The sequence below is a fragment of the Dama dama genome, chromosome 5 (genome assembly GCF_033118175.1).
Source record: "Dama dama isolate Ldn47 chromosome 5, ASM3311817v1, whole genome shotgun sequence".
NCBI lineage: Eukaryota > Metazoa > Chordata > Mammalia > Artiodactyla > Cervidae > Dama > Dama dama.
The window spans coordinates 111,658,820-111,779,060 of NC_083685.1; the positions used below are offsets into that span (position 1 = coordinate 111,658,820).

A 120,241-nucleotide genomic window follows, 5' to 3' on the forward strand; every position below is an offset into this window, starting at 1 on the left:
CAGTCCATGGAGTCACAAAGAGTTGGACACGACTGAGCGACTTCACTTTCACATCCGACTCTTTGCGGCCCCATGGACTGGAGCCTGCCAGGCTCCCCTGTCCGTGGACTGGAGTGGGTTGCCATTTCCTTCTCCAGGGGATCTTCGCGACCCAGGGATCAAACTCAGGTCTCTGCATTGCAGGCAGATTCTTGACCGTCTGGAGTCACCAAGAGGCTCCCTCTTGAGGGTGGTAAACGTGCACAAATACTTGCCACGAATGCATCCCTATTTGGAATTATACCCCTAATCTTTTCCTTGTCTTCCGAACTGTCAATTTTTTTTTCCTGACTGTGGCTTCTGAACGCGAAGCAACTCCGGGAAGAACCGATGGAGCGTGCAACTGCCAACACTGCAAGTCGCAAAGAGGCCTCCTTGAAGCGAAGAGCCACGCGCTCGTCGTGGTCCAACCAGTGCGCGGCTTCCTAGGCACCAGCTACACAGGCGGCGGTTGCGCGCCGGACTCCGCCCCGCGCTCGAGGGGCGGGGCCGGAAGTAATTTCTGTCTCCCGGTTGCTAAGAGACGGAGCTTCCACAAACCAGACTGAGGTTCTCAGGCTTCTTTTCCTTCCTTTCTCCGCTTCAGCGTCTCCGAATTCCGTCACCGTGGCGGACCCAGAAAATGAAGTCTTGCGAAGCACCTTTCCATCTTACATGGCGGAGGGCGAGCGGCTGTATCTATGCGGGGAGTTCGCTAAAGCCGCCCATAGCTTCAGCAATGTGAGTCGTGCTCTGAACCTTTCAGCTACCCTTCACTGAGGTCTTGATGATGCCTGGACCACCCTATTGTTTCCATTATTCCATTGTTACTGATTGATGCACCGCTGTCAAAGATAAACCCCTGTTTAGCCATTTTCTACCATTTCCCATTTGTATTCTACCTGGTTGTTAATAATCAACCTCTGCGCTAAGAGTGACCCCATCTCCTATATTTTTGCTCAAATGTTTCGTGATTGGCCTCCTTCCTCGGTTTCCCATAACTGACCAGGAGGTTGACTGGGGGACTGCTTGCAGAAGGGAAGTCTCTGGCACACAGCTGCTTATGGAAGGTGGTCAGTCAGTAAATAACATCTTTTGCTGTAGTATAAATTGTTCCAATCCACCCTAAGGGGGTTGAGTGCTGTTTTAGGATACCAGACATACTGCTAAGTGGCAAGCTTAGGGGGAGGTGCTGTTATTATGCCATTTTGAAGATAAAAAAGCTTTTATAGAAGTTGAGTAACATGCCTAAGATCACTGAACTAGCAGGTGGCAGAGGAGGGATTCAAACTCAGGCAGTCAGACTTCAGTGCTGAGGTGCTAACCTTACCATCATACACTGCTGTACTGTCTTGCAAATAAGCTATTGGATGTTTTATTATGACTGTTTCTTTTACAACAAATAGCCCGCTTGTCACAAATAATGGGGTGGTAGCATAGCTCTCTAACGTGTCCCAAGACTCCCTCTAAAGTCAAACTTCTCAGTTGCTACCTAGAGTCTTTAGTCCCTTTGAATCACCAACCGCATCCTAAAACCAGAAATAATGGATCAGATGGGCCAGCAATTAAGTTCAGGAGCCTTGCCCCCATCCATTCTCCTTTTTCTGGAAACTGTTTCATCTTGGAGAAGCTCAAGTAGGGAAAAAAAACACCACAAGGGCTTATAGCTTTGGGTGAGAAGTGGTCTTTTCTGGGAAAGAAAGGCTCTTTCTGGAACAGTAGGAAGGTTTTAGATGGAAGTAGATACAATCTGGTGTCTCAGAAAGGACATCACACTGCAGGCTATGTAATGATCTCAGACAGGAGAAGAAAGGACATGGGGACAAGGAGAGGCTTTCCATTCCCACTTTGGGTCCAAAAATCACAGTTTCCTTTTGCCTGGCATTTTCATCTTAATCCCCTGAAACAATGATTGATTCTCAACAAGGTATGTAAAAAGAGAGGGTGTGTACAATGGGTAACACAAGTTGCAGATCATCCTAAAATCCATTTTGTTAGCCTTCAGAATGCTTGATCTTCAAATAGTATTGTTTTTAAAATATTTATTTGGCTGCGTGGGGTCCTAGTTGCAGCCCACGGGGTCTTCATTATGTTATCCCTTGTCTTGTCATGGGATCTTCCGTTGTGGCACACGGATTCTCTAGTTTTGTCACCTGGGCTCAGTAGTTGTGCCGCATGGGCTTAGCTGCTGTGTGGCATGTTGGATCTTAGTTCCCCGACCAGAGCTTGAACCCACAACCCCTACATTGCAAAGCTGATTCCTACCCCTTGGACCACCAGAGAAGTCTCCTGCAAGTAGTATTTTGAATGTGTTGTGCAACCATTTCAGGTTCACGGTTGAATTTGTTAAGCACTAAACACCCTAGGATTCTAAGTGAACTGGAGGAATCCCAGACACTGGGGAAGTTCAGTATATCCACTGGGTAGTATAGTATATTCTCACATCTCAACCAGTGGTTTCCACAATAGCTTGTGATTTGACTTTGTCCATGATAACTACCCGCAGATAACCTAGTTGACTAAGCAGAGATCAGGGTGGTGCTGGTTTTAGTCTGAAAGGATCTAAAGAAGACTTGTTTGCTGGCCTATGGAGTCCCCCTGCAATTCTGGCAGAAGGGTTTGGGCTGCTGTGTCCAGTCCAGCTTCTTACTTCACCCTGCCAGATGCCTGTTAATCCGAGTGGTTCCTTCTTCAGGCTCTTCACCTTCAGAGCGGAGATAAGAACTGCTTGGTTGCCCGCTCCAAGTGCTTTCTCAAGATGGGAGAGCTGGAAAAATCCCTGGAAGATGCTGAGGCTTCACTCCAGGGTGACCCAACTTTCTGCAAGGTGACTGTTTGGGTGGGAGGACTCCTTCTCGCTTTTCTCTCTGCCTCTACCTGCAGCAGCCTCTAATGGTTAAAGAGCCAGCCAGACTGCCTGGAGTTGACTGTTGTTTTCTTTCATAGATCACTTGCCTCTGCCCCTGTATCCCAACATTTGTTCTCAACCCAGGGGTCCTTACATTCCACCACACCTGAGTCTGGGAAGGCTTTGTCTGTTCCCCTTGATTTGACTTCCTCTCGTTTCAGGGGATTTTACAAAAGGCTGAGACCCTGTACACCATGGGCGACTTTGAATTTGCCTTGGTGTTCTACCATCGGGGCTACAAGCTGAGGCCTGATCGGGAATTCAAAGTTGGAATTCAGAAAGCCCAGGAAGCCATCAACAACTCGGTGGGAAGTGAGTGGCCATGGGGCCTATGCGCTTATTTGGGAGACTCTTGGAATCCTTAGGTTTGGAGGGAGGCCTCAGGTTCCCTGGGTGAGCACCCACCACTGGGAGGACTACAGGGAGCCCCTAGCTTAGATTTGGCTGCTCCTGATTTTCTTGAGGATTAGAAACTGTCCACTGGGAGGATAGTCCCCAGTCCACTGTCCTGAGCACTGCAGCATCTGGTTCTCTTCAAAACCAGATGAAAAGCACCATTTCACTCACCCCAAGCCAGAAAAGTAGGCCTCTTTTTGGCCTGGTGTCATAGTACAGAATGAGGTTCTGAGCAGGGCCTTCCCTGGCCCCTGCCTTCCTCCCTTACCCCACAGGCATCAAAGGCTGGCTGTCCCAATGGTTCATTCTGTGCAGGTGGTGGTGGGGGGCAGGGGGGCTTGCCACTGTGGGTGGCAGTGTGTGTAAATAGAAAGGGGCCTTGGTGTCCAGGGCCTGTCTTTGTTTGGAAATGTGGCCTTGGGCTAGTGGGCGTGGCTTGACTGCTTGGAGAGAGTTGAGCCACGTTCCACCCTCCCACCAAAGGCCAACGATTTCCACATAAAATATGTGATAGGTTGTGCCTAAGGCCACTGCCGACCTGAGCCCCAGCTTCTGTCTTTGCAGGTCCCTCTTCTATTAAACTGGAGAACAAAGGGGACCTGTCCTTCTTAAGCAAGCAGGCCGAGGTAAGGGCCTGGCTCTGACTCCACATCCCTCAGAAGGCAGAGGCCACACACGTGCCTGAGGAGCACACGGTTCAGTGGCTCTGAGTGCCTGCGAGTGAGGAGCTCCTGCCCAGCCCAGGCGGTCAGGGGGTTCTGCCCCAGCTCCCACGCGCTGTTCCCATACCAGACATCCTCCATGGTTCTCAGCGCGCAGACGTCCTGGAGGGAGGGGTCTGGGATCCCAGGCTCGGGGAGCCTTGGCTGGTGCTCTGGGCTCCTTTCTGAGACTCTGTGGGGGTACTGCTCCATCTTCCCAGAGTAAGCGAGCCCAGCAGAAGCCTCATCTCGTGAGACAGCTCGTACACCACCCCAAGAGAGAGAGCAAGCGGAAGGGCTCGCTCAAGAGCGAGAAGATTGTCCGCCAGCTCCTGGGCGAACTCTACGTGGACAAGGAGTATCTGGAGAAGCTCCTGTTGGACGAAGGTGTCGGACACTTTGTTTGCAGCAGGGAACTCGGGGCAAAGAAAACCTGGGGTGGATGCTTAACACATGAACCAGAGGCAAAGCCTATAAAACGATATTTGCTGACACGTTCCTCTGGACAGGTTCCACTACCGTTCTCACTTTACAGATGAGGCATAGGGAGGTTACGTAACTCAGTGATGCAGTTCTCAGATTGGAAGTCAAGAAGTCCAGTTTCAGAACCAGTACTCTTAAGTGCTCTGGTACCCTGGGTGGGAACGCCAGAGATCTGGGTTTCTTTACCACCTTGGTCCCTAAAGGGGCAGCCCCCTGAGCCTTCAGTGTATACCAAGGGCAAAGGAATCCAGCTCAGAGGTGCTCACAAGGGACTCCCAGGACTGTGGAGTTAGAATGTCCTAAAATCTCATCTGGTCTAATCCCTCCTGTTATCGGTAAGGAAAGAGAGACCCTGAATCAGGAGTAACTTGTGCAAGGAGACAAGCAAGTTAGTGGTGGAGCTGACAGCAGCACCCAGGCCTCCTAACCTCCAGTTCCACACTCTTCCCCCTGTACCACACTGGCAGGAACAAGAAATAGGAAGGCGCCTTGAAGTGAATGTCTCGTATGAACACTTGTGATGGGAGTGTTGCCATTAGCTGTTGAACCCACACAGGGATCACTCTCAAATCCAAGGGCTTTTCTCCAGAACTGACTTCCCAAGGTCCTCTGTAGGATTCCCTGCGGGTTGCATCTCAGGAGCAGCTTCACGGCTGGCCCATCTCCTCTATAACAGGCCTGGATGCTTCCCTCTCTACAGAGGAGCTTCCAGGGAGGGGAGAGGTGGCCCACATGTTACCCAAGAGGCCTTAAAGCTTTACTCCCATTTCTGACCTCTGCTCAGGTGAGCGAGGAGAGCTCGGGCATGCCCCTCTGGCTCCCAGTTTGCCCTGGCCCACTTGGTACCCAGGGACTCACTGAGCACTGGCAGCCGGGGCCAGGTTGTGCGTTTCTACTTGGACTACTCTGAGGACACAGCTTGAAATAAAGGAGCCCCGAGGGCTCTCAGAAAGCAATCCACCAGCTGCTGCTTCTGCTAGCTTGTCATGTCTTGCCATGAGGGGCCGATGCCCTATGTCCTGTACCATAGGCATGCCCCAAAGCGGGGCCTCTCGCTTCATCTGGTCCCAGATAGACCCCCCTCTCCCACCCAGGTGCTCTTGATCTCGTTACTGTCCCACAGTTCCAGGTAGAGGTCCCCCCAAGGACACCTTTAGTTGAGAAGAGGTGACTCCCCTCGATCCCTGTTCTAGTTGGCTCCTCCCCACCCCCTTCCCCACAGATCTGATCAAAGGCACCATCAAGCATGGCCTGACCGTGGAGGACCTCATCATGACGGGCATCAACTACCTGGACACGCGCAGTGACTTCTGGCGGCAGCAGAAGCCCATCTACGCCAGGGAGCGGGACCGGAAATTGATGCAAGAGAAGTGGCTGCGGGACCGCAAACGCCGTCCCTCGCAGACAGCCCGCTACATCCTCAAGAGTCTGGAGGACATTGACATGTGTGGGTGGTGTTCTCAGAAGGGCTGCCCCGTGGCCATTTGGGGACAGAGCCACATGGCAGCGGGGGCGCCCTGGCTTCGCTCTGCCGCTGGATGGAATCTGGGGGCGGGGTGGGGTTTGGGATGCGGGCTCTTCTGTTGGCCAGGGGGAGACTGCTCCCCTCTCCACGACACCTCTTTCCTTTCCCAGTGCTGACTAGCGGCAGTGCTGAAGGCAGCCTTCAGAAAGCTGAGAAAGTGCTGAAGAAGGTGCTGGAATGGAACAAAGAGGAGGTGCCCAACAAGGATGAACTGGTGGGAAACCTGTACAGCTGCATAGGGAATGCCCAGATCGAGCTGGGGCAGATGGTGGCGGCCCTGCAGAGCCACAGGAAGGACCTGGAGATCGCCAAGGAGTAGTGAGTGCCTGCATAGGCTCGGAAGGCCAAGCGGCCAAGGCCCAGCTACATACTGACCTTTCACTGGGGCTGCTGGGGCTGGGGGCCGAGCCCCCGCTTTCTACTCTGCATGCCTGAGGTGGATACCCTGGAGTAAGGAGCCACCTCCCCAGGACAAGGGCACATCTAGAATGTCAGCTTTTTTGCCACAAAGAGGGAGGAGGGTAGAGGCCCCAAACTCCAAAAAGCTCCCAAAAGCTCCCTGTGATTTGGCTCTTAGGGATATTTTTATTTTTTAAAAAATACTTACTATTTTATTTATTTGTTTGGCTGCGCCAGGTCTTAGTTGCAGCCTTCAGGATCTTCAGTCTCCACAGTGGCATGCAGGATCTTTTAATTGCAGCATGTGGGATCTAGTTCCCTGACCAGGGTTCGAACCTGGGCCCTCTGCATTGGGGCGTGGAGTCTTAGCCACTGGACCAGCAGGAAAGTCCCAAGAGCTTAGGCTTCTGAGCTGTACCTTCCAGCTGTGGGGCCTTAGGCAGGGCACTTAACTAATGTCTCTCAGCCTCTGTCAAAGGGGCACAATGGTAGCCCCTACCCAGTAGGGTGGGAAGGAGAATGACATGCAGAAATTCACATAAAGATCTCAGAACAGTACTGTGTATCCATGATCACTATTGTAATGTCAGCTCTCATAGGAACCAATTCTTCCCAAGACTTGATGGCCCCTCCCAGAGGTACCATCACTTTCTGGGCACCCTGGTTCCAACCTCTGGAGTCGTTCATGACTTTGTCTTGCCCAGTTTTACTCGCCCCGCAGTTCTGAGCCCCCTCAGTCTCCCATCCTCCCATGTCCACGCAGGTCAGCCCTTGGCTCTCCCTGTCTCCAGCTGCTCTCACGAGTCACCTCCAGAGACGTACTACTTCTTACCTGTCAACTGTTTTCCTGCTGACAAACAGGCCTTGGCCTCTCACTGCCTGCAGGTTCAAATCAAATGGACCTTTCCTGGGCACTCAGGGCCCTCTCTGAATCCACTTCTGCACAACCCTCCAATGTCAGGCCACTCTTTGGGTCAAACTGGGTTTCCTGAACACACCTGCCTCCTGTCCTCTCCTCAATCACCGGAACCCTGTAAGCTGTCCATCCATTTCCAGTTCATTTCTCACCAGCCTCCCACGTTTCACAGCCAGAATCTCATGTGTTGGGCATTCCTGGTTCGCAAACAATGGCTAACTTTGGAGACAGACCTGGCTTTGATTCCTGCCTGGGGCACTTGAAGCAGTGTGGTTTTAAGTTGCTCACTCTCTCAGTTTCCTCATCTCTAATGAAGGCATGATAATACTGCCTCATGGGGAATTTGAAGTACAGACAGTATCTTGGATCCAATCTTTTCCCATGCCTTAAAGACATAAATCTTCACATATCCAGCAGAATCTGAGGCATTTCCACTTGATGTCTCATGGGAGCCCCCAGTTTAACATATCCAAAGTGGAATCCATCATCTTCCTTCAAGACCTCTTACACTAGGGCTGCCTTTCCAGGAAAATGGCACTGGTGGTTGTGTTGTCCCCAGGAAGGAGCCTAGCTGGCTTCCCAGACACCTCGCTTCCTTCGCTGCCCACGCCAGCCTGCTACGTCCTGTCCATGCCTCCTCCTCCTATCAAGAGAATCTTTCCTTCCATTCCCCTCCCACAGCTGCATCCACATCTTCCTCACTTCTTGCCTATTTCCTCTGACCTGGGTTTCCTGCTGCCCAGCTGGCCCTTCTATGCAAAACATAGTGCATAGTTCAGTCCCATCGCCCGGCCCGCCCTTGCTGACCTGACTTGTCCTGATCTCTGTTGACTCGGCTGTCTCCAGGCCCTTGGGCATCCTGAACCCTGGCAACAGCGCATGGCTCTGCTCCTACTCTTTTGCCAGCGCTTTCTTCATCAGCTCCCTCCTCCCCGTCCTTCAGATTGTAAAGAAGTATTTCCCCCTGGGGAAAGCCCTCCATGCGCCCAGAGTGACCTAGCAGCCCTCATCTACGCTCCCCCTCCACATGCCACATGTTTCGTCTGCCTGATGGACCTTAGACTTTTTTTTTTTTCCCCCCATTTATTTTTATTAGTTGGAGGCTAATACTTTACAATATTGTAGTGGTTTTTGTCATACATTGACATGAATCAGCCATGGATTTACATGTATTCCCCATCCTGATCCCCCCTCCCACCTCCTTCTCCACCCGATTCTTCTACCTTAGACTTCTCTATTCCCATTTTTTCCCCCGCACCTGCCCTATAAAGGACATGCAGTGAATACGTGCTTAGCGGCTGATTACGTAAACAGTGGTGTTCCTTCAGCAATGTTGATTCCTTTTCAGTCTCTGTACACCGGCCTCCAGTCTCACCCATGAGTCTCATGTGTGTGCCCCACATGCTTCCTCAATCAGATCAGCCCCACCCCCTCCTCCAAAGACCACCATCCTTCCAGCCGTGGCTCAAATCCGGCTAGTCTGAGTAGCTTCTCCAGTGACCTCAGTCAGCCCTCATTTCTTTCCCTGATTACTGTATGGATGATTTGATTGCAGGCTTTCCCCATCCTGCACATCTTAGTACACATTACTTAGTTATCTTAGTACACATCACTGTTACAAATAAATCAACATATGTCAACTTATTTATTCACACCACAACAGAGCAGCCACTCTGGAAGGGGGAGCCGACATCAGAGCTGCAAACTTGGCCCTGGAGCCCCAGAGAGGGGAGATGAGGGAGCCTCTGAGAGACGGGGGAGATAGGGCCAGGGAGTGGCCCCCTGAGGCAGAGGGACAGGGCAGGGGTGGGGGGTTTGGGGCACTCCAGGTAGTGTTGGGGGGGGCCAGGACCTATGGGGAGTGGGAGGAGGGGAGGCCCGCTGAGGAGGGAGGGCCGATAGGAGTCTGTTCTCACACCAGTTCCAGAGGCATCGTACTTGACCCAGGATGTATGGTTCTGAGAGCAGGACTCAGACGTCTCCCCTCTCCCCAATCTGGGGGCCACATTGAGATAATGTCCTCCTGGCCCCTTTGCAACATATTTACTTGTGTACATGTGCATATACATAGGATTTTAAAAAAATAAATATTCCATTATGTGGCTGTGCCGGGTCTTGGTTACAGCAGGTGGGATCGTTAGCTGGAGCTTACAAACTCTTAGTGGCGGAATGTGAGATCTAGTTCCCTGACCAGGGATCACACCGAGAGAGCCTCCCCCAACTCCACACTGGGAGCATGGAGTCTTTGCCACAGGACCACCAAGGAAGTTTCCCCATAGAATTTTTAAAACAGAAATGACCCATTTCTGTGGGTCTTTTTTTTTTTTTAAAAGCCTGTGTCTTGGAAAGGAACGTCTCATTCTTTGAATGGCTTCAGAGAAAGGTGTTTGGGCGCCTGCAATGACGTGCATAACCCCATCCCTGGGCAGCCACTGAGGCTGCTCCCCTTTGCCAGCACACACGCAGCTCCAGTGAGACCGCAGACACACGTGGGTATGTCTGTGGGGGGAGGGAGGGCTTGGTCAGATTTACATGTGAGAAGGCAGCCCAGCCCTGTGAAGAAAGGGAATCAGAGCAGAGCTTCCTGCCTCTGGGGGTTGGGGGCTGAGGGGCTGGGGGACAATGGGAAGAGGGGGAGCTGGCCAGGGAAGGAGGAATGAGGGGGATGCTGTGGGAGGGGGCTCAGGTTGGGTTTCTTGGTTTATTTGTTGGGAAGGAGATATTTTTTAAAAATTTAGTTTTGGCTGCGCTGGGTCTTTGTTGCTGTACGCAGGTTTTCTCTGGTTGTGGCAAGCGGGAGCTACTCTCTAGTTGTGATGCACAGGCTTCTCCTTGCAGTGGCTTCTTCTGTTGCAGACCACAGGTCTTAGGGCATGCAGGCTTCAGTAGTTGGGGCTCACGGGTTCTAGAGCTCGGGATTCATTGCCCCACGGCTGGTGGCATCTTCCTTGACCAGGGATCGAACTTGTGTCCCTTGCATTGACAGATTCTTAACCACCGGACCACTTGGAAAGTCCCCCACACATTCATTTTTAAGACGAATAGGGCATTGGACATTGTGCGAGCTCCTATAATCTGACTTTTTTTTTTCATAATCTGATTTTTTAACCTAAATGTATCAAGGACATTTTTTGTACACAAAAATTGCACTGATTGCATTTAGATTATTTCCACTGTTTATTATTATAAGCAATACTTTAATGAGTCTTCTTGTCACATCTTCTGGAGGTAAATTTCTAGAAGGGGAGTTGCAGGACCAAAGTGGTGTCTTTGTAGGCCGTTGCCTGTTTGCCTTCCAGAGAGATTCCGATAATGTCCGTTCCCATGAGAGGGCCACAGTACCTCAGCCTTGCCAGCCTGGACATTGTCCCCCCAACTGGCCCGTCTTTGCCTTCTTTCTAGTTTCCATAGTGCCTAGAATGACCTTGTCTTGCTTCTTCCCTACAGTGATCTTCCTGATGCCAAGTCCAGAGCCTTGGACAACATTGGCAGGGTTTTTGCCAGAGTCGGGAAATTCCAACAAGCCATTGACACGTGAGTGACCCGGGACCACCCCCTCCCTACTTGAGGGCTAGGACATCCCAACCTCCCCCTGGACTCCCAGCCTGGGGCAGGATGTCAGGCAAAGAGGCCTCGGAAGACCCAAATTTGGCTCCTGGCTGTGCTAGGTGACCAGAAGAAAGCCACTTTGTAAACTCTGGGGCTCATCAGCTATATTAATTAGTAGAATAAAATCAGCATTTTCTCCTAATTCCCCGTTGACAAGCGTTGGGACACTTGTTTTTAGGCATGTGCATTATCAAGCCTCTCCTCTGGACATTCTCATTCTACAGGTCTGGGTTGGAGCTCAGGAATATGGTTTTAACAAGTTCTCCAGGCAACCCTCACCTCTGGCCAAGTTCATGACTGGGTGGACCATTGACTTCTGGGAGTTCTTTGGAGGTTATTCTGTGATTCTCTGGTCACATGGGGTCACTGGGAATGGAGCCTGAGCTCCCTAGAGACCTTAACTGATGGACTTTCGATGTCCAACCCTGGAGCTGGTGACCTGCCCCTGGGAGACTCAGGGGCGGGCTTGACTGCAGAGAGAAATTGTCCTTCAGGCCTTTGTTGCTTGACTAGAACAGACTTGTTGACCAGAGCCTGGCGCTCCAGGTCATTTGGTTTTCCCAGTGGCCCCTGGGGCCTGTGTGCCAAAAGACAGAGGCATGTGAGCATTCACCCACCCATTCATGTCTTTTCATAATGAAATGTTTTATAGTAAATATGTGCTTAATGTGGGGCTTCCCTGGTGGCTGAGCTGGTAAAGAATCCACCTGCAATGCGGGAGACCTGGGTTCGATCCCTGGGTTGAAAAGATCCCATGGAGGAGGGAAAGGCTATCCACTCCCGTATACAGTCCGTGGGGTCACAAAGAGTCAGCTGTGTTTAACCTTAAAATATTCATTTGGAAAATATAGAAAATTAGATGAGGAAGTCTTCAGTCCCACCACGCAAAGACAAGTGCTTATTCTGATCCTCCTCTGACTTTTATTGATATTTTGTTTTTTCATCCCAATCTTTTTTACTGTGTTGATTTTCTCTTAAATGTTCTTAATCATATTCTTAAAGGTTATGTGTGGGCTTCCCTGGTGGTTCATATGGTAAAGTGTCTGCTTGCAATGAGGAAGACCTGGGTTCAATCCCTGGATCAGAAAGATCCCCTGGAGAAGGAAATGGCAACCCACTCCAGTACTCTTGCCTGGAAAATTCCATGGATGGAGGAGCCTGGTAGGTTACAGTCCATGGGTTTTTGCAAAGAGTCAGACATGACTGAGCAACTTCACATTGACTTTCAAAGGTTATGGAGTTTTTTCAAATGCTATTTTACAAACATTATTTTCAGCTGTGGTATCAAAGCCAATTCTATAGATGCACCAAAATAACCCTGGTAGTTTAAAAAAATATGTTAGTGCTTGTTAGCTCCACTCCTGCACCTAAAAGAACTGGTAGTTGGAGGACAGTTTTTCTTCGGCCACCAGTAGGAAGCCCAGCCTCCTAAGTCCGAGTGCAGGGCCTGAGTGGAGGAAGCTGACCTCGGTTCTTGGTGTCCCCAGGTGGGAGGAGAAGATCCCTCTGGCCAAAACCACCCTGGAGAAGACCTGGCTGTTCCATGAGATTGGCCGCTGCTACCTGGAGCTAGACCAGGCCTGGGAGGCCCAGAGCTACGGTGAGAAGTCCCAGCAGTGCGCCGAGGAAGAAGGGGACATGGAATGGCAGCTGAACGCCAGCGTTCTGGTGGCGCAGGCCCAAGGTACAGGTGCCCTTCCCAGCCCTCAGGCCCTGCTGTCATGCCGGGGCTGACCTCTCCATCCCGATGGATCAGACAAATTCTGATTCTGAGAGTGAGGGTAAAGCCCCGCGTTTTGACCAGTGTGTAGTGCCTACTTTAAGCTACGCTCAGTTAGGGCTTGGGAGATCCTGAGAACTGCTCTGCCCTCGAGGAACTCAGCTGAGCTGCATGCAGACCAGCAGTGTCTTGTCCTCATCAACACAGCTCCACCGGTCTTGGCTCAGTAGCCTTTATATATTTGTCTTGGCTCAGTAGCCTTTATATGTTTGTCTTGGCTCAGTAGCCTTTATACGTGCATTCTCCGCATTCTCGCTTTAATCACTCTGCAAGCCAGTGCTGGAGGTATTGTCCTCCTTTCATAGGCTGGGAAACGGAGACTCTGAGTGCTGCCTCAGATTGCCCCAGGTCTCAAGAGGGAGCTTTTTTAGGGGACTGGAAAAGTTCTGAAGCTGAGTTGTGGTGTTCATTGCACAAGTCTATAAATTTTCTAGAAATCATTGAACTGTATACTTACAAAGGGGCTCATTTTATACTGAATGAATCACATCTCAATAAAGTTAATGGGCTTGTTAATAAAACAGCAAGGGATGGGGGTGAGGAGGAACAGATGGAACAGGATTGGCAATATTTTGGTAATTTTTAAAAACTTTTATATTGGAATATAGTTGATTTACAATGTTGTGTGAGTTTTAGGTGAGCAGCAAAGTGATTCAGTTATGCATATACATATATCTATTCTTTTTAAGATTTTTTTCCCTTGTAGGTTATTATAGAGTATTGAGTAGAATTTCCTGTGCTGTGCAGTAGATCCCTGTTGATTATCTATTTTATATATAGTAGTGTATTAATATATATGTTAATCCCAACCTCCTAATTTATCCCTCCCCACCTTTCCCCCTTTGATAAGTTTGTTTTCGGAGTGTTTCTGTTTTGTAAATAAGTTCATGTGTATCATTTTTTTAGATTCCACATAGAAGTGACATCATATGATATTTGAATTTAGGTGATGAGTAATGGGGATTCATGATACTATTCCTTTGACTTTTCTGTATATTTGAAATATTTCACAATACAAGTTTAAAAGGGTAAATAGCTCTAGGTCACAGTAATAAGAAAGCCTTGGAGCTGGGTCTCCTGTTCACAGTTTCGAACCCACCCTGCCCTGGGCACACAGCTGACCCCAGAGAAGGGGGGAGGCATGACAGGCACTCTGATCACGGGTCTCATCAGTCATTCACTTACTCACATCATTAATGCTTTCCTGGCACCTTCTAGGCACCAAAGCTGGGCATACAGTAGGAAGAAAATTGATAACTGTTCCTGTCCTCCTATCTGAGGAGTAACTATTTTTTAATATTTATTTATTTGACCACACTGGGTTTTAGTTGCAGCACATGGGATCGTCACTGTGTCATGAGGATCTTTCACAGCTGGGCACTCCTTTGTGGTGTGTGGGCTTGGTAGTTGCAGCTTGTGGGCTTAGTTGTTCTGAGACATGTGGGATCTTAGTTTGATGGCCAGGGATCGTGGACCCTTGTCCCATGCATTGCAAGGCGGATTCTTAACTGCTGGATCACCAGGGAAGTCCCTGAAGAGTAACTTTGAAGCAGAAGCGTTAAAAATGCAAAGGCACCAGTCGTTCCAAGTTCTGACGGCAGAAGTTTTCAGCCAAAGGAACCGCATTTAGGGAGGTGGGCAAGAGTTTGGCTGATTTAAGAAACTGATGGAGACTAGTGTCGAGCTTCTGGGGGCCAGGAAAGTCTGGAGGAGGGAGGCTGGTGAAGGGCCAGATCCACAGGGCCTCTCAGGCCTCCTTACACATCGTGGATTCTTTCCTAAAAACATAGAGGAAAAAACCACTTGAAAGCTTTAAACTGGGGAAGATGTGATTACTGTGCCTTTTCCTAGAACTCTTTCCTGTTTCTGTGATGACTTTTTTTGTTTGTTTGTTTTTTGGCTGCACTGCAACAGGGCTTGCTGTAGGATCCTAGTTCCTGACCAGATATTGAACCTGGGCCCTGGCAGTGAAAGTGTGAAGTCCTAACCACTGGACCACCAGGGAATTCCTGTCCCTGGTGAGGTCTTGTTAGGTTCTGAGGGCCTCTGGAGAAGCAGGCCACTCACTACCGGCCTCAGTTTCCATGCTATACGGTGGAAAAGTCCAGTCCAACGCAGCAGCCAAGGAGCCCCTGGGTTATAGAGGCAGCCTGGCCAAGCGGGCAGATCTTGGGCTCTGCAAATGGGGATAATTATAGTGTGTATGCTGGAGAAGGAAATGGCTGGCAACCCACTCCAGTGTTGTTGCCTGGAGAATCCCATGGACAGAGGAGCCTGCGAGGGCTACAGTTCATGGGGTCACAAAGAGTCAGACACGACTGACGTGACTTAGCACGTATAGTATGTATGTATCTTCTTCATAGTGTGAAGACATGAGGTAATGGCTACGAGTGTAAGCACTTAGAATAGGAACCAGCATATAGCGAGCTCTCCAGAAATACTCATTTCTTCCTTCCTACCCATCAGCTTCCCATAAGTGTTTCCAACAGTGATAAGAAACAATTAGTCCCTGGAAGAGCCAACAAAAATATGGATATACATGTGTGGATTTGTGGATGCACAGAGTGAGGAAAAGAAGGGGGAAAGGGCCGCCAGAATGGAGATAATTTCAGGTTATAGATTCAGTTGAAAACAAATAGAATGGTCTTTAATGCTTCACTCACTTGGGTGTTATGACTCCTATTCTGACCTACCATGTCAGAATGACATAGACATTTATTCATGGTGGCCTCTGAGGCATTACTCTAAGTTTTCTTCTCTTCAAATGTGTATTTGAAAAAAGAAATGTATATTGACGCCACAGACTTTCAGAACGATGTTAGAATCGCTTTTCAAATGTAATTGCCTTTTGCAATTTGACTTATGGATACAAGGCCCTTCTTTCCCCAGGAATCCTGAAGCAGTCTGTGGGAGAGAGGTAGGTCTTGGGGTACTAGTTATAGGAGGAAGCAGTGGAGGGACTTCCCTGATGGTCCAGTGGCTAAGACTCCATGCTCCCGACGCAGGGGGCTCGGGTTTGATCCCTGGCTGGCTAGGGAACTAGATCCGGCATGCCACAACTAAAGATCCTGCCTACCACAACTGAAACCCAGCGCAGCCAAATTAATTAACTTTTTAAAAAAGCAGAAGCAGTGGTGTGTAAAGAAAGTGAAGTGTGGGCTTCCCAGCCCCGGCAGGGGAGCACTTTTCTCCTTCCTTCCTGAAATTAAGCTTTCTCCAAGGGCAGTCAGTTCAGAGCCCTCATCCCTGGCCCAGTGCTAACTGGCCGAGTGAGTGCCCTGGGGTGGGTAGGGGTCTGCTTCCTCCCTGGGCTCAGGTTGTTCCAATGTGGGCACTGTTGTCCCAGCCACTGGCCCATGAGGAGTCACATCCAGTCCTGCCAGACTGTGTTTGGTGGCCACAGTGTTCTTTACAAATCTGAGTAAACATTAAAAAAGAAAAAAAAAAAAAAATAGATGTCTTCTCCTGGAACCATTTAAAGATGGGGTGTAGTGGGAATTCCTAATAATGTAATTTCACGCCTTGAGAAATTTCACAGAAATAGCACTTGGAAAAACAGCATATTAAGAAACTACATTGATGATTATTTTTCATGTCTGTCTTAGAATTATAGCCTTGTTACAAACCCCAGGACCAGACCCAGAAGGGATTATGACTGGGATCATAAAAGCATAGACCTTGGAACTCTGGGTCAGCGTCAGGCATGAACGCTGCCCACGCACTTGCTAATTGTTCCCGAGACCAGCCCAGAGGGGAATGGACTGGGGTAAACACAAGGACATCTGGACTATGTCAGTGTAGTCCATGATATTTAGGAGTATGTGATTGATATGGCATGTATCTTGAGAAAGATAAGATCTGAGGAAGTCTTGTGGTCTGCAGTTAGGAATAAAAGCTGGACTCAGAGTGGACTCTGCATCTCAGTCCAATAGAGGCTGCAGGTCCCCTGATCCATTGGACCAGATTTCATGTTCTGTCTTCATTCTCGTCGCCTGCTCCTGGACCATCAGGGCAACAATGGGGCAGGATGGAGTTGTCCCCCTGGAGACGCATGGTGTGGGCACTGACCCCTTCCCTCACTGACTCTTGGCACCTGAAATCCAAGGCTCAGGTGCCCAGGTTCTACTACCTAGTGATGAGGCGGCCCAGGAGATGTCTGGAAAGGGTGGTGATGGGCTGCCGGGTGTTGCTGCTCCTGAGGGCCCCCGGTACCCGCAGGGCAGCACACAGCATTACCATCCTCCTGTCTCCATCCTCCTGCCTCCCTTGTTCCCTTCAGTGAAGCTGAGGGACTTCGAATCAGCCGTGAACAACTTTGAGAAGGCCCTGGAGAGAGCGAAGCTGGTGCATAACAACGAGGCGCAGCAGGCCATCATCAACGTGAGCCTCTCTCTCTGGGGGTGGGGTGGGGCAGGCCCGGGACCGTCAGCCCCAGATGTTTATTTCCCCTCAACCGCAGAGCACCTTCTAGGTAGGGCAGTAGCTTTGCAGTGTTTGTTGTTGCCATCAGTTTATATAGCTCCCCAACCAATACACATACTGTTAACTTTTTTTTTTTTTTGGCCACACTGCACAGCAACTTAAGGGATCTTAGTTCTCCAACCAGGGATCGAGCCCACACCTGCTGCAGTAAAAGTCAGCATCCCAACTACTGGACTGCCAGGGAACTCCCCTCAATACACTTAGTTTTATTTGAAAAAACAGATGAAAAATAGCAAGTTTTACAAAACATATTTACCTTTATTATGTACGCTGATATTTCTTACTCTGTTTTTTCTTTACATTCCTTGTCTTTAATGCTGGCTGAGACCCCCTAAACTGACTTTAGGACTTGCGCTTGGAAAAGTGCAGCCCCCACAGAAGACAATAGGAAAGCAGTGTGATGGCCTCACTCACCAGTCCAGACCCACGCTGCTCAGTCAGGCGGCCGCTAGCCACCTGCAGCATTTAGAGTAAATGGAGTTAGAAGTAAACGAATGTTGCAGTTCAGTTCCTCAGTCACCCCAGCCACATTTCACGTGATCAGTTGCCATGTGAGGCCTCTGGGTATCACACGGCGCAGATCTAAGGTCTTTCCAGCCCTGCAGCAAAGGTGACGACGTGGTCCCGGCCCTCGGGAAGCTGAAAACACAGTCCCTCGTTCCTGACTGGCGCGGCAGGGACTAGGGGACTCAGACTGAGAGCTCCAGCAGGCAGGCAGAGCTGGGCCTTTCCCCTCACGGAGAGGGAGGGTTCGAGGTCGCCTTGGAGGCTGGGCAGGGTTTTGAAAGTAGGAAACAGAAGTGCCCATCAAGCCAAATACACACACAGCCCTAAATGGCTCCTCATGGGACCTAGTCCCTGACCTCTCACCCCCCTGATTGGCATCTCCAGGCAGGAAAGCGTATATACTGAGGGGCAGACTGCACTGCCCAAGAGCATCCAGGCCCAGCGATCCAGGGCCTGTAGACATTCCTTGAGAGTCTAGTGGTGTGTCACCGAGGCCAAGTCACAGGGAGGGCTGCAAGAAAGCAGAGTTGCCTTCAAGATACAGCACAGGCTGAGTTCCCAGTCCCTGGCTGTCCTGCAGAGGCCCTGGAAGCCCCTCTGAAGGCAGGCCAGCCCCCAGCCCCACCCCCACCCTCGGTGTGCTGCCGAATCCCCTCCATGGCTTGCTGCCCGGCTGCAGGCTGAGGTGCTTGCCTTGTCTCCTTTAATTTGGCTGAAGCTTTAGGAATCAGTAGACAGAGGCAATCCTTCAAAACATGCCTGAGTCTGAGGGAGATGAGTTTGAGTCACCCCCAGCAGCGTATCTCTCCTACCACTTAGCGTGGAGAGTTCCAAGTCCATAGGATCCATGAACCTCAGGCAGGAGTAGTCAGAGGAGCCAGGAGGAAAGGGAGGCGGGGCAGGGTTGGGGCTTGGGTGGGGAAAGGACAGGTCCCACGGTGTTAAGAGCGTTCACTGATAGCCCTCTCGCCCACAGGCCTTGGATGATGCCAACAAGGGCATCATTGATGAGCTGAAGAAAACCAACTACAGGGATATACTCAAAGAAAAGAAGGAGAAAGGTGAGTTTTGGAGCTGGAAGACAGCAACTTCAGAAACCTGCCTGGGCTCTCCTTCCAGCAGTCCTCGCCACGCCTCCTGCTGCTCCTTCAGTTGGGCTTGGTGCTGCCCACTGGGCATTCTGATTTCAGTGCCGCCAGCAGCCGCTCCCGAGGCAGGAGGGGGACCCCTCAGTCTGGGGTCAGATCCCATGCTGTCTGCCTTATTTCTTCAGTACTCCTGTATTTTTTAAAAAGTTGTATTCATTCATTTTATTGTTTATTTTACTTTCTGGCTGTGGTGGGTCTTTGTTGCGGCACACGGGCTTTCTCTAGTTGACTGGGGACTACTCTGGTTGCGGTGCTCGGTGGTGGCTTCTCTTGTTCTGGAGCATAGACTCTAGGTGCACGGGCTTCCGTAATTGCAGCACATGGGCTCAGTAGTTATGGCTCATGGGCTTAGTTGCTCCAAGGCATGTGGGATCTTCCCAGACCAGGGATTGAACCTCTGTCCCCTGCATTGGCAGGTGAATTCTTAACCACTGGATCACCAGGGAAGTCCAGTACCCCCATATTTCTTCAATTCATCAAATATTTGTCAAGTGCTTGTCAGCTGCCAGGGAAGTGTGAGATTCTGGGGGTGACAGAAGCTCGGCCCCTGCCCTGGAGGAGCCCACAGCCCAGTGGGAAAGCGGGGCACCTAAGTCTCCTGAGCAGGGGGCCACGCTCTGCCGTGAGAGCCTGGGCAGGGCGCTCCCAGTTCTCTGAGGTGGTAGGAAACACTTCCAAGAGGAAGAATCTTCCGCTTCAGGCTCCAGAAGATGCCCAGGTGTTTTCCCAGTGCGAGGTGGAAGGCTGAGGGCATTTCAGGCAGGAAACAGGAGCAAACACGGAAGCAGAACAAAAGCAGCTTACACTGTGGGTGCTCTTACCACTGGCCACACTGGGTTAACCTCAGCCCGAATGATCTCACTAGACCCTCACTGCCGGGAGGCGGAGGACACTGGAGCCCGAATCGTCAGCCCGGGTCACTCAGAAGTCTGACTCGGAGCCACACTCACCCCACTGTGGGCAGCTGCTCTTCAGGGTCAGCAGTGAGCAGGGCAGGGTCGGGACGGGGGCCCCGAGGGCCGGCTGCGGTGCAGAGGTGACAGGACTGTGCCCGTCTAGCCTTACCACGTTCTTTCTCCCAAGAGTTCCGGGAGTGAAGAGGCCTTTGATCCCCACCCCCACCCCCCAGGCACTAGCTATCTGAAAGGCCCCCATGAAAGGAGTGAGGGAAGAGGAAGTGGCTGGGACTCCAGGCCCCAAGGAGTCCGCAGGGATGGGGGCCGGGCCTCAGAGTGGTGGGGGTGATCGTAGAAGCTGATCTCCACTCAGTGCTTCCTGCCTGCCCAGGCACTCTTTTAAGCTTTATACATACGGACTCATGGGATCCCTCCTGGAGCACTATGAAATAAGTGTTTAGTCGCTCAGTCGTGTCTGACTCTTTGTGACCTCAGGGACTATAGCCCGCTGGGCTCCTCTGTCCATGGGATTTTCCAGGCAAGAATACTGGAGTAGATTACCATTTCCTTCTCCAGGGAATCTTCCTGATCTAGAGATCAAACCCACATCCCATGCACTGGCAGGTGGATTCTTTAATGCTGTGCCACCTGGGAAGCCCAAAATAAGTATGACATGCTTGATCTTATGGATGAGGACGCGGGGCCAAGGGGTTAAAGGCCCACAGTGGTTTCTAGTCTTGGACAGCCTGGCTCTGGAACCCATGGTTTTACCATGGTTCTACATATACTATTTCTGTCACCCCCACCCCATCCCGTGGGGCCCTCCCTCCAGCCACATTGAAGTAAAGGAGAGCTAGGGCTGGGGCTCCCTCAGGGCTTCTGGGAGGACAGAGCTCCTTCCAGGCACCAAGGTTGAAGCCCTCTCGGATCCCGGCACAGCAGCGGGAATCTGGGTGTGGAGTTTCTGGGCACCTGAGCAGTCAGATGATGGCCTTTTATTACCCAGTGCCTGCACATGGCGGCTGGATCCCCTCAGAGATCTGCTTCTGCCTCCACAAACTGTTGGAGCCGCTCTCAGAAGCCACAGAAGCAGTAATGTCTGGGGACGCAGCAGGTGCTCCAAGCATTCTCCTTTCTTGGCTGACAGCACGCTGGGAAAGGCATCCTGAAAACTTGAGGAAGGCCCCCGAAGGCACAGGCAGCTGCTGGGCACTCCCCTTCCTGGACAGCAGGTGGCAGCATTGCATGCGTCTTCACAGCCAACAGCAGCCTTTGCTGGCTCTGAACCCAAAGTCCCTGTTGACTCTTAGAAACCAGGACTCCCAGGAAGAGTGTGGAGGAGACTCAAGAGGAGATTGGTACCTTTTCTCTGACAGCTGGTAAACACCAGGAGCAAAGATCACTTGGGTTTTAAAATTGCCCTGCATCTGAACTTCCAGCACAATTTGCTCACTTTTTTTTAAACAGGGGAACCTCCCAACAAATGATGAGTGTGCTCCCCAGGGACAAAGAGAAATGCAGAATGAGGATGCCAAAGGAGAAGCCTCTGTCTTTTCCCAGCACCTGAACTAGTTCTTGTAGGGAAAAAGAAAGAATGTGGGCTGGGGGTGGACTGTCTTGGGTTCAAATCTTGGCTTTGCCAATTATATTCAGTGTGACATCGTGTGTGATTTCCCCTGTCTCAGTCTCAGGCCTCTCAGCACAAACTTTCACCTCTCTTCTCTCCTTTATCCTGTTTTTCAGAAAATGCCACTATGTTGGATGGTCAAACACGGACGGCAAAGGAGAAGGAAACGAGGAAAACAAAAGATGAACCTGAGAAGGTGATGAAGCAGTGGGAGCAGGAGCAAACGGAGAAACAGCCCCAAGGTGTCTTGTCTAAGGAAACTCTGGGGGTCACAGCTAGGCGACCAGAAGAGAGGCAGAGAGAAGACCCAGGAAAAGCCTCATGGAGAAAAGAATTGGGCGCAAAGGTGAGAAGTCCAGGAGACACTGCCAAAGGACAGTTTGGAGAAGCAGGCAGGACAGAAGAGAACAGAGAGGAAACCAGGGAAATTTACAGGAGGCCTTCAGAACTGGATCAAAACCTTTCAGATGAATCAAGCCCAAGGGAATCGGAAGGACTAGAGAAGAGACTTTCAAAAACTGACGGAGGAGAGTCGGAAGCACTGGGGAAAACGGAATCAGGAGAAATAAAAGAAATGGAAATAACAGAAAATTCTGAAAAAATAGAAAAAGATGAAAAGGAAGATGAACCCATTGAGTAGGCATTAGGATCAGCAGGCTGGTGTTCGCAGGGACCATGGAGGTCTTACTAAACTGGACATTCAAGCTGAGCTTTCTCTCTAATGTGGACTGGGTCCAACAGGTCATCCTGTCTCTATTACCGTTTTCCCTTTAAATGTGTATCTTTCACTCTTACAAACCCTGAGTCTGTCATTTTGCCTCCTTATCGCCACCCATTCTCAGAAGAGCTTTAGAGAATGAATGCGTGGGCATGGGGGTCCCACTTGCTGAGCAGAACTCTGACATTCTGACTAGGGGAGAAACACGGAGATCCCCTCCCCAAACAAGTGTCACCAAGGTGTGAAATGTGGTCCTCTCCCCCAGATCCTGTGCGAGGACCTTGTGGAAGAAGTGAGAAAGATGCTAAGAAGAAAGGGTTTCAGGGGAGGAAGAAACAGGTGAACTCCAACGAACTCCAAAAGCCTAAAGTGGGGAGGAAAGAGAAAGGCGTGGGAACAGAGGTATGGCTGCCCAGCTGCTGACATTGGTTCATCTTGCTGAGTACCACTGTGTGCAGGGTACTGTGGGGGCTTTCTGGAAGAAATAAGGATGGGACAACCTCAGCCATCACACAGCGAGGGAGACCTACTTGTAAACCCCGAAGCCTTGAAAAACAGAATGAGGTGCCTGCTGGCACTGGTGGGGCTCTTGGAGCTCAGGGGGAGAAGGAAGATGTCTGGCAGAGAACAGGGAGCAGCTGGGAGTAGGAATTGCCTCAGGACCCACCTGTGCCACCCTGGGGGCCTGCATACAGTCCAGTAAATCAAGCTCCCCAAACTTGCTTCATCCTCTGTATAACAAGTACCTGTCTCAGGGCTTGATGCTTATTTAGCACAGTCGCTGGTACACAGGAAGCTCTTGAAAACCCACCCGAGCTTCCAGTGGTTTCACAGAGGGGCGGCTAAGCAGCTGCCCCAGAGGAGGAGTTAAGAATTTCACTGCTTTATCTATCTAGCCCCTTGGCCACTGCCATCCTAGTTCCAGCTCCATAGTTAATGGAAGGGTTGGGCCTGGTTGGGGCAGAGGCTGACTTTGGGCCTGCCAGACTAGGGAGAGGCAAGTGAGGCATTTCAGCTGCAACTTTTAAGAAACATAGGGTCAAAAAAAACTCAGTAAGCAAGAGAAACAGTATTTTAACGCAATATTGCAAAAAAAAAAATTGCAAAACTCTGAGAAATTGAATATTTCCTGCCACATCAGTAAACAAGGATGTCACAGTCATCAGCGATTGCAGCCACCTTGGAAGGTGAGCTGGTGAGCCCTAAGGGAGCACAGAAAGGAGAATACCTGCAACCTAGCAAAAATCAAACCATTCCCTACGGCTGAGCCCTGAGGAAAGGAAGTTCAGGATGTGAAAAATACCGGACACAGGCTCCAGGTAGCTGAGGTGCATATTAAAGGAATGATTTCAGTGAGCCCCCTCTCTTGCATCTTCCCATACATAGAAAAGCTCTAACTTCCTTAACTTGGGATATCTGGTTTTCTTCAACAATAATCTTTTCCACCTTCAGACTACCCTTTGTTGGAAAACTTCTATATAATGCAGCTCCTACCCTCGCCTCCTCAGAGCAGTTTTCTCAGGGTCACTTGAGAAACTATCTCCCTGGCTTGAAATGCTAAAAATTCCCGCGGAATAAAACATAACTCTCACCTTTCAGGTTGTGAATATTTTTAAAATAAACAGCCTGATGATGAGTAAAATACCAAAATTTTAAAGAAAGACAGGATTCGCCTTCGCACTCGCACGATCCTGCCTCAAATCTAATCTCTACACTGGGCCAGGGAGGGAGGGGTGCCTGCTTGCCTCTTTGCCGAGTTCATCATTACCAGGTGCAAGAAAGAGGCCAAGCTCCCCCCCCTCCCCAGCCCCCATACCCCGCCCCCGCACAGGCGCCTCCAAACAGGTGCTGCCCCAGGGCGGGCTCGCAGGCAGGGGGCGGGGCGCAGCGCTCCGCCGCTTCCTCCCGGGGCCAAGTGAGCGTGGAGTTTCGATCCGCAGAGCCTGCGCAGAGGGGGCCGGCCCGGCCCGGCCCGGCCCGCCCCGCCCCCGCCCCGTCCCCGCCCGCCCCGCCCCCGCCCCCGGCCCGCCCCCGGCCCGTCCCCGCCCCGCCCGCGCGCGCCCCGCCCCCGGCCCGCCCCCGGCCCGCCCCCGGCCCGCCCCCGCCCCGCCCGCGCGCGCCCCGCCCCCGGCCCGCCCCGGGCTATGTAAGGCGGCCGCGCGTGGATTCGCGCCACCGCTGGACTCCGTGTCCCTCCGCGCAGGCGGGCGGCCCCGGAGAGCTAGTGCTGCGAAGGCGGCGACGGCGGCGGCGACCCCTGCTCATCATGGTGAGCGGGAGGGCTGGGCTGGGACCCTAACGGAAAACGATGAGCGTTGGGGGACTTGCGGGGAGGGCGGGAGGAAGTGGCATGCAAATAAGGACTCGAGGTTCCGTAGTTGAGTCGGGACTTTCTCGGCTGAGGTAGGGACCGCGCGGGGAGAATGGGGAGTGGGGATGACGCTGGAGAAAGAAGGGAATTAGGGAATCGAGCCGCAGAAGCAACTCCCCCGGCGCACATCCGGGTGGTGGGTGGTCCGGGGTAGCAGGCCCTGGGCCCGGCGCTGGGCGGGCATTCGGCACCGCCTGCCTGCCCTGGGCCTCGCTGAGATAATGTGCGCCTGCTGAGCTGTCTGGGTGCTGGCGGGAGGCGGGGCCTCGCGGCTTAGAGGAAAAGGGGCTTTACAGTAAAAAGTGTCGCTGCCTGTGGCTTTGCGCAGGCAGGAAAACAAGTGGCTCAGAGAGGTGCTGCTAACACACAGCAAGGGGTGCGCAGAGCTAGACTCCGACGCAGGTGCCCTGTACCGCCCAGTCCTGGGGCAGGCACAAAGACCGCGACTTTGTGGGGGGCCCAGGGCCGAGGAGGAGGTGGCAGGCTGTGCTGAATACAGCCCTTTGTCCGGCGCTCTCCGGCCCAGCCCCCCACCAGCCCTTCTGTGGGACCATTGTCCCCCCATCCCAGACAAGAGAGTATTATCTGTTGCTGGCATTGTTGGGGGAAGGGAGGCGGTCTTCGGGTGACCCTTCTCCACCCCCACCCTCCTCGGTGCGCTCAGGGGCCAGGGCAGCTGTGGTTTTACCCAGACATAGAGCCCCCCACCTCCAAAGAGGTCATCCTTAATAGAGGCCAGGAATATAAAGTTAGGCTTTGCTTCTAGAAACGCAGGCTTCAGGCTCTCTCCTGCAGGCACTTCCCAGCAGTTTTCCTTTCAAGGTGGCCGCAGTGGGTGATCCTTGAGGCTCTGGTTCTCTCTAGAGGGAAGAGTTTGGGGCTGCCCAGACAGCCCTCTCTTCATACTGTACAGCCAGAAGCCCTCAGGTCCCAAGGACCTAGGAGAGACCGTCTAGCACCGCACGGCTTGGGAAGGTGCCCACGACCCCGGGGGGTGCCTGTCAATCAAGGGCCGGGGTGCCTGGAGTGGGGGGATTCCTGGATAAGGCCAGGCCTGAGAGGAAGAGGTGAGGCTGGTGGGGCGGCCCTGCGTGACCTGGCTGACGCCTGTCTTCCCCTCCTCACAGAGTAGAGGCTTCTCCCGAAAGAGCCAGACGTTCCTGCCCAAGGTCTTCTTCCGCAAAATGTCATCCTCAGGGGCCAAGGACAAGCCGGAGCTGCAGTTTCCCTTTCTGCAGGATGAGGAGACGGTGGCCACGCTGCAGGATTGCAAGACGCTCTTCATCCTGCGAGGCCTGCCTGGGAGCGGCAAGTCCACGCTGGCCCGGTCCATTGTGGACAGGTACCGGGATGGCACCAAGATGGTGTCTGCCGACAGCTACAAGATCACCCCCGGTGCCCGGGGGGCCTTCTCCGAGGAGTACAAGCGGCTGGACGAGGACCTGGCTGCCTACTGTCGCCGGGACGTCCGGATCCTGGTGCTGGATGATACCAACCACGAGCGGGAGCGGCTGGAGCAGCTCTTTGAGCTGGCTGACCAGTACCAGTACCAGGTGGTGCTGGTGGAGCCCAAGACGGCCTGGCGGCTGGACTGTGCCCAGCTCAAGGAGAAGAACCAGTGGCAGCTGTCAGCAGACGATCTGAAGAAGCTGAAGCCTGGGCTGGAGAAGGACTTCCTGCCCCTCTACTTCGGCTGGTTCCTGACCAAGAAGAGTTCCGAGGCCCTCCGCAAAACTGGCCAGACCTTCCTGGAGGAGCTGGGCAACCACAAGGCCTTCAAGAAGGAGCTGCGACACTGTAGGTGGCGGGGTGTATGGGTGGGGGCACTCAGCCTTATTCGTGAGCCCCCTCGTTTGCTGGGCGTAGGGTGCTGCGTGCCCAGGACCATTGTTTTCCAAGCTCTTGGGGGATGCAGGGGGGCTCACCTGGTGCTGGCAGAGGTCTCCTGGGGGTGGTGCACAGTCAGTGGGACCTGGGAGAGGTTTTCGCCAGGGACTTGCCCTCTCACTGTCTCCCCAGCTACCCTCTCCCAGCCTGGAGCTAGACCACCGACCCTGTCTTAGAGGTCGGAGAGCAAATTGCATACTGTCATACTAGGAAGTACATCAACGTTTCATAGAACCCTGGAGGGAGAGTCTGGTCCAATGTTTTCAAACTCATTTTTAGCCGCAGAACCATTTTCTAAAATACAATATGCCATGGAGTCCTAAACTGCAGAGAACTTACTACTAGGACTACTGTTAACGCCAGTGGGGACGGTTCCCAGGCCCTGAGCCAGCCAGCGCACCTCCTGTGGCATTGCACAGCTCCAGAGAACAGTCTCATGCCTAGAGTCCAACCTCGTTTTTGCAGATGGGAAATGCACAGAACGGATGTGGGGTTTGCCCAAAGCTGTCATGAGAGCCCTAGACTCTATCGCCTCTAGAGGAGCCTTCCCTTACTGGGTCGGACCAGCGTGCCCTCCTGCTGTTTGCTCCACGGAGAGGGGAGATTTGGGATAGGGAAGGCCCCCCAGTGGCTCTTCTCCAGGGATCTGTTGGGGACATGTCACCCACTCCCACTAATCATCTCTTCTTCCTTTAATGCATTCCTAGTCCCCCCCCCCCCCCACCCCTCAATTTTAGACTTGAAATAGTCCCACCTGTGTTTCTTTGGGTTGTCAGAGGTGAGTTGTGCCTGTATATGTTCTCCGAGGACTTTTCTCAGCTCCTAAAATTCGAATGCTGAGAAAGCGGGAAACCAGGATGCTTGCACCACCTGGTATGAGCCCTGCGCCTATGAGTAGCGTCACAGAGACGTGCCCGAGGCAGGGCTCCTGGTTAGCACTGGTTCTGCCCTGTAGAGTGACTGCCCCTTGAAGCTGCATTTATCATTAAAAACTGGGACCCTCAGCTTCCTGGAGATCCAGTGGTTAAGATCCCGCGTTTGCATTGCAGGGGGCATGGGTTCAATCCCTGGTCTCAGAATTAAGATCCCACATGCCCCACGGCGTGGCCAAAAAACCAAAACAACCTGGTGTCCCTCTGCATAGGACAGCGGAGGAGAACTGTAATGGACCACAAACAAGGCCTGCCCTCTGAGTGGCGGTCTCCCTGCCCTGTGGAGGGTGCGCTACATCCTGAGGGACTCAACCCTGGGAGTTAACAGGAAAAGCCTAGTGACTGAGAAACTAGCCTTAAGGTTATCCCATTATCTTTTAAGACCCTTCCTGTACCCACTACTTTCTAAGACCCATTATAGCCTCTCATCCACCAAAGGAGGCTGTAGGCTACCTGTTGTTCCAGTGACCAGCTGTTTCTTGTTCCAGGGACCCCAAGTGAAATAGGTCATGACTGATAGTTATCTGGGTGGTCACCTCCTATCCTATCTGATTGACAGATGAGAGTTACTCACTTGCCCCACGTCCAACAGCTTAGAAGTGGGCTGGATGTTATGCTCTTTCTGGCTCCTTCCATTAAACCATACAGTTCCCCTCCTCTTTTTTCTTTCTAGCCCCCTTTTCATGACCTGCTTCCCTGTTTTTTCAGATGTGTAGCTCTGTTGAAGCTCAGATTCCCTTGGCTTATGCTGCCTTCCCCTGGGTTACAAGTGCCTTAGTTTTCAAGTCTGGGTAAGAGATGTAAAAATTTGCAGAACAAAAAGCAGGGAACTTAAAACACCTTTTCATAGCACTAGAGTTGCTATTAATTTGCCCAACATGAATGGTAGTAGATTGCTCAGTTACAGTGGATTGCAAATTTAAGCTCAAGCTCTTGGTGATAGCTGCGGCGATGCCTCTACTCTCCCGCCCTGACCACCCTCTCTCTCCCCCCACAGTTGTCTCTGGGGATGAGCCCAGGGAGAAGATTGAACTGCTCACCTACTTCGGAAAGAGACCACCGGGCGTGCTGCACTGCACAACCAAGTTCTGTGACTACGGGAAGGCCGCTGGGGCAGAGGAGTATGCCCAGCAAGATGTGAGTGCTCCCCAGGAAGCTGGCTGAAACGGGGAGTGGGCAGGGCCCTCTTGGAGACAGCCTCTCAGGAAAAGTGGAGTTTGTCCCAGCTTATGCTTCTGCAGCCTGAGTGGTACCAAGCTCAGTGGCCCCGCTAGGCAGTGCCGCCAGCTTTTGCTGTCACCCCAGGGCCTGCCCCTTCTGCAGATGCTCAGGGAATGCTGGCTTCTAAGCCTGTGTTCGGTTCCAAAGGCTAGAAGTCCCTTAGGCCCAGGAGACTGGTGCTCTGAAGTCCCTGTCCCAAGTCTGAGGCCTGGTAGTGCCCCGGAATGGGGAGTGTCAAGTGTTAGAAAGGCTTATTGGCTTAGGGGTACCAGCCCCTTCCCTGCCTGCAGGCTACCCCCATCTCCTACCTACTCACATGGGATCCTTAACCACCTGGCGTGACGCCCTGGTGCACCTGGCTGACCCCAGCCTCCTTCAGGTTGCCTCTGCAGGAAGGCTGTCCCTGACCCTCTGCCAGCTCTCTCACTTCTCTGCCTAGTTTAACAGCCATTTTACTTACTTGTTCAGTGGTCTCCTCCCACACGAATGGAAGCTTTCCGAGGGCAGCAGTGTGGTTCACCTTGTATCCCTAGGCCTCCCACAGTTGCATGAATGAACAGGCAGCACACACTTTGACTCCCACCTCTAACTGTCCATTCATTTAGCAAGATTTACTAAGCACCTGTTAACTGCCAGACAGGGCCTCCCAGGTGGCTCAGTAGTAAAGAATCTGCCTGCAGGGCAAGAGACTCAGGTTCAATCCCTGGGTCGGGAAGATCCCCTAGAGAAGGGAATGGCAACCCACTCCAGTATTCTTGCCTGGAGAATCCCATGGACAGGAGCCTGGCGGGCTGCAGTGCGCGGGGTCGCATAGAATAGGGCATGACTGAGCACATGTTCACGCACACAGTAGACGCTGTTGGGATGAGGGGTCATGAGCAAGATAGGGAAGTTTTTTATGGTCAAAATGGGAGAGATGGGCTTTCTGAGAATCAGGTATACCATAAGCCACAGTGTATGGAGTCGATTTTGATCAAAGGCCTTTGTTTCTGCCCTCGCCCCGCCCTCCAGGATACTGTCTGGATACCAGGGTGCTTTTATGGGTTGAGTCGAGTAGTAATCACAGCAGCCCTTGCCAGGTCCTCAGTCCTCACCCTGAGGAAGGTTCAGCATCAGCCCTCTCTTACAGGTGAATGAGCCTTGCAGCTCGTGGGTGGGGAGCCCAGGCCTGACCTCAGGAAGCCTGGCGTCGCTCACCCCTGCGCTCTCCTGCCTCTGGCACCGCTGGCTTTTAAAGCAACCTGCCAGTGTCGGTGGGAAGACGTCCACCCGGCACCAGGCTCTCTGCTTGTGGCGCTCACTGTCCCTCTGTCACCGCCACCACCTCTAGCTCGGTCCTCTGCCCTCTCCCCCTCTGTAGGTAGTGAAGAAATCCTACGGCAAGGCCTTCATGCTGACCATCTCGGCCCTCTTCGTGACACCCAAGACGACGGGAGCCAGGGTAGAGCTGAGCGAGCAGGAGCTGGCCTTGTGGCCGAGCGACGTGGACAAGCTGTCCCCCTCTGACAACCTGCCACGGGGCAGCCGCGCACACATCACCTTGGGCTGCGCGGGCGACGTGGAGGCCGTGCAGACGGGCATTGACCTGCTAGAGATTGTGCGGCAGGAGAAGGGGGGCAGCCGCGGCGAGGAGGTGGGTGAGCTCAGCCGGGGCAAGCTGTACTCCCTGGGCAGCGGGCGCTGGATGCTGAGCCTGGCCAAGAAGATGGAGGTCAGGGCCATCTTTACGGGGTACTACGGGAAGGGCAAGGCCGTGCCCATACGCAGCGGCCGCAAGGGTGGATCCCTCCAGTCCTGTACCATCATCTGAGCGTCCCGGGCCACCTGCCCCTTCTTTACACGGGAAGTGGGCGGGGAGGGGAGCATCCCTCTGCTTGATCTTTTGATTCTTTTTTATTTTTTACTCAAAGTTAACTTTCCTGTAATTTTTGAAAACTTGTAAAATAACTACTCTCTTTTCCTACCTACCCCCTCCCCCTCTAACGCTCAAGCTTTCAACACAAGGGGGTGGGTAGGCGTCACTTAGGAACCTGGACCACAGTTGAAACAGGCTGGGCCAAGTTTGGCCTGGACTGGAGCCGCGACCCCAAGCCCTGCTTCTAGTTACCGGGCCCCCAGGCCCACTGCCCCACACAAGGCTGGCTAGTGGGGAGGGACACCCCAGCACTGCAAGTACTCATGGAGTGGTTGGTCACCAGCCACAAAAAACTAGTGGTGGATTTGAGATGGGAGGATCCCTGGGTTTTGAACCCATTTCCTAATTGGTGTAGTATTTTCCAGGGTAGAGAAAGGGTTTACCTTCCCCTCCTCACACTGTAACTAGGTAACAGTTTGACAACTAGGGGAGAAAACAGAGTAGGCAGCAGCCACACCCCAGGCTGGCTGCAGGTCTCACCCGGGGAAAGGGATGGGCTGCCGTCCTTCCAGCAGTGTGGCCCTGCTGTGTCGGTGGGGATCAAGGCCAGAGACAGAGCCTTGGTGGGAAAGCACCAGTATTGCCGTCTGCCCAGCCTATCCTGCCTCCTTGGTGCCTCTGGAGGCCTTTGTGTCTCTGCTAAAAGGGGTCAGTGGGCACCAAAAGCCAGTGGAGTGGCCCCTGGCTGTCATGGGCCAAGCCCTATCCGGTGCCTCTGGAAGGAGGGGTTTTAACACTGCTCTAGGAGCTGGGGTTCCTGGGGTGCCCTCCACTGCCCTCCGCTCAGTAACGGCCTTGCTAATCAGGCTGTCACTCGACAGAAGTGCCTGGACTGAAGTTACTCTCCTGGCTTTGCCCAGCCTCAGCAACTTGTAAGACTGATAATGAAATAAATCATGTTAATCCTAGATGCGTGCATCTCTCTCCTCCTGGGGCCCGCTCAGTCTTCCCTGGGGCGAGGGCAGGGTGCCTTAGGACTGCCTTTGTCCCCCAGCTTGGGGCCATCGGTCCTGTCTCCCCTCTGCGGGCTGGGCACAGCTGTGGCGAGGCTGGGCAGCTGAACAGTGTTGGCTTTCATCAGGAAGCAGGAGAGAGGGAGGCTGGCCTTGGAGGCGCCCAGACAGCAGGGACACGTAGCACAGAGCAGACACTGGGCACAGGCCCCCAGGTGCGCCCAGCCAATCCAATCGGAAGGACCTCAGCAAGACCCGGAGTTATCCAGGGAGGGCACCCTCAGGTCAATGCCACTTGAAACACAAGGGAAGAGCTGACCCTCAGGAATCTCTTCCAGGCTAACAGAGGCCTGGTTGGCTACATGGGAACTTCCCAGGCCTAATGCAGTCAGCATTTCACCATGGTCTTGGCATTGAAGGGACAAGACTGAAAAGAAAGGGGCCGAGGCTCAGAAGGAAGAGAAGTAGTTGGCTGTTTGGGCCAAGGTCTTTACCCAGCCATCTCTACTTAACCAGAGCACCAAAAATCGGAGCTTCAGCCAAAGCCTCAAGTGTCTGCCTGGATGTCCTGAGATGATTCACCACAAACACGAAGCTTGACATGAACAGCATGACAAACGCCACTGCTTTCTGCCCCTGCTTGCCTTCCATGAAGGGACACGTGTGAAGGCTAGGGGCGTTTACTAAGAATTCCAGCTAATGAGCTGATGTCAGCACCCATACCACTTGGCCCAGGAGCTGCCTGTCCCACTTGGGAAGGGTCTGAGGGTCAGGGAGGCAGGATTTTGTCTTTGTTGCCATCTCCCTCAAGCAGTGGGAACTGTGAACGCCTGTGTAAATCTGAGTTAGCCCACCTGGGCACCTGGCACCCACTTTGGACACATGCAGCTTCTAGTGATTTCTGGTGGCCCCTACCATAGAATGTGCTCTCAACTCACTGCCCCAGGACTGGCATCAGGCTGGGACCCACAGCGTCCCCAGGGCCTGCTTAGCATGCATGTGCTGAACAGATTTTGAGGGGGCAGCCAGCACCCCACCTGCCCCCAGGCACCCACACCCCTCGTGGGATGGCTGACTGAGCCTAAAGTCCATGTGGGCGTCCACTCCGTGCTGGGGGCCCAGGTCTGGCCTGCTGACTGGAGTGACAAAAAGCAGCTGCCAGAGCGAAGTGCCAGAAAGGGTCAAAACATTTTATTCTCTTAATTTTTTTTTCTTTTTTAATAAAGTTAAACAGTAAAACAAAAATTCACAAGCTGCCCTGTCCGCCCCCCCGCCTCCCTCCCCTCCCCGCAGTCTTCGGCGCTGGCTCCCTTTCCTTCACCCCACTCACACAGACACAGGGTATCCAACTGAGAAAACGAAACTGCTCTAAGGACGTGGAGACGTGATGAAGGGAGGAGGTGAATTGTGTCCACATTCGAGGTTAAACTGAGCAAGTCTGCATTTTCTGGATTCCGGGTGGTGTCCTTTCATTAGCCAAACTGAAAAAAGAAATTCCCTGGACCAGAAGCTGCAGGGAAAAGAAGAGCTTGTCAGCTGGCTCTGAGTTTCCAAGGGAAGATCACTCTGCCCTGGTTACGAAGGGCTGCTTCAACTGCAAATGCAAAGCCATCTGAGGGTATCAAAACAGGCTGGGCCCCGGGATGCAGGAGGACGCCCACGAGCAGGTGGTATGTGTGTTGTTCTAACACCTTCACCCTCACGGGGAAGCTCTGGTTAGACACCTCCCTGACCCCAAGCAGGTGTGGCTTTCATGCTCCCTAGGCCAGGTGTGCGCGGAAACCACCCCCCCCCCCCGCCCCCGCCCCTCCTCAGCAGCACCCGAGAGGATAGATGTCCTGCTAGAAGAGAATTCTGCCACCTCCACTGATAAGCCTCTGACTCTCAGAGTGCTGCCTAACTGGGAAGCCCCTGTGTTGGCTTGTGGCCTGGGAACTCAGGCACACCCACCTTCAAAGCTGAAGCCCCCAGGACCACCAAAGAATGCCTTGAAGATATTGTTGGCATCAAAATCTGTGGAGCAAAAGAAGCAGCAGAGAAAGCACAAAAAAGTGAAAAAATCAGAAGTGTTTGAAGAGGAGCTTAACAGAGAATGGGTCTCCAAAGCTTTCCCAGATAACATTCGCTTCCCTCCTTTCCCCAAAGTCATGGACGAGAGGCAAGCCCACTACTTGATCCCACTTTGTTCTGTTCTACTTCCAAGTGTGTCCCAAAGGAAAGCTTTCCTTGCCTCAACCCACTTTGCTGCACCTTCTCCACAATGGGAAATGCCATTTGCACCCATACACTGTCTCCCTATAATGCTGGGGCTGCTCCTGGAGGGACCAGAAGCTATCCCCTTAAGTGCTACCAAGGCTGTATCTAAGAATGAGACATGACTGAATGCATGCATGCATGTGATGCCATATTCTGTCTACATACGTCAGAAAAAAAGCTACCAGGTGGCAATCATGGTATTGGGACTGGCATACATTAGATCATTACTAATTTATACTCAACAAAACCTAAGGGGGAAGCTCAAGTAACCTGCCCAAATCACCTGGTCAGTGAAAGCAACAACACTGAATACTGCTGCCTCGAGCCTCCCCCAGCGCGGTGCTCTTCTCATCTGGCCATGGTGGGCCTCACATACCCAGTCTGCCTAAACTGCACAGGATTTATCTCCAGGGGCCAGTCCCACAGGCACATGGTATTTAAAAGTGAATTCTTTGCCTGTGTATCTACTCATCTTCCTGGTTCCCCCAGCTCAGTGAACGGCCCCAGTGAGTCAGCTGTGCCCAAGCCACTCTCGACTTAGTCCTCTGCCTCTCCTAACTCCTGCTGATGCCATCTCCCAACCGTGCCCTCGATCCTCTCCTAGTGATCTTGTTTTCCCTCCTCCCCTTCAACCTTTTCTAAATCAGCTCTCCTCACTGCCATGACAAATATAACTCCAGAGCCGAAATCAGGTCCATGGCTCCCCTTCTTAAACCCTTCAACAGCTTTTGACTGCTTACAGCGCTTCTCAACTGCTGGGCAGAGCAATGTTTATTACTGTAAAACTTAGGTTTGTAAAACACACCCACCCACCCTGAACTGGCGAGGTCAGGGTTATCAACCTTATTTTAAGTTCCAAAAGATTTTCTCAGTGGAAGAGAAAGGGCTGGCATTAGAGGCAGTGGTCTGAGAACTGTGCACAGCTCAGGGCTTCTTTTGTCTCCAACTGAGCTCACAGTGAGCAATGCTGCTCTCAGCTACGCTTCACTTCATTCTAAGTCTTCTGGGGAAACTGAAGTCTGTGAGGGCTTATGGGAATGTGCCAGACACATAAGTATCAGTCATCAGACACTTTGCAATGGGAGGAAAAAAACTTCCAGCCAAAAGGAAAAACCCAAATGTTTCCTGTAGCCTCTAAGGTCTGCCCCACCTACTGTGTGGCTCTGCCCCAAGCACCCTCTTCCCTCCGAGCCCTGGTCACTCCCCCACGGTGCTGTGCTTTTCTGCATATCCAAGCTTTTCCTTGCTAGTGCTGACCTCCTCGGCACTCACTCTGTACCCCTGGCACCTGCTACACTTGACTGCCCTCACTGGGCTCCATGTCTATCAGACCCAGGGTAAGACTTGGCCCGTGGACCAGGGTTTGCAAACCCCTGGACTATGGGTTTGTTTCAGCTTTGTTATTTTCCATACCCATCACAGTACCTCACACATTACAGCTAGTCATCAGAGTGCACTTAACAAATTGTTGGGCATCACTGGCTGATGACATAAGACACCCCCACCCCCACCCTACTCCTCCGCCCGCAGAATGTCTTCAGGAAAAATGCTAACGTTTCACAGGTGTCAGTTTCAACCCAGGCCACCCCAACCAACTCCCAACTTACCACCCATATTCATGCCCTCTTCATCAAGGTCTTGTCCACTGTCATAGCGAGTCTTTTTCTTGGGATCAGAGAGAATGGTAAAAGCTTCTCCGACTTCCTTGAACTTTTTCTCCTCCTCCTTCTGAACTTCGGCACTGGCTCCACTGTGCCGATCTAAAGGGAGGAATACAGGAAGAACTCAGAGTCTCAAGAAAACAGAGTTCAAGGGAAAGACTACATCATGTCTCATTTTAGAATCCAGTACTTCCCACATCTGGAGGGTACAGAACTGAGCACCACCTTATTCCAGCTGAGGAGCCTCTCTGAGGCTTTGGTGCTGGACTGACCATGGCAGCAGCCAGCCTGACCTGCTCCTCCCACTGAGCCCCGCTCCCCACCCGCTCTACCTGGATGGTGCATCAAGGCCCGCTTCCGGTAGGCTTTCTTGATCTCGTCCTCAGAGGCATTCTTGTCTACACCAAGAATCTTGTAGTAATCTTTCCTCTTACTCTTCTTCAGTTCTAACTGTGCATTTTTAAGGAGCTGTTTGTGTTCTGAAGGAAGACATTCAGCGTCAACAGATAAATCTGTTTTTGGCTTCCTTTACCAAGTCCCAGCCCCAATGCCCTGGAGTCAGAAGCCCTGTTGACCATACGAGGGGCTTTTATGATGTTTTCTTATGCAAACTAAAAAATCTATTCACACTTAGGTTCTTCACATCAGCCTCATCACACAGAAAATCAAAGTGGCAGGGAGAACTGGGGACCAGAAAACGGGTGCCTTGTCCCACATTTGGGATCTCTGCTCATTTCTTCCAGTAAGCTCCAGGTTCACTCTTGAATCAAACTACTCCCGTGTCCAGTTTTAGGACCTACAAGTCAGACCACACAGTTCCCTATGGAACATGTGCTCAAAATTCTTTACCTTTTGTTTTCTCCGTCTGATATACTTTTTCATAGTCCCGTACTGCTTCTTCATACTGTTCTGTGTCCAAGTAACTGAGAAGGAAATACAGGGCAGTACAGCGACATAAATAGCAATGGCCTTTGGTATCACTCTAGGGAAAGAGGCATGGCTCAAGAGATACAAACTTTTGGTTGAGATGCTTCATGAAATAGGAGTTCTTAAGCTAGCCACAAGAAAAATTTGCTACCAATTCCTCAAGAAAGAGAGAGAGGTCTCATGCCACCTGCACCCAACCAGCAAAGTGATACACTGCTCTGAGCAGAAAGCAACCAAGGGGAGAACGTTCCTTCTGATTTCACTCAGAGCCACCGAGATGCATCTGGATCACCTGAGGAGAGACAATGTGAAGGTACCTACTTGACACTTGGGACTGAAACAAGGGAGAAAAATTATCAAGTGATATCAATGGATATGGAAGAGTTTTTAAACTGAAAGTGCCATAAACATGCGGGGCCAGCTCCAATCCAGAGGAGATGTGGATTAGTCAGCCACGAGAAGGATCAAGTTCAAAGTGGCGGCTGCCGGCAAATACTTCCATTAAGACTAGTCAGTCTGAGAGATATAGGTTAGTGAGACAGAAAAGGAGACTGTGAACACAGGCTTGATTCTATTTCAGTGGCACAGAGGAAGGAAGGACCCTGACCCAAGATGGGAGGAAACTAGCCTGACAGGCTGATCACCAGACCTTATAAATGTCTCTTCCACAGAAATAAAGTGGCATTTTCCTGATGATACCACTTGCTCTGAGACTGGCCTACTGATTAAACACTCTTGTAGGAATTCCAGAAACAGTCACCATCAGCTGGGGAGTGGAGAGTGACCATGCAGTGCAGCTTGCCACTGCACAGAGAGGTTCAATTTCTTAGGCCGCTGCCACACAAGCTCATCTTTGCCAACATCACATGGCACCCCTAGGCCTAGAGGCCAAGGCAGAGGGAGCATGACTGATGGGGTTGGCGAGAGACAAGCCCAAGATTCTTAAGCATCTCCAATTTTCTGACACATCTTGATTTATGACTTTTAAAAAACGGTGCAAAATCAATGCCCCATAGATGCAGGGCACAAATGCTACTAAGAATGCAGAGAACCCATTTTCAGGATCAAGCATAATAATATAAACTGAAGTAACATAAAATTAATAACAACTCTGGGTAAAGACTGATGTGACAAAAAAGCTAACCTGATGGACTTTCCAGACTCTTACATAATGTACTAAAATAAACTTATATTACAGTTTCACTTCACACTTTTTTTAAAATTCAAGGACATCCTAACATTAAAGAAAACAATTTTAAAAAGAAAAAGAAAAGTAGAGCTTTAGGGAAAAGGGAAAGCTCCATTCAGCCCATGACCGGAGCTGCAGCAGAGGTCCGGCCTCTCCCCACCAGTGGGGTGAGCTGACGCAGACCCCGGCAGCACTCAGGCTTCTGGGAAGGCTTCAGCCTGAGCTAATCTCCAATACTTCTCGTCAGTCCCAGCTGCTCCAGAGGACTGTTGCCAAGTTCTCAGCCAACTGTGCCCAACAGTGCAAGCTGTGCTCCGTGGCAGGATCTTACAGCAGACCTACGCAGAGGACAGTTCTGTTTCTACCACAAAGATAAGGAGCTATCTGACCAAAGCGATTTCTGACTTGTTTATTGCACACATATGAAAAACATAAATCTTTCATCCCACTACCCTCCTAACAAATCCAGAATTTTCTGTTCTCTTCCCGTTCCCTGTTCAAACACTTCACAGTGTTCCACTGAACTGATACAGTCTTATGTATCTAGTCACCCCCTCTCTACTAGACATCTAGGTGAGAGTCTGCTTTTTTAAACAGTAACACTGCAGTAAACATGGATACAGCACTTTTTATCTGTTAAAATAAGTCTTTAGCTGGTCAAAGGGTACACTACACTTCTGTATTCCAAAGCTTCCATGTGTGTCTGCAAATGGTATGAAAAGAGGAGATGACTGATGGTTAGTCTCACAGAATCTGTAATATAATTCTGTGTGTGTTTGAGATTTAGTCATCTACTTTAGAAATTCACTTAAAAAAAAAAAAAAGGCACTACAGGAGAGCAGTTTCCGTATTTTTCACAAATATGGGTAATCTGGGGCACATTACATGGGAAGCAGCCCATGCTCCCACCACTGGTGAGACTGGGGAGCCTGAGAACTACGAGCTCGCTCACCAGGCAGCAGTAGCAGCCCCTGTCCTTTGGCTAGGACACTCCCCAGGAAACACGACGGCTGTGGGAGGACTGCGACATAACAAATGGGTCTTCCTCTAGGAACTTTCAAAGACAGAACATTTTCCTCTGTCTGGGAAATAATCTGAAGTAAGATGGATTTAGGGGAGCAGTCTCTCTGAGCCCTTGCTCATGTTCCTGTCTGGAGAAAAGAGTCAAGTGGCTTCAAAAATAAGGTGAACAAGTATGCTGCAGAGCAACCTGACTCTGAAGGCAAATCTGAGCATTGGATCTAGGCAGGCACATCCTGGCTCATAAATAACCTAGTCAGACAAGGATATTTCAAAGGGAACTTCCCTACACTGCAGGGACGCGGAGCCAGATTAAATCCCTTCCTATGGAAGCACTGTCGTCCCTAACCCAGAACATACAGGATAGGCACAACTCTCAACTACATGAGAGACACCTTATTCTTCCTCTTCCAAGCACCATACATTCATTCAACAAAGCATTAACTGAGTGAGCACCTACTGTGTGCTAAGCACTGTGTCAAGTTAGAGCAAAAGTGTACAACACAAAATAAAATCTCCAAAGGAAATGGATTTTAAACTTTAACAAAAGGAATTTGGGTCAGGCATCAGAGGAAACTTACTGACCGTGAGGGGCGTAAGACACAGGCATGGGAGACTGAGGGAGCTTGTGCAATCTCCTCCGCTGGAGGTCTATAAAGATAGCTCTAGGGCTGGAACAATCCCACCTAGAGGCAGGGGGAAGGACCAAATGACCTCACAACATCCCCGGGTCTGCTTCATCATCTACAATGCAATTCCCCTGGCAGGCCAGCAGCAATGCCCTCTTCCCCCCACCCACCAGAGGCACTTACCACTGAGCTCTTCTCAAGTAGGCTTTTATATACGTGTCATCGAGCTTCACTGCATTTGTGCAGTCTTCTATTGCATCATCTAGTTTCCTAAGCTTCAGGAGAGAGAGAGCAGTCATACTTCACATCTTCGGTGATTGAGGGAGCCCAGAAGCTGTGGCCATGGCTTCAAAATTCTAACAGGATCCATTAGTCATGCTGGCCCACTGTCACATTCATTCTTAGAAAGCAAGTCCCTCAGAGGGCTAAGGACACCAAATTCAAAATTGGGTTCGTTTCTAAGTGATGGCAGCCAGGCACACTTATCTGCAAGCATAAACCACATCTACTGTTCCAGGTTAGTGCCCAACCAGACACGGCAAGAGGAAGGGTGGTTCTTGCCTCCTATTCTTCCAGAGGCCAACTGGAGGAATAAGAATTACTGTTATTTTTTTAAACCACTAAGACTGTGCAGGAGTAAGGAGCCTATTCTTGTTTCCTGATGGTTGTGTGGGACAGCACTTAGGGTATTTTCCAATGAGCATGGTGACCATCAGTTATACTGGGGAAAAAAAACTAAGCCTGCCTCATATTCTCATGTCCTCTGAATCCCTCCTAAAAAAGAATCACTTGGTTAGGTAAAAAGAAGCAAAACTTGCTTTAAGAATTGTCTCAATGCCTTTAGACATTCTTTTTTTCCCTAGCCATTTTTTTACTGGAAGAATCTTGAAGAACAGGTGGGAATATCCTTCTAAACTGTCCCTCAAGTGTCCCTAAATTCCACAGAAAAAATAAAAGCTTGCCTCTCAGAAGGAAGTTCCTCACAAGCTGAAATATTAACCTTTTCTCTTCTCATCTGGTTTACCCTTACTGGGCAAAGTTCCCGAGACCTTTTTCTTGGCCCTTAAAAAGATAGGCCCCAAGTTGCAGACCAAGTGCTTACCTTGGAATTAACCGTACCCCGATTACAGTAGAGTTTAGCATTTGTTTTTATATTGTTGGGGTCTATCCCCAGGGCTTCTGTGTACAGTTCATATGCTAGCTTGTAATTTCCTTCTTTAAATGCTTTATTCCCATCTTCTTTCTTTGCTTTAAGTGCTTTGGCATTCTACAGAGAAAAGCAAGGGGAGTTTCAGTTCACATCCAGAAACCCTCAGACCACTGCAGAGAGAGTCCAGAGTCTATTTTCTGTTTCTTAGATCCCAGGATGGCCCCCTACCCTGCCCAACCCCACCACCTGGGCTATTTGTTGCTCATGGGTACTTGCTACAGAGTGGACAGGAGAAACCGAGATTTATAAAACACCACCAATGAGACCTGTGTTACCCAGAGATTACCTCTCTCTAGTCCCCAGGATAAGCATTACTATCTTTTCTTCACTGAAGGAAGAAAAACAGGAAAAACACTGAGATATTAAAAGGATCTGACTCTAAATGATCGTATTTACCTTCAGGCAAATACAAAGTTGTCCTCAAATAAATTCTAATGAAAGAACCAAGCATCCTGGCAAGGTGGGAAGAAGTGCTATCACACTCCCTGTGATGGGCAGAAACCTTTTGCCCTGTCTTAAAGGTGCAAAACGGAAGCTTTCTTTCCTGCCCAGATCTGGTGCCTACAACTTACTCTGCAAGCAACGCAGGCCTTCTCATGGTCAGGAGCCATCCTGAGAGCCTGTACAAAAAACTGAACCGCCTTCTCAATACAATCTTCATAATAAAGGCAAAGACCTCGTACATACAGAGCATCGGCATTGGTGGAATCCATTCGTAAAATGTCACTGCAACAGCCAGAAAGGGGCACATTCAGCTGTGGTCTGGATTTCCCTTACCGTTACTATTATTTGGCCATTTTTTTTTTTCTTGACCATGTGTCTACTATGGAAAGTATCCAAAGGTAGATTCCCAAGAACTCCTCCCAAATTATCTGTATCCCCTCCTTATACACTGTGTCTTACAATCTTTATTAGAACAGGGCTGGCAGATATAGCCCACAGGACCAAATCCCACTTGCTGTTGGATTTTGTAAATAACGTTTCCTTGAAATCCAGCAATACTATTCATTTATCTATTATCTACGGCTGCTTTTACACTGTAGTGACAGAGCTGAATTGTTAACAGAGACCACACAGCCTGCAAAGCCTAAAATATTTACTAACTGGTCCTTTACAGTTTGCAAACCCCTTGAGTAGAAACAAAAGAACACTTAACATCTGTTCTTTCACATACAGGTCAAGTATCTATTGAACTTTGTAAAACCCTTAGGTTTTCAGACCTGTTCTAACCTTTGGCTTTAAGTCCCAGGAAGGTCTGATCACCCCACCTATAGGACCATATGTTACTCCTGATGTAGAGAGCTGCTGGACAGCATTTGTTCAGTGCTATCTGGCATTTCACTGCACAACTGGCTTGACTTCATACCTGGCCACAGACTGAGCTTCTGGGTAACGACCCAGCATTGCTAGACATTCTGCTTTGAGGATTTTGAAGCGATGGCAGGCAGGGGCGTATTCCAGGGCACGGTCCATGCAAAAAACCACCTATGGGGAAGAAGAAAGCAAATGAGGTTCTTCTTCCTGAACGCCAGAAATGTCTTCACTTTAGTCTGGTCACAGGTAACACAGAGATTCAAGGGAAAGTAATGCCAGAGGTTTAGGAACATTCCTAAATTACCAGATTAAACCACTGAAATGAGGAGAGCAGCTGATCCAGATGATGACAATGACAGCAAACATTTACGAGTACTTTAATTCACTAACTCATTTAATGCTTGCAACAATTTTATCAAGAAAGTTATATTACTACGCTTATTTTTAATTTTCTTTTTTCTAGCTTTATTATTTTTTTAAATTAATTTATCTGACTGGGTCGGGTCTTCATTGCAGCACACAGGCTCATCGCTATGGCACATGATTGTCTCTAGCTGCGGCGCCCAGGTTTAGTTGCCCCACAGCATGTGGGATCTCAGTTCTCTGACCAGGGGTCCAAATTGTGTCCCCTGTGTTGGGAGGCGGATTCTTAGCCACTGGACCACCAGGGAAGTCCCTATTACCCTTCTTGACTGATGATAAAACTAGAGTGATTAAAGTAACTTGTTCAAGGTCACCAAAGCTAGTAAGTGATAAGAACAGAATTTGATCTTAGACACGAAGATCCAGAGCCTTAAACCCTAATCACCATGCTAAGGTGCCTCCACAGGGAATCCGATCATAGTGACTGTGATCAAAACTCTCATTCTTGGACTTCCCTGGTGGTCCAGTGGTTAAGAATAATCCACCTGCCAATGCAGGGGACCCAGGTTAGACCCCTGGCCTGGGATGAATCCACATGCAGCAGGGGAACCGAGCCCACGCACTGCAACTACTGAATCCCACACTCTAGAGCCCATGCTCTGCAACAGAAGAAGCCACCACACTAAGAAGACCACACACCATAACCAGACAACAGCCCCCACTCACTGCAACTAGAGAAAGCTCTCCTGCAGCAAAAGACCCAGCACAGCCCAAAGTGAATAAAATTAAAAAAAAAAAAACACCTCTCATTCTTCTAGCAGAAATACTACTATTTGCTACTTTGCGTAATTCATCACATTTAGCCTAGTAAGAAAGACAAGGAACAGCAAAAAAGAGCCTGATAAAGACTCACTGCTCCCTATACTACTGACACCACTCAGAGTTCCCTCCTTTCTGTGGCGTGAGCCTCACATCTCACTGACTGCGCTGGTGGCTACTCTTCCACTTTAGAACAGAATATCCAATATATTAGCTAATCTTCAGTGGTCCTAGACTATACTTACCACATCACTATACTAACCAAAATGTAACTCACACACACACACACACACACACAGCTGGAATTTTTTTTCGGTCTTTCAGCTTCATAAAGACTCTCCATATATTTCCATCTTTTTTCTGTTTGTTCTCTGAGCTTTCGCTTTTTGTTTATCTGCTATTCCTGGGAGATCCTTCTTGAATCATATTCTCCTAGGAATAACTGATCCAACAGAGAAATCTGGAGTTCAGGGACACCTATTCCCTCTAAGAATATGGTCATCGGGATCAAGAAGTGATGAAGTTTGAAAACTTAGAAATAACTCAAATTCCATCAACAGGAGACTAGTTTAGGTAATGTAGACATTCATAGAACAATATGTGGATGTAACGCAGAATGAAGAAGCTCTCCATACTGATATGGAAAGACTTCCAAGGCCTATTAAATAAAAAAATAAAAAGGGCAAGGTATAGAACTTTGCATAGCATTATTACCTTTCATTCAAAAGAGAAAAAAAAAAAAAAAAGAAAATGAAGAATCTGTATTTGTATTTGTTGGGAATTCCCTGGTGATCCAGTGGTTAGGACTTGGCGCTTTCTCTTCCAGGGGCCGGGTTCACTCCCTGGTTGGGGAACTAAGATTCTGCAAGCCTCACAGCACGGCCAAAATCTGTATTTGTTTATTTATGTAGACCAAAACTGTAGCAGAAAATAGAACAAGAACAGTGCTTACCCCGGGGGTGAGAAATAGACAGATGGAAGACAAGTTTGGGGAAACACTTATCACTGTTTATACTTCCCCACTTCTGAACCAGGAATAGCATTTATTCAAATATTTAAATTTAAAAGTAAGGGAGAGTAAGTAAACACCATGACCTGTTGCACCTGGAAGACTTCTGCAGTGTCAACAGTGGGGACACCTCACCTTGAACAGCACAGGTTATACCCTGGCAATTCTAAGGACCATAGGAAAATACAGGAATTGAGTAGGGGAGTCATGGTGCTAATTTTCCCCTCCTTAAACAGAAAAAGAATTGGGGGAGAGCAGTCAGTCAAAAGTAAGCAGTCACACCCTGCTGCCTTTGCTATGTTCTGTACGGAGACGGTTCAGCTCCTGGTGGGGAGCGTCAGTTGGAGCCTCAGGGCTTCACTTCCCACCCCCACCTCCCCAGGACTATGGACAGCTGCAGGCAAAGAAGATCTTTGTTTCTTACAAGTTCATCTGTTTCCCCTGCCAGGATCATAATTCTTCATTTGTGACATCACCATGAACTACAGTGGGGGGGCTGGGATGTCACAAACAGAGGATTCTGTCACAAACTGTGGATTCTGGCTCCAGGATGGGCAAGAAAGAAAAGAAACCCAAAAGACCGCCTTTCGAGACAAAGCTTTTGCTTATGTAAACCTCAGAAAACGTGACAGGAGGCAGAACTGCTTTCCAAACACACACACACACAAAGTACGAACCACACTACAAAGACACTGTGGTTACTAAAACCAACGGACAGAAGAGGGATGCTAATAAGTTAATGCTGGGACTCTATAAGCTAATCAGATATTACCAAATAAAGACCATCACAGTCTGTGACTTAAGAATGATTCTTAACTATACCCTTTCATCAAGCATTTGAGGACCTGCTACACAAAGTACTGAGCAAATTCCCACATATGAATTGACAACTCCAGCTCTTGGATGATACAAACTTCTTTTAAGTGATCCTGAAAACTGATCCTTATCAATGACTTTTAACCCTTTTCAGGGCCACTTATCTCCCTTTGAACCTAGTGAAAGCTGCTTCCAAGTTCCCTTGCTCAAGACCTAGAAAGATACCTGCAACTCAGATACCTTTCCCATGTTTTACACAGGTCAATCCCTTTGCCAAGTACATTTTTCATGAACTATCATACACCACCATAAAGGACAGTGGTGTGCTTTCATGGAAAGCACCACCCTCTTAACACCAAGAGGGTAGTGACGACAGGCTATAAACACTATTCAAAAACGTAAAAGAGGCCTCTACTTTTTATTTATAGCTGCATTCAGTTCACAGGTATTAAAGCTAGCTCTCATTATTCTAATAAAAATATGTAATCCAAACTTAATATTTAATTCCAACTGGCTTTTCCTTTACTAACACACTTTTAGACTACTACCTCCTATCAGAAATAGGAATGAACTCAAGTAACAGACTTGTACTGCTTTTTATTACAAAGTGAAATGTAATTAAGAAAAGAAACACTTCAACAAAAAAAAAGTTTCTTTTAACTCTGTTGATGTGGAGCAACAGGAGCTCTCATTCCTTGCTGGTGGGAATGCAGAAGGACACAGGCCACTTTTGAAGACAGTTTGATAGGTTCTTGCAAAATGTAACCAATTTTTACTATAGGATCTAGTGATTGCACTTCTTGGTATTAACCCAAAGGAGGTGAAACTTAGAGCCACACAAAAACCTGCACACAGATGTCTAGAGCAGCTTTATTCATAACTGCCCAAAACACATTGTAACAAATATATCTCTGGAATTCCCCTCTGGAGAATGTGCACAGGGGGAGGCTATGCAAGTATGGGGCAGGAAGGTTATGGGAAATCTCTGTACTTTCCTCTCAATTTGGCTGTGAACCTAAAACGGTTCTTTAAAAAATTAAGTCTTTAAGACAAAAAGAGGGAAAGAAATGGTCAATGCCAAATTAAAGAGAAAATTTACTATTTTAATCTTCTGTACCATACTACTCCTCTAATTACCACACACACACACACACACACACACACACACACACAGAACTTTGTGAGAGAAGTGTAGATGAGATTTCTACATAGTTATAGTTTACCTTCCGAAAATCCCGCTTCTCAAAATCCGTTTCTGCTATTTTCTCATATTCTATGACTGCATTCGCATTCTTGAACTATACCAGAAAAATCATATAAGAGAGTTTTAATGAAGCTGTAGATTCCACAACCACAAAACCCAACAGGGCCTTGATGAATTTATTTAAAGAAAATCAGAACCATAGACTTTTCACAAGTCATTCTGGCGAAGATGTAGCCAAGACTTCTTAACAGAAAGGTTAAGGCTCAACCTTCACCCTCAGTTTGAACTTAAAAGTCAGAAATGTAAGAACCATGACAAGATGCATGTAAAATAAGAGGCACTATCAGGGATTTAGTGAGATTCTTACTAAAACATATCCAGCAGTAAACAAGGTACATAAGAAAATGGAATTAAAACACGTTTTAGCTGCTAACAATTAGGTCTGAATTCATACAAATTTTTTAATCTCACTCAAATCAGTTTCTTGATGCATCTGCCCATGCCCCAATCCCGCCAACTCAGAAACTCTCTAAATTTCATAAGATTTTCCAAAGCTGTAAATCATATTCAAAACCCCTTTTACAGATAAGGAAGCTGAGGCTCAGAGAGACTATGAGACTTGTGCACAGTCACCCAGGTGGGCTGATGGCAGAAGTGAGACAGGATCTCGGTTCTGATTTTCAAGTCCCTATTCCTCCCAAATACACCACCGTATTTCCTCTGATACAGACAGGGTCAAGCCCATACCTCCTGCTGGGCCTGAGCATTTTTATGATCCAGTTCTAAGGCTCTCTGGAAACTACGACATGCCGCCATGGCATTCCCTAGAGATAGGTGGCATTTGCCTTCTCGTAGATGTCCCTAGGAGAAACACAAACAGGGAAGAAAAGGAACATGACTGGCCAACCAGAGGGACATCAACAGTAGGAACACCCACACAAAACCAACAAGGGATGAAAAGAGCAGGAGCAGCAGTTATCAGCCAGGGGTGATTCTGCCTTCCAGGGCACATTTAGCAGTGCTAGATACGTTGTTGCTTGTCACAACTGGGAAAGCAGGGATCTGCTGAAAATATCCTACAATGCATAGGACAGCCCCCCACAATAAAGAAGTATCTGGACCCAAATGTTAATAATTGAGAAACCTTATGTTAATAATGAGAAATGCTAATAATTAAAATTTAATTAAAATAATTTAATTAATTAAAATTAAACATTAAAATAATTAAAGAAATGTTAATGATTAAATAATAATAAAATATTAATAATTGAGAAATGTTAATAATTGAGAAACTGAGAAACCCTGGGCTACAGGAACTCAAGTATAAGCAACTTAGTACCCCGAAACAGTCCTATTACATACCCGGACGAAACTGTCATCCAACCTCACTGACTGCTGTGCATCCACGAGAGCTTCCCGGAACTTTCCAAGCATCATCAAGGTGGCGGCTCGATTCCCATAATAGCTAGCATTTTTAGGACACATATCTATAGGAAAGGCAGAAGAATGTGAAACAAAGTTTAGCATGGGTCACTGCTTCAAAAACTCAGGGGCCCCAACACCCTCAGAACTATATCAAGACAATCAAACTATAACAGGAATGTTGGCATGCTCTCTTTAAAGTCCATGGCCAAATTTTTAACTTCTTGTGCAATGGACAGTAGCAATGGTGAAATCAACTTACACATAAAGTTATTTAGAAATAATTTATACTGAGCTTTAAAGTGTACTGATTATCTTTTAGGAGTGAGGGATTTGCATATTTATCTTAATGATTTGTATTTTATGTAATAAGATACAAAAATGAATTTGTATTTGTTGAGTTGGAGGTGCAGACGGAGCAAGTTAGGTGAGAAAAATGCTGACAGGAGATTAAAATACTGCAAACTGAGCATGTAACTAAGACTCGTTAGTATCTACAAAGGTCTCTTTCAATTCTGGTTTCCTCAGTGTGAAACAGATGACCAGTCCAAGTTCGATGCATGAAACAGGGCACTCAAAGCCGGTGCACTGGGACAACCCAGAGGGATGGGACGGGGAGAGAGGTGGGAGGGGAGTTCGGGATGGGGGACACATGTACACCCGTGGCTGATTCATGTCAATGTATGGCAAAAACCACCACAATATTGTAAAGTAATTAGCCTCCAATTAAAATTAATTAATTTTTAAAAATCTACAAAGGTCACCATTTTCTAAGACAGTAAATGAATTGGCAATGGTTGAGGGGATTAAGGTGGATATCCTTCTGCCATATTATCTAGAATTTTTGGAATTGCCTTTAATTTGCCAAATGAAGAACCACCTGCTTGAGCCAGAAAAAGTTATTCTTTCAGGTCATTAAACCCGAAATAGTTCACACAGTTAACAGTTATCAACCCAGCAGAAAGATTACTTCTTACAGAGGAGCTATTTATAACAGCATTTGGCAAATTATTTTCAAGCATATTCCTTCTCACCTATGGCTTTTGTATAATAGTTATAAGCTTCATTGTAATCTTTCTTGGCATAGTAGGCATTTCCTTGTTCCTTGAAAGACTCTGCTTCTCTGAAAAGGAAAGAGAAAGAGAATCAAGTTACTATACCCAGAGAATGACCTCTGTAATCTCAAGGGAGCAATCTTTTGGTCTAGAGTCTCCAGCACATTGAGCTGAAAGTTAATGTGATACCTGAAGGAATTTACAGATTTGTTCAATGGGCTGATGGGCCAAAAGGAGGTGCTAATGAGAGAATCTGAGTTTTTCAGATGCTATTTTTTTTGTCACTTAGATACATTCAAACTAAATCAAAAAAACTCTCTTATGCTGCCTGACCTCCCTCTCACTATCCCTACCTTTAATCATTCCCTTAGGACTGACACCAATTTATAGACACTGTCTCACAGAGACAAAATTTTTATATTTATTTCCTTTCCACTGTGTCACAACTCTGTCTCTAGCAAACTGACAAAATCAGTTATAGGAAATTCCTTTCAGGGGCAACTGATTTCTCAATGTGCAATGATTCGTATCCTTGGAATCTTGATGATTTATTCTTTCGAAAACTGGGCTCATGCACTGGTCACCGGAAGGAAAGAGCAAAAGCAGGTGACAAAGATGTTAAAAGCATAGCATACTGGTGTTTAAGAGGGAGGACAGAGCTGAGTGACAGGAGACAACAAGAACTTGGGAGACAAGAGACAAAACATCAGCTGCCAGAGTCACCCTCCAAGAAGGACCCACCTACTGTAAGTCTCTCTGTCTGTCACATCTATGTGGATGCTTACTGCTCCCCTGACCATCCCTCTAGTACCTTACATAACTACCCAATGGGTAAATATCAAAAATTCTGCCCTACTCCAAGATCCATTTTTTGAAGCTGTGCCATGAGACGAACTATACTTTCAAAAAGAAACAATGATATATAATGGGGAATTATAATCTTGACCAAAGAACTAAAATCAAATCAGATATGACCAATAATGTCTCAAAGAACAAACTTGTAACCTATACCAGAGATATCCAAAATCCCTCCAATGAATCACCCTAATGACCAACCTGAATGACAACGATAATTCTTTACCAAAATGATTACTGTAACATAACTAAACATCTGGGCACTTCTGTTATAAGGAAGAGTAATGGAATTTTTTTTTTTTCCCTTTCCTTAACACACGCTAAGAGCCCAGTTCAAGGGCTGCCTTAAGTGGTGATGAACGTACAGTTCTTAACCTTGGTAATGGTACAAGAAGTTTACAGCTTGATTCTATGCACTATGGTACTGGGGAGATTTGTGATTTTATTTACTCATGTATTTTAAACTATAAACTGGTAACGCCACCTTTTATTGAGGTGATCTCCCTTTCCACTTTTTTCCATCACTGCCTTGGCAAGTCCCACTAACATGAAAGGTCTGCTAGCAGAAAGGAGAGGCAAAATGGGGGACTTCCTTGGCAGTCCAGTGGTTAGGATTTGGCACTTTCACTGCAAGGGCCCAGGTTCGATCCCTGGTTAGGGAACTAAGGAAAAATAAAGAAAAGGAAAATGACCTATAAATGTTGACAGGTTTGATCTGTGATGGATTTGAATAATTTTATTATACCAACTGTCACAATGCTGTAAAGAGGCCATCTGCTATTAAAAGGTCTCAAGAAGGATCCCTCAAGTGCAAGACTTATAAGACCAAGAACAATCTTTCTACATGGTGAACACCATACTGTAACAGTAAATTAAGCCAAGCACTATAAAAATGATGAAGAGCCTATCTTTTAAGAGTAGACATGCCAGGGACTCCCCTGGTGATCCAGTGGCTAGGACTCTGATCTCTCAGTGCTGGGGCCCTGTGTTTGATCCCTGGTTGGGGAACTACATCCCACATACCACGACTAAGACCCTGTGCAGCCAAATAAATAAATAAAAATAAATATTAAAAAAAAGAGCAGACATGCCAAAAGACTGAAGAAAGGACTTCTCCTACACTGGATGTCAGAAGTTGAGTCAAACCACTGTGAAGAAATGGGAGGAGAAAATGCAAAAGAAGTATTAGACCCAAACTGTACCTGAGAAGACCGAGCCTTCTTTGAGAAGACCGGGCCTTCTCTTCAGTCAGCCAGTGGCTAAGACCACACAATTTCCTGAGGAAAACTAAAGGCAGCTGGGCACTCAGATACATGCTGTGTCAGTGCAGAAAGCTTGTTAGTCGAAGATGGAACAATCTAAAATTAAAAAAGATGGAACACTTTGGAGAGCTACAGAGAGGTGCCCTTTCCTTCCTGAAAGAGAAGGAAGCCATAAGTTCAGCACTGGCTTTCTATCCAAAATTCAAAAAGATGACTTCTGTGGAAAATCAGTAATCATTACTGAGGCCAGGCACTTTCCATACATTATCTTATCAGGTGAGTTTCATTATTCCCATGTTTCAAAGGAGGAAATTAAGGCTTAGAGGTTGAAAACTGGCTGGAGGTCAGGGTGTTGACCCACACCTGGCAGATCCCAAAGCTGAGCTGTACCCTATCTACTATACTGAGCTCTCTCTAACACTCACCTCTACCTATTGCCTGAGACTTTAAAAATTAACCTGTAATGCTAAGAACAGTGAATATGAATTTCTTTCAACTAAGACACAAAATAGCCCCAGCGTATAAATCCAACTCCAGACAGGCAATCTGGATTTAAATGAGCCAAATGACACTCCTAACAATTAGTCACAGAGAGAGCAAGGCTTCTTTCCCTTTAAGATGCATGACCTAGTGAACTGGACTTTGCCTCCCCCAAGAAATGCATTTCATTTTAGTAAATGGTGAGTAGATTCCATTCTAGAGCAAACAAAGCGAGTAATGTAGAGTCAGCCCACAGCAGAAAGAACAAGAAGAATTGTGTTGTGACAAGTTACCATGTTTTTAACCTCACACTGCACAGCATCAGGCCAGAATTAGCTATTCCCACACAACTGCCTCATGAAAAGGACTTATTTTCATAGAAACATGGTTGATTAACAGCTGCCTAAACAATGGGCACTTAGTGCTTTTAAACTGAATGCTTATTTTTTGCCTCCAGGTCCAACACCCAAAGTGGAGTCCCTCCTTCACTATGAACCTCCCCACCAAATATACGATGAGCTTTGACCAATGAGCCTGACCCTGCAAGACCAGTCAAAGAAAGAGTGGATCTTTGGAATCCAGCATGGCAGCAGCAAGAACTGAACAAGGCTGCATCAGGAACAATTCCAGGGTCAAATCCATTCAAGTCCTGTCTGGGAGTCTGAGAAAGGGCTGAAGCTTGTTCAAGTTGCCCTTACAGCTGAGGGACTGAAGGATGAGATGTCAAAGGCGTAGGACTAGAGAAAGAGGAGAGCTGGTTAACACTGGAACTGAGGGCAATCTGGCCATGGCATCTGTCACTCCACTCAGCTGCCAGTCAATTAATTTGAGAACCAAGTGAGGTTATATGTACCAAACTAAAACACATCAGTACTAAAAAATGAATTAAGATTAACTGGGTTCACATGGATCGGGTTAAAAAAGGAACAGATTCAAAAGGGACTACATTAAACTACAGATTATTTTTATGGCCGCAAAACAAAATTCAGACTAAACTCTGAAATACAATACCACATCAGAACACAGACTTGGTCAGAGCTGACCTGATGTCACTATTAACATCTACACTACATTTCTAGTGCATTTTCAAATTTTCAAAACATTTCCAATGAGGACCCAATATTGTGTGTTTTCCAAAAGAGGAAGAGCTCGTGAGGCACCCAAGGGGGCTGCACAGGTTTCCTGAATCTTCGAGTCTTAAGTTTTCCCCACTAGATCCTGTTAGTGGCTAGGTTTTGGGGTTAAAACTAATTTATCCAGTTCCACACCCAATTCCTGGATCAACTCCAGGCAGAATAAGTGTCACTTCTCTGATTCACTGATGGGATGCTGGGAATGACTACCTCCATCAGACCAGTCCTTTCACTTTAATAGTCAGCAACAAATTCCTGTGAAAACAGCTACTGAAAGATTTTCCAAAAACTCTACTCTCTTTGGATGTATGACGCGAAGGCGTCCCACAGCAGGATCAGTGCCAAAGGGCCAGGCTGCCTTTCCTTCACAGACAAAGGTAAGGAGAAGACACTCCACTCTTGTTCTGCTTTGCTACTTTAAAATATTATTTCTTTACTTTTCGAAATAACCTCATCAACCAGAGAGCTGCAGCATGGAAACCTGCTCTTTTAACACTGCTGCTGCTGCTACTAAGTCACTTCAGTCGTGTCCGACTCTGTGCGACCCCATAAACGGCAGCCCACGAGGCTCCCCCGTCGCCGGGGTTCCCCAGGCAAGAACAATGGAGTGGGTTGCCATTTCCTTCTCCAATGCATGAAAGTGAAAAGTGAAAGTGAAGTCGCTCAGTCGTGTCCGACTCTTAGTGACCCCATGGACTGCAGCCTACCAGGCTCCTCTGTCCATGGGATTTTCCAGGCAAGAGTACTGGAGTGGGGTGCCATTGCCTTCTCCGTCTTCTAACACTATACATGCACTAAAATCTGTACATCCTCTGATCATGCGGTTCCATTCTCTAATTTAGCATTCATTCACCACAGATGCTAATTACACCAACAAACCCTGCCAAGGGAATCCTTTGGTATCACACAGGTCTTAGCAGGGCTCAGCATCATGTGATCAATCAGACAACTTGAACTTATGATCACCAGCCAACTTTGCACATTTATAACTCAGCTAAATTAAAAACACATTAAAACACCAAAGCTGAAATGTAATGTGTCCCAAGTTAGATGCTCTATAAAAACTTCCATTTTCTCTCTAAACACTTCCATGATGAACACCTAAACAATACCTTTGCCTTAGGCCAACTAGTCTACCTTCTAGAAATGAAAGAAGTATTTAGAAACTTTACAACTCTCACTTAAGGCAGGATTCACTGGCAAGTAGTTTTTTTTGTTTTTTTTTAAATGTCTCAACATTACTGGGTTCTCTCTAGAATTACTTCACAGGTATATTTGTAATATACCGCTTTTAGATTTATTTTACCCCAGTGCATGAAAAATAAAGACTTTACTACTCTACATTTGCAACTGAGGAAATACTGATTGATTAGATTTCTGAATGATCAAAGTGAGGGGGTGGTGGGTGAACCACTGTGCTCTTATTTCAAGTATTTGGCTAGAACAGATTTTTCATAAAGTTCAGCTCTTCCAATAGCCATTAATAACAGTTTAAATCAAAACATATGTAGCAGCTTGAATGAGGTCTTTTTTTTCTTTTTCTTTGCATTTTCCCAATGTATTCTGCTACTTCAGAAGTGGAAGAAAAATGAAGCTTTGCTAAAATTACAACTCGGGACAAAATGATTTCTTGTCAGAGAAAAGGAGTGTTAGGGGCCTCTGACCTGGAGACTATTTTACTGGCAGGAATAACTTTATAGAAAAAGATCTTTCCTTTCTTTACCCTCAGGCTTTTAATAATTATATGTTATACTGTCAATGAGTCAAGTATCCTTTATGCATTTGTATTATATTTAGTAATTCCAAAATGTCGCCCTTACTCTATGATTGCTGCACCCATTTCTTTTATTCAATCAAATTTACTAGTTTGCCCGTTGATCTAGAAATGCCCTCCATCCTTCAGAATTTACAGGATCCTGGCCAGTTTCAGAGCAGAAATTCCTTTTTCCTTCCCACAGTGTGAGACCTCTTGTCCCCAAAGGCAAGTCACAGGGGCTGTGTCACGCGTGCTCTCTGACCTTCACGGAGAGTAAAGGAAAAGGAGCCCAGAAGCGTTTCACTCCAACTTACCAAGTGCATGTTATTCGATTTCTTTCTATTTAGTCCTCTAACCTAACAAGTTTCACATGAATAGGTGGAAGTTACATATGACCTGGAACAAATCCCATGGACAGAGGAGCCTGGTGGGCTACAGTCCAAGGGGTCACAAAGAGTTGAACGGGACTTAGCAACTAAACAACGTGATTCCACAGGTAAGAGTGTTTGCGAAATGCAAAGTGCTGCATACTGAGTGCAAACAAAGGCCTCATAAAGGTCCAGAGAAAACAGAACATGGTCTCTATCCAGCTGCTACATGTTGGTAAGGGTGGGCTACCCAGCTTCTTTTCCCCAATGTTCTGTAGAACAGAAAGCTCCTGCTTTCACTTAAAAGCCCAGTTAAAACATCCGCCCTCCCCCAGAAGAGAGAAGGAGATGGAGATGAAGAAAATATACCACTTCGAATTGTCCTCTGTCTGGACACTCGCAGGAGTCTCCACAGGGGCAGAGCCAGAAGAGACCAAGAGCTGCCAAGGGCAGAGAGACACAGACTACACAAGGCAACAGCGCTCTCTACTGCTGAAGCGGGAAGGACGCCAGCCAAGGCCCCGGAGCAGGCTCTGTGGTCTTCTCTTACTCAGAGGGGGAAAAGAGGAAGCAGGAATCAGTTCAGGCTGGACCGAAATCCCATCACTGAAAGCAGAAGGATATTCTCACAGAAATAGAGAACTCAACTTTGTTAAATACTTATGCTAGCTCCTTAAATGGGATGTCACAATCTGTGGGATCTATTTAACCTCCATTTACCCCTGGGAACAGGAGACCCAACCATAATGCTGCTTCTGAGAAGTAAGCTTGGTAGACGCTACTCTGAGGACACCAGCCACTGGCTTTTCAGCATTAGCCAGAGACTTGTTTTCAAAAGATCTCCCTGAACCCATCATTTTCTATCCCTTGGTTTTCCATTCTGTGACATCTCCCATTACCCTCACGGGGACACTATCATGCATCAAAAATCAAGAACTAGGGAATTCCCCGGTTAGGACTCCACACTTTCACTGGAGGGCCTGGGTCTGATCCCCAGTCAGGGAACTAGGATCCCTGCTATCCTAGCTGCGCGATGTGGCCAAAAAATCTAGAACTGAGGAACTACAATTAAGAAAAAGGCTGCTTTCCAAGTTGTTTTTATGTGTGTACGTGTATGTGTGAGGGGGGTGGGGGGGTGTGGAGATGGAAACCATAGTCAGCCATCTACATTGCCAACTGTTGTTTTGCTTCCCAAGTTTTCTTGGTTCTTGAGTTCATCAGGTGGTTGATGGTCTCAGAGCAAACTACCCCAGGAAGAATTCTCAGGACAGCAACACCAATAAATCAAGGTCCTGCTTGTCTCAGACACCCTCCCCAGAAGCCTAATATTAGAATGAAAAGAGACAGTTAACACTTTGCTTATCAGACAATCTGGCCTCCCCACACAAAGTCATATGCCAATAGAATATTAGATCTCAGAATCAAACTTTGAAAGTCAAATATTCCTGCTCATATTACCATTCTCAAGTCTCAATCACTTATACCCCTGCCATGGTGGGCTAAAACACAGAAACTGCTGTTTGGATCTTGCATGGGGAAGGGAAAAAACTGTCAATCCAATAAAATGAATAGACTACTGGAATAACTTGCATGCCGAATCCTGTTCTTACTGCTGAAATTTAGACAGTTTAAAAGAATACCTGGAACGACCTCTAAGTAACTTCCACATCACTCAGCACAGGAGAAAGGGGACCAAACATTAGTGAAGTAAGGGAGAAATGGGCTCTCAGAGGGACTTTGCATCAGACCACAAGGCACCTAGGCAGCCACTGGCCATTGTTCTTCAATCTCTTAAAGGCCTAGAGAAAGAAAGTAAAGGCAAGTGCCTAGTAGGCAGATTTTGAAAACTTTAAAACTACTAGCTTCAATGACTAAACCAATCCCTGATTGGTTGGAATGTACAATAAGCCTGGGCTTTAAGCCAATCAGAGTTCTGGTCGTTGGGAATGAACTAGACAGTAGAGCAACTGCCACTCACTTAGGTCAACATTTTATTAAAACTGCTCAATTTACCTGGCTTCAGCTAATATGTGGATCTGAATTAAAGCAGCAGAGAACAGAGACATCCTTCCTCTAAACTCTACCTTTGCTCCTGCTATGATTAATTAATAATTTTGCCACTTGTTAGTATCAGGGTTCAATCAACTATTTGCTTGTATTCAGGATTCTGTATTCCTAGGCTTAGCCCTTCCTTAACCATGACTTATTTGTCCCGTGTACCATTTCTCCATGGGACACACATGAGTATACCACACATACTGCTGAGAGCAGAGTTTCTCTCTGATTGGGGCTCAAGGTCAAAGACAATTCCCATTCACCTTGCAGGCTTTGTCTAGTTGTCTGCCCTGGAACTTCAAAAGAGTTTAGGGGGACAAAAACCTAAAAATTTGAAACAAAGTGGGGAAGAAGGGGGACAGGCATCCCCGCAAGCTCCACAGTTAAGGCCACAAACTCCAAAACACTCCAAGGAGCTGCACTGAATAGCAACTCCTGGAGACGGATTCAGGGTTCAGTGCTTCCCACCACCAATATGCAGAGAGAAAGAAAAGGCAAAATTTCAAGAGTTTAGCTTACAATACTGAGGTACTAAGAAAGAGCCTCATAATGATTGTTCTTGTTTATCTCCATCAGGAAAACAGATACTGAGATGATCAGCCCAAGGAATCAGGTTAGGATACCCTGCTCCCTGGTGGCTCAAGTGGTGAAGAATCTGCCTGCCAACGTAGGATCACTGGGTCGGGAAGATCCCCTGAAGGAGGAAATGGCAACCCACTCCAGTATTCTTGCCTGGAACATCTCATGGACAGAGGAGCCTGGTGGGTTACAGCCCATGGGATTGCAAAGAGTCCAACACATCTGAGCACGCAGGTATGCCCTGCTCCTCAGTCAATGGCTCTTGTAGGGTCTTCCAGACCTCACTGCTCAGTCATATCCCCAAGGGATATGCTGAGATACACAAGTGCTTCTTCTATTGATAAGCAACTTGAAATCCCTTGATTTTACCATAATAAAGACTACCTACAGTGACCAAACTGCTCCCCAATCTGGGAAATTGGAGCAGACAGCCTTCACTCAAGATAGGCATTCATAGATCAAGTAAAAAAATCAGCAACTTCTCAGGAAAATGAGAAGACTTTAAATTAGCTGAAATAAACCACCTCAGAAATTGAGTCCTCTGGGATTCCCAAGCAGCTTTATCTGTTCTGGTGGGCAAAGAGAAATAATAATCCTCACATTCAGAAGCCTGATCTATTCTGGACTGCCAACTAACACACCTTTTATTCTAGCCTTTCAGCTATGAGGGAAAAAAGAATTTTGTTCAGAGGGACAGGCAAAAAAAATTGAAATCCATTTCTTTCTCTCTAGAGACTCTAAAGCTAAGGAAATAAAACATGCAGCCTTTTTTTTTTAAAACATGCAGCCATTTAAAATGCTACAACCATGAGGTGGAACATCTTGAAAGCTCCTCACTCTGCCCCCTATGGGACTATGATAATCCAGAAGCAGGCTGCCCTTGGACCACAATACAAGGAAGAACTCCTTGCTGGACTTTACAAAAACAACCCAAGAGACCCATCAACGATCCTGTCCCCAAGTGAACTGGGACTACGACTGTAACAAGAGACAACACAAACTTGGCCAAATAACTAACCAAGTCAGGTAGTAAAGGGCATTTGTAAGAGACATACCTATCCCTGCCCTCTGCTGTGGCTACACATGAGGGCTCCAGGATACGTGAAAAATGTGAAACCATCTTCCTCCAAAACCTCTAAGTCACCACTCCATTTTCAGCATTGGAAATCTACACATAAACAAGGCTTTTCCCTACTAACAGAGTCCAATATTTACCCTCCTAAGGATATCTTACAAGACAGAAAGTGAAACTGTGATATTTTTGCTTATTTCATTATATTTTCCTTTTGACATTTTTTAAGTGATACACAATAAACATTCATATTTTATTATGTTTTAAAAAGATCTATATGTTTTACAAGTCTATTTCATAAGAATGCTTTTGTTTTTTTTCTTAGTGATAGCTAAAACAACCATGTATTTTACACTCAATGAAATCTTGAACTCCATGAAATAAGGCAGTTAAGATAAGTTAACACCTTTCCTTATTCTGTTAACTGCTAGCAAATATCATGTTTTTTGTGTGTGTGATGTGGGGTTCCCAGGTGGTGCAGTGGTAAAGAATCTGCCTGCTAAGGCAGGATATGCAGGTTCGATCCCTGGGTCGGGAAGACTGCCTGGAGGAGGAAATGGCAACCCACTCCAGTATTCTTGCCTGGAAAATTCCATGGACAGAGGAGCCTGGCAGGCTATAGTCTGTGGGGTCAGACTGAGCAGGCAGGTGATATCACATGGTCACATTGCAGCATCACCTGTTTTACCTTTTCTTATGATAGAATATCCTCTAAGGCTGAAATTTTAAAGATTTGCTTTACATAGGGGCTTTGACGTGAAATTCAAATTAGGGACAGTGCCCACATCAGAAATTTATACTGAATTCATTTACAATTACATATAGCCCATCCCAGGGACCTACTAACCTGCAAACTACATTTTGTCAAGGTTCTCAGCTCCCAACAAGTCAGGAACTTGAGACAACTGGCTGCAGTAACTACCCTTAAGCTAGTTAAATTCATTCTGCCTCCTTGAGTACTTCTTATGTTTCAAATCTGGATAGTTAAAAAGAAAAAAAAAAATCTCGGAATCCTGATTTCAGATCTCATGAACTAACCACCACCTCAAACCACCCAGACTGAAGCCAGAATGGCCTTGGTATAAAGATACGAAATATGTGGGAAAGAGACTGTGGGAACTGTAGTCAATTAACTCGAGGTTGATAAGACAGGGCTCCAAACTTCCAGAAGCTTTTTGTTAATTCTGCTCCATATTTAGGACAAGAATGACTACCCACAACTGTGTTCCAGCCCCACTTCCAATAACCTGCCTTAGCTGTAGCCAAAATCCAGAGTGTTCTCGAAAACCACTCACTCAGCAGCTCCCTTGGCTGGTCCGGACTGGCAATCTCGAGGCACTGCGGCTGCCCAGCAGCGCCAACAGCCCAAGCAGCTGCCCTCCTCCTTGCTGCTTAACTTAAGAAACAGCCCTGGGAAGAATGAGGATCTTCGGAAGGGTGGAGGGAGAGGGTTTGACGTGTACAGCATGAGACAAAACCCCTCACCGTTCTTTCTCTATCACCTTCCACTTCTGGGGTAACCGAAGGACCACCAGGTCAATCATAGAGACACACACAGTCACCTCTGGCCCAACTAGTGCTCGCTGGGGTACGATTACGGAGGCAAGGGGGATGAGGACAGCAAAAGCTCTGGAGATGCAAAGGGCTGATAGACAACAAGGTACAGAAATTAACAAGAGAAGGAGGGGGACGGGAGCAGTGTAAGAAGGCATCATTATCGCCGTGCCGCCTCCTCCACCCCGCAAAAAACCTCCAAGATCCCCTCAGAGACCTGGCCTCTACAACGAGAACGACCTTCCTCTCTGCTTGGGGTACAAGGCCATACCTCAGCTCCTCAGCAAAGCGGAAGCGGGAGAGGAGGGCAAGCCTCCAAGAGCGCCCCTTCAGGGGGTCCATCCGGACTCAATCTCAGATTGGGGAGGGGGGGTTCTCGGAGGGCGGGGCATCGCCTCTACAGGGGTTGCACCACAGCAAGGACGGGATTCCCGGAGCCATGGAGCTGAAGTTCGCCCCTTCCCCTACCCTGCCACCCAGTTACCTCTTCGTCTCCTCATCGTCTAGCAGCTCTGGCTCGGTCGCCGCCATTACCACATCGCACTCCGCGGCAGCCGCCATCTTACCGCCGGGACCAGAGAGCCGGGTGGGAGGTCGGCGGTGAAGAGCACTTCCGGTCGGAGCATCGAGCAGCTCAGCGGCGCTGCGCCCAGAGGGGCTCCCTCGGGCCCGTCTACCAGCGAGAGGCTCCGCTTCGGGCCAGAGCGGCCTCCCGCCCCCGGAGGTCCAGGGTGGTCTCCGTGCCGGGGCGGGGGCCCAAGCACGGTTCCTGTGCGTAGGGGGCGCCACTTTACCCGTGGGGCCGAAGAGGGTATAGGAGGGTGTCGCCTCTCTAGGCTTCGGCTTTCCTCAGTATTCTGAGAGCTTCGTTGCCATAACAACTTCCAATCCTAGAGCGTCTCCGGTGATGCTCCGGGAGTCTGAGCTGGGTAGGGACGCGGTGACCCAGGACCCTGGAGATAAAGAGCACCCCCTACTAATACCTTCCCGACCTTTGAGTATGTCCACAGCCTCCTCCTGCGAAAGGCAAGAGAGACACTTTGAATCCAGTTTTCCTAGTGTTCATCGGCCCCTGGAAGCCCTGCCCAACCAAGCCAGGGGAACGCAGGGCGTCTTCACGCCTCGCCTTTCATCCCCTCTGGATCTCCAAGTACCAACTGGTTCATCACCCTAATGACGCTGACCCTTTTATGAGGCTGCTTTCATGTCAGCCGCCTGGGAGTGCCATCTCAGCATTAAGCCTAGGGAGGGTGGCACAGGGCCCCATACCCTGCCCTGGAGTTTATAAGGCAGCTCGCAGGGTGAGGTCCCTGCTCCACAGTGCCCCCAGTGCTCCCAACCCTCATATAAACTCCCTGCTCAGCACGCTTGTTTTGCCGAATGCAATCTGGATTGGGAACTCAGATAGGGCAAGGACACAGCTTAATTTTCGTAGCCCTTCACCCAGACCAATTTTTGTGGACCTGACTTAAATTGGGGTTTCCTGACGTTAAACTAAGGGAGGGGGAGAGGTTGAGGTTAAAATATTAAAGTTAACGGTTACCAAAGAAGGGGTCAAGGGAATTTAAGAAGAATTTATCCCCCTTCTCCAGTAAAAGTCACTGCCATTGTCCATGAGCTGCTTGCACAGTCCCTGCCTACCACAGTGCTGAGGGAGCTGAAACCACACCTGTCACTGGGTAGTGGAGGATGGGAGAGGCTCCACTGGGGTTGGAAGAGACAAGTCATTTCTCCAGCCAGTCATTCAACAACTCTCTGCAAAGCTAGGTTGGGAAGGCACAGACTCAGGCCCTGCTTGCCAATGGCCTATGGTCTACAGTCTAATGCAGGAGGCCCACCTGTCCTTAACCACCTTCCTACTTTGTGTTATCTGCATCTTAAACTCTCAATTTAGAGAATGGATACATGCATATGTATGACTGTGTCACTTTGCTGTGTACCTGAAACCATCACAACATTTGTTAATTGACTATACTCCAATATAAAAAAACTCCCGATTTATCACCAAGTCTTGTTGATTCTCTCATCAAATGTCTCTCAAATCTACCTCCTTTCCACCCCAATTCAGATTCTTATCACTTTTCAGAAATCTTGGAATACTACCCTACTCTCCTAACTAACCCCAAGTCTCACCTCTCTCCAATCTTCACTCTTTACCAGAGTGACCTTCTTAAAAGCAAAAACTGATCATGTCACTTCACTGGCGTAAATCCTATCAATGGCTTTCCACTGCTGTTAGGATAGAGGTTGAACTCTTTGGCCAAGCACGCAGGTCTTAGATTGTCTGGCTCCTTTCTACTATCAATACTGAACCCAAATATGTGTAGTTCCAGTAAATGCCATGGATGTTGCCATATTTTCTTCACCCTTTCCTTCCACCCTGTTCAAACCTCAACACAGACCTGACCTCCTCCAGGAAGGTTCCATGGATAACGTGATGCCCACTGTTCCCAAGTTAAACACCCCTTGGCCGTGCTCCCACAACACCTCTGTAATAGATCTTACATGCTAGACTGTCATTGGGTTAGATGTCTAGCTCCTCTAGATGGTGACATTCTAACGGGCCGCAACCAGGTATAATTCGTCAGCCTTTTCCCAGCACGTAGTCCTGCAACTGGCACAGAGTATGCGCTCAGAACACATTGGATGAATAAACGACTGAATAAACGAAGTGTTACTGTAGTAGCCTTTAGAGAAAGAACATTTGGGCATCTGAGACACCAGAACAGCAGCCGGCGCGTCCCGCCAGCCTGTAACCTGTGCCCTGGCGACCACCTAGCCGAGGTGCAGACCGTCATTTCCCCGCCGGCCTCTGAGGGCGCTGTGTCGCCGGCGCCCGCTCTCCGCCGCCGGAATTGGTCTCGCCGGATGGAAGCTGCAGGGGCGGGACCAGACGGAGTCGGGACCGACGCAGAGGAAGATCCGAGTGTTTGCCGTGGTGCCGCCCCACCCCTGGTCCCCGGGAACCTGGAGGGGCCCGGCTGTGCTGCTGCGAGGGCCCTGGGAGGTACGGGACTGGGAGGCCGGGGTCGACCACCGCTTTGGGACGCTTTAGGTGGCAGGATTCTGATTCCCTCTGGGAGCCCCCTGGTGGGGAGAATGTGCAGGAGGCTCATGTGGCAGTCTCTCTTGGGGTACCCCTTAATTGCGGGGCTCGTGGGAAGAGGGGAATCTGTACCGGGAGTTACCTCTGGAGAAGTTTCTGTGTGAAATACCTTGGGGAAGTTATCTCTGCCTGTCCTCTCTGGGGGAATCTTTGTCTGGGACTTCTGGGAAACCTGTGTTTGGGGTGTCTTGAGATTTCTGTGTCTAAGCCTTATCTGGGTGTGTCCAAGGGCAGCAAAAGCATTTTGCTCCTTTCCAAAGCATTGTTTTCTTAGATTCCTTCCCTCCTTTGTCTCTTGTCTGATGTTCTTCATCCTAGCCATGGCCTTGACTGGGAACTAGAGGGAACGGATTGTCCAGATCAGCCTTTCTGGAAAGCAGAATGATGTTCTTAATTGTTCAGTCCCCAAGAAGAGTGATGTAAGATAGACCCACACAAAATAATATCTCTGGTTATTTCTCTATGGGATCATGGTTAAAGAGAGGGAGCTGAGCCAGAGCTCCCTTCAGCAACTGGTCCTCGACATCCTGTCCATTCTGTGCACAGAAAAGATCCTGGATGGTGGTGCCTTTAAGCCAGCTGCGTGGCAGCTCTTCCCGCTTCGTGGCAACATTTACTGAGCACTTGCTCTGTGCCACTTACTGACCACGTACTGGGAATAAAAGTACGATACAGCTCACTGCCCAGTAGCAGACACAGACACATTGCAGACACTATAGTGGACATAGTACACCCTCCCGAGGGTAGTGGACAGTGCCGACTCCTCAAGGCTGTGTGTTCGGTTCAGAACTTGGGCTCTCGATTGAGGGAAGGCCCTATGTCTTCATCCTGCCTCACCCAGTGTGCTTCCATTCTTCAGGGTTGAAAGCTAAGCATGGGGAAGAGCTGCAAGGTGGTCGTGTGTGGCCAGGCTTCTGTGGGCAAGACTTCAATCCTGGAGCAGCTTCTGTACGGAAACCATGTAGTGGGTGAGTTGTTGGGGATGGGCTGTGGTGGAGGAAGTGGAAGTATGAAGAGAAGATTTGATCACAACACGAAGAGGCTAAAAGTTGCTCCTGGTGGTGCTCCTGGGATCTGAAAGATCCCAACCCTGCCACACAGAAGAAATCTGGAAAGAGGAAACCCAATATCAGAGAAAGATAGGAAGGAAAAGCTTGCAAGTCACGCTGTGCTTAGCGTGGTATCAACATAAGATTAACTCTGTTCCCCAAGTCATTCCAGTCCAGCCAGGTTTGAAGTCTGACTCCGATCCTCAGCCCCCACATTCCTTTCTCCCCTTATCTGGTTGGCCTGTTAGGATATACTCAGTCACGCAGGTTCCCAATCTCTTTTCTCCCTAGAAACAAGCTTTTTTTTTTCTTTAAGCTGTGCTGGGTCTTCGTTGCCGCACGGGATTTTCTCTAGTTACGGTGAAGGCAAGAGAGGGCTACTCTGTATTGCAGTGCATGGGCTTGTCACTGCAGTGGCTTCTCTTGTTACGGAGCACGGGTGCCAGGGTACATGGGCTTCAGTAGTTGCGGTTCCTGGGCTCTAGAGCACAGGCTCAGGAATTGTGGAGCAGGGGCTTGGTTGCTCCAAGGCACGCGGGCTCTTCCCGGATCAGGGATTGAACCCCGATTTCCTGCATTGGCAGGTGGATTCTTTACCACTGAGCCACCAGCGAAGCCCAGAAACAAGTTTTCTCCTCATTTTGTCCCAGGTTCTGAGATGATCGAGACGCAGGAGGACATCTACGTGGGCTCCATTGAGACTGACCGGGGGGTCCGGGAGCAGGTGCGTTTCTACGACACCCGGGGGCTCCGAGACGGGGCCGAGTTGCCCCGGCACTGCTTCTCCTGCACTGACGGCTATGTCCTCGTCTACAGCACGGACAGCCGGGAGTCCTTTCAGCGCGTGGAGCTGCTCAAGAAGGAGATTGACAAATCCAAGGACAAGAAGGAGGTGTGTGGGGGAACCTCGGTGGTGAGAGACTGTAGACCCTTGGCTGGCTTTGGGAGGCCTGGAATGGCTCTGTCTTTCACTCATTTGCCAGAAGCTAGGTGTGAAACTGGAGGGCGGGGATGGAGACCACTGCTGGGGGTCTTCACCACTAGAGGTGCCCACCTGTTGAGACAGCTCAGCCAAAGAAGCTGCTCGAGTTTAGGAGATCCCTGCGCTAGCACATGATGTCCCCACTAGTCTTTTTTGATAGTGGTTATGTGTTCAGCTGTGAAGGCCCTTTTGTTCTCAATCAGGCATTCTGGGAGTGCTTCCTCACCAGTTAACTTAGCCGGCAACTGACTGACTCCTAGTAATCATCAGGCGTGAATGACACAGGGCTTGTAACAGAACTCCTGGAGGGGGTGCCAGATGGAGGCCCCGCCCACAGTTTCTAATGAAGGAAGAGATGAGACCTCAGCGGCTGAGACTTCTTCCCCTCCCCTAGGAGGTGGAAGTAGTTGCTTTTTCCTCTCCTCCCTCTGTTCAAGTTCTGGCTTCCATCTGGCACCCGCTCTGAGAGTTCCATGACAAGCCCGAGGTGGTCACTGGCCCTCATCCCCGCCCCCAGGGTCCATCTACAGCTACAGGCCTCTCCTGTGTTCCTCTTCCCCAGGTCACCATTGTGGTCCTCGGCAACAAGTGTGACCTGCAGGAGCAGCGGCGTGTAGACCCGGATGTGGCTCAGCACTGGGCCAAGTCGGAGAAGGTGAAGCTGTGGGAGGTGTCAGTGGCTGACCGCCGCTCCCTGCTGGAGCCCTTCGTCTACCTGGCCAGCAAGATGACCCAGCCCCAGAGCAAGTCTGCCTTCCCCCTCAGCCGCAAGAACAAGGGCAGCGGCTCCTTGGATGGCTGAAGAGGTGCCTTCCCAGCCCTGGAAGATGGGATGGGGGGAAAGGGGGGTTTAGGTGAGCTTTCCTTCCCAGTCAAGGTGGGGAGCTCACCACTAGGCCAGGCAGCTGGGCTGTCCCAGGCTCAGGTCGCTTTTGCTCCCTTCCAGCTCTGGGAATTGCTGATAGTCTAGGTTAGCACCCCCAACCCCCCCAGGCCCCCATCATATCTGCCCTGCGGTGCCTGGGGTAGTTGTGGGTCACTGTCCCTTTCACCTGCCAGGAGAGGAAGCAGAGCTATGCAGAAGTGCCGCATCTAGGGTACTTAGGGTCCCTATCACAGGGACCTCCCACTTGCTGGTTTCCTGCCAGCATCTATTCTCTCTCTCTCTCATGCACACACACCCCCTGTTCAGGAAGCCTCTACATACACCTACCCACCCACCCACCCACACACACACACACACACACACTCACACACGGCATCAGCCTGGACTCGAGAGAAAGGGCATCCAGACATCTGTGTGGAGATGTGCATGTGTGTGTGCTGGTGTTTGGGTCACACACACACACTCACACACACTTATGGCACCAGCCTGGACTCTAGAGAAAGAGTGTCCACGTATCTGTGTGTAGATGTGCACGTGTGCATGCTGGTGTTTAGGACATACACATATACTCACTCTCATGGCACCAGCCTGGACTCTAGAGAAAGGGCGTGTGTGGATGTGCATGTGTGTGCGTGCTGGTGTTCCGGGCACCTCCTCATCCAACAGCCCAGCCTCTCTCCTGTCCTCTCCTTGGCTGGAAGAAGCTAGCCTCCTGGGAGTGTCCTTTTCTGTTGTAACTCTTCCCCCGGCTTCCTCTTCCTGCTCAGGGAGCCTGTCACTGGGTGAGGTGGAATGGAACGCAGCTGGGCCGGGAGTCACCGGCTGGCTTTGTGGGCCTGCAAGGCCCTTCCCCTCTCGGGGTTTTGCTTTTCTCATCTGTAAGATGATCTCGATTCTATCCTCTCTAGCCCTGTGGTTGGATACTGCCCACAACTGCGACTGTCCCCTCAGCTTCTCCCTTTTCAAGGTGCTACGCCTACAGCCCCGGAGGCTGGGACACTGCTCCCCCCGACCACCAGGGGGCAGGAGCGCGCTACTCGCTCTAGTTGCCGGAGCGGCCGCCCGGGGCCCGATCAGCGGGCCGCCCAGGCCTGGGGACCGGTCTTTCCCGTTCCTGTGGTGGTTTTCAGCTGATCGCTGGACTTCTATTTATCAATTTCCTGTGTTTATATGCCTGCTGCCACGGTGGAGGCTGGGCAAGGTGCTCCTCTAGCGCTCCCTTCTTACCTCAGATGCCTGAGCAGAACAAGGCCAAGCAGGAGCAGCTTCTCAGGAGCTGCCAGACCTGTCGGGGGCTCAGAAGGGTGGTTACACTTCCGGCACGCGGTCAGGTGAGCTTCTAACCTGCAACCTCCCGTGCTCACCTGCTTCTGATGCACACACCTAGCACAGGTGAGACACTACAGCCAGATGACCTCCAATACACGCCCCTTCTCCCCAGGACGGGAGAGGAGAGCAGGGGCAGGCGGCCCAGCTGGGCGAGTGGAGTTTTAGGGCGTATACAGGCTTGAGCTTAAATTCATTTATTAATGTGTTGGACACAATAAAACCACAACTGTTATCAAAAAGTTTCCCTCCCCTCCCCCCTTTTTTTCTTGTACCCCCATTGGAAATAGCTTTTTAAAAAAAAGATAACAGGCGGATACTGGCGAAGTCCCATATCGTGGGGTGGTGGGTGGCAGTGCTGGGGTGGGAGGCGGGTGGTGGCAGTAATCTTGACAGCACGAAAATGGGTCTTGAGAGTGGATCCCAACACTCGGGTTCACGGCGAGGGGGGCTTGGGCTGCTGGTCTGGGGAGAAAGCTGAGTTGAGTGCTGGGGGCCAGTTTGAAGTGAGGAACTGGAGGGGAGCCCTGGGGGGTGGATTTGGTGTCAGGGGGGCCCATAGTCTGAGGGAGACCCAGTGTCACCCCACTTCCCCCTCGAGAGCTGGGGTTCAGGAAGACTCAATGAAAGGCTAAGAGGGGAGAACATGTGTGGGACTGGTCATTTCCTCTATTACAGACGGCCCAGCCAGAACATCACCATCACCATCACCTCATCCTATCAGCAGGTGGAAACCCCAGAAGCTTGCGGCTCCAGCCGCCCCTTGGCTTTGCCCCACTTGGTGCTGCTCCCTCTCTCCTCCATGGTCCTCCACCACACCCTTGTCCAGGCAGCCTTGAACCCACTCCTGCTGGAGACCCCCTCCATCATCGCCAGTGATTCTCTGGGGAATCCAGTGGATGGGGAAGACCACCCCCACCCCACCCCCTGCAGGGCATGGGAATAGAGGTCACAGTCTTGTCCTCAGGCTAGGAGAAAGTCAGATTCCTTGGGCCTCTGGCCACATGGCTGTAGGTCTTGAGTTGGGGGGATGAGAGCACCATGGGACTGGGGCTAGGATTATTGCATAGATCTTTGGGTTTTTCGGTTTGCTCCCTGTAAGTCAGGATGGGAAATGGAGGGGAGACCAGGACTAGCCCTAGACACCAGAGGCAGGGAGGGTGCAGATGGATGGTCCGTGGGCCAGGGTGGCATTAGTTGAGTCCCCAGTGCAGACTGAGGGCTGGGCAGAGCAGCTCTTAGCGTTAGCCCAGCTCTTCCTAGATTGGGCAGGACCCCCGAGGCTGTACAGGGCATTCTCCTGAGGGATGGATGGAACTGAGGCATCTCAAGGGAGAGGGATCAGGGCCGGTGGTGGGCAGAGGCGACTGCTGGGAGGGCTAATAGGGGGCAAAGACGATGGGTCCCGTGGCAGGGCGAACGGCTCCCGCTGGGGTGCGAAACAGAGCCGGACCCAGGATCGGAGCTGGGAAGAGGGTGGTGGCCGCTGTGGGGGCAGGCCGGAGGGCCAGGGGCCCTGGCAGGGCACAAATGGCTGCTGCCGCGGTGGGGAGCGGGCTGGGCAGGAAGCGGGCTGCCAGGGTCTTGGTGAGTTGCTTCTGCAAGGCCAGTTTAGACTGCAAAGAAAAGAGGGATGGACACAGTCTTTGACCCCAGGAAAATCCCCTCGCCTCCCTTGGCCCCATCCCCTAGACCTTTTGCTGCAGGAAAAACGTGACTTTTAGGATTCCAAACCTAAATCCTCCTCCCTTCCCACCCCCACACATTCATTCCACAGGGCTTTCTCCACCACCTGTCGTCCTGTCCAGAGGGAGGAGACTCTTGGGATGGGCCAAGCGGGGAGGCTAGGGGGAGTGGGGGGTGGACACGGTCTCCAGGAGATGCTCGCCCACCCCTTACGCTTGCCCCTGAGATGACCTTCCCGGGCCCACCTCCCCGGAAATTTTTCTGGGCAGATCCCAAGACAACCAAAAACCCAACCCCAGTTCTTTCCCTGCCCAGGCCGCCATGAGATGGGGCGGGGAGGCTTCCTTCCTGCCCCACCTCCCGTCGCCCAGCCTGCCCTCCCTTCCGGCCAGCCCTCTCCCCTCCGGACCTGGACCGATACCTTGAGAAGATTCACAGCCAGTGCCGCATGCTTCTGCAGCTTGCTGTGCTGGCTGGAGGGCTTGGGAGGCTTCCCGGCCACACGGTCTTTGTGTCTCCTGCTGCTCAGGTGCTAATGGACGGACAGAGAGACTGGGAACAAGACGAGGAACGCAGGGACCCCAAAACTACCCTCTCACGCTCGGCTAGCTCACCCTTCTGCTACCCACAGTTCACACACCTAATCCACTTGGCCCTGGAGCAGCCCTGGGAAGGGGAGGCAAGAATTGGCCTTGGCCTTCCAGGAGCTCACCACCCCCTGAGCATCACACCTCTTTCTCCACCTGCCCCCTGCTCTGCTCCATCCACCTTCTCCCCGAAGGCTCTCTCCTCCCTGCCCCGCGTGGGGCCCACCCCCTCACCTCTGCTCCACCCCCAATCCCAGCCTCACTTGCCCCACCTGCTTGAGCTGGGTCTCTGAGTTGACCTGGAGCTGACAGAGAGCACAGTGGAACGGGGGGCTGGGCCCCTGCCGGCCCCCCCGGCCCCCTGTCACTCTCTTGGCCTTGTGTCCAGCTCCTCCCCGGGGCACCGTGCGGCCCCGGCCCCTGCGGGGAGCGCCCCGCTGACCTTCCACCATCCACCGGTGCTTGGCTCCTGGCGGAAGGAAAGGAGACAGCTTGTCAGCACCAGAGGGGCTGCAGGGCCACGGAGACCCACCCCCTCCAAGCCAGGTCAGCCTGGCTGTCCCTTGAAGCCTCCAGGCTGCTCAACATCGACAGCCCCTCCAGCCACATGAAGTTTCTCTTTCCCTCTGAAAGGTCTTCCCATGCGTGCTAATAAGTCACTTCAGTCGTGTCTGACTCTTTGCAACCCCATGGACTATAGCCTGCCAGGCTTCTCTCTCCGTGGGATTCTCCAGGCAAGAATACTGGAGTGGGTTGCCGTGTCCTCCTCCAGGGGATCTCCCCGCATCTCAGGGATCAAACCCACGTCTCTCATGTCTCCTGCATTGGCAGGGGTTTCTTTACCACTAGTGCCACCTGGAAAGCCCCAAAGATCCTCCCAGCTGCGTTCATTTCATGCCTCAAGGAAGCTTCCTTGCAGAGTAAACTTTAGGTCGGCTTCCCTTTGACTCTCATCCCAACCCCTTCCCCCAGGTCTGACCCAAGGAGAGATGGAGGGGGTGTCTCCCGTCTTCTGTGGGGACCCTTCAGATCTTGTTGCTTCAGGCTTCTCTTCCCCAAGCATTAGCTGGAGGACCCCAAGTGCCTGCCCACTCACAGCTGGGCACAGCACCTCTGTCAGCCAGCCCTCGAGCACAATGCCCACCCAGAAGCCACAGTCTGCCCACATCTGGTGAGGGGCATCTCCTCCCCGGACTCAAGCTGGCGGGGCGCACTGACCTGTGTTGTGAGCCTGAAGCTGGGAGGCAGAATTCACAGTCACCTTACATGTGGCGCAGTAGAGGCGCCCCTTCTCGCCCCTGCCTTCCCCACTCACACCGCTTCCCACAGCAGCTGCCGCTGGTTCAGGCTCTGGGGCCTCTGGCCCAGGCTCTGGGGAGCAGGGTGGGCAGGATGAAGAGGAGGAAGAGGAGACAGCATCCAAGAGGTCTGAGGGCACTGGCTCCCTGGGTGTGGGTTCTGGACTCCGGGGTGACTGGATTTCGGGATCAGGAGGAGGGGCCGCAGGAACTGCTGGGGAGATGGAAGGCTTCGGTGAGAGGGCGAGCTCCAAGATGATTCTCAAGACCATGACTTTTTAAAAAATTTTTTATTTTTTCTAACTTTTGGCTGCATGAGGCATGTTGGATCTTAGTTCCCCAATCAGGAATCAAACCCATGCCTCCTACAGTGGAAGCTTGAAGTCTTTAACAGCTAGACTGCCAGGGAGGTCCCTCGAGACCATGATTTTAAGCACAGACATCCTGGGGGTAGCATGGCTGAGTGGAGGGCCCCTGGTGGAGGGATGACCAGCACTGAATTCCAGACTCCCCACCAAATCACTGGGCAGACTTGGGCTCAGCTTTCCCACATGAAATCATAAAGTTGGGCCCAGTGGTCTCAGAGAGCCCACCCAGTCCTGATAATCTACAGTTATTAGCTAACTGTTAAATAAGTGAAAGTCACCAAAAAGATGTACTAGAATATTCATAGAGCACTATTCCTAGCAGCAGAAACTGGAAACTATCCAAATAATCATCAACAGGAGAATAGTGAAAAAAGTTGGTGAGCAATGGAATACTACATGCAACGAAAAAGGATAAAACACAGCTACACACAACAACATGGAAGAAGCCAGATGCAAAACCTACATACTCCAGATCTTCCTCAATCTATAATGGGGTTACATCCCAATAAACCCATCATAATTAAGAAATGCATTTAATACACCTAACCTACCGAACATAAAAGCTTGGCCCAGCCTACCTTAAATGTGCTCAGAACACCTACCTTAGCTTACAGTTGAGCAAAATCATCTAACAAAAGCCTATATTATAATGAAGTGTTGACTACCTCATGTCATTTATGGAATACTGTGCTGAAAGTGAAAAACACATTGCTTGCATGGGCACAGAATGGTTGTGTGTCAGTTGTTCACCCTCCCGGTCACGTGGCTGCGGCTGTCCAACATCACAAAAGAGTATGTACCTCTGTCATACAGAGTGAAGTCGGTCAGAGCGAGAAAAACAAATATATACTAGTGCATATATGTGGAATCTAGGAAAATGTACACATGAACCTATTTGCAGGGCAGGAATAGAGACACAGAGGTAGAGAATGGACACATGCACACAGAAGGGGAAGCGAGGGTGGGACAAATTGGGAGATGAGGACTGACATACGCTACCAAGTGTAAAACAGAGCTAGTGGGAGCCTGTGTAGAGCACAAGGAACTCAGCTCACTGTTCTGTGGGGACCTAGAGGGGTGGAATGAGGAGCGCATGAGAGGAGGTCCAGGAGGGTGGGGATATATGTACACATAGAGCTGATCCACTTCCTTTTACAGCAGAAACTAATACAACATTGTTATCTGCTTGGGCTCCAAAATCACTGCAGGTGGTGACTGCAGCCATGAAATTAAAAGACGCTTGCTCTTGGAAGAAAAGCTATGGCCAATCTAGACAGCTTATTAAAAAGCAGAGACTTGACTTTGCTGACAAAGGTCCGTCTAGTCAAAGCTATGGTGTTTCCAGTAGTCATGTATGGATGTGAGAACTGGAACATAAACAAGACTGAGTGCCAAAGAACTGGTGCTTTTGAACTGTGGTGTTTGAGAAGACTTGAGAGTCCCTTGGACTACAAGGAGATCAAACCAGTCAATCCTAAAGGAAATCAGTCCTGAATGTTCACTGGAAGGACTGATGCTAAAGCTGAAGCTCCAATACTCTGGCCACCTGATGCGAAGAACTGACTCATTGGAAAAGATCCTGATACTGGGAAAGATTGAAGGCAGGAGGAGAAGGGGATGACAGAGGATCAGATGGTTGGATGGCATCACCAACTCGATGGACATGAGTTTGAGCAAACTCCAGGAGTTGGTGATGGACAGGGAAGCCTGGTGTGCTGCAGTCCATGGGGTTGCAAAGAGTTGGGCACGACTGAGCAACTGAATTGAACTGAAAACAACACACTAAAGTAATTATACACCAATTAAAAAAAGAGTATGTACCATATATCTCGAGCCCAAAAAAGATCAAAATTTGAAATTGGAAGTTCAATTTCTAACTGAATGCATATCACTTTCATACCATGTGTGCGGTGTGCTAAGTCACTTCTGTCGTGCCCAACTCTTTGTGACCCCATGGACTGTAGCCCAACAGGCTCCTCTGTCCATGGGATTCTCCAGACAAGAATACTGGAGTGGGTTGCTGTGCCCTCCCCCAGGGGATCTTCCCGACTCAGGGATCGAACCCATGTCTCCTGCACTGCAGGTGGATTCTTTACCACTGAGCCACCGGGGAAGCCCTGGAAGTCAAAAGATGATAATCCAAATCATCGTGAAGTTGGGAACCGTCTGTATGTCATTAACCAAAACCAGGTAAGACTAATCTCTGTTGAGAAAAGTCAGGCTCATGGTTATCCTGGGAGAGGGTTATAGGTGGTTGAATAGCATCACCCCCAAACTTATGTGCATCTGGAATCTCCGAATGTGATCTTATCTGGAAAGCAGAGTCTTTGCTGATGTAATTCGTTAAGATGAGATCAAACTGGACTAGAGTGGGCCCGAGGTCAGTGACTGGTGTCCTTCTAAGAAGATCATGTGAACACACAGACACGAGGGAGAAGGTGATGTGAGGGTGGAGACAGAAGGTCAGAATGTGGCCAAGGATTGCTGGCAACCACGAAGCTAGAAGAAGGGGATGAAACAGACTCTCTCTCTGCACCCCGGGAAGGAACCAACCCTGCTGACACCTTGTTCCAAAGGTCTGACCTCCAGAAACTGAGAAAATACAGTTCTGTTACTTTCAGCCACCCAGTTTGTGGTCATTCGTTATCCCAGGCCTAGGAAGCTCACAGGGTAGTGACTGGGAGAGGGCCCAAGGAGTGGGGGGGGCGGTGCTTCTGGGGTGCTTGTGACATGTTTCTTCACCTCAGCAGATTCAGGCTGGAAAATCTGAGATGCTCTTCCGTGTGGTGTGTGCCTCTTCATGTACAGATGGTATACTCCAACACAAGTGGGAATAATAATAAGCAGAAAGCGCTCCACCCCTTGTCAGACACCAGAATTGGAGTGGGACAGGGGCGGGACAAAAGTTCAGGACTGACCTTTGCTGCGCAGCTCTTCAGGGGCTCCACCGGCTGGAGTCAGGGTGGGGGACGCCAGCGTCTCATCCTGGGTCAGGGTTTGCGGCCTCTGCTTGCTCTTGGCAGCTTCAACAGCCTTGAGTTTTCTGGCATGTTTGTGGCCTTTGTAATGTGCTTCGGCCTGGTTCTGGGGAGGGGAGAGCCTGGGGTCACCATTCATTTGCTGAGTCTACCTGCCCCATCCATGAGCTGGCACATAGCGGGCAGGTCAGAGAGAGGCAGGGCTCTGGCCACACAGGGAGAAAATCCTTGCCATTGTCATTGTTATCATAGCACGTGTGTGGGCCCGAGGGTTACAGAATGCATTCTCATATGTGAGCTCCCAGGCAAACCACCACCGCCTTCCAATTCTGCCTCGGTGCCTTTTTAGCTGTGCATCTTTGGACAAGTCACTTCACCTTTCTGAGCCTCAGTTTCCTGACTTGTAAGCTTTGGGATGATAACACTGATTTCATAGGGTTGTGAGGATGAAAATGAGAACATGAATGACAAGTGAAAGCAAAAGTGTTAGTCACTCAGTCGTGTCCGAGTCTTTGTGACCCTATGGACTATACCCTGCCAGGCTCCTCTGTCCATGGGATTCTCCAGGCAAGGATACTGGAGTGGGTTGCCATTCCCTTCTCCAGGGGATTTTCCCAACCCAGGGAGGAATGACAAGGGCCTACTACAGAGAATAAGTGCTCAGTGAATATTAGTTACTAGGTTTATAAATGCATGGGTGGGAAAACAGAGCAGTCCCCACGCTTTAGGGAACATACACTCCAGATCACTCATCCTTCTGTACGTGTTTTTTAACAAATAGTTACTGAGCATTTGCTGCTTGCCAGGCACTGTGTTGGGCCCAGCATGAAAAATATATGGTTTCTCTATCAGAATGAGTCTCTCTGTCCATCACTTGCATGGCTCGCATAACCTGAAAGCCTGGAAGGAACCCCCAAATCTGGCCTGTCCACTAGGAGTTCCTGCTTATTGCTCCCCAAAGTAGGAACGACAAGGCCCTGTGGCCTCTCCTTAGGCTCTTTTACAAGAGCAGGTCTGCCAACAGCATCTCCCAAACTGCAGAAGTTGCCTGTACAGAAGGCAAACATTCCCTTGGAGGCGAGAATGAGGCTTCCCTACTCTCTCGGGGCAGGCCCTGCTAGGAAGTATGTGGACTATGGGGTCAGCCAGGCCTGGGTTCAAATCCCAGCTCTGCTAATTACCAGCTGTGTGACCTCAGGCGAGTCACTTAACCTCTCTGAAGCTCAGTTTCCTCATCTGAAAAATGAGGCTGAGGATAGGACCTTGAACCATCTCACTGATGTATCCTGAGAACTAATGAAGAGGATCGACACGAACAGATTCTGTGAACTCAGGTGTGTTAAGAACTCAGCCCCAAACCAGAACCGATGGTGGCCCCTGGGACCCAGAGTAGGGAAGGGCAGTCTGCTCTCATCAGAAGGTTCCAGAACACAGGAAAGAGGCATATGGGAGGAAAACAGAATCCCAGGGGGATGGGCTGGAAAGGGGCACAGGAATCTGGAGAGAGGAGAGGATGGGATGGATAAAGGGCCAGGAGCGGCTCTTCCTCAACGAAGGACAGAAAATACAGACCACAGTCCCTTTGCCACCCTTATTCCTCCACGCAGGAAAGACCTGAAAGCCCAGGGTCCAGCCCGCTCCCTGCCCAGCAACCCCCCAGCCTGTTTCCACAACTCCCTCTCACCGCTGAGTTGAATCTCAGGTGACAGATGTTACAGGAAATGAAGAGCTTCTTCTTCAGGGGAGAGGGGACCCCAAATGTGTGGCTGATGACAGCTTTCTGGACCGGGTCCATCTGTGGAGGGGGTGGGAGGGCATAGTAACTGTGGGGTCAGCTAAGTAAGGAGGGAGGGCAGTGCTAATTGCCCAAAACTAAAGTCTATGGAGGAGGGCAGTGGTCAGCCCATAGGAAGAAATTTCCCATGTCTGTGGATATTAGACACCAAAAAAAGAAACAGTCTCTTCCCTGGCTGACTTTCTTAGATGGCCTAGGCTTCTGCTAGGAGGCAGGGGGATGGCCATGTGACTTTTGTGATCTTGAGAAACAGAACCATGGCCTGGTGACCACACTGGCTTCCCTTGCTGCCCCTCTGGTCTCTTTTTTCGCTCATTCATGAGAATCACATCTACGTGTACAGAGAGTTGAGGGCAGGGAGAAGCAGAGAAGGGAATTTGGAATTTCCTCTCCCATAACCCAGTCTTGTGCTGGACCTGTGGGCGAGGGGAGATAAAGCTTATTATATCAGCTTTGCAGCTGTCCCAGGGCCTGAGAGAGAGCCACAGCCCAGGACAGTGGGGGGCCAGGCTGGGGGCGGCGAACAGGGTTAGCAGGTGGAAGCCAGAGGGTTCCCTGAATAGTAGGGTCATTTCCCTGGAATATGAATTTGTATTTTTTTTCTTTTCCTTGTTTTAAATAATTTCTGTTTCTTCTATCAAACCAAGCCTTTATGTTCCCCTTTCTCAAGGGCAGGGTTTTTGTGTCAAAAGCAGAAGTCGTGGGGGGCTTACTTGTCAAGAGGAACTTTCCAAACCTTCCTGAGAGAGGAGAACACAGGCCTTGAGAGAAGAGCATGGTTTCAGAAAGTTCCCTGAGACCAGAGAAAGGTTCTAACCCTCACAGCACCCAGGGCCGGGGGCTGAGGTGGGTGGGTGGGTGGTAGGGCGGGACAGGATTTCAGGGGAGAACGGCCTGCTGGGCCCCCAGTGATGAGAGCAGCAGACTGACCCCCTCGTAAGGACCATGTGCCCAAACAGTGAGCATGTCAGCAAGCAACAGTGGGGACTGAGAACCAGAGGACCCCCCCAATTGTCTCAGGCTCCTTAGGATCTTTGTACAACCCTGGAGGGTGGGAAGGAAGGGGCTCCCAAGGGTGATTAGATGGAATTTCCCACCATCTTGTCAGGATGGCCTGGGGCTCATCAATGATTACATTTGATCTTTCAAATTTTTTTAAAAAGGGGTCATATAGCTCATATAGTGAAGTAAATTTCAGATTTACACACATACATGGAAATACATGGGAATACTAGTACACAGGCTAGTAGTGGGCAGACACACAGCACATAAACTTAACAGGCAGTTACAAATCACAGAAACAAGCAGAAAGATACACACTCACCTGCACACCAATGGCACACATCCACAAACTTAGAATCACCCAAACCATATTAAAAACATACACGCAGAGGCCAGACACACACCAAACACATACACAGTGGACACAAAAAACTCTCAGATACCCAGGCATATACACTAAATAAAGACAACTATGCAGGCATAAAGAGTTCACAAGCACATGTGCACAAACTCACACCTACAAATACACAAAATTCTATAGAGACAAACTAAAACAGAAAGGCACACAGACATACACAGATCATCGGCAGATGCCCCTTTATGAAAACTTGCTGAAACCTGCAGTCCACAGGCCCTCCGGGCCCAGCAGCAGTTGATAGGGGAGAGGACGGTAGCATCCTGGATATTCTGGCCTAAGGAGGAGCTGGGCCCCATTTTGGGAGCACCTGTTCACTCGGGGGGATGTTGCTCCTGGTTGGACCCAGCTTCTGAGAGCCGGCCCCTGGGAGCCCACCTTCCCAGCCCACCCCCATGCTGGGCTGCACTCCCCCCACCCGCCCACCCAGCCCGTACCGTGCTGAAGTTGGGGAAGAGATTGAGCGGGGTGGCGCCATTGAAGTGGAAGGTGAGCAAGTGCTTGAAGTCCAGCGGGGGCTGCAGAGGCCTGGCGGGCAGGGCCAGGGAGGCCAGCAGCGGGCTGGGGGCTCCGGAGGCCGGGCCTGCTGCAGGAGGAAGAAGGTCAGGGTCTGAAACGGGGAGTCACAGGGCTCGCTCCTCCCTCCACAGCCAGAACAAGAGGTTGATGGGCTTCTTGGCTGTGGAGCCAGGGCAGAAACTCCTGTCTCCACAAAGCAGCGCTGGCTTAATCCAGGGTGATTATAGCCCATTTCTGCATCTCTCCCCTGCACCACTGGGGAAGGGGAAGCAGAGGGTCCACAGTTCCAGGCTCCTAGCCCAGAAGGATGACCACACCCCCCCACAGGGGCAGCATTATGGCCCCAGTGAACCCCAGAGGGGAGTCGGGGGGGCCCCTGACACACACACCACCATGGAGACTGCATGATGCACTGGGTTTCCACTTTATTGCAAATTAAACCCAAACCCAGGAGACTTGGGGAAAGGCCAGCCCCCTCCCCTCTCACTAACTACTCCCCTCCAGAGCCCCCACAGCATTCACAGCAAGGACTGAATCTGAAGGGATGTGTTCCCCAACTCCGGTGAGCCCCCAACTGCTCTCCCCTGGAGACAAAAAGCCCTCCAACACCCCTGGGTCAGGCCTGAGGCTGGTCCTTGGGGTCAACCAGTCCAGCACTGTAGTTTATACAGTCTTTGGTCTTAAGGGTCTGAGGCAGGGGCCTGGGTTCAATCCCTGGTCAGGGAACTAAAATCTCAAATCTCAGCACTGCCAAAAAAAGAGAGAGAGAGATCTGAGGCAAGGGCAGGAGAAGGTTAGGAACTTGGAGAACAACCAGACTTTGAGGAAGAAAAAAATTAGAAATAAATTCAGTCCATTTGGGACTTTTTTGAACCCTGTCGTTGCAAAACCAAAAGAAATCCTTTTAGATTTTGTGTGTTAACACTAGGGAGGCTAGGATAGATTTATTTCACATTGATAAATATGTATGTCTATGTGTGTGCTAAGTCGCTTCAGTCTAGTTTGACTCTTTACCACCCTATGGACTGTAGACTGCCAGGCTCCTCTGTCCATGGGATTTTCCAGGCAAGAATACTGGAGTGGATGTCTAAGTACATGGCCAAATACAGAAAAGTTTCAGGCAGCCTGTTGGTGGAGAGGGAACCTCTTACTTCCCTTGAGCTTTTTCACAGAAAGGGTGCTCTGCTGTGTGTCAAAAACAAAGACGTTTTTTCCCCCAGTCACATCTGAAGAGAAGACATGTTGCTAGGAGCAGGGCTAACAGTCAAGGACCCAGTCTCCTGGACTTCAACCCCTCAACTATGGAGGCTCTGTCTTCCTCCTTCCAACCAAGACCCCTCCGCTTTTCTAGAGAGAAAACTTGAGTGGAGTTCAGAGGGAAAAGGATGAACTACTCCCCGCAGAACTGGAAAGGTCAGAAGTGGTATTTTGGGTGCCCGAGACCCTAGCACCTCTGCCCACGGGCCCCAGCGCCCACTCGCACCCCGGGCCCAGCTCCTCTTCCACATCCCACTGAGCTGGGTTAGTACTCAGCCTGGAGCCGAGGAAGCCTGGGGAAGGTGGGTGGCAGGCCACAGTTAGGAGGTAAGCTTGCTAGGTCAAATCTGGCTTGGCCCTTAGCAAGCCCAGGGGCCCCGGACTGGCTGGACGGAGGCGAGGCGGCCGCTCTCAGGTGAGCTGCGAGCCCAGGAGGCCCTCGCCCCACCCGCTCTCTAGGAACTCCACCGCCAGCGCAAAGTCAAACTCGTGCAGCGGCGGCCCATCCACCGCGATCTTCACCGCGGGGCCGCCCCGTCCTTCCCCCGCCCCGCCCGGCCCCCACCACCGCAGCTCCCGGCTGCGGCCGACCTTGTCCAGGAGGCCGGCGCCCGCAGGCAGCGCCAAGGCCAGTGCGGCCAGGGCAGCGAAGTCGGGGAAGAGCTCGTGCAGTTCTGAGCGCGCGCACGCCAGCTTGGTGCACAGGGCCCGCGGGCCCAGCCGCCCCAGGCTGCACACCACGCGCTTGAAGAGCGCGAAGTCGCCCAGCGCCCTCTGGCGCACCACAGCGGGGGCGAAGGCGCGCAGCAGGACGCGGAGTGCCCCCTCGCCGTGAGCGCCCAGCTCCTCGGGGGCCTGCGGGTAGCGGCGGGGGTCGAAGATGGCCGCGAAGGCGGCCACGGCGTCCAGAGAGGGCCCGGGGTAAGAGTCCCGCAACCCCCTTCGCATGGAGGCCAAGAAGGCCCCCCGCAGCCGCTCCAAGCCCTGGACCGCAGCCTCAGAGTAGCCCACCAGCTCCACGCCACGGTAGGTGCAGCGGCCACGGCCCAAATCGGGGCTAGAGGATGCCAGTTCCTGCAGGAAGCCCTGGAGGTGCGCCCCACCTGAACTGCACTGTGCGTGGAGGGAGGCTGTAGCTGCCATCACCAGAGGCTGCAGCAAGGCCAAATCCGGCTCCTCTGGCTGCAGGACAAGGGCCAGCTTCTGCACGGAGGGCAGAACATCCAGCAGGAGGTGGGTGAAGGCCACGAAGGTGAACTGGCGAAGGGCGAGGGCCAGCGCCCTCGTGGTAGGCGAGGCTGGGGCAGAGGCCTCCAGGGTGGGCACCAGGCAAGGCCAAGCCTCAGCCACAGCTTCCACCACTGGCAGCAGGGAGGCCCAGGGCACTGGCCGTGGTCCTGCCAAGTCAATAGCTGCAAGGTCCAGTGCCGCCCTGAGTTCGGGGACCACGTGAGAACTGGGGCCGCCGTGCAGGCGGAATAGGGCATCCAGTACGCTTTCATATTCACCTAGGTAGGCAGGGGGTTTGGGGTCTGTCCGGCCAGGGAGGCAGTGTAGCTCCGTGAGCAGTGGGCAGGTGGCCCGGAGCTGCGGGCACACGCTCCCCAGGCGGTCACTGGGGAGGCTTGAGCTGAGCCAGGCCAGCTTGGATGCAGACACGCCGAAAGCCTGCAGAATGTCCAGGAGTTGGCCAGCAGTGGCCTCGCCTTCCTGTAGCTCCACACTGCCCAGAAAGGTGGTGGCAGGCTGGCCATCGCAGGGGGACACTGAAGTGACAAACAAGGCCAGACTGTGGGACTCAGACCAGTCCCTGGTCTCGTCCAACACCAGGCCCACATACGGGGATGCCTTCAGGCGCTGACGGGCCTCTGTGTGCAAGACACTGGCGATGGCCACCTGGGACAGCCAGGGAGAGAAAAAGAGGGAGGACAGGGTTAGGCTTGTCCTGAGAAGGGGAGGCAGACAGGATGGGGTGATAGAGCACAGGCCTGGGGTTGGACAGTCTTAGGGACTAATCCTAGCTTTGTCACTGGCTGTGTGACCTTGAGCGAATCATTTCACCTCTCTGTTCATCTCTGTTTCCTCGAGGCTAATACTTGCCCCCAATCTCCTTAAAAGGTTGTTGTGACTTACCAATTTTTTTTTTAACCCACACCACACTGCTTCTGTGATCTAGTTCCCTGACCAGGGATTGAACCCAGGCCCTCAGCAGTGAAAGCTTGGAGTCTTAACCATAGGACCTCCAGAAATTCCCGTCCATGTAATCTTTGTTGTTATGTTTATAAATGTAAAAGTGCTTTAAGAATCATAAAGATTCTAAAGCGTCTTGTTAGTTTCTCTACAGCATTGCCCCAGTCAACCTTATTCTTGAGGGTCTCCCTCTGCTCAGCTGCTCTGGGATTAACTGATAGGTTGACCGCCCACGGGTTAACCAGGGCCCCAGCTGCATGCTGTTTGTCTCTCATCTCTTGGTAGGATGAGATCCAACCCCCCCACCCCCACACCAGCCCCCAGGACTCATAAAGCCAGTACCTAGGACAGAGCTACATGAGTATGCATGTCCCCAGTGGCCATGTGGGTGATACTGAGTTTCAGGAGGACCAGGGATAAACCAAAGGGAATGGGGAAGCCCATGCCCTGCTCTCCAGCTCCAGAACTTCATGCCCTGACTGCACAGGACCTAGTTTCTCAGCAGAAGTCAGAAGTCCACATTTTTATATGGAATGTCTTTTTTTTTTTTTTTTTTAACTTGGAGTCTTTCGGAAACACTGTGAAATCTACCAAAACATGCCTGTGAGCCAATCAAGCCCCCAGGCCACCAGTTTGCAACCTCTGGCCTAGGTAGTGAGTCAAGCACCCCTGAGCCCCCGAGGACAGAGCCTGGTCCGGCCTCTTCACTGTTAGGCGCCCCGCAGCTGGCCCAGGGCCTGGCACCTAGTATGCCCTCAGTGCAGGGAGGATGGGCAAAGGTGTGAATGAGCTGCTTTGGCCTCTTCCCCCGGGGCCTGGCATGCTGGTGCCATGCCCAGATGGCTCAATGTCCTCCCTCCTCAATCCCTCCCCCACACCCCTGGCTGCCACCCACCTGCATGTCCCTCACCCTCCTGGGGCTGTAGTAATCGCCGTGCTCCGTGCCCAGCAGCGCCTGGCACAGGTTGAATCTCTGCAGCTCAAGCAGGGCAGAGCAGCGGTCGTCAGGCACTTCCTCCTTGGCCATGCAGTACACCGTGGTCAGCACGGCCACTTTAGCCGGGTCTGCTTCCACCTTGACGCCCCTGGAGCTGGGGGTGGTGGCCAGGCCTGGGCAGGCCCCTCCGCCCTCAGCCTGGCCCTCAAAAGAGGGCTGGCCCCGGTTGGCAGCCAGAGCCTGGCGGTGGGCCCCCGAGGTCACGTGGCGCAGCAGGGCGTGGCGCTGGAAGTTGTCCGTGCCCACAGTGAAGGCATTCTCCGCTCTGCCATGCTTGTTCCGCACCAGGGCCTGGCGGCACTCGAGGCAGAACATCAGCTTCCGCTCGTAGTCAAAGTCCAGCCAGGTGAACTCCTCTTTCCAGTGCTCGTTGAAGTAACGCTTGCACTTCTTGTTGGAGTTGGAAGCCTCTCCGGCTGGTTTCTTCCCTGGGGGCACCATTCCTCCTCGGGGGGGCAGGGCACCCCCAACCCCTGCACAAATGCTCTTGCCCCCCAGCCTCCCCCGCACACCGAAGCACCTCCCTTGACGGGGGGAGTTGGTAGGGAGGCAGGAGGGGGGCAGCCCGCCAGGCTAAAGGGGACCATTCATCTAACTTAGCCAGGAAAGTTTACTTCCGCTCCGCTGGTGGGAGACTGAAGGTGAAAGAGACAAGGGAGAGGTGTTAGGCGTCCACTGGGGGTTATGCTGCCCTCAGAGCACTCCCCGACCAAGGGGTGATTTGGACCCAAGGGGGAAGGGCTACTGGGAGTGGGCCATAGAGTGTTATCCAAAGTAGGTTGAGGTATGGGTGGTCCCAGCTCCCCAGCAAGGGTCTCCCTCCATCTGGGACAAGGCATCGATTGCTTTGACTGCTGAAGCATGTCAGAACTCGGAGCTGGAAAGATTGGCACCATCTACGCAATTTTATAGGTGTGGGGACTGAGTTCCGGAGACCAACAGTGGTTCTCAGAGCTCATGAATAATGACACCTTGACCAAAGGATAACTGGTGTCTTCAGAAGGAAGTTAGCAGCTAGCTGAGCTCCCGGAGCCAGAGGACTGAGAAAGGGGATTGGTCTTCTCTGGAGCTTCATTCCCTAAAGACACACATGGACACACTCACACACACACACCAGTAGTGTGGTTCTGGGAAGGGTGGCCCAGACGTGAGGTGAGGGCTGGGTTCCAGATTGAAGGCAGTCAGCGGGTTGCCCCTACCTCCCTCACCCTACCACCACCCCTGGTGCTAGATGAGAATGAGCAGATCAGCCCCAGAAGGCCACGCCAGCTGATGGCCAAGACCTGCCAGCTCTGCTTCCTAATTCTCTCTCACACCTGCCCTTCCTCTCTGTTCACTGATAACAACAGCAGTCACTACCACTTACTGAGTGTGAACTGAGTCAGGCCCTGTGCTGAGGGTTGTGATGACTCCGTTAGGAGACCAAGATTACCCTTGCGAGTATAATCTTCACTTTGGACAGGAGGAAACTGAAGCTCAGGGGCTTTCAGGGACTTGCCCAAGGTTTGCCAAGCAATAAGTAGCTGAGGTAGAATTACTGGGTTGGCCCCAAAGTTCATCTGCAGTTTTCCCCCATATCCTCTTGGGCTTCCCTGATAGCTCAGTTGGTAAAGAATCCACCTGCAATGCAGGAGACTCCGGTTCAATTCCTAGGTCGGGAAGATCCACTGGAGGAGGGATAGGCTACCCACTCTAGTATCCTTGGACTTCCCTTGTGGTTCAGCTGGTAAAGAATCCGCCTGCAATGCAGGAGATCTGGGTTCAATCCCCGGGTTAGGAAGATCCCCTGGAGAAGGGTAAGGCTACCCACCCCAGTATTCTGGCCTGGAGAATTCCATGGACTGTATAGTCCATGGGGTCGCAATGAGTCGGAAATGACTGAATGACTTTCACTTTCACATAACATCTTTTTTTTTTTTCACATAACATCTTACAGAAAAAAAAAAACCCGAATGAACGTTTTGGTCAATGCAATAGAACCCGAGTCCTCCTGACCCCACAGGCCACACTGAGACCCTGGCCTGCACCGTCTCATCTGGATTATGCAGCGGCCTCCACCTCTGCAGTGGTTCCCCCACTCATACCTGATGAAACAGCCAGAGAGCAAGGCCACACAGAGATCTCACTATGTCACTCCCTGTGTCCATGTCTTCAGTGGTGTCCCACTGCCTAAGTCTACATACCTCGCCATGAGCCAGCGAGGGCCCCCCAACCTCTAGACATCTCCAGAAGCTTCCCCACTTCTGTCTGCTCAGCCAGATCCAAAGGCTTACCGTGGCCCGCACACATCAGTCTTACGTTTGCACCTGCCTCTAGGCCCCTGCCTGGAACTCCTTTTTTCCCTGGCTATTTCCCATTCGTTCCTGGCGAGCAGCTCAGGCATCCCTTCTGCCACCCGACCCACCCCCAGCCTGGGTTGGTACCTGTCCTCTTTGTTGTTTAGTTTCTAAGTCATGTCTGACTCTTTCACGACACAATGGACTGTAATCCACCAGGATCCTCTGTCCATGGAATTCTCCAGGCAAGAATACTGGAGTGGGTTGCCGTTTCCTTCTCCAGGGGATATTCCTGACCCAGGGATCAAACCTGCATCTCCTGCATTAGGAGATGGATTCTTTACCACCGAGCCACCGAGAAGCCCCACCTGCCCTCTCATCACCCGTAATTCCCCGTGTACCAGTCTTTGTAACACAACACAGTGAACACAGGGATCCTCTGTGTAACTCTGCACTTGGTTCCTGAAAGGCCAAGATCACATTTATTCATTTCTATACCTCTAAGTTATTGTGCATGCAGATGACTCTCAGCGAAAGTTGATTGTTTGAAAGAATGAAAGGATTTATTTTGGCTGTATGAAACAACTTCTTGTTTCTGAGACCATAGGTTTAGCTGATTCTAAACTCTGAGAAAGCAGTGACTGTCTTGCCCACCTGATGTTATTCCCGGAACTCTGTGTAGGACCTGGCACTTACTGGGTAGGTACAATAAGGGTAGATGAGTAGAATTCCAGGGGGAACCCATTCAGTATAAAGAGAAGCACTCCCTGTTGCCCGAAGTGGGTGAACCCTGCTGGTTCTCTTCCCCTGGATTGTAGGGGGGCAATTGGTACTGCTCATCACACTCTCCTGAAGCACACTTTTCTCTGACCTTCCAGGATCCCACATCCCCTGGATTTCCTTGCTTTCATCAGCCACTCCTTTGATGGCATCTCATTCTCTTCTTCCCAATCTCAAACCATCCAGAGTCAGAACCATCTCTGCAGGACACTCCTCTGGGCACCACACCTCTCTATCCAACTGCCTTCCTGGCTTTTCTAGACAGATCTCTCCTGCATCTGTCCCTACAACATCTGCTCCTCTCCCAGGCTCCCTCACTCGGAAAATGGCCCATTCTCCCACACAGGTGCTCAGGCCAGAAACCTGCCTGTCCAACCCCCACTCTCTTCCCCATTAGGACCTGATCCAGCCACGGGTCCTATTGATTCCACCTCCCTGATCTACCTCTAACTCCTCCCTCCTCTCCATGCCTCTGCCACCATCCTTGTGCAGGCCACCGTCATCTCTTGCCTGGACTATGGCAGTTGATTCCTGATGGCACTCTGCATCTCCACTCTTACCCTGCTCTTGGGTCAGAAACTCTCAGTACCAGAGGGGGCTCTTAAAAATATACCGCTTAAAATCCTCTCACTATTGGGACTTCCCTGTGGTCCAGTGGTTAAAGATGTGCATGCGTGCTAAGTCGCTTCAGTTATGTCCAACTCTTTGCAATCCTATCGACTGTAGCCTGCCAGGCTCCTCTGTCCAAGGGATTCTCCAGGCAAAAAAAAACTGGAGTGGGTTGCCATGCCCTCCTCCAAGGGATCTTTCTGACCTAGGGATCGAACCCGCATCTCTTATGTCTCTTGGCATTGGCAGGCAGGTGCTTTACCACTAGCACCATCTGGGATACCCCAGTGGTTAAGACTCTGTGCTTCAAATGCAGGGAATGCAGGTTTGATCCCTGGTCCAGGAACTAAGATCCCACATCCCAAAGAAAAAACCAAAAACCAAACAAACAACCCCCTCTACTGCCCATTGCTCTGAGGCCAGCACCAGAATCCCTTTCTAGGTGTGTCAAATGCTCAGGCACTGCTGACCTCCCTAGGGGACACTTGTGCCTCCCTCCCCTTCCAGATACATTGGTCTTTACTCACAGTGCCAGAGTCCCATCCCCAGGACCTCTGCACATGCTGTGCTTTCTTCCAGAATGTTCCCACCCTCCTTCCCAACACTTTGCCTATTCTACTTCCCCTCTGATTTAGCATCATGGCCGCTCTTCAGGGGAGGCTTCTCTAATAATCCTCTCCCAGCAAGTCCCCTTAATTCTCTGTCACTACCCCCTGTTTGTTCTTTCCATCACACTCCCCAAAGTTTATAAATCTGCTTATTTCTGTGCAATTTCTATTGCTTGCACTCTCGCTGCCCACCCACCCATTCCCTCCCACAAACTCCCTGAGGGCAAGAAAGGTAATTAACTTGTTCCTATCTGGACTTCAGAGAAGGGAACCTTGGCTGGCACCCAGCAGGTGCTCCAACAAACTTGAGAAGTAAACAGGTAAGGAAGCAGAAACTCTCAGGCAGAGGGAGTGATGGAGTGGGCCCCTGGGCACCTATTGGGTAGCTAAAATAGCTACCTTGGCCATCCTTTCCTCCTAGATCCCATGCTGCTTCTGTGGCCTTGTCCAGTCCACCACCCAAAGGATCTCAGAATGGGGAGGAGGTACGAAGCCAAGATGACATCCTTCTGGAAGTTTGTCACGGCCTTTCCTGTACCTAGAAGCTACCCCATTCTTCAGAGGGATAAAACTACCGTGAGACCTAGGGTGTTCTTGAGACAAGAACAAAAGAGTAGGGAGAAAGGAGAACTGGGAAGATGGAAATTCTGAAACTGCACTGTCCAATAAGGTAGCCACCAGCCGCATGTGGTGGTTTAAAATTAATCAGAATTTTAATCTTTAAAAGTCAGTTCCTCAGTCACACTAGTCACATTTCAACCTCTTGATAACCACGTGTGGCTAGTGCCTATTGTATTAGATGGCCCAGAGAGAGAAAGTTCTCTGGGATGGCCCACATCCCAGAAAGTTCTATTGAACAGTGCTATTCCAAGAGATCCCTGCAAAAGCCATCGACATTCCCCCACCTCAACCTAAGGAAACCAGGCTGGGTGGGGCGGGATGTAAATAAGACTGACTATGTGACCAAGGTTAACCAGGAGGGTGTACCTGTTACAGACCCAGGTGGCCTCACACCTCTCCACACCCTGGCCAGCTGGATGGGAGCCCATGAGGCGATGACGTTGGCTGGTGGTCCCCACTCCATCCTTGCAGGGAAGCCTCAAACTGAGTGTTTATCTGGCTCTAGGATGAGGGTCCCCAGTCCCCTGCTTAGGCTTCTTTGGGTCCCTTCCTTTTGGGACCCCACTAGGAGGAGTTCCCGCTTCAGGCAGAGTAGGGGCAGGTGTCCCCTCTCCCACCCCGCAGGCAGCCAGGTGAGGTCGGGGGTCCCTGCACACCCCTACCCAGCCGCCCCGGGCCAGGCTGCGAAGGGCTGGGGAACTTCCTCTGGGGGGCGCGCGGTGGAGGAGCCCTCCGAAGGGTGCCGCCCGCCCCGTGCCAACTCGCCCGCAGGGCCCCCAGCCCCCGTCGCCGCCCCCTGCCCGGAGGCTCCGGGAGGGGGCGCCCCGCCCTCCGGGACTCACGGAGACTCGGGAGCCACCATCTTGCTCGGTGGACGCTCTGGCCGCGGTCTCCTTGGGCTCCACTGAGCGACAGCAGCCACTAGCGGTAACCGGGGCGAAGAGGCGCCAGCGGCGGCGGGGGCCGGGGTCGCCGGCAGGGCGGCGGCGCCGGGGGGCGCGAGGGGGGGGCTCGGCGGGCCGCTCCCACCGGCCTCGGCTCGGACTCGCGGCGCGCACTTGGCCAGGTGTCACTCTCTCACCCTCCCCGCCGTGCGCGCTGCAGCAGGAGCGACTCGGGTTAGACCGCAGGAAGGATGCTCACCGCCAGTGGGAGGGACGGGAGGCTTTCATTCATTACAAGTATCCGTGGGCGCCTAGAGCAGCTCACGGGTGAGAGCCAAACAGGTGGAGCGCTAGGGAGGCTGTACTCTGGCAAGGGCTCTCAGAGTGATGAACAGAATGCTTTGGGATCACAGGGGAGCAGGCTGTCAGCTGAAAAGGTTACCAGCCTGGAGCAGCAATGGCGTTTCACAAAAGTGTCAGTCAGTGAGGTTTTACCAGGCGAAGGGCATTCCAGCAGCGGGAATGGCAGAGCCCTGGGGAAACCATCAGGAAGTTCAAAGTTCAGTGCAGGTTCTCAAAAGTCAAGATAAGGGCTTCCCTGATAGCTCAGTTGGTGAAGAATCTGCCTGCAATGCAGGAGACCTGGGTTTGATCCCTGGGTTGGGACGATCCCTGGAGAAGGGAAAGGCTACCCACTCCAGTATTCTGGCCTGGAGAATACTATGGACTGTATAGTCCATGGGATCACAAAGAGTCCGACACAACTGAGAAACTTTCACTCACTCACTCAGAACAGAGGTGTGGAAGCTCTACAGGGAATGCTGTGGGTCTGATCTCTTAGTTTCCTAGGGGAACTTCAGGAGGTAGGTGAGCTGGGAAATTGTGGGGGATCTTAGTTCCCCAACCAGGGATTGAACCCAGTCCCTCAGCAGTGAAAGGGAAGAGTCCTAACCAGGGAAAGTGGAAGTGAAAGTGTTAGTTACTCAGTCCTGTTTGACTTTTTTTTGCAGCCCCATGGACTGTAGCCCACCAGGCTCCTCTGTCCATGGAATTTTCTAGGCAAGAATACTGAAGTGGGTAGCCATTCCCTTCTCCAGGAGATCTTCCTGATCCAGGAATTGAAGCTGGGTCTCCTGCATTGCAGGCAGATTCTTTACCATCAGGGAATTCCCGGGAAATCAATGTTTTAATCTAATGATCCAACAAGTTACTTGTAAGGGGGATGGCAGAAATGGGGTGGGTGGGAGGAGGGACCTTTTCCTAGAACTTTCAGATATCCACACTCTCCGCTGTGTGGGTTTCATGCAGGAGTAATGTGGGGTTGTGGCACCCCCTTCCTCCCAGACCTGGAGGCCTGCGGGGGAGCTTCAGAGCTGAACTCCGGCCTTGGCAGCCTAGCACTTCGCCTCATTTTCCTCACCTGTGAAGTGGGAGTTACAGCTGGTGAAGAGGAAGGACGGGAATGGGTCTGAGGACTAAATGTGGTGCTGGGTGTGGAGGCCATTTGCAGAGGAGGTGCCAGGGCACTTGGTGACCCAGTCACCCAGTCAGCACAAAGTCACCCGGAAATACCCTCCAGCCCCCGCACAACTGGGTACACTCCTCTCCCACTCAAGGCCTAGGGCACACGTTGAGGTCAGGGCCTCTCAGGCTGCGAGCTCCCCGCAAGCCCCTTCACACCATGCTGCTCTCTGCCGCCCACTATCTGCCTTTGACATTCACTGTTCACCCTGGCACCCAGGGCCACCGGGATGATGCATATATCATGGCACACGCACACACATGTGTTGCTGCTTGGCTTGTGGGTACACTCAGACAAAGGGAGACACCCCTGTTCCAGGATGGTCCCACACAGCCTGACAGGTCTAGAATTCTGCACCCCTAGAATGGCCAGGTGTGTACTGGAGAGTCTTGGTTAGCATCTTTTAAGAGTACACATTTTTATTTTATTTATGATTATTTTTGCCCCACAGCCCTGTTTGTGGGATCTTAGTTCTCCAACCAGGGATTGAACCGCCCTTGGCAGTGAGAGCTCAGAGTCTTAACCACTGGATCCCTAGGGAATTCCCTAAGTTAGCATCTTGCAACAGAACAGTCACCCTGGCTAAGTGTCTGGGAGCAGCACCTCCTCCCCGCCTCCATGGCCAGGGGTCTGCAGCCGGGACCCAGGACTCACTGGATGCTGCCTCAAGTGGGTGGACTGTTGCTCTGATCAAACTGGAACAAACCAGACTGAATGATGGAGAAAAGACCACCCAAGGGGTCCAACCGAGACTGGGGCAGGGGAGCCGCGCAGGTGTCTCATGAAATAACGTCACCCTGCCTACAACCCAAGGGAGCGAGAATCTGGGGAAATTCTGTCCTGCTGCTTTGCCATCACTGGGAAAGAATCACACGAAAAAGCACAGGGACACACACCCTGAGGCCCACAGGCATCCACACAGAGAGTGACAGGGACAGATGCCAAGGAACACACACACGTCTCCCCATGGTGAGACCGTCTACGCACACTGACGTGTGAACACATGGAGGTCGTACCCACAGCAGACAGGCCTGCTGGCCAAGGGGCGGGCACAGAGGCCACGCACAAGCATGCACGTACACACAGACAGGCATGAGCAACAAAGACACACTCAGATCATATACACCCAGAGGGACAGACACACGAGGACACACGGACCCCTACAGATGCACATACAGACAATAAAAACAACAGACATGCAGCGGCACACGCCGTCACAAAGTGAGGGGTGTGTTGAGGAAGAGTCATGTACAGAAACACACGCACCCCTTACAAAATTAAATGCATCTGACATACTCACAAGTTCAGGCAGCCAAACCCAGAGTCCCCTCCCACCCCTACCTCGAGTCACAGGGGCAGGTGATGGGGAGCCTGAGGCATGCGCGCACACACGCACACATATACACACACACACACCCCTCAAGTAGTAAAGTTGCCATTACTATCACAAATAAAACCAAAACTCTGTGAAGAAGGGGAGCCCAAGAGGGAGAGAGAGCCGAATGCAGGGAATGAGCGGTTGAACCAAGGTCCCCACTTTCTGCTAGGATTAAGATTCTTCCCCACACTCTTCAGCGCCCCCACCCCACTTCTGGGCTGGCCAGCACAATGGAGGCATCGGTGTTCCAGGCTCCTATCCTTTCCGCGTCGGAAGAAGACCCCAGAGCCCGATCAGGGGAACTAGCCCCACAGCCTCCAGCCCTTGCCCCTGTGGCAGGGGCTCTCCCAAATCCTTAAAGGGTAATGGTTGTTTCCCTTGGAAAGGACCAGGAAACCCCTTGTATGGGGAGGTGAGCCAGAAGACCACAAATAAAGCTTGTGGGAGGGGCACTGATGTTGACCCCAGTGTGCTGGGGGACCTCAGTGGATGCTGTCCCCCATCTGCCTGGCTCTCTCTCTCTCTCTCTGCTGCATTCACAATCAGCTCTTAGTCCCCTCCTCGCCTGCTCCTCCAGGCAGCCCCTTAGAGGCATGGGAAGTATGATTTGATACAAGAAACCTCTGTAGCAGGCTCCCCGGACGACACACACATGCCCCAAGGTGCAGCTGCTTTATTCCTGCAGGCCGGACCTCCGGACCCAACCATTCCTGCCGCCCCCACCCCAGCGTTGCTCCCAGCAGGAGTGGGGGCTCCCCCTGCCCATACTTGTACCTGGGAAAGGTACCAAGAGTCAGCTGGTTAGTGCAGCCTCTAAACAGACAACTTTGGGGGGCCAACAACAGGAGGAAAAGAATAGGGCAGGGGAGACGAGAAAGGCCCACCCTTGGCTAGAAGCCCCCTCCCCATCCCCCAGCTCAGGCGTCCTCAGCACTCACCCAAGAGCATTCTCTGCCTTTGGAGGCACCGCTGAGCGCTGAGTGAGGAGCAAATGAAACCCAGCCAGAGTGACAGAGGGAAGGGGTGGGGGATGCGAGGGACGGGGAGGGCGAGAGGGAGGGACTCTTGCTTCTGCTGGAGAGCCGTGGTTTCGGGCCCGGGGAAGAAGCTGCCTGTTCCCTGGTGTCCCCACATCACAACCACTGATGGAGAGAATGGGGCTCTTCCTTCCCCGCAGGTATGGGGACAGGGGGAAGGTATCAGGGGGCCTAGTGCCTCTCATACCGAAGAAGAGTTTACCCCAGGCCCCAGGAAAAGAGGTGCTGCCAGCCTCTTTTCTGCTTGCCAGGTAGTTCTTCCTGCTGAACTCAGCTGCTGCCATAGGAGCCCCTGTTCTTCTCTCCAGCCTTACTCATCCTCTGCCCCTATTATCTTTTATTTACCTCCTTATTGGCTCAGATGGTAAAGAATCCGCCTGCAAAGTGGGAAACCCAGGTTCAGTCCATGGGTCGGGAAGATCCCCTGGAAGAGGGCATGGCAATCCACTCCAGTATTCTTGCCTGGAGAATCTCATAGACAGAGGAGCCTGGTAGGCTACAGTCCAGGGGGTCAGGTCGCCAAGAGTCGGATACGACTGAGTGACTAAGCACAGCATGCTACAGGGAAACTGAAGTTCAGAGTGTCCTAGAGTATTGGCCATGGTGATGTGGGAAGGGAGCCCAGGTGGCTTACAGGTCAGGACCTGGAGACTGCTGGATCTGCTACCTGGGCAATGCCAGGGAAAGGGGGAGGGGCACGTTTATCTGACCACCTAGAAGTTCTGTCACCCCGAGCTTACCCATACCCTTCCCTCCCCACTCATCTTTTCTCTCCTCATTTTGCTCCTTCCTCCCCTCCTCTTCCTGAAACCTGCCGGTTCCCAATTCACCTGGGCACCTGGTGCTGGGAGGGTGGGGTGGAATGTGGCAGGGGAGACAGCCAAAAGCTGGATCCAGCCTCGCATTCCAAGCCCTGGGTCCCAGCGCTAGCCCCCCACCCCCTCAGCATCCTGTCTCCACCAGACAATAACCCATAATCTCTGGAGCAGCCAGTTCTCCAGCTGCAAAGAAGGCCTGGGGAGGGGGTGGTGGCAGCAGCCCCTGAAAACAGGTTTGTTAGGAACAGGCTCTGGGGGGAGGGCTTGCGGGTGTGCTCAGAGGAAGGAAACTCAAGCCCAGAGATAATTAACCCACCTAGAGACACAGACAGAACCTTTGTCTTCTGCGGGGCCAGGGATCTGAGCTAAGCCCCCCTAATTCTCCACCCAGACAGCCTTGCCTTTCCTGGTGGTCCCTAGGGGGAGGTGCTGATGGTCAGGTTCACACCTTTGGTGGGGGGTGGGGAGGCTGTCCAGGGTCAGTGAGGGCACTTACATTACCTACCACTTAAGGAGGACAGCAGCAGGAGGCACTGCTCGTTAGACGGCAAGAACTTCTCACTGGCCTTGGGGGTGCTGTGTGCGTGCTTAGTCATGTCCAACTCTTTGAGACCCCATGGACTGTAGCCTGCCAGGCTCCTCTGTACATGGAATTTTCCAGGCAAGAATACTGGAATGGGTTGCCATTCCCTCCTCCAGGGGATCTTCCTGACCCAGGGATCGAACCCACATCTCTTGCGTCTTCTGCATTGGCAGGTGAGTTCTTTTCCACTGAACCACCTGGAAGGCCTTGGGGGAGCCAAGGGGAAGAAATATGCACGCAGAGGCCTCAGGATGAGTTGGGAGGGGCCACTGAGGAGGAACTGGCAACCAAGGGAGATGCTGAAGCCATGGGGGGACAGGCTGGAGGGCTTTGGGGACCTCCTGATGGGACTGAAATTAATCCATCTGCAGAGAGTGGGGGGTGAACAGCTCATCAAACCAGTGACTCAGGCATGACCCAAGCTCAAGGTCTTTGATCTCTGGGGCTCAGAATGCAGCCAGAGGTTTCTTCAGGCAAAGACTAGGAGAGGAGATGGAGGGACTGATTACAATGGGAGCTAGGTCTGAGGGCACGGGGGCCGGGAAGAACCTCCACCTGCCACTCTGATGCCTTCTCATCCCCAAAGGCACAGGGACGTCTAATACAACTGCAGCCATCTTTGCTCTGAAATCCAACACAGTCTGCCTCCATCTCTGCTTTCCTGTCCTCCTTAGGGTCTACCCTGCACTCCTCTTAAGCCAGAGCATAAGACACTTCTGAAATCCCCTTCTCTCCCCTCTGGTGTCATGTTGCAATGATGGGGGGCAGGGGATGGGCCAGCTGGGTCAGTCCTGCCAAGAGACAGGGGGAGGAACCAACTGGATTTAGGAGGTTCCCCTCCCTGTCCCTGGCCAGCCTAGGCAGAGCAGGAGATGGCTGGCATCTCCCCATTTTTCAGTTGAGGACACCAAGGCATGGGTCCTGAGCACTTGATCAGCCTGTCCTGGGAGCCAGTCCATCTGCTCTTGGCTATCCCCCCTCCCCATTCCTGAAACACTAAGGCTCCATCTCTCTTAACAATCACAAGGTGGGGAGGGCACAAGCGATGGGATTTAGAGTCAGAGATGCTAGGATTTGAACCTGGCTGTGTGGCCTTAGGTCTGTTGCTTACACTCTCTGAGCTCTAATATATTTCAATTTCTAACACAAGGGCTTAATGCCAATCATCCACATTCTGGGATATCTGGGTAAGAAAGGAATGCTCTGCTGCACGTGGAAGTGCTTTGCAAACAGGTCATCTCCTAAGCACATGCTCAACTTGGTGCTGGGTGTACATCACAGCTCTTGGTCCCCCCAGATCGAGGTCCAGGTGTCAGTCCCCCATGCCTGGGGCTGGCCCAACATCCACACTAGAGGTTGGAGGTAGGAGGATTGAGCCAGCAAACCTTCCTCTCTATGGATGTTCAAAAACTACCTATAGTTGTTTAGGGGCGTGTATGTGTGTGTGTGTGATGATCAGTAGGGTCATTGAGTTCAGCCATATTGGAGCCGGGGTTCCTGGTGCCCACCCCTCTCATAGGAGGATGGGCAGGGTGGCTGAAAGAGGGCTCAAGATGCATTCCTGAAGGATGAAAGGGCCTGCTCTGTGTGAGACCAGTGGGGAGGAAGGCAAGTAGGGGAATGACCTGGAGTAGGGGCCGGGGGAAGGGTGGGGTTCCTGCTGTCTTCCCAGCCAATGCCCTCCCTGGGCGCTCCAGGCTCAGTCAGGGTGGAAGCTGGGTAAGGCTGAGTAAGGAGGGCTCTGTCCCAGGCGTTGGCGACGCAGCTTAGAGAGAAAACGGCCCCCACATCTCCCTCCCATAGACGCCTCGGGGACAGGATCCTCCAGACACGATCCCGTCTCACTGCCTGTGACGGCCTGTCACTGTGCAAGGCGCCAGCCCCACAGACCCCTAATCAGAGTGACAGCTCCAGGAGGCCTTCTAGAACCGGAGCCTCCATGGGGCCCGACTGGGCCGTCCCCCCCCCACCCCCTCAGCACCCTCCCAGGGAACGGGCGGGGCGGCCTTCCTGGCTGCCACAGGACCGAGATCTCAGGCGTCCAGGAACAGAGCCGTGTGTTAAGGCCCCTCACACTTCACCTCAAGCTTCTTGCCAGTAGGTGTAACTCTCTCTGCTTCCAATGCGGGCTAAGTTGCTTCAGTCATGGCCGACTCTTTGCGATGCTATGAACCATAGCCCACCCGGCTCCTCTATCCATGGGGTTCTTTAGGCAAGATTACTGGAGTGGGTTGCCATGCCCTCCTCTAGGGGAATCTTCCCGACCCAGGGATCGAACCCACATCTCTTAAGTCTCCCGCATTGGCAGGCAGGTTCTTTACCCATAGCGCCATCTGGGAAGTCCCAGCCCCAGTCAGCTGTGGCCTTAGGTCTCTCTGCTCTGACCCAGTCTCTTCCTCAGGTCTCTCTGCTCTGGCTAGGAAAGGCCTTCAGCAGGACGGAGGTCCCTACACCCCACCCCCGGGGGAAGTTGCTAGCATCCTCTTGCTGTGTGCTGCCTCTCCCACCCCCAGCTCTCAGGAGGCCAAGGAGACAGGAGAGTCCATGGGAGAGGTGGGTGGATGCTGGGGGGTCATGGCCTGAAGTAGGTTAGAAGATAACCAGGTCAATGGAGCACCGGTTCTCCACTGGAGCCCCGGGATTCCAGGGTTCCCAGAAATCTGAGGGTTCTGGCTTCATCCCTGCTCTGGGCACAGCCATCACCTCCCCCCATGCTCCCACAGTGAAGCTCACTCCTCTTAGCATGGTGGTGGGAAGGTCTGCCACATAGACTGAGTGGCCAGCACTGCTCAGCGCAGAATCCTGGCATCCTGCGTGGGGCCAGCACAGGGCCCAAGGGCTCAGGGATGCACGGACAGGTGACTTACCAGGTCCTGTTTAGCAATCTGGAGGGGAGTACCAGGCCTCATTTCTCCTGGTGACTCCCCACACCTAGCCCGTACTAGGACTGTGAGGAAAGGGGAGCCGAGTGAAGGGGGACTCCCTCCCTCTGGGCAGCCTGTCTCTGGCCACCAGTATCTAGGTGCTGTGGTCCTTTCTCTCACACCCCACATGCTCTCTCCACCCTGGGATAGTGGGAGAGAAAGGAGAACCACTGCCCGGAAGGAGGGCCTGAAGAGCCCGAGTTAGAGGGGAGCAGGGGTGGGGCAGAGTCCCCTGGCCACAGGAATGGCCTTCCCCAGCCACCCCTGCCCTCCAGCCCCACTTCCCTCTCAGAGCCTCCTTTCTGATCACGGAACTGCCCACCACAGCACCCTCTAGGCTAGGGCCATCTTGGCACCTCCTGTTTCCTTGGCCCCGCATCTCATCAATCACCAAGTCCTACAGAAAAGACTCCAGAATGTGTCTCCTTCATCCCACCCCCTTCCTTCTCATGTATCCCAATTATTGTGAGTTGTTGCAAGTGCGTGCCTGCTCAGTCATGTCCAACTCTTTGTGACCCCATGGACTGTAGCCCTCCAGGCTCCTCTGTCCTTGGGGATTCTCCAGGCAAGAATACTGGAGTGGGTAGCCATTCCCTTCTCCAGGGATCGAACCCAGTTCTCCCACATTGCAGGCAGATTCTTTACCATCTGAGCCACCAGGGAAGCCCCTAATTGGCAATATTGCCTTATATACTTGAACGTTGTTAAGAGAGTAGACCTTAACTATTATCAGTTCACACACACAAAATCATAATTGTGTGAAGGGATGGCAGTATGAACTAACCTTATTATGGTAATCATTTTATAATGCATATGTGTATCAAATCATCACACTGTACACCTTAAACTTACTGACATTTGTTATATGTCAGTAATATCTCAATAAAGATCAATGAAGAGAAATACAACAAGGACCTACTGTATAATACAGGGAACTACACTCAATATTTTGTTATTTTCCCAATAATCCAAAGGGGGAAAAGAATATATATATATATATATATATATATATATATATATATATATATATATATATATATATATATGTGGTGGTGGTGGAGTCACTCAGTCGTGTCTGACTCTTCGCAACCCCATGGACTGTAGCCCACCAGGCTCCTCTGTCCATGGGATTTTCCAGGTAAGAGTACTGGAGTGGGCTGCCATTTCCTTCTCCAGGGGATCTTCCCAGCCCAGGGATCGAACCCGGGTCTCCCGCATTGTAGACAGACGCTTTACCATCTGAGCCACCAGGATATATATATATATATAAAACTGAGTCACTGTGCTATATGCCTGAAATTAACACAACATTGAAAATCAACTATACTTCAATAGAAAAAATACTCATAAAAAGAAAAATATGAATACCTCAAACAGCAGCTAAGTATTTGGTGAATTAATGAGTGACTTTGAACACACACACTCCAGAAACATTCATACGGTCGAATATGCTCTTATTCAGAGTCATGTCCTGAGGTCCAGCCCTTGTGGAGGGATGCTCAGATGGGAGAGACAGTCCCAGCCACTAGAGCTCTGCTCCTGCAGTGACCTCTGTCCGAGACATCCCTCCTCCCCTCACCCCTATTCCAAAGCTCAGTGTGGCCGCCTCCTTCAGGAGGCCTTTTGTGGTACCCCCAGGTAGAATCTCCCTTTCTCCTTTGTACCCATGGGGGCATATCCCACATGCCACCCACAGCACTCATCTGCTCATCTGCTGTTTTTCTATCTCAGCCTGAAAGACAGATTTCACTCTTAGTGGGAGCAAGGCGGGGTGGGGGGGTGTGGCGTTGTATAGGACTGGGACTTGTTCATCTCCAGGCCCCAGCACGGTACTAGGAACACAGGTTGCCCCATGAACACGCCTGCAGACCGCAGGCAGCCCTCGAGCACCCTGGGCTGCTGGGTGTGTGTGCAGGGCACGCTTCTGGCGGCTGCCTTCAGGAACCAGGCAGGAGTTCTGGCCCTTCCCGCCCCTCCACAGTGGGCCTGCTTCTGAACCTGCTTCCCCTGCCGCCAGCAGCCGACTGCTGCCCATCTCTCTCATGACTCCCATGCGCCTGTCAGCTGGAATCATCCTCACAAATCCATTCACCCACTTTGTCCAGAAATCCGCCTTGTGGCCAGTGGCCCTCTTCCAGCCAAACCTCTGCAGCGTCACCGCAGCCAGGGAGAGGCTGAAATCCTGGCCAGGAGTCCGGCAACCAGAGGGGGAGGGCCTTCCCTGCCCCCTGCACCCCCCACCCCCCATTCCCCTGACCACTTCTCAGCCCTAAGCTGGCGTGTTGTGTACCTTGCTGACCTTGGCCTGCAGAGACCAGAGCAGAAAACCAGGACACTCCGGTGAGTCCCTTAACTTGAAAACAACCTTCCAGGGGTCTCCAGGCTGGAGAAATGCTACTTAGGGGACCTGATCCTAAAAGATCCCCCAGGAAGAGCCCCAGATCCAGGGGAGGCCTCAGACCCCAGGCCCTGAGAGACCCCAGAGAGAGCTGTCTGGCTGCAAAACAAAACTTGATGGCCTCTGGGGAGCTTGAGACCCTAAGACCACACTGAAGGTCCCCCAGACCAAAGGACCCCACAGAGAAAGACCAGAGACCCAGAGCCCCCTACAGGGGCCCAGAACCAAGTCTGGGAGCAGCGCCCCTCCCGACTGACCTGGCCCCGGGGGCGTCTTTTCCAGGCTGAGCTGCCGCAGGCGCCTCTGGTGGGCCCGCCCCCCACAGTGCACCTGGGCCTGGGCCGCTGAGTTCAGCTGGATGTTACACACGTCACAGAGGGTGTACGAGGGCCGTTTTCTTTCCCGCTTGGGCTTAGGTGCTTCTGGGGGCCGAGGTGGGCACTCAGCAGCTTCAGATACGGGGGACTCCTTCTCACCCGCGGGAGATGGGCTCAGTGGCCGCTTCATACCTGGGCAGAGAGGGAGGCAGGTAAACAAAGGTGAGTGCAGTGAACACACAGAAGGAGCAAGAGGGCTTCAGAACCCAGAAAAGACTGTGTCCTTTGTCCCAGCTGGACCTCCCTGGGTCCTTCCTTCTGAAAGCCCCAGCCCAAGGATGGCCAAAGGGAGCAGGATGGGGGCTATTTCAGACTAAGCAGCAGTGAAATGCAGGAATATCTGGAAGAGTATCCGAAATGGCTTTACACTAGGACATCCCTGGTGATCGAGTGGCTAAGATTCCACACTCCCAATTCAGGGGGCCAGCGTTCAATCCTGGTCAGGGAACTAGATCCCTCATGCTGCAACTAAGACCTGTTGTAGTCAGATAAATAATCTAAAAACTAAAAAAAAGATTTAAAACAAAAGAAACGGCCACACACTGGGAGCCTGACGCTTGGGGACTCAGTAAAGCACTCAGGGGGAGACTGGGTCTCAGAGAATTGAGGGAGAGGCAGCAGGGAGGCTGGTAGAGTCACATTTGGGGGACCCTGGAGGCTGTTCTCAGCCCCTGCCACAGGTCAGGCGTGGACAATCGTGGGACAGGCAGGCCTGTGGCACCTGGTGGAGACACAGGAGCCGCCAGCCAGAGGAGGGACTACAGAAACCCAGCCTCCCAGTGCCCAGCGCCAGTGACATTCACACATGGTGACACAGTGACAGCTTGTGAAGCCATCCCCACCCCTCTCCACGTGGCTCCCGATACCCCCTGCAGTGTTGGCCGCTCGGGCTCTGGTGACAGTTGGCGTTTTCAGTGGAAACCTGGGCCCTGCTGCCTGAGTTGCTGAACATTCAGCCCCTTCACACACATACACACACACACACACACACCCCTGGGCCCTGCAGAGCATGCACACCACCCCTCCAGGCCTTCCCCTTCTCCTTTCCGACTCCCTTTTCTGAACCTTCCCCACCAGACTTCTCTGCCTCTAACTGCCTCTGTTCTGCCTCATGACATTCCTCAGACTGAACTGGGTTGATTTTCACTTCCTTCCAGAATCTGTGTGCATGTTTCCTGCCTCTGCTTCAGTTGGGGGCTTCCTAAGGGCAGGGCCTGTGTCTCCCCCACCAGGACAGAGGATTCCTGAGGTCAGGAACTGTGTCTCTTCCCCCAGACTGGGGCTGCCCCAAGGCTAGGGCCTGAGTGAGGAGTGACTGAGCCCATTTCTCTTATGTGGGCAGAATTGTGCCCAGTGACCTCTCCTCTCTCCCCGCAAATTCATGACTTGAAGTCCTAACTCCTGGTACCTCAGAATGTGATTGTATTTGGAGAGAGGACCTTTAAAGAGGTAATCAAGTTAAGATGAGGTCATTAGAGTGGTCCCTAATTCAATATGACTGGTGCTCTTCTAAGAAGAGGAAATTTCAGAAATTTTCTGGTGGTCCAGTGGTTAGGACACGGCACTCTCACGGCCAAGGGCGTGGGTTCGATACTTGATCGGGGAACTAAGATTCCATGAGCCTCATGGAGCAGCCAAAAAGAAAATTTGGACACAGTTACAGAGAGAAGACCATGGGAAGACCCAGGAAAAAGATGGCTGTCTGCAAGCCAAGGAACAAGGTCTCAGAAGAAACCAAACCCTACACCTTGAACCCAAACCTCTATCCTCCAGAATTGGGAGAAAATAAATAGTTGGTGTTTACGCCACTCAGTCTGTGGTTCTTTGTTATGGCAGCCTGAGCAAACTAATGTGCTGCCATCTGTGCTAAGTTGTGCCCAACTCTGTAACCCCATGAACCCTAGCCCGCCAGGCTCCTCTGTCCATGGGATGCTCCAGGCGAGAATACTGGAGTGGATTGCCATGCCCTCCTCCAGGGGATCTTCCCCACCCAGGGACTGAACCTGTGTCTCCTGCATTGGCAAGACGGTTCTTTACAACTAGCGCCACCTGGGAAGCCCTGGGCAAACTAATACATCCTCTTAAAAGGCACTTCCTGTGTCTTTAGATTTGTGTTCATTTTGCAAATCAGACCCAGTGAAGTCAAGTGATGCCGTAACATTCCCATAAGGGCACACGCCTAGTGGTGGAGCCCACATCCGAACAAAGCAAATTAATTTCTCAAGTTCACAGCCAGGAACCTTGCCTATAGTCCCTGGACCCCACCCTCTGCCCTTAGTAAATTGCTTGCCACTTCTGTGGGCAATGTTCCCACAACATCGGCTGTCATCACGAGTGTGGGGACTGTGAGTGAATGGAGCAGAGTGGCTCAGCAATTAACAGCACAAGCTCTGTGTAGATTCCTACCTGGTTTCGAATCTCAGCTCTGTCACTTCCTGGCTGTGTGACTGAAGCCTCAGTCCTCTCATTTGTATATCTGTAAAATGGGGTGATGAGCAGTTCCCAAGTCATGGACATTGTGAGGATTTGACGAGCTGCTCTCTGTAAAATACCTCTCAGGGTCCTGTAAACATCGGTTCTTTTTAATCTGGGATGTGTCTTTGTTTTGCAGCTTGTGAATGGAGTCCCTTTGTCTGTCACCCTATGTGTCTATCACGGTGTACCTGGGTCACTGTGAATGTCTCGGTTACCCTGTTGTCTGTTGAGGCGAATCTGTGTCACTCTGTATGCATGTCAGAGTGTAGCTGAGTCATGGTGTGGATGTCATCGTGCCCAGCTCATGGAATGAGACTGTCACTGAACATCTGTCCCCACCTCAAAGTTGTATGTTGAAATCCTAATCTCCAGCAGTTCAGAATATGAAATACAACCTTACTTGGAAATAAGGTCATTGCAAATGCTATTAGTTAGGTTAAGATGGAGTTAGGGTGGGCCCCTAACCCCATATGACTGGTATTATTATAAAAGGGGGAAATGTGGACACAATCATGCACAGAGTTCCCAAGTGGCACAAATAGTAAAGAACCCATCTGCCAATGCAGGAGACAGAGAGGCACAGGCTCAATCCGTGGGTCGGGAAGATCCCCTGGAGGAGGAAATGACAACCCACTCCAGGCAAGTATTCTTGCCTAGAGAAGCCCATGGACAGAGGAGCCTGGTGATCTTCAGTCCATGGGGTCTCAAAGAGTCAGCCACGACTGAGCACAGCACCGCACATGCACACGGGAGGACACCCTGTGAAAACCAAGGGGCTGCTTCTACAGGCAGGTTTGGTGGGACTGCAGTACCAGAGATAGCCTCCAGATGGCGCAGCTAGCGGCCAACGGGAAGATAAGAAGTAGAACTCCGACCCAGGAGGGTAGACTCCACTCCTCCACACTTCTGAAGCAAATAGGTTGCCCTCTGGGCCATAACAAACTCCTGGGCATCATGTCTGGAGTCCAGGGAACCGCTCTGCCCTCAGAGGGCACACGGGAAAGTCGCTCCATCACCCTGTAAGATTCTACATCCTCTCACCTCTAGATGGAGGTCATCACAGCTATTCTCCTGCCTTTACAAGTCTTTCCCCTGCTCTCTCAGAAGGAAAGCGGACCAGGAAGAAAGTACCAGGTACGAGAATGGGAGTCGGGGGTGGCGCAATCAGCCAGGGGAAAGAGTCTTCAGGAGAGCAGGCTGCCCCAGCAGCAGGGGGACAGTGGTATTTTGAAATCTCAGCGCAGTTTATGACAGACAGGCCCAGGACGTGGTCCAAGAGAGCAGACAAATATCTGCCACGGGGCTGATTAAACCCCCATGATATACTGCCTCTGGGCTCACAGGGCCCGCCTGGATTCCGGGGCTAATTGTGTACCCACCAGCCAGGTTGCTGGGCCTGCTGCAGCCTGCCCTGCCTAACACAGGCTTCCCAGCTGTCCTCTCGGGAGCTCCAGCTCAGCCACGGCTCCTAGCCAGAAATGTGGAGGGGTGGGCAGTTTTTATGGCACACACATGTCGGTCTAACCCCTGCTGTGAGCATTAAGAGGTCAGCACACCCTGTGCTGGCTCCTATTCAGAACCAGCATGACTCACCCTCACTGGACCCACATTTGGACAGAACATGCTCTCTTAAACAGAAGAGGAAGTTGAGTCCCAGAGCAGGGGAGAGGACTTGCTTCAAAGTACATGGACAGGCAGTGTAAGAGCTGCTTCTGGGGGACTTCCTTGGTGGTCCAGCGGCTAAGATTCTGAACTCCCAATGCAAGGGGCCTGGGTTCGATCCCTGGGTAGGGAAGATCCCCTGAAGAAGGAAATGGCAAGCCACTCCAGTACTCTTGCCTGGAAAATTCCACGGATGGAGGAGCCTGGTAGGCTACAGTCCTACCTGCAAACAGTCGGACATGACTGAGCGACTTCACTTTCTCACTTTAAAGCCTGTTATGCCCTGGTTTGAACTGCTGGATGGGGAGGGGGACTGCGGATGCAAAGAAGGGCTCCTGGGGAGGCTCAGAGCTGCCCAGCCCTTACCGTCCCAGATGCCAGGCAGGGAGGTGCCAACCCCCTGGGGAGGGAGAGGGGGCCAGAGCCAGAGAGGCTATGAGGAGAGGGTATGAAGACAGGGGGAGAACTGGATTTAATTCAGGAAAAGACCCGGTGAAAGCAGAGAAAATGAGCATGGGTGCGCTCAGGTGTCTGTCTGTCTGTCTGTAATTTACATGGGAAGAGGATAAAGTTCCCTCTGTTCTCACCTTCCTGCATCAGGGGGGTGGGGGGGTGGGGTTTGGACCAGGGAGGGAGCCACCCACTTGAAGTCAGGCTCATGCCAGCGCAGGAGAGTTGATGGAGACCAAGGTGGCTGTCTTCCCAGTGACACTAGTGGTAAAGAACCTGCCTGCCAGGTTCAATCCCTGGGTCGGGAAGATCCTCTGGAGAAGGGAATGGCTACCCACTCCAGTATTCTTGCTGGACCCTGGAGAGCTATCGCCCATTGGGTCTCAAAGCGTCAGGCACGACTTAGCACACACACGAGGTTGCTGTCTGTGTGTCTGTCCTCGTGGAGGTAGAGGGGGCTTGGGGGAAGGGAGCACTCAGGTATGGCTCCAGAGCCCACTTCCACCCCTTCTTGCTGGGTGACAGTGGACTTCGGTGCCCCGGGTTTCAGTAGCATCCTTGGGCACTGCGCTACCCTAAGATGGCTAGAGAGAAAGAACTTCGAAGGCTGTGAGTGCAGAGCAGGGAGTGGTTGCATCCTGGGGAAGGGGGTTCTGGGGGAAGACCTGTCTTTGCCAAAGGGTTAACAGGAGAGGAGGGTTCCAGGCCTGTCCCCAGCCTTTGGCAGGGCGTGAAGGGCTCCCTCACCTAATCCTTAATGAGCCCAATTACACTTTGGTATTTTCCCCCAGGTCTGCCAATATCTACCCTTCGCCCCCTGAGCCAGGTCCCTGGCCCTGCCTCTGAGAAGGGAGCCTGGCTGGCTGGCCAGACTCGGGCCAGTCCCTGCCCCTCTGGGCGTCAGTTCCCTGTCTTTAAAGAGAGGGGGTTGGGCTGGGCTAATCTCTTAGGTCCCTTGCAGGCGGTGCTGTAGTGGCCATATGGAGCAGCTGCCTCTAAGGATGGGGTGGCGGGGGGACACCAAGCTGTATTTGTCTGTTTCAGTGGCCAGAGGAAGGCGGGGTGGGGACAGAGAAAGAACTGCCCTGTGGCGAGTGCCCATTGCCTTCTGGGCACTGGACAGACATCACCTCTGTTAACCCTCAGAGCAATTCTGTGAGGCTCTACAGATGAGGAAACTGAGGCTCACAATCAAAACAACAGGCCTCATCCTATGATGCAGGGGGAAGGGGTGCATAGCCTGGCAGCCCCCATCCCATCACTCACAGGGTCACAGGTGGGAGTGTGGGGTCGTGTCTGGAAGAAGAGAGGCCTCGTCTGTTCTTGTCCTGGTTGAGTGTGAGCCCTCCTGGGCCTGGCTGCCCCCCGCAAGTCCCCAAGGAGCCACCACCAAGCACTCTGCTCTCCCAAGGCTGACACTTTGCAGGGTGAGGAAGGGTGACAATCCCCTTCACTGTGTGGCCCCCACAGAGCAGCACCCCCCAGGGGATGGCCCAGAGCGCTGGGGTCACCCATGGTCATACCCAAGACTCCCCAAAGGAGTCAGAGACTCCCACCTAGAGGAGTGAGATGGCCCTAGTGGGGGCAGCCATGCCCACCCCCAGCCCACACATCCCTACTTTGCCAGGCAGGAAGCCCCGGGGCTGGGCCACAACTGGTCCAGGTGTCTGCTGCTGTGGGTGGGGGTGGGAGGGATCCATTGGACAAACCAAGGCAGCCGTGTCTGTCGTCCCATCCGAAGTGATGAGAGATGAAGTCTCTCACCCTTCCCTGGGGACGGCTGGGTGCCGAGGTTTTCAGGAGTGAGCTGGCTAAGTGGTGCTGAAAGTCAACACTCCGGCTCCAAGGAAGCAAGAGAGAGGGCATGAGAGGTGACGGAGAGCAATGGTCCAGAGGTGAGGTCACCATCCCCCAGGCTATCCTCACCTCCTATTGGCTGCGAGTCCCAGAGGGCCTCCTTCCCCCGGAAACCCCAAAGATAAGGGCTGCCTCTCCTGGACACTGGTACTCCCCTGAAAGATCCTCTGGCCACCCTCTGGAAGGAAGTCTTTCTTGTTATCTAAGCTGCATCCCTCCTCAAAGGGCCCACAGTGGCAACACAGAACAGCTGCCTCTAAGGTGGGGGCGGGGGATTAGCCTCAGTGTCCCCTGTTCTGACCTCTGCGGCCAGGCAAGGCCTAGGAACCTGATTTATACAGGAGACACCCCCCCCCCCCAAGCCCCCTGCCAGGACCCTGGCACAGTTCAGCCTCATCCACTGCCTGCTCTCCCAGCCCAATTCCCCAGAAGACTGAACATTAGCTCCCCCAAACCAGGCTCCCCATCGTGATGGCCCCAGGGTCAGCACTTCCAAGATGGGGCTGAGAGAATGAGTCGGAGACAGAGCTGGAGGGAGGAGGGCTGAGAGGTCCTGGGACTGTTTGAGCTTTGTTGGGGGACAGGGGTGAGGCAGAATCCTGCCTCCCACAAAGGCCAGGAGGGCCACCCTCTGCCTCTGACCCTGACAGAAGAGGAGACATTCTGCTTGAAGGAGGAGGGGCAGGCAAGGCGGCCTCCAACCACTGTGAATAATGGAGATGGGGGTGGGGCGTGGGGGGGGGGGGATGAGTGTACTCTCTGCACCCACCCACCCCCAAAATACAATAGGTCTCCCATCCCCCACCCCTTCCTTTCTGTTCTGTCTCAGGGGCTGATGGGGTGGGAGTTGATTTTTGGAGTCTCTAAAGAACTTAGACAAAAAAGGTAGGTTCTGTGGTTGAGCCCCCTGTCTGGGGAGAATGCTCCCCTTCTCAGGATGTCTCGCTGTCCCTGGCCTGTGGTCGCCAGCCTCCCTTCCCCTACTTCCTGGGAGCTCAAAGTTCTGGCTATCACCCTTGTCGCCCTCCCAGCCTCGGTTTCCGGTTAAGTCGTGATTCTTGTCGCCCACCTTCCCAAAACACAAGGCAGGATAGGGTCCTCGCTGCTGCTACCAGCCCTACAGAGACACCTACACCCCCACCCCACGCGCGGGCCCCCTTGCGCGCTCAGTCCCAGCGGCGCGTCGGTCCGGGATGGGGAGCCGGGAGTGGGGTCCCACCGCCCGCGCCCGCGCCTACCTGCAGGGCGCTTCCGACCCGAGCGGGGCCGCATCCAGTCGTCCGCGGCCGCCCGGGGCGGTCCGGATTCTCGGCGGCTCCTGGCTCCCAGCTCCCGGAGGTGCGCGGCGGATGAGTCCGGGGCCCGCGCGTCCCGGTGCAGCCGCCGCGTCCCCGGAGCCCGCCCCTGGGCGGCCCACGGGGAGCAGGTGCCAGGAGCCGCGCCGCCGGGAGAGGAGCGCAGGCGACCGGGTCGGGAGAGTGGCCTGGCGCTGGGGCTCCCCGGACCCGGACAGCAGACGAGGGGAGACTTAGGGGCTCTCCTGGCGGCAGGGCTGGACCCATCGGTGAGTATCCTCCCTACCCCTGGCTGGCCCGTCCTGAGTCCCCCTCACCTTCCAAAGGGTCCCAGGTTGGGGGGAGGGGACCCCAAGCTGGCCACCCCCCACTGGCCTGCTGTTACCTTCCTTGCCAGTGCATGCTAAGTCGCTTCAGTCCTGCCAGACTCTCTGCCACCCTATGGACTGTAGCCCACCAGGCTCCTCTGTCCATGGAATTTTCCAGGCAAGAATACTGGAGTGGGTTGCCATGCCCTTCCGGGGGCTCCTCCTCATCCAGGGATCAAACCAGCGTCTCCTGCTTCGGCAAGCGGGTTCTTTACCACTAGCACCACCTGGGAAGCCTTCCCTACCCTTTTGTAAACCAGCCCCTCTTTTGGGAGGAAGCTCAGGGAGAAAAAGGAAGCTGATATTCATGGAGTACCTCCTGAGTGCCAAGAAGGATGGCCTTCAATCCTCGTAACAACTTGCCCCAGACTGGTTTGATCCCCATTTTACAGACCAGGAGATGAAAGATTGGGGATGTTAAGTAGCTGGCTCAAAGTCACACATGAAGTGTGGACCAAATGGGAGACTCCAGGCTGTCCAGAGGTCAGGGGATTAAATCAGTGGGCCTGTTGGGGAAACATCACCGGTGTATATGGCTGGGGATCATTTCTGATTCTTCCCAGGGAATCAGTGCACTGGCTCTGGCCCACATTGGGGCCTGAGACAGGAGAACGAAGCCAAGCAGAGGAGGGCAGGAGGCAGGGGCTGACGGCATAACCTCCTAACAGCACCTGCCATCATTCCATTACTGGAGCGTCCCAAGGAAAGGCAACGGGAATGGCTCTTGTATTAAAGAAGATGCACCAGTGCCGTTCTCGCCACGTCACGCTCCGGCCAGGCTTCGTGTGAAACAGACCTTCCAGAGAGGAGGTCTCACCACGGGGCGCCCTTGTGATGTCTCACTTGCTAGCTCCCGGCACTTCTTCCTGGTTCTCACGTCTACCAACTCACTCCTGTCTTGAGGTCTCTGCTGTTCCCTCAGCCTGGAACTCTCGCCTGATCTTCACAAGGCCTTTTCCTTGCCACTCAGGCCTCAACTCCACTATCACCTCCCCAGGACCCCCTTTCCCCAGCCTGGTTACTCTTTATCCCAGGCCCTGATTATTTTTGCTCTTGGCACATCTTCTAAGATGCAATGCTTCTGCCTGGACACTTACTTGTCTCCTGGGGGAAGGGATTTTATTTTTCAGGTATCAGAAGCACCAGCACTAAGCTCTATAAATGCTCTATAAAGAGTTGTGGAATGAATGCATGAATTCACTTCCACTCCAAGAGTCAAGCCACATTAAAGTGTCCACTTTAAATGGGCAAATCATATGGTATGTGACGTATCTCAGTGAAGGGGCTACTCAAAAACCAGTAAGCGCAGAGTGGAGCTGACAGTCACATGACAGTAGCTGGCAAGTGCACCCCAACACACTCACCCTCTAACTTGATCCAATCACATCTTTCTCTGTCATGGTCCACATTCTGTGTCTGTCCATGGCAAACTGCATGCAGTTGCTCAGACCTGGAAGGGATCTTAGAGGTCATCCTGTCCCTTTTGTAATTTGTCCCCGATGAGTTACCCTCTGGCCTTTGCTTGAACGTGCTGATGACGGGGCACTCACTGCCTCACGAGACGGCCCATCCCATTGATGGAGGGTCTCAAGGATAGAAAGCCCATCAGTATGGGAGCTGAAAGTTGCTTTCCTGTAATGCCTATGCACGGGTTCTAGATCTGCTCCTTAGTAGTTTAGTGAAAGTCACTCAGTCATGTCCGACTCTTTGCAACCCCATGGACTATACAGTCCATGGAATTCTCCAGGCCAGAATACTGGAGTGGGTAGTTGTTCCCTCCTCCAGGGGATCTTCCCAACTCAAGGATCAAACCCAGGTCTTCCACGTTGCAGGCGGATTCTTTGCCAGCTGAGCCACCAGGGAAGCCCAGATCTGCTCCCTTGGTAATGCAGAAAAAACCCACCCCACCTTCCACAGCCAGCTGAACTTGGCTGGCAGCGTCTTCTTCAGGGATCTCTCCGCTCAGTGAAGGAGTCCCATTTCCCTCAGCTGTTCTTCCCCTGACATGGCCACCTCCTCCAGGAAGCCCCTCCTACATGCTCCTAGGGCATCTTGTATGGGACCCTAACACTGCACTTATCATGCTGTATTGAACTGTGCCCCCCAGACCTAGCCCAGGCTACGCCACTGTGCTGAGGGGGCTAGTTCTGGGCCTTTATTCATTTCCTTCTGCTCAGTACCCTGCATGGTAAACCAAGTGACTTGAACCACTCAACTCAATTAAACTTGTCTCCAGAGGTTTTATGATCCCACTCATATCCCTCTTAAATGTATTTAGGCTTTCAATGACCTCCTTAGGACAGAGCCAGGGAGAGAATAACCTCCCCCCACCCTCTATCCTGTCCTCTATTATGCTGCCCACTGTTAATTTTTCTGCACTTCCGAGTCAGCTCTATAGAGAGCCAAGGCTTCATGAAACCTCATTTATTTTCATGTCATTGCTGGTGAGCTCAGCCTCCCCATCTAGTCACCCAGAGAGCGATTTCTAGCACTGTGAGCACCAGACCTTGTGTTTAGGCTTGCTGGCTCTCCTGTTCTGCCCGGCCTGTTGAAATCATTCAACAGAAGCACAGGTGCCAGCTGAGTGCCACCACAAAGACGTGGCTTCACCTAGATACACCAGGATAACACGCCCCCGAACTCCGACCCTGCACACGCACACACACACACACACACACACACAGCACAGCTCCTAGCCGTGAGCCTTCTGTTTTCCAGCCCCTTCCCACAGCTTTATTGATCCATTTTCTCCTCTCAAATAGCCCTGAAAAGTCAGCATTCCTCTCCCCACTATAAAGATAAGAAAAGGGGGCTTCCCTAGTGGCCTAGTGGCAAAGAATCCGCCTGCCAATGGGGGAAACACAGGTTCGATCCCTGGTCCGGGAAGATCCCACATGCTGAGGAGCAACTAAATCCATGTGCCACAGCTACTGAGGCCCGCCCACTTAGAGTCTGTGCTCCGCAAGCAATAAGAAGGCCACGCACCGCAATGAAGAGTAGCCCCTGCTTGTCACAACTAGAGAAAAACCCTCGTGCGCAGCAACGAAGATCCAGCACAGCCAAAAATAAATAATTTTTTTTTTAAAGATAAGGAAAGGGAGGCTCTGAGAGGTTAGTTTACCTGCCCTAGGTCACACAGATGGAAAGGGGTGAAACTGAACCCCATCTGGTTGACTCTAAACACTAGGCCTTCTTCCCTCATCTCATGGTGCCTTATCCCAGCACACCCAGACTTTTTTCCTATAAATGTGGGGTGAGGAGGAAGACCACACGGAAACCCTTTTCCTAGTCCTGACAGCTGGAGGTGCTGGGGTGCTGGCGCTCCCTTTCCCACCTGGCATCTTCCAAGGAGGGGCTCCATCCCCTAGTTTATCACCCTCCCCGGACAACACCATCAGAAAATAATTCTCAGTCTAAATAAAGCCACTGTGTCTCTAACTGGCCAACTCAGTTCTCCCTGCTGCTCAGTTTCATCCCATTATCTCCTCTTCCTCTGTGTTTTTTAAAAATATTTATTATTTGGCTGCTTGTGGAGGGGGGCACACAGAATCTTTATTCTTCGTTGTGGCATGTGGGAACTTTTAGTTGTGGCATACGGGATCTAGTTCCCTGATCAGGGCTCGAACCCCGGCCCCTGCACTGGGAGTGCAGGGTCTTAACCACTGGACCACCAGGGAAGTCCCTCCGTTTCCTCTGTTTGGTCTGTGATAAATCCCCAGCCCAACACAGTGCCAGCACATCAAAGACAACCAACACATATTGCTGGATTTAAGGAATGAACCAACCCTCACTGTGGGTACAGAAAACGGATCAGTTTCCTTGCTCTGGCTGTGTGGGCTGCGGCAAGTTCCTTTCCCTCTCTGAGCTTCAGTTTCCTTATTTGTAAAACAGGATAATTAACACATCATAACATGGCAGAGGGTGATGAGAGATCATCCCTGCAGTGTGCCTGACATAATTTGTGCCCAGTTAATAACACAGGGTCATTAATGAGGCGTTATGGTCCTTGCTTTAGAGACAGGGCACTGGGGCTCAGAGAGGTGAAAGGACTTACATAACCCACATTACCAGCTTGGAAGTGACCCATACAGAACAGGAGCCGGGTGTGTCTGGCCTTAAGCTTGTGCCCTTTTCCCTGTGCATGGGGCCTTCCCTAAGTGCTCGGTAAATATAATTCCTATCACAAAGCTATGAGATGGCTATATTTATTAATTGTTCCTTCTAATAACACCAAGGGCCCCAGTTAGAAAGCCTACAACAGAGGGGCTCAGGAGAGGAGCCAAAGACCCCTACTTGGTCAGCAGCTTGTGTTCTGCCCACTGCCCCACCCAGGGTTGGAAGTACAGACTCATTCTGGGGCCGTGAGTTTCAGGAAGGTGGGAGAAGCCCCGACCTTAGGTGGGCTTGCTTCCTCCATCCCAGGTCCTCCCCATTCCCACCGAAAGGGCAGAATCACTAAAGGCTGAGAGCCCTCCCCCCACAGGGCCAGCCTTTTGCCTCCTAAAATAGCCCGAAGCCACCATGTGCCCAGGGCGGCTCCCCACTGCTTGCAAATCCCCCTGAAATTAAATCCCCATCCTGCCCCCAAGCAGGACAGCACCACCTCCTGCTGCCCGCTGGGCTCTATGGCTGGCCGGGCTCCCCCCAGTGGAAGCCGGGACAGTCGTCCTTCACAGTGACCGAGGCATAAATCCCCAAATAATGAGACAGGCGCTGGGAGCACGGAACCAGACACTGTGCTAATTGGTTTACTTCTGGGCAGGTGTGATGTGGGACAACAGCAACCGGCCTTGGTTGCCCAGCAGGGAAGATGGGGTGGGGGGGTGTGATGACCTCCCAGGTCCCTGATTTTCTGTGACCTCTGGCCTTGCATCCAGACCCACCAGCAGCCCCTCCTAGAACAGTAACTTAGACGTAAAAGGGAAGGATTGGGATCCCTTGGTCCAGGTCTTGAAGTAGGGGGACCCAAAGCATCCTTACCACAATCTAGAAATACCTCTTTCCACTAAAAACAAAACATAAAACCGAAAGGCTCGGCCCCCCTCAACATGCATGAGGATGGCGGTGTGGAGGCGGGGTGGGCCCCGCGCAGTCTCCCCTCTTCTCCTGCATGACTAGTAATAGATTCTTGGATGAGCATGAGGTCCTCAGTTTGCAGTAATCAGGATGAGATTATCACATTAACCTTTAAAAGTCTTTGCTCAAAAAGAAGCAGCAGCAGCTGACACCCTCAACTCCCCCCGCCTTTGCCACCATCACCCTCTCCTGGACCATAGCCGGATGAGCTCCAGATACGGGCCCCATGGAGGCTCCACTGCACTGGCCTAGAGGCAGGGGCATGGACAGCATGACCTTTTCAGGCCTGGGCTACTTCTGAATTGTGGTGACATGGAAGAGTGAGGAGCTGGGGGTTTAGGGTATGTGTGTGTCTGTAAGAGTAATTTGGGGAGGGGTGCCTCATGAAAACCAGAGTAATAAGCACTTACATATAACTCTGCCACTTACTGACCTGTGACTGGGAACATGGCCATTTTCCCGACATCTCCGTTTCCTGATCTATGAAATGGGGCTAACAATAACTAATAACTCCCCTAACCCAAGGCTGACAACTGAGAAGATTAAATAAGATAACAAATAGAAAACACCTTGCAGGCTATAAAGAGTCATTATGATGTGAGGGGGTGACATTGTTGGTTAAAGCAGGAGGGACAGTGGTAAGACTGCAGAAAGAACTTCCCCACAGTTGTGCAATGGAAACGAATGGGCAAAAAGAGAGGAAAGACAAACGGGCCTGGGTGGGACCCCTGAAACCTCACAAATAATCTCTCCCAACACATGGTGCCTGTCTGCATATCCAGACTAGACCCCTCCCCTCCTGCCCATCATGCTCCGCTCAAGGCTGCCAGCTCGTCCCCAGTCTTCCCTAGTCCAGAGTTATATCCAACTTGTGTTCGTTGCCAACACAAAGGAAATTATTTCAACCTTCTCACCCAGCTGGGCAAAGCTACCTGGGTCTTGTAGGAGAGGCTGGAGCAGGAGGAGAGGAGGCTGGGGGCTGGGGTGTCCACAGCAGGGGTGGCCCCCTCCCCAGAATATTCATTGCAACAGCAGCAGGATAGAAGGCAGTCAGCTTACTGGGGGGGGGACTTGCTCATACTGCCCCATGGAAGAGAAGGAATGGCTGAGGGCCCAGGGGTCCTCACTGAGACCTTGGCTACCCTCCTTCCTACTTAAAGAGCTGCATTCAGAAAAGGCCAGGAGAGGCCCTGACTACCAGCCAGGATCAACCCTAAGGAAATTTAGATCTTTGAGTTTCCCCAACCCACCCTTCATTTCCTGATGCTTTTCTTTGGTTAGTTTGTCCAGCAGAGTTCTCCCTGGACCTTGAGGTCTTTCCCTCTTCCTCAGTATAAGTAACTGAACCTAATGCATGCTAACCTCAGAAGAATGAAGGCAGGGGGGGACTGAGAATGACCCTGGGAATCCGGGGTCACCTGGGGCAGGAGGGAGGGGAGAGCCTCCGAGCACACTGGCTGAGGGAGATGGTGGGATGGCCATGGCCCATCTTGCTGGCCAGGGAGCAGCTGCCGACCGCATCAAGGAGTCCTCCTCTCAAATCAGTCGGGTGGGTGGAAGCACACGGCCGTTGCAGGCCATGAAGGAGGCCTTTCAAAACCAGCAGAGAGCTTCCAAGAAACGCCCTGGGGATGGGCTGAGTCAACATGCCCCAGGTCCCCCAGGCCCTCCTCCGTTCAGCCTCCAGGCTGTCAGGCTGCTTCCCACAGCAGGGGCTGCCCAAAGCCCTTGGCTGGGAGGCAGTTCAGGGCCCAGGACAGAGCCTGGGTTCTGGAGCCGTCAGACCTTGGGCAAGTCACTTCATCTCTCTGATCTGTAAAATGGGTACAAAAGTATCTACCTTGTGGAGTTGTTGGGAAAATCGAGATGATATATGGAGAGTATCTCCCTTTGGGCCTGGCACAGAGGAGGGACTCGATAAATTCACTCAATAAACACCCATTGAACACCTTCTGTATGTTAGGCCCTCCATTCTATGCCTAGGGGATGCAGCAGTGAACAAAAGTCTTAAGGGGCCCTCATGGAGCTTGCAATCTAGGAGGATGGTCAGGTCAATAAGTGGATAAACACACAATGTCAGGGAGAACAAGTGGCCAGGGAAGGACTCTCTGGGGATGGCACAGTTCAGCCCAGAGCTGCCTGAGACGAGGGTCAGGGCTGCTCAGAGATACTCAACTATGGCCGCTCACTGGAATCACCTGGTCAGCTTTGAAAATGATGGGACTCCTCCCCACAGATTCTGATGGAATTTGTCCAGGATGCGGCCTGGGCACCAGGAATTTTCAGTTCTGCCCAGGTGGTTCTGATGCACAGCCAAGGGTGAGAAGCCATCGCCTGGCAGTTTTCCCAAGTGCCTGGCTAGGTGAGCATCACCGGGGAGCTTGTCAGGCATCCTGGGCTGGGCCCTCATCCCCGCGATTCAGATTCAGAATCTGGAGTGAGGCTTGGTGTCTGCCTTTTTGACAAGCATCCAGGTGATTCCGAAGAGCAGACAGGCCTAGAGATGCGTCTGGAAGAGTAAGTACCAGCTCAGAGCTTGGCACTCACAGCACTCCACGTCCAATCCTGAGCCACGCCCACACCGGACCACCTGCTGCTTAGGATGTAAGCTACCAGCTTCTTTGACCTCAGCCTGGTAAGCCCCGCCTCCTTTTTTAGTCAGGTTCCTCTGTGCTCATAGGCTTTCCATGAAGACCGAAAGTCCTGACGCTGTGGACTTGCGCTCTGTTTCTCCAGCATCCTCAGCCCCTTGGCGGAAGCCCCCGGACTCCGTTCTATGTCCATGCTTTATGTCCAGCCAGACCCTGGCCTTCCTCCAACCACGTGGCTCCAAGTCCGGCACCCCACAGGTATGACTAGTCCTAGCTGAAGGCATACCAAACCTACCCCAGCCTCTGCTGGTCACAGCTGCTCCCACAACTGGGCCAAAGGTGGCAGGGTTGTGACTTGCTCCTGTAACTCCCCGTTCCACCCTCTTCTCCTGTCCTGGGTCTCTGATCACTCATAGCCCTGTCCTAGGGGCCAGGCCCTGAGAGGGGAGACATTGCACGGTTATGTGCCCCAAGGCAGAGGTGTTCCTGAATCCCCTTCCATCCCTGATGAAGAATCGGGTCCCCCACCCTGTGCTTGGGCTCCCTGGCCTAAGGGATACTCACCCCTTCCTGTAGGGAAATAGCATAGTATAGGTACATCCCCACATTGGGTTCAAGTCCTACTCCTGCCGCTTCCCAACTGTGTGACCTTGGCCACTTCTGTGCCACAATTTCCCCATCTGTAGTGTTAGTCGCTCAGTCGTGTCCAACTCTTTGCAACCCCATGGACTGTAGCCCCCCAGGCTCCTCTGTCCATGGAATTCTCCATGGACAATTCTCCAGCAAGAATACTAGAGTGGGTAGCCATGCCCTTCTACAGGGGATCTTCCCGACCCAAGGATGGGTCTTCTCATATTGCAGGCAGATTCAAGGATAAAATAGTATCTTTCCTAGAGGGTTTTCACAGGGATTAAATGAGTCAATGTTTTTGCAGTGTTTAGGGAACAGGTACCTGGTGATCAGTATGTGTGCTTGTTAAATAATATTTAAAAATACACGATTCCAGGAAGGTGAAGCTTTGTCAACAAAGTCAGTCCTGACAATGCAGCTAGTTCTGGGACGCTGGGATTCAGATTCTATTTTACAGGTGAGCAGACAGGTCAAGGACAGGAAGTGACTTGCCCCAGATGACACCCAAACCTCAGGTCAGTGACTTCAAGCTTTCTCTCTTCAAATACCCCAAGGCCCACCTCCTCACTCCTCCAGCGCCTGGCCTGGCCCAGGTGGGCTCCGTGCCCCGCACTGACAGAGACTCCTTTGTACCCCTGCCCAGGGTCACACCCAGAGCTCAGAGCCGCGGATCAGACAAGTGCCTTGTGTCTGGGTCTGTTTCATGGCCAAGTCTGTGGTCTCCCTGGCTGCTCCAGCCACGTGCTCTGGGTGGGTGGATCTGAGGGCTATTCCATCCCCGAACCCCAACCTCAGCAGGGCATCCCTGACCCTCCCTCACCACATTCAGCCAGGAGACAGACTGGGAGAGAGCCCCAGGGAAAACACCCCAGTTCTTGGTCTCCACCCTGTGCAAACTTCAAGTGGCCGAACCCTGGGGTATCTGGGACCTCAGAGGAAGCGAGGGCAGGAGCTGAGGTGTGAGAAATGACACGGAGAATATTCTGAGGGAGTGGGTAGGGATGTGCTGGGATCTGGGAAGCAAGATGGGATCACCCTGTCTTTCTATCTCCCTAACCTGTCTTCAAGCTGTTCACTTCTCTTTACCACCTGGATTGGCACAACAGCCTCCTCATCAGCCTCCCTGCCTCCACTACCCTCCCAGTCCTCCTCCACATGGCCAGAGGAGCTTTTTTATTTGATTGATTGATTGGTAGCATCATGCATCTTGCGGGATCTTAGTTCCCTGACCAGAGATTGAACCTGGGCCTAAGCAGTGAAATAGCCCAGTCCTAACGACTGGGCCACCAGGGAATTCCCTAGAGGAGACTTTTTAAAAGGCAAATCTGAACATGTCACTCTCCTGCCTAAAACCTCCAAGGGCTTCTCTTACTTTAGGAGATCTGGCTCCTACCCGCCTCCCCAAAACCCTTCTTCTCTCCAATCCATGATCCTACCCACAGATTAACTGAGATATAAATCCAACTCTCCACCTAAGACTTTGGCTGGTACAAGTAACACTGGTAATAGCTAGAACCAGATACAAGAAAACTTGTTGTTGGCTAAAGTGGACACAAGAATCCAATCTTGAACACAAATCTCTGTTTATATTCGAATCTTCCAAAATTGGAGGAGTTACCCAGTCACTCACACAATGGTGGAGAGCAGGGTCGGGGGCCTTTAATCACTGTGAAATTGATCAGCGAATCAATTCTCGGCTGCAAAATCTATACAGAATTGATGCCGGTGAAAATAATTTCAATAAAGTTAAAATAGAATAAAAAAAAAAAAGGAAATTTGTTTGTACCATAGAGGGGAAAAAAATGGAAAAATCTGATGAAGGAATTAAATTGGATGAAGAGAGTTGAAACGGGAAAGTACTTTCTGAAGAAGTCTTCAGTGTTGGTATGTTTTGGTTTCAAATGTTTGCATTCAAAACATCCCTGGGGTCAAAATGTCCAGGTCGAAATATCCCGTGCCCCTCGGATCTGTTTTTGTGCCCCTCCCTGCCTTGCTATGAGACTTTGCTACGGCCACACTGACTCTTTCTCTTCCCGGAGCATAGGAAGCTCTCCCTCACCTCAGAGGATCTCAAGACCTGTTCTCTGCCTGCAGCTCTGTTTTCCTCCTGGCTCCTACCTCTCCCTCTCATAGCTGATGCTGAAATACCACGAGAGGCCTTCCCTCCTCCCCCTCTTTAAGGTCGATGCCCTGCCTGCCTTCCTGTATGCTCTCTTGTCCCTGCTCCCCCACCCCTCGTCTTATTCCTCTTTGAATTCCCAGGGTAGGACCTAGAAAATACAACCCACGGTAGGTGCTCAATAAATATTTGTGGGGTTTTTGTTTGTTTGTTTTTTTGGCTTGCGGGATCTCAGTTCCCCAACCAGGGATCAAATCTGTGCCCCCCTGCAATGGAAGTGCGGAGTCTTAACCACTAGACCACCAGGGAAGTCCCAATAAATATTTGTTGAATGAATGAATAAATCAGTGTCACCTGATTGAGGGGCTGGGGGATGGGTTAGGGCTTACAAAGGCCCATGGGAGAGTTAAAGAGACAGGGCAGGGACACAGTCTTCCACCGCAAGTTGCAGAGAAGTCCATTTTAGCAAAAAAAGAGGGGACGGTACCAGTCCTTCTTCATTTCTGCCCCTTGCCCAGCTTGAGGTTCAAGACCATGTGTCAACTGGCCAGCTGCCTGCTCCCCCCTGCCCAGCTGAGCTGTGTGGCCCCCCTCCCCCGGGCCTAGCTCCCACATTTGGCTGCTGGCCAGGCTATTTGGGGAAATTTCTGATCCCCTCTCTGGCCTCTCCACCCCCACACCCCATCCTGTGGCCCCGGAATAGCTGTCCCTGGCCTCAACTAGGGACGTTCCCATTCCCAATTAGCACCCAGATGGTATGCAAGCATCTCTGAAAGGTTCTGGTGTCCCTCTCCCCTCGGGAAGCTGCTAACTAGGACAACAGATCTCAGAACGAGGTCACAAGACTCGGGCCCCTACACTCCCTTCCCTGCTGGAGACATGGGTGGGGACCAGACGTCTCCATCGCAGAAGGTGGAGATGGAGGAGGTGTGGGTGAGGGCGAGATGCAGGGAGAGTCAAGGCAGCCTGGGCTCCTTGTTGCCCACAGAGCAGCTCTGGCTCCATTCTGGGAGGAGGCCTAGCTGTGAGGAATGAGGAGACTAGGGTCAAGTCCAGACTCTGCATGGATTAGGGATTTTATGACCTCTCCAGGTTTCATCAGGCAGGATGCAGCGGTTCTGTACATAGTACGTTGTCATGCAAAGTCAGGGAGATCATTCTGGGATGAATCCTGAGAGGGGTCCCAAAACCCATTAGAGAATTAATCCTTTCCTGAAGTCTCATTCTACCACTGGGCTCCAAGCTTAGCCAACGAGGGTGGGTAGGCACGCGGGCAGACTTCTCCCACTTTCTTAAGAGCACACCCCACGTATTTCTCTTTGGGAACACCCAGAGAACTCATGGGTTCCAATTCCCAACACTTTCTCAGAGTATTTCCCCTGCCCTAGGTGAGGGATGGGGGTCGGGGCAGTGTCATAGCTTCGTCTCCTGCCTGGCCAGTGGGAGGGGGTTGTTGGCATCAGATGTAGGGATCAACAGATCTGAGATCAGGAGGGTGGAGATGCGTGGGGCCTGGGGAGGTAGGAGAGGCTGAAGGGGGTCTGGGGGAGGGCAGTGAGGGCAGTGGGGGCACCGCAGGGTCGGCCTGGTCTCTGGTCTGGGGATCTGCAGAGGGGAAAAAAGCACCTATGGAATTGGTCCTCACCCCACCCAAGGAAACTTGAGTCAGATAAACAAACAGCCAACATAGCTGCTCCCGTACCAGAGCCGTGGCAGCGAGGAGACGCCCCTTGAAGTGAGGAGGCCGGGGGACAGGGCAGGGAGGCTGTTTGAACAAGGCCCCGAGGCCCTGGGGCAGTTGGCAGAAATGTCTGGAACAGGGTGGGGAGCACAGCGGTGGTTTGGATCTGGAAGCTGGAGCCTGGGGTGGGTGCGTTGAGCTTGGCTGCTTCGAGGAAAAAGAAAAGCATCACATCAGCCTCCCTCTGAGGAAGACTCCTCGTCCCCAGTACCTTTCCCTCGGCTCAAGGTCACAGACAAGGGCTCTCCCCCTCAACACTCTGAACCCCCAGCCCTGCTGCCAGGCCTGTGACCCTGGGCCCTGTGGCAGAAGAAAACACTGAATATCTCAGTCAGGAACCAAAGCCCCCCATTCTCAAGTTTTCTGCAGAGGTGCCAGGGCAGGTGGACCAGCCTCGGGGTCCTTCCCGGAACCCGATAGTCCTCCTCTCTCCTGACAGATGGAGGGGCCAGAGGTGATGGCAGCCCGGGGAAGCTTTGTCACCTTATTCTGCAGTCAGAGACATTCGGCTGCCCCGTTCCCCTGGGACACCTCAGGAGAGTAACAGAGGTTGGAGAGACACAGACCCAGACTTAGAGGCAGAGATGGGGAGAGGCAGAGACCAACAGATACTGAAAGATGAACTAGTGAGACGCCGCCACCATCAGAGACACAGAGGTGAGGGACCAGCAGAGTAAGGAGACGTGTGTGCATGGCAGAGAGACAGATGGAAGGGCAGAGACACACAGAAAAAGAAAGAGACTGAGACAGACAGAGACAGATACACAGAGAAAAGGGAAGAGGAATAAAGACACAGAAAAAGAGACTCAGAGACAGGCAGAAAATGACAGACATAAGAGCGGGGGGGCGGGGGTGGGGGGAGGGCCGCCCCGAGGGCACACGGGACACACGGACAGACACGCTTACAGGCTAAGAGGCTCCCAGAACTGCACGGGGACCCGGAGACACTCCCTTCCAGCCTTGGGGAAGCAGAGGGGCTGATTGTTGAGCCCGGTGGGGTTTGCTGGGAGTCCCAGGAGGGAGGCACGGCTGCCTCCTGTCCCCAGCACTGAACCCCTGCAGGCATCTGGCCCCCAGCCACCCTCAAGTAAGCCAAGCCCTGGCCACTGGAGCTGGCGGGTCACCCAAGGTGAAATGAAAAGTCACCGATAGGGGAGAGAGAATGTGAACCGTGGTGAAGGCGAGGGATTGGCAGAGCCCACATGTCAGAGTGGGCCCATGGGGGGGATCCATAGCCATGATTGCACATGGAACAGTGATGAGGGATGCACTACCATGCACAGTGATGTCTATGGGTTACTGTAGGTGGACATGCTTGCCT

General features: G+C 51.5%; 5 protein-coding genes, 1 long non-coding RNA gene and 1 other non-coding gene across 11 annotated transcripts; 5 read left to right on the forward strand and 2 right to left on the reverse strand.

Annotated features, from left to right (window-relative positions):
- Positions 1 to 369: 369 nt before the first annotated feature.
- ODAD4 (outer dynein arm docking complex subunit 4) lies at positions 370 to 23,487 on the forward strand. Its single transcript, XM_061140764.1, has 13 exons — positions 370 to 452; positions 561 to 759; positions 2,714 to 2,845; positions 3,088 to 3,238; positions 3,887 to 3,948; positions 4,245 to 4,410; positions 5,729 to 5,953; positions 6,142 to 6,349; positions 10,794 to 10,880; positions 12,443 to 12,639; positions 17,015 to 17,115; positions 18,701 to 18,785; positions 21,512 to 23,487. Exons 1-13 carry the CDS (start codon positions 370 to 372, stop codon positions 22,033 to 22,035), a joined length of 2,220 nt encoding a protein of 739 aa, XP_060996747.1. The 3' UTR covers positions 22,036 to 23,487.
- A 755-nt stretch (positions 23,488 to 24,242) lies between these two features.
- Positions 24,243 to 31,349, forward strand: CNP (2',3'-cyclic nucleotide 3' phosphodiesterase). Of its 2 annotated transcripts, none has more exons than XM_061144011.1 (4): positions 24,243 to 24,382; positions 25,612 to 26,281; positions 28,301 to 28,440; positions 29,885 to 31,349. In XM_061144011.1, exons 1-4 carry the CDS (start codon positions 24,380 to 24,382, stop codon positions 30,332 to 30,334), a joined length of 1,263 nt encoding a protein of 420 aa, XP_060999994.1. In that variant the 5' UTR covers positions 24,243 to 24,379; the 3' UTR covers positions 30,335 to 31,349. The 2 variants fall into 2 exon arrangements, with proteins under 2 accessions (XP_060999994.1, XP_060999995.1); XM_061144012.1 differs by lacking the exon at positions 24,243 to 24,382 and adding an exon at positions 24,471 to 24,516.
- Positions 31,350 to 32,568: 1,219 nt separating this feature from the next.
- On the reverse strand, positions 32,569 to 60,037 carry DNAJC7 (DnaJ heat shock protein family (Hsp40) member C7). Of its 2 annotated transcripts, XM_061144009.1 has the most exons (14): positions 59,885 to 60,037; positions 48,266 to 48,354; positions 47,172 to 47,296; positions 46,557 to 46,670; positions 45,829 to 45,903; positions 41,651 to 41,769; positions 40,857 to 41,010; positions 40,177 to 40,341; positions 39,258 to 39,349; positions 36,159 to 36,232; positions 35,642 to 35,788; positions 35,256 to 35,408; positions 33,343 to 33,405; positions 32,569 to 32,902 (listed from the first exon to the last, which is right to left on the reverse strand). In XM_061144009.1, exons 1-14 carry the CDS (start codon positions 59,959 to 59,961, stop codon positions 32,865 to 32,867), a joined length of 1,485 nt encoding a protein of 494 aa, XP_060999992.1. In that variant the 5' UTR covers positions 59,962 to 60,037; the 3' UTR covers positions 32,569 to 32,864. The 2 variants fall into 2 exon arrangements, 1 of the variants encoding a protein (XP_060999992.1); XR_009693038.1 differs by lacking the exons at positions 32,569 to 32,902; positions 33,343 to 33,405 and adding an exon at positions 39,031 to 39,131 and having other exon boundaries at positions 35,279 to 35,408.
- Positions 49,732 to 49,803, forward strand: TRNAE-UUC (transfer RNA glutamic acid (anticodon UUC)). Its single transcript has one exon. It is a non-coding gene; the product is annotated as a tRNA-Glu (tRNA).
- On the forward strand, positions 51,256 to 58,060 carry LOC133057483 (uncharacterized). Its single transcript, XR_009693039.1, has 3 exons — positions 51,256 to 52,393; positions 54,151 to 54,268; positions 56,772 to 58,060. It is a non-coding gene; the product is annotated as an uncharacterized LOC133057483 (long non-coding RNA).
- Positions 60,038 to 62,270: 2,233 nt separating the features above from the next.
- Positions 62,271 to 67,445, forward strand: NKIRAS2 (NFKB inhibitor interacting Ras like 2). Of its 2 annotated transcripts, XM_061144016.1 has the most exons (5): positions 62,271 to 62,407; positions 63,366 to 63,474; positions 64,206 to 64,447; positions 65,100 to 65,343; positions 67,428 to 67,445. In XM_061144016.1, exons 2-4 carry the CDS (start codon positions 63,381 to 63,383, stop codon positions 65,337 to 65,339), a joined length of 576 nt encoding a protein of 191 aa, XP_060999999.1. In that variant the 5' UTR covers positions 62,271 to 62,407; positions 63,366 to 63,380; the 3' UTR covers positions 65,340 to 65,343; positions 67,428 to 67,445. The 2 variants fall into 2 exon arrangements, with proteins under 2 accessions (XP_060999999.1, XP_060999998.1); XM_061144015.1 differs by lacking the exon at positions 67,428 to 67,445 and having other exon boundaries at positions 65,100 to 66,996.
- On the reverse strand, positions 66,993 to 87,618 carry ZNF385C (zinc finger protein 385C). Of its 2 annotated transcripts, none has more exons than XM_061144014.1 (10): positions 87,578 to 87,618; positions 81,740 to 82,476; positions 79,758 to 80,550; positions 77,316 to 77,464; positions 75,351 to 75,461; positions 73,607 to 73,772; positions 70,241 to 70,531; positions 69,295 to 69,491; positions 68,857 to 68,967; positions 66,993 to 68,365 (listed from the first exon to the last, which is right to left on the reverse strand). In XM_061144014.1, exons 2-10 carry the CDS (start codon positions 82,280 to 82,282, stop codon positions 68,129 to 68,131), a joined length of 2,598 nt encoding a protein of 865 aa, XP_060999997.1. In that variant the 5' UTR covers positions 82,283 to 82,476; positions 87,578 to 87,618; the 3' UTR covers positions 66,993 to 68,128. The 2 variants fall into 2 exon arrangements, with proteins under 2 accessions (XP_060999997.1, XP_060999996.1); XM_061144013.1 differs by having other exon boundaries at positions 70,241 to 70,534.
- Positions 87,619 to 120,241: the final 32,623 nt, after the last annotated feature.

Excerpts from the sequence above, each read along its gene's own strand:
- ODAD4 (XM_061140764.1), top strand. The coding sequence starts at position 370 with ATGGAGCGTGCAACTGCCAACACTGCAAGTCGCAAAGAGGCCTCCTTG. Across the intron at positions 760-2,713 it reads CCGCCCATAGCTTCAGCAAT|GCTCTTCACCTTCAGAGCGG; the intron begins GTGAGTCGTGCT and ends TTCCTTCTTCAG. Across the intron at positions 4,411-5,728 it reads GAAGCTCCTGTTGGACGAAG|ATCTGATCAAAGGCACCATC; the intron begins GTGTCGGACACT and ends CCTTCCCCACAG.
- CNP (XM_061144011.1), top strand. Across the intron at positions 26,282-28,300 it reads CAAGAAGGAGCTGCGACACT|TTGTCTCTGGGGATGAGCCC; the intron begins GTAGGTGGCGGG and ends CTCCCCCCACAG. Across the intron at positions 28,441-29,884 it reads AGGAGTATGCCCAGCAAGAT|GTAGTGAAGAAATCCTACGG; the intron begins GTGAGTGCTCCC and ends CCCCCTCTGTAG.
- ZNF385C (XM_061144013.1), bottom strand. The coding sequence starts at position 82,282 with ATGGTGCCCCCAGGGAAGAAACCAGCCGGAGAGGCTTCCAACTCCAAC. Across the intron at positions 75,462-77,315 it reads TCTTCCCCAACTTCAGCACG|ATGGACCCGGTCCAGAAAGC; the intron begins GTACGGGCTGGG and ends CCCCCTCCACAG. Across the intron at positions 70,535-73,606 it reads TGAAGAGCTGCGCAGCAAAG|CAGTTCCTGCGGCCCCTCCT; the intron begins GTCAGTCCTGAA and ends CCATCTCCCCAG.
- NKIRAS2 (XM_061144016.1), top strand. The coding sequence starts at position 63,381 with ATGGGGAAGAGCTGCAAGGTGGTCGTGTGTGGCCAGGCTTCTGTGGGC. Across the intron at positions 63,475-64,205 it reads GTACGGAAACCATGTAGTGG|GTTCTGAGATGATCGAGACG; the intron begins GTGAGTTGTTGG and ends ATTTTGTCCCAG. Across the intron at positions 64,448-65,099 it reads AATCCAAGGACAAGAAGGAG|GTCACCATTGTGGTCCTCGG; the intron begins GTGTGTGGGGGA and ends CCTCTTCCCCAG.
- DNAJC7 (XM_061144009.1), bottom strand. The coding sequence starts at position 59,961 with ATGGCGGCTGCCGCGGAGTGCGATGTGGTAATGGCGGCGACCGAGCCA. Across the intron at positions 46,671-47,171 it reads TGGATGACAGTTTCGTCCGG|GGACATCTACGAGAAGGCAA; the intron begins GTATGTAATAGG and ends TGTTTCTCCTAG. Across the intron at positions 36,233-39,257 it reads TACTTGAGAAGAGCTCAGTG|TTACTTGGACACAGAACAGT; the intron begins GTAAGTGCCTCT and ends TTTCCTTCTCAG.